This window comes from Triticum dicoccoides, chromosome 1A (assembly GCF_002162155.2).
Source record: "Triticum dicoccoides isolate Atlit2015 ecotype Zavitan chromosome 1A, WEW_v2.0, whole genome shotgun sequence".
NCBI lineage: Eukaryota > Viridiplantae > Streptophyta > Magnoliopsida > Poales > Poaceae > Triticum > Triticum dicoccoides.
In genome coordinates, this window is record NC_041380.1 from 246,651,025 (window position 1) to 246,795,203 (window position 144,179).

Sequence of the window (144,179 nt, forward strand, 5' to 3'; positions counted from 1 at the left end):
GAGTTAATCCTGAGTTGTTCGATCTTCGAGAAGATAGACCCTTCTAGAGTCTCCTTCTTCTCTCCATGTCATGTTGGCAGGATTTCTCAGAGCAAGACTTCAAGACAATGATGGTGATCGAATCAATGTTCTTATGAAGGGCAACCTGGATCGTGAAGGTTGTGTTAGGTTGCGTTCCCCCTTCACCTTACCCTACGCTTGAATCTCGGGACGAGATTTTTGTTTAGTGGGGGTGGGTTGTCACATCCCTAGTTTCTGGTGCTGCCTAGTGTTTGCATCATGTTTAAATTAATGAAATTTGAACTGAGGAAATTTGGAAGCCTCAAAAACTTAAATAAAAGAAGGGCAAAAACCCTAAAATCTCATTCATTGTTCCAAAATGCTCTTCTTAGATGTTTAATATTTTTGGCAAGGGTTTTGATCCAAACCAAAAATAATGAACATTTTAAAAGGATTTATTTTTGGGACTTTGAATTTAAATCATTAGCTATTTGAATCTGGATTATATTCATATAATTAGAATATAATTTCAAATACCCCTGAAATATTTTATGAGCTTTTGGAAAAGTCCATCTAGCAAAATAAAAATATTCAGAGGAGTTCTTGGCATTGTTTGAATTATTTTAAATTCAAAATAGTGGCAAAACAAATTTAAAAAAAAACAGAACAATAAATAAAGAGAGAGAGGAAGCCTACCTGGGCCACTTACCCGCAGCCCACCTAGCGCCCCCACCTGGCCCAGCTTGACCAGCCCAGCCCATCTACCTCGCCGCTCGTCGTCCTCCTCTGCCAGTAGGCAGAGGCGAGGCGTGGCGCGCGCCCGAGAGCCCCGGCCACCTCCTGCTTCACGCTGGAGGCCGCCCTTCGTCCTAATCCGCGCCACGGAGACGCCCAGCACCTTCCCCCTCACTCCCCCAAACCCTCTGGTGCCTCTCCCCTCTCCCACCGAGCTCATTCCCCTCCTCTGCTCTTCCTCCCTCTCGTCACCGAACGCGCCTGCCGCCGCTGACTTGCACCACCGCGGCCATGGCCCCTCCCTCGTCCCCTTGAGCAGCCCAGAGGCTCCGCCTCGACGCCCTCGCCCTCTCCACCGAGTCACGCCACGCCAGGTACCCGGGAACACCGCCACCACCGTCGTCTTCAAGCTCGGCGGGGCGAGATCGCCGCCGCCGTTCCGTCGTCACCAAGCCGTCCCCAAGCCCACTAGCCTGCTCTGCGAGTTTACCGTGAGCACCGGAATTTCCCCCCCTCTTCCTTGCCTCGTTTGCACCGCGTAGCTATCAAATCCGCCGGAGCCGCGAGCTTACCACCGCCGGCGATGTCGCCGCCGCCGCGCTAGTCACTGGAGCTCGTGTCCGAGCACTCCATCGTGCTCAGCACGCTCCCAGTAGCACATATCACCCCACCACCGTCCTCCCCGTGCACCCCAATGCAATCCCGAGCACGCCTGAGCTCCGGCCGCCGCTGCCGAGCTCGAGGCCATCGTCTCCGGCCGCCCTATCTGCTGCTGCTTGCTGAAACGGGCGCGGGTGAGCTCCAGCTCTCCGTAGCCGCACTCCTCCGTCCATTTGGACGCCGGAGGAGCGAGCCCGAGCCCTCCGCTGCGCCTGTTGCCACTGGCGACGAACCGCCGGCGGGTTAGGCCCTGTTGACCAGGGGTTTGACCTCCCCTGGGTCCATGACAGGTGGGCCCGGCCCCTGCTAACTTTTGGTTAAATTAATAACTAATTTTAGTTAAGCCACTGACTCACTGACATGCGGGCCCGGCCCGACTAATTAAACTAGGTTAGGTTTAAGTTATATTAGGATTAGCCATAGTCACTGACCAGTGGACCCCACTGGTCAGGTTTGACCGGACCAGCCCCTGTTGACCTGCTGACATCATGCCAACGTCATGCTGACGCAATAATTCCTTTCTGGAATTTAAATAAATCTTAAATGATTTAATATTTTCAGAAAATGCCCAAAACTTCAATAAATCATAGAAAATTAACCGTAACTCCAAATTAAATAAATTATATATGAAAAATTATCAGAAAAATTTAAGGAATCCATCTGTACCATTTTCATGCATGTTTGAACAATGTTTGTCCTCTGTTTTGGACAAAACAAATAAAGGGCATTTAAATAATCATATATGGAGTTGGAGTTTGAATCATGTATTCAAACCAACTTCATTTAAACCATAGCTAGGTGCATTAGCCCAAAACACATTCATATTGCCATGTCATAGCATGCATCATATTGTGCATTTCATTGATCGTGTTTCCTCTGTGTTTGCCGGTGTTGTTCCCCCTCGATAGACGTTGTACCGATGATGTGATCGTTGACACTGATGAAGACTCAATGCTATCTTCAGAAGTGCCAGGCAAGAAAAATCCCCTTGTTCATTCCGATACAATCCTACTCTCTCGCTCCTGCTCTCTATTACTGCATTAGGACAACAACGATTCAACTGTTACTTGCTGCGGTAGCTGAACCCCTTTATCCTTTGCATGACCTGTCATTCCACAGTAAATAGATGAAACCCACTAGCATGAGTAGGAGTTGTTTGAGCCCTGTTGTGCCTACTCATTCATGTTTGTTTGTCATGCCTGCTATTGCTTAGAGTTGAGTCAGGTCTGATTCATCGGGGAGGAATCAGAGGCGTGTGAACATGTCCTACTGTGTGTGAGCTAAGTGTGTGAACACGATTTGGTAAAGGTAGCGGTGAGAGGCCATGTAGGAGTACATGGTGGGTTGTCTCATTGCAGCCGTCCTCAGGAACTGAGTTCTGTGTTTGTGATCCATGACCAGCTACTACCACGCATTGGAATGCTTAAGTGCCCCTCTCGACTTATTAATCAACTTGATCTCTGTCCAGGAGTTGCAACTAGTTTCTGGTGTTTGTAGGTAGTGTTAGTAGTCTACCAAGTGGCACCCGGTACAGGTGGGCTTGGGACAGACTAGGCACAGTGGCCCGGTGTACCAAGTAGCACCCGCATGGTGGGCTTGGGAACCCTGCTCACATCGTTTGGGGCCGTGAGCGACACCCCGTCCGGATCTCCTTGCGGATGGAACCCGAATAGGCGATAAACCTGGACTAGAGACTTGTTCGGTTAGTCAGGTCGTGGCCGACTCCCTTGCCCGGCTTCCGCTTGAAGGTTGCCTAGGTACATGACGTGTACAGGGCGATAAGAGGCGAAAGCGTGTGTGAAGAAGTACACCCCTGCAGGGTTATCATTATCTATTCGAATAGCCGGATTCCTCGGATATGGAAACTTGGACGCCTTGCATAGTTCATAGACAAGTGAAAGTGGATACTCTAAAATACGCAAGATAAGCGTGAGTGCTATGGATGGCGTTCTCGTAGGGAGACGGGAGCGGATCCATAGTGGTGTATTGATATGGTGAATATGTGGACTCGTGTGCGCCACCTCAAAAGAGTTACTTGTAGTCGTAGTTCAGGTTAGCCACCGAGTCATAGCTGGCTTGCTGCAGTTAAACCCCACCATCCCCTTTGTTGATAATGATGCATATGTAGATAGATCTGATGTAAGTCTTGCTGGGTACATTTGTACTCACGTTGCTTAATTTATGTTTTTGCAGAGAGACTTCAGTCTCACTAGTAGTTCCACGTGGACTTCGACGTTTAGCTTGTTACCTCAGCTACGATCTTGTGCCCTCGGCAGGATCTGGTAGATAGACAGGCTTCTCAGCCTTTTTCATTTATAGTTGTCTGTACTCAGACATGTTAAGCTTCCGCTTGTGCTTTGACTTGTATGCTCTGATTGTTGGGTCATGAGACCCATGTTTGTAATATCTCGCTCCTCGGAGCCTATTGAATAAACTACTTGAGTCGTAGAGTCATTTTGTGATGCCATGTTGTATTGCACATATCGAGCATATTGTGTGTATGTTATTGAAATGCTTGGTATGTGTGGGATCTGACTATCTAGTTGTTTATCTTTAGTAGCCTCTCTTACCGGGAAATGTCTCCTAGTGTTTCCACCGAGCCATGGTAGCTTGCTACTGCTCCGGAACACTTAGGCTGGCCGGCATGTGTCCTTCTTCGTTCCTGTGTCTGTCCCTTCGGGGAAATGTCACGTGATGAATACCGGAGTCCTGTTAGCCCGCTACAGCCCGGTTCACCGGAGTCCTGCTAGCCCAGTGCTACAGCCTGGATTCACTCGCTGATGACCGACACATTCGATGCTGGGTCATGCATGCCTGTCCCTGTAAGTTAGTGCCACTTTGGGTTCACGACTAGCCATGTCAGCCCGGGTTCTTTGTCATATGGATGCTAGCGACACTATCATATACGTGAGCCAAAAGGCGCAAACGGTCCCGGGCCAGGTAAGGTGGCACCCGTGGGAATACCGTGCGTGAGGCCGCAAAGTGATATGATGTGTTACATGCTGGATTGGTGTGACTTAGGATCGGGGTCCTGACAATTTGTGCATAGTTTATGATTTGCTTTGGACTGCAAATGCACAGAGAATTAGGCTCATGGGTTACTCTTCCATGTCACATACATCTTGGTGGAGCGCTCAAAATGATAATAATTAAATACATGCACTCATTACCAAGCAAAATGAATGATTATATAGGGATAAAATGATAATATCATCCAACAAGCATTAAGGTAGCATATGATCAAACACATGATCATCCAAGTATCACACAGACAAAAAGTATCTCAAACAGGCAAAGCAAATAAAGTTCAACCACCAAAGCAAGAGAAAATAAAAAGCAATGCTCTCTCTCGAAGCCTATGATCTATACATTTTTCTCCCCCTTTGGCAACAAGTTACCAAAAAGTTCCTAGAAAATGCATAGCACCAAATCGTCTCTCAGGCTTGGTCTTCAGGTGGTGGTGTCCGGATAACTCCAAGAACGAAGGCTTCAGTCGAAGTAGATGGAGCTGATGGAGTAGGTGCTGGAGCTGGTGGCACAGAAGCTATAGCTGGTGCAGATGACGTGGCTCTGGTGTCTGGAACAGGCCCTGCAGCAGACCTCTGAGCTCTAGGCACTCTAGCAAATGCATCAGTGGTTGTCTTGCCCTTCCTCTCCTGCATATCATCTTGAAGTTGCTCCACAATATACTGAATCTTAGTTACCTTCACATCCATGTCATAGAATTTTTGCTCCATGATTCTTTCCAGGCTCTCCTGGTTTTGAGTCAGGTTGGCCAGTCCCTTCTCAATCCTCATAGTGGATGCAATCAGGTAGCCAAGCTGATCTTGCTTGCTGTTCAGGAGATACTGAGATGCTTCTTCAGCAGTTGGCATCCTTGCAGCCTTTTCAGCTTTTGCCTTCTCCTTCTTGGCTTGTGCATGCACAGAAGATGGTTCATCCTCATTCATAACCACAGTGTTGTCCTTAAAGTCTGGATAGATAGGCATGTGCTCCTTGTCCAGCAGATATGTACCAATGCCCATCTTGGAGTTGATCAGCTCCTGGATCTGTGGGGCATACCCACAACTCCTCTTCTGATCTGTAGATGTCCTCTTGATAGTTTCAACTATTAGGCTCATGACTTTGAACTTCTGTGGGACATCAAAGATGTGAAGCAAGTTAATTGCATGGCCTCTAATCATCTTGTGATCACCTGACTTTGGCAAGAGAGTGTGCTTGAGGATCCAGTTCATGATTGGCAAGCCTGACAGAAGGTAATGTACAGATCCAAACTTATGTGTCTCAAGAGCAGCATCTGGGATCTCCGTGTACATGTGTGCCATTGTGTTGTGATCCTTCTTCCTGTTGGCATAGACATCCAAGTCATCTTCACTCTCTTTTGGGGCATTGATCAACTTCGCCCATTCAGCAACCGTGGACTGGTACCTCGTACCTTCAGACATCCAGACAATCCTTCCATCTGGGTAGAAATGAGCTGTGGAGTAGAATTGGATGATGAGCTCATTATTCCATTTTGTGAGCTTCTGAGCCACAAACTCATCGACTCCACAAGCCTTGAAACTGTCATGTACAACTGGATAGTGATCCTCATTCTCCTTGATGTACTCCTAGTCGACCCATCTCATGTCACACACTATGGGCTTCTTGTCAAGCAAGATGGTCTCATAAAAGTCCTACTGTTCCTTTGTATGGAACATGTAGTCCATAGCAGTCCTCCTCCTGGTGGCATATGGATCAGACTCTCTCCATAGCCTTAGACCTGAGTCCTTCCTGATCTTCATGTTCTCAGCAACTGGATGAGCATCATTGTGATCTAGGATTTTTTGCTTCAGCTTCCTCAAGACATGTGACTCATCATCTTCTTCCATTTCAGCTTCAGGCACTGGGGCCTTGTTCTTTTCCTTGGCAGGGATGTTCCTGGTGCTCCTCTTCGGTTTTGGCTTTGGAGCTGGAGCAACAGCCTTTGGAGCAGTCTTAGGCTTAGATGGAACAGCCCCTGCCCTGATGGCATCACCCATAAGCTTCTGAGCTTTGGGTGCTGGTGCAGCATCTTCTTCCTCTTCCTCTTCAGAATCTCTCATGATTGAGGATCTCCCAAGCACTCTAGCAATGGTCTTTTTGACCCTCTCCTTCCTCTCCTTCCCTTCTGCAGCAGCCTCTTTGGGTTCAGATTCCAAAGGGACTTGAGTAGATGCTCTGGCCTTAGACATTGGAATTCTCTTTGCAGGAACCTTTTGCTTCATGCCTGGCTTGGTGGCAGCAGCAGTGCTATATTCCTTCTTAACCACTTTCTTCTTGGAAGTGGCCTCATCCTCAACTGCCACATAGTCTTCATCCTGAGATTCAGAGGTCTTCTTCTTTCTGGCCCTGGTGGCAGCTTTGGGTAAGTTGCTTGGGGTGCTCCTGCTACCATCATCTGAACTGCTAGAGGGACTAGTGCCCTCACTCAGGTGAACCTGCTCCTCTGACCTGTTCTGGCTGTCACTCTGATCAGACATATTGCAAACACTGACAGCAGACCCTGTGAATAGATATAGATGAGGTAGAGTGGATGAGCATCACAAAATGCATAAGTTTTTGCAAAAGAATGAGTCAAAAACTTAGTTTTAGTTTTCCACAGAAAGCATTTCGGATCAACCGATTTGTAAACTCGGTGATACTGAAGCAGCTATTGGAACCTAAACTAGTGAACTCGGCCAGAACGAGTCACGGTTCGGTGGCACCAAGACTGCTAGGGTTTCACAAAGTCCTGAACTCGGTCACACCGATTTGCAATTCTCGGTCAAACCGAGAACCACATGTGCAATGGCCTAAGCCGAATCGGTGGTACCGAGTTCCACAACTCGGTGGGTCCGAGATGGTTTCAACGGAAACCTAACCCTAAATTCTTAATTCACGACTAAACTACGGAGTGTTTTGACTAGATAAGAGTGATCTCAATCATGGCAAGATACATGGTGACCACAATGTGCTAGGAATTAGATAGGGATAGCACAGTGATCGAGTTCATACCCTAGTTCGGTGGAGAACTCTCTACGGCGGCAACGGCGGGGTTGATTCTCGTTGACGGCAGCGGAGACCAGTGGCAGGAGGCGGTTGGCGACGAGGAAGACGATCCGGAGACCCTGGAGGCAGAGCGGGCTAAGCGCGGGTCGAGGAGGTTCGGAAAGTTTTCCAAAATTTGACCCGTGGGTATATATAGCCCGACCCTGTCAGTGTGACCGAGTGGAACAACTCGGTGGCACCGAGATTCATAACTGCAAGCAGTTACTGAAACTTGGTGTGGCCAAAAGGTTCGAATCGGTTGCACCGAGGTAGAAAACCTAGATCGACTTAGTGATCTCGGTATGACCGAAATGGGTGAATCGGTGAGACCGAAACACACAAAGAAGTTTTGGAAGTTTAAGTCTATGACAAATCGGGGACTCCGAGTGCTCCTCACACAGAGTGGTTCGAATCTGACTTGATCAAATTTTGTGATGCAGCATGAATAGAGTTTGAGACGAGAAAAGCATAGATAGCTAGAGAAGGTTCTTAGGCATTCTTGTCCATCCACTTGGCCAAAAGAAAAGGAAACAAATCAATCAAAACAACAAGTGGATGTCCTCGAATGAGTAAATTATGCAAGCAACATGCTCACACAATAAAATGGCAAATGAAATATGTGGCAAAGCATGCACAAACAATTCTAGCATCTATCAAGCAATTTGTGACGCCCCGAGACCGATGCGCCAGGTGTCTTCCAGTTATTCGCTGTCCTTGCCATGTCATTCGCTTGCGTGTTACATCTTTTTCATGGCATCATCCGCATTGCATCGGCACTTGTTGCCGTCATTGTTTGTAAAGCTTGCATCGTTCGTAGTTGCCGCTCCTCGCTTGTCTCCGTTGACCTTTTGACATGCCCCTTTGTCGTTGTCTACCTCTCTCAGACCCCTCACGTGCGCGTCCGAAATTGTCCCGGACCCGACCCGAGCAGTCGTCACCGTTGGATCCGGATCATCCCCAAATGTCTACAAAACGTCACCGTTTTTCTTATTTGGACTTCCTAGCTATTTTATTCGCGATCGTTCGATTGCGATCAGAGGGACGACATACCCCTAAGTCTAACCCACCTACTATATATAGCTAGTCTAACCCTAGACCAAATCCCAAATTTCTAGGCATCCATCCCACCGCCGCCACTCTCTTCATCGGATTCCACACCGAACCAGCAGCATCCCCTCCCGATCCAAAATTCCTCCCAGTCTCGTTTTCCCCAACGAGCCAATCACCACAGCCCCGCCTGACCAACCCCTTGTCCCCGTACGCCGTCCTCCTTCGTGCCCGATCTGGACGCCCGAAGCTCCCGCGCGCTTCCGTGCCCAAGTCGCCAGACCAGACTCCCTCGTCCTCCTCCCTTGCTCTCCCTTTCTTCCTCCTTTTCTCTCTCTCACTTCTCGATCTCTCTCTATTTTGAGCAGAGCACTCCGCCGCCAAGGACGCCAAGTCTCGCACCGTGCTCGGCATGTCTTGAGCCACCCGATGTCTTCCTCCTCGTCGACGCTACTCCGGTGAGCAGTACCAGGAACTCCGCCTCCTCGCCAAAACCGCGCCTCCACCTCGCCCCTGCGTCTAGGTCGCCGTCCATGCGAAAGGCCGCACCAAGTCCCTCGCCGGAGCTGCTCTGTTTCTTGCCCGAACCTGGAGGAGCCCGAGCTCCCTCCTCCTCTTCCCCGTGCCCGCAGCAGCAGAGCAGGATCAAGCCCCGTCGCCCTCCTCTCCTTCGCACGCACCTTCGCTCGACTCCGCCGCCCTCCGTCTCCGTTGTAACATCGCTGGACCAGCGGCTCTGTCGCACCGGCCATGGTCCTCCACGGTGGCCGCCCGAACCTGAAGCCCCATCTCTGCCTCGCTCCACGCCTCGCCTCTGTCAGCAATCACAAGAGATCGTCATGGCCCCGGAGCTCCTCTGTTGCCATCCCCGACCTGCCTCGGTCCACCGGGATTCCATTCCCGTCCTCCTCTGCGCCGGATACGGCAAGCACTGGCCGGATCTTGCGCCGCCGCAAGCCCAGCTGCCGCCGCGCCTGTCCCCTGCTCATTTTCTTCAGAAACACACGGCGCACCTGCAGTCAGCGCCTTTGCTGCGCACGCATTGACCCAAGCCGCTGCGTCGGCCTGCCTCCCCTCCAGCGCTGAGGCCCAGGCCTCTCCAGCCAGATCTGCCAGCCCAGCCGGCCCATCTTCTCCTCTGGGCCCGGTGACGTGAGGACGCGCCTAGCCTCCCCTGTGCACTGTTGGGCTTGTCCCAGATTCGGCCCACGCCATGTTTTTTTTCCGTTCTGCTAATTTTCCCATTTATCCAGAGACTGCAGTTTTTCAGAAAACCCCTTTAGGTTCATGCATATAATAACTCCACAACCGTGCATCGGATCTAAATAAATTATATATGAAACTTGCTTAGAATTTCATCTAGTTTCATAATATGCAACTTTCATCTATGTTTGAAATCTTTTAAATGCTGTTTGAGTAAATTTGCTCCTATGCCATGTTAAAATGATTTAATTCATAACTAAATAACCGTAGTTCCAAATTTAATAAAATTTATATGTAAATGGGGTAGAATTTTGCCTAGTTTAACATGGTGGCTTTACTTTGCATGTTTAATAACTCTAAAATTGTGTTTAGGGCAGATCAGCACCAAATCTAAAATATGCATATGGGATTTACCGGAATTTGTTGTTCGTTGTTTCCGGCCTCATTTAACCTTGACTAGATAGGTAGTTTACATTTGCTTCACCCTCTTGCCATGTTTAACAACATTTAATACTGTTGAGTACCTAAACGAGAGAGAACTAAATAAGTCATGTGGTGTTTTCTTCAATATGCAACTCCGTTGCATAATGAGCTCCACTTAATTTGTAGGATTGTTTGTGCACTTTGCCATGCCATGCCTCTTTAAACCGGACATGCATCATACTTGTTGTGCATCATGCCATGTTGTTGTAGTGGTTGTTTACTATGTTGTTTGCTTCTTTCCGGTGTTGCTTCTTCTCGGTAATCCGGTAACATCGTGTTGTGAGGATTCGTTCGTCTACATCCGTTTGTCTTCTTCATGGACGCGTTCTTCTTCCTTGCGGGATTTCAGGCAAGATGACCATACCCTCGAAATCACTTCTATCTTTGCTTGCTAGTTGCTCGCTCTTTTGCTATGCCAATGCTGTGATACCTACCACTTGCTTATCATGCCTCCCATATTGTTGAACCAAGCCTCTAACCCACCTTGTCCTAGCAAACCATTGTTTGGCTATGTTACTGCTTTGCTCAGCCCCTCTTATAGCGTTGTTAGTTGCAGGTGAAGATTGAAGCTTGTTCCATGTTTGGAACATGGATATTCTTGTTGGCATATCACAATATCTCTTATTTAATTAATGCATCTATATACTTGGTAAAGGGTGGAAGGCTCGGCCTTATGCCTGGTGTTTTGTTCCACTCTTGCCGCCCTAGTTTCCGTCATATTGGTGTTATGTTCCCGGATTTTGCGTTCCTTACGCGGTTGGGTTATAATGGGAACCCCTTGACAGTTCGCCTTGAATAAAACTCCTCCAGCAAGGCCCAACATTGGTTTTACCATTCGCCACCTAGCCTCTTTTTCCCTTGGGTTCTGCAGAATCAAGGGTCATCTTTATTTTAAACCCCCCCGGGCCAGTGCTCCTCTGAGTGTTGGTCCGAAATGGGCAGCCTGCGGGGACACCTTGGGGCAACTCAAGGGTTGGTTTTACTCATAGCTTGACCTATCCGGTGTGCCCTGAGAACGAGATATGTGCAGCTCCTATCGAGATTTGTCGGTGCATCGGGCGGCTTTGCTGGTCTTGTTTTACCATTGTCGAAATGTCTTGTAACCGGGATTCCGAGTCTGATCGGGTCTTCCCGCTAGAAGGAATATCCTTCATTGACCGTGAGAGCTTGTGATGGGCTAAGTTGGGACACCCCTGCAGGGATGGAACTTTTGAATGTCGTGCCCATGGTTATGGGCAGATGGGAATTTGTTAATGTCCGGTTATAGAAAACCTGAAGTTGACCTTGATTAAAATACATCAACCACATGTGTAACTGTGATGGTCTCTTTCCGGCGGAGTCCGGGAAGTGAACACGGTGTTGGAGTTATGCTTGACGTAGGTTGTTCTAGGATCACTTCTTGATCATAGTTTCTCGACCGTGCTTTTGCCTTCTCTTCTCGCTCTCATTTGCGTATGTTAGCCACCATATATGCTAGTCGCTTGCTGCAGCTCCACCTCATACCTTTTACCCTTCCTATAAGCTTAAATAGTCTTGATCGCGAGGGTGCGAGATTGCTGGGTCCCCGTGACTCACAGATACTTCCAAAACCAGCTTGCAGGTGCCGTTGAACCGTGCAGATGATGCAACCAAGCTCAAGGAGGAGCTCGATGAAGATCTTGTCCTTCATGTTGTTTCGTTCTAGTTGATCAGTAGCGGAGCCCAATCGGGACGATCAGGGATCTGTGTAGCTTTTGGGGTAGTCTTCTTTTATTTTGGGTTCCGTAGTCGGACCTTGATTGTATCTGGTTGATGTAATGCTTTATTCATGTAATTGTGTGAAGTGGCGATTGTAAGCCAACTATGTATTCTTTTCCCTTATTGTATTACATGGGTTGTTTGTGAAGATTACCTCATTTGCGACATTGCTTTCAATGCGGTTATGCCTCTAAGTCATGCTTCGACACGTGGGAGATATAGCCGCATCGAGGGTGTTACACAATTGGCAATGACTAGGTCATCTATATATGAGTATATTGACTTAGGAGTCAAACGAGAACATTTGATCATAGGTCATACTCATCGTTTAAGCACAAGTGGGGTTACCACTTTTACATAAAGCGTTGTTGTGTTCACACGATTAGAGTTGCTTTAACTCAATTGTTAGAGTAAAGCTCCCCCTAGATGTGAGATCCCCCCTAAGAGGGATGAACTAACCTTGGGTTTTGTCCATGATGACTTCATGTAGGTGTTGAAGATGTGGATGCTCTATGTTGATGTAGATCATTTGAAGCTATCCTTTGGAGTGAGTTGCACTTTCAATAACTACACGGGTTAGTCCCACAAGGAACAAACAAGGATATCCATAGACATAGAGTGATGCACACACAAGATGATGTGTATGAAAGCTTTAGATTACCTTGTCCCTTGTCTTACCAACAAGAGGGTTTGTGACTCCTTGAACTAGTGCAAGATGTGGAAGTTGATTGCACTTGTTCTTGCCAAAATGATAAGAGTGAAGTATATTGGCTGAGTCACCCTCAAGGACCTCTAGTTCTTCTTTTTCGGGATCCACACCATCTTGATGGGAATCCTCAGAGTTGTAGTTGTACTTGATGAAGTGGAACTTGATGTAGTCTTGGGAACCCACTTGACCAAGGCCTTAGGAGCTTCTTCAAATGCATCAATTTCCTCTTGAAGCTTGTCCTTGCCTTTTTTCTTGTGGTCTTGTGGTGGAAGATCATCTTGAGCTTGTGTCCCTTTGGATGAAGTATGATCATACTTCTCTTGTTGAGGAACAAACTTCGTCTTGGGGTATTGATCTTCTTCCCACTCAACTCCATTGGCATTGAACTTTCGTTCAAAACCAATACCTTGATTCTTCCGGTGCCTTCCTTGCTTGCGTACAATTTCCTCGAATTGCTTACTCCCGGCAAGGCTCTTGTAAACACCTTTCTCTATAATTCCCTTCAATAAGCTATTTTCTTGCTCAAGTGTAACTTGGCTAAGAGAATCATTAGCGGAATCAAGAGAACTACTAGAAGCAACAACATTGGATTTAGCATGATTATCGTTACTACTAGAAGAAGAATCTTTCTTGTTCTTGTTACTAGACTTGACTTGAGGCATGTAAGTGGATAAGAGTAAACACTTTGCAATGTAAGAAGAACTGTTCTCGCGAAGATCATCATTGATTGCCTTTAAGAACTCATGCTCTTGCTCAAGGTTGAGCTTTTCAAAACATAATTTCTCATGAGTCCTTAAAAGTTCTCGATGATATCCTAAGATAGTTTCATGAGCTAACTTAAGAGTGTTTAGTTATTTAGTTAGAGGCTCAATCTTCACCTTATCATTGTCATTCGTTTCATTATAGTATTCATCACTATAGTTGTCAACAAGTGACTCATCATCACCTAACAAGTCATCTTCATCACTATTGAAATCAACATACTCGGTGTGTGATACCTTTGGACCTTTGGCCATGAAGCATCTTCCAATTCCTTCATTTGGTGAATCAAATATGTCGTGGGAGTTGGTTGACACAAGTGCTAGTCCGGCAACACCTTCATCTTGAGTATATTCGGAGTCAGAGTGATAGCTTCTCTCGGAGTCATTGTCAGAGTCGGAGCCGGATACCCATTCACCAACATGAGCTTGATGTCTTCGCTTTGTGTAGCTCATTGATGACTTGTCCTTCCTTTCCAAATCCTTGCTTCTCCGGGGGTGTCTTCGTTCATATCGATCATCCCTACTCCTTCTCTCCCTTGATGGTGATTCTTCTCTTCTACTTCTTCTTTTGGGAGAATCTTCTCTTCTCTTGTGGCGAGCCGTACACTCATTGGAGTAGTGTCCTGGTCTTCCACAATTGTAGCAGTTTTGCTCGCGACTAGAAGATCTTTTGTCATTGTAGGACCTTGACTTGGAACTTCTTTCCTTGCTTCTACTCTTGTAGAACTTGTTGAAGTTCTTCACCATTAGGCTCAATTCTTCATTGAAGGTTTGTTTCTCACTTGATGATGTGGGAACTTCACATGAGGCTTTGTAAGCACCACTTGACTTGTTATGGAGCTCCTCCTTATCCTTGAGTGACATCTCATGAGCAACAATTCTTCCAATGACTTCCATTGGCTTGAGATCTTTGTAATTTGGCATCATTTGGATCAATGTGCATATGGTATCGTATTTTCCATCCAAGGCTCTTAGGATTTTCTTGATGATGAATTTGTCGGTCATCTCTTCACTTCCTAAGCCGGCAATCTCATTTGTGATAAGAGCAAGCCTAGAGTACATTTCAGCGACACCTTCACCATCCTTCATTTTGAACTTGTCAAGTTGACTTTGAAGCACATCCAACTTGGATTCCTTGACGGAGTCGGTACCTTCATGCATATCAATCAAAGTATCCCAAATTTCCTTTGCATTCCCAAGACGGCTGATTTTGTTGAATTCTTCGGGGCACAATCCATTGAAGAGGATATCACAAGCTTGAGCATTGTATTGTAGCATCTTCAACTCATCCGCGGTAGCTTCACGATTCGGTTCTGTCCCATCAAAGAATTCACCTTCCAAGCCAACACACACAATAGCCCAAACGGCAGGGTTATGTCCAAGAATATGCATTTTCATCTTATGCTTCCAACTAGCAAAATTAGTACCATCAAAGTAAGGACCTATATGGTGATAATTTCCCTCGCTAGACGCCATACTCTCCTAGGTTGTGAAACCAAGGCTATGATCACCAAAACTATGGAAATCAAAGAAAATGGAGACCAAATCTCTGATACCACTTGTAGGATCGAAAGTATGTCTAGAGGGGGGAGGTGATTAGACTACTTGACAAAATAAAAGTCTATCCTTTTCCCAATTTTAGTCTTTAGCAGATTTTAGCTAACTTAGCACAAGTCAAGCAATCTTAACACAATTCAAGCAAGCATGCAAAGAGTCTATGAGCAGCGGAAAGTAAAGCATGCAACTTGCAAGAATGTAAAGGGAAGGGTTTGGAGAATTCAAACGCAATTGGAGACAGATGTTTTTGTCGTGGTTCCGATAGGTGGTGGTATCGTACATCCACATTGATGGAGACTTCAACCCACGGAGGGTAACGTTTGCGCGAGTCCATGGAGGGCTCCACCCACGAAGGGTCCACAAAGAAGCAACCTTGTCGATCCCATCATGGCCATCGCCCACGAAGGACTTGCCTCACTAGCGGTAGATCTTCACGAAGTAGGTGATCTCCTTGCCCTTACAAACTCCTTGGTTCAACTCCGCAATCTTTGTCAGAGGCTCCCAAGTGACACCTAGCCAATCTAGGAGACACCACTCTCCAAGAAGTAACAAATGGTGTGTTGATGATGAACTCCTTGCTCTTGTGCTTCAAATGATAGTCTCCCCAACACTCAACTCTCTCTCACAGGATATGGATTTGGTGGAAAGATGATTTGAGTGGAAAGCAACTTGGGGAAGGCTAGAGATCAAGATTAATAAGGTAGGAATGGAATATCTTGGTCTCAACACAAGTGTAGGTGGTTCTCTCTCAGAAAATATAGGTTGGAAGTGTAGGTATGTTCTAATGTCTCTCTCTTCAAATGAAGAGTGGGTGGAGGGGTATATATAGCCTCCACACAAAAACTCGATGAGACCGAATGGAGAAACTCGGCCAGACCGATTCAGCAAACCTAGTGACCATTAGGATTTTTGGTGGGACTGAGATGCAACTCGGTAGGAACGATGTGGTTAGGGTTAGGGCATAACGTAATCTTGGTGTGACCGATTACACAATCTCGGTGGGACCGATTTTGGTAATAAGCTAACCAGAGAGTTGGTCAGGTAAACTCGGTGGGACCGATCGCTCATTTCGGTGGGACCGAAATGTTACGAAAGAGAAACAGAGAGTTTACATTGCATTCTCGGTGGGACCGGTCGCTCATCTCGGTAGGACCGAAATGTTACGAAGGGAAACAGAGAGATTACAACCCCATCTCGGTGTGACCAAGATCCCTATCGGTGAGACCGATTTGCCTAGGGTTTGTGGCAGTGGCTATGACATTTGAAACTCGGTGGCGCCGGATAGAAAGAATCGGTACGGCTGAGTTTGACTTTTGGTTTAGGTCATATGTGGATGTGGGAAGGTAGTTGAGGGTTTTGGAGCATATCACTAAGCACCATGAAACAAGAACCTCATTAAACAACACCTCATCCCTCCTTGATAGTATTGGCTTTTCCTATAGACTCAATGTGATCTTGGATCACTAAAATATAAAATGTAGAGTCTTGAGCTTTGAGCTTGAGCCAATCTTTCCGTCCTTAATATTTTGAGGGGTCCACATTCCTCATCCATACCATGCCATTCATTAGCTTTTCCTGAAATATTAATCTTGGAATAGCATTAGCTCAATGAGCTATATGTTGTTAGGAATTACCAAAACCACCTAGGGATAGTTGCACTTTCAGCTGGTGTTGTGGGTGTTCAGGTTGTGGAAGGCGCAGAATGGTCGGCTGTTCTTGGATGACTCGGTCTGATCTCTGCCCCACTTGATGTCGGGCTCCGCTGTGAGCACAGCTACCTCCTTGCGCTTTACGTCCTTGGCCTTGGCCTTCTTCTCTCCGCGCCCACGGCTGGCGGCTCAAGGAGAGAGAGGCGCCTCTCCTCAGCTCTTGCGCACCTGTTCGCCAGGTTGAATAGCTCCTGAGATGTGCAGAGCTCCTCGTGGATGGCGAGCTCTTCCTTCATCTTGACGTCACGGACGCCATTGGAGAACGCGGAGATGATGGCCTTGTCCGTGACCTTGGGGATCTTGAGGCGGGTGTTGTTGAAGCGCTGGATGTACTTCTGGAGGGTCTCTCCTGGCTACTGCTTGATGCGGCATAGGTCACCCGCGGCCGGTGGGCGGTTGCGAGTGCCCTGGAAGTTGGCAACGAAGTGGTCGCGCATCTCTTCCCAGGAGGAGATCGAGCCGTGCTGCAGGTTCAGGAGCCAGGAGCGAGCTCCATCCTTGAGAGCCATGGGAAACCAGTTCGCCATGGCCTTTTCGTCACCGTTGGCCAGTTCGATGCTCAGACTCAGAGCAACAGGAACTCCGCGGTGTCGGCGATGCCGTCATAGCCCGGCTAGGCGACGCTACGCAGCTCGGGAGTGAAGGCGCGGCAGCCAGTCGTGGTTGCCGAGGCCCGCCTCGGAGGTGGAGCTTGGTCTTGACGAGGTCTGCGCTGCACCGCTGCGGGTGGTGCACGGTCTTGACGAGGTGGCGCGGGGAGCGCAGGTGCGGCTTCTTGCGGGCGCGGAATTTCTTGGCATCTTCTCTCTTCGCGCGCGGGCGCCGGGCGCGGCGGATCACGTCGCGGAGCCGCATGCCTTGGTGCCAAGGCGACGTCTTGGGGCTGAGGTGGTGGAGGCGCGCCATGAGCCCTTTCACCCGCGGCTGGTTGAGGGGGAGGCAGAGAGTGGGACGGCGCCGGAGAGCCCCCTATGGCGCGGACGAGCTCTACTACGCGGTCGAGCCACTCCTCGTAGAGGTCGTCGATGGGGCGGTAGCGCAGGAGCTCGTTCGTTGCGAGCAGCGCAGCCCGTGCCTCCATGGGAGCGCGATGCGCATCAGATGAAGAACCGGCAGGGGTCAGCGATGGAGTGGTTGTACGGCCGTCCTGCCGCACCGAAGGATGCAACGAAGACGCCTGCTGCTCGTTCCCCACCGGGCCGGTGGCAGCGTTGGTGGCAGGAGACGGAGAACGGCGATGTGGCCCACCGATGGGAGCCATTTGAGCGACGCGGGTGGCGAGGGTAGCTCGACGCTCAGCTCGAGCACGGTGAGCGTCCACCATGGAGACGATGAAGTGGCGAACTGATGGAAGGGAGGCTACGGCGCACCCGTACCTAGCGCGCCAAATGTCGAATGTGGGGTTTTGGCAAACCCTTAAGGTTCAAACACTGGGGTGCGCGAAGTCTTTCCTTCCCACCAATCAACGCCCTAGCTCGCTAAGATCTCGCGGATGAACTCGACGAACTCGCAACATAGAAAGACACAAGATTTATACTGGTTCGGGCCACCATTGTGGTGTAATACCCTACTCCAGTGTGGTGGTGGTGGATTGCCTCTAGGGCTGATGATGAACAGTACATGGGAAGAACAGCCTCCTGAGGTTGAGGTGTTCTCGAGCTCGGTGAGCTTGTGTGTGTGAGGATGGTCTGAATGATCCGTCCGATCATCCCTCCTTTGCTAAGGTGGTGGCTAGTCCTATTTATATTGGCCCTGGTCCTCTTCCCAAATATCAAGCGGGAAGGGAGCCAACAATGGCGGGCTAATTCAAAGGGGGACAACTAGTACAAGCTATCCTGACAAAAGTGGTCTTCGCCTGCCAAAGGCTCTGGTGATGATGCCGTCTTGGGCTCCATGATGACCTCCGTCTTGCCGTCCTCCTGGTCTTGGTCTCGTTGCACCAATATAGGAACCTTTGCCTGCTGCCTCAGTACGCTTCGCCTGCGCTGGCCTCCTTAGCACCAAAGAGGAACACAACGATGTTGTGTGCGCTGGCGCCCGCCTGGTGTCGTGCATCATGGCTCACGTCATGAGGGCCTCATGATGTTTGCCCCGCCTTGATATCTCCGCTCCTCGTGAGCTTGCCTGGCTAGGCCACTCCAGAGGAGGCCTCGCGTCATCCGCCTCGCGAGGCTTGGACCCTCGCGAGGGTCTTCAATGCTTTGTTGGTGATGATGGGCCGTACGCCTGCTGGCTCAGCCATGCCACAGGCCGCAGGCGGGCAAGTCTGGGGACCCCCATTCCAAGGACGCCGACATTCGACTTGGAGCCAGTGATCTATGGGATAATACTGCCCCTTCTGGTTCGGCAAGGGGGTACACTCGGTGCAAAGATCGATAACAACAAGAGACACAACGAGATTTACCCAGGTCTGGGTCACTAAGAAGCGTAAAACCCTACTCCTACTTTGGTGTATTAAGTGAGTGTGTGCACAAGTAGACGGAGCGCTCTTCCCCGACAAGGTGAGAGGAGAGGGTTGCTACACAGGTGCATGTGCTCGGGATTAGAATGGGTTCTTAAGGTTGCCCTGGCCCTCCTCTTATAGCTCAAGGGGTTTCCATAGTGGCAAAAGGGTAATTACATGATGATTAGGTAGAAACAGTGCTATCATACCTAACTCTACTAGTTAGGACAAAAATGCATTAAATGCATCGCTAGGTGTTGCGAGGAGGAGGGATCCCGGCAAGGCCGTTGAACCGCCTGCCCAACTGCCTCTCTATTATGTTGACACGCCATTAGGACGGGTGTAGATAAAGGTAATTTCTCTTCCAGGAGGCTGCCACATGCTCGATAAGACCCACCAAACCATCTATGGGCTCAACACCTCACCGATGTGTAACTATCTACTCGATGAGGTGGAGCGCTGGTGGTTGGGAAAGCCTTGCCGGGTCCAGTGCCTGTCAGGCCTTCGTCTTGTTGATCCTACCTTGCTAGCAAGGGCCAGCTTCTAGTGCTCGGTCTTATTCTTCTTGATGCGCTCCTTGATTTCTTAGCTTGGGAAATCTTTGTTGAAGATTTATCCTTCCGAGGAAGCTGCTATTTGTTTATGCATAAGTTAGGGTAATACAAACCCATGTTTAATACACCAACACCTCCTAGGATTCAAGACCCCTTCATGGGATGAACTAGCTACTTATTGTATCCTCACTTGTTTACTATGGATCTTGTATCTCTCTGTGTGTATGTGGATTTAGCAGATGTGTGATTGTTTCTTGTCTATTTGAGTGATTTTCCTCTTGTGTTCTACGTGTTCTTACCTGTTTGCCCTCCTAATTGTGAAAGATCAACACCATTAGGCTTCCACCCTACATCACACCCTCTCTTTTTCACTGGAAGCCGCATTAGTCTAGGATGATAAAGTACATAATAGCTCATTGTCATACTGTTCATGCACAAAAAAATTATAGCTCAGTCCAAATGGTGCAAGTTGACTCGTCGGTGTGATCAACTTACCTCGAAAATTGTAATCATGGTCTGTCCACTGATGTAATCCGAAAACAACCACAATTTGGCCATACAAACTTTTAATTGAGCTCCATGGCGCGCCAAAATGATAACAATGAAAAGTTCTATGTGTCCATTGCGGCGTCGAGGCTGATGTCTTCTTCCTTGGATGGCCAGCCCTTCTGGGCCTTGAACAACACCTTCCACAACTTGGCATGGGTGGTGCGGGAGAAGTGGAGCACGGTGGAGGGGTCTATGGGCTTGTCGGACCACATGGGAGCAGCCCGGTCTTGGAAAGGTAGGAGGCGGCGGTGAAGCATGATCTGAACTACATTGGTCAGTTCGACCTTCTACTTTATCATCTAGGAGATGCGCTTCTGCAGTGACGCTACTTCCATAGGAGATCCCCAATCGAGACCTTTCTTGGTCCATGAGGCCAGCCTTGTGGGGGGTCCGGATCTCAAGGCGGGGATGGCCGCACAATCCACACCCCGTGGCTCCGTAATATAAAACCACTCCTTTTGCCAGATCTTGACGGTGTCTATGAAGGTGCCTTCCCGCCACTCAACCCGGGGGAGTTTGCCGACAATCACCTCCTCCCCCCACAGTCCGCTTGCTGGCGGGCCACTATCTTTGGCTTGACATTCACCACAGGCTGAAGTGTGGTCGAATTCGAAGAAAGGCTTCACTGATGATGATGAAAGCTGAGAGGTCCAAGAAGGTCTTTGGTGCAAGGTCATGGAAGTCTAGCCCATGTAAGAACATGATACCCCTAATGAAAGGGTGGAGAATAAAGCCTAGTGCCCGGATGTAGCGGGGAAGGAACACCACCCTTTTGCCTAGCCTGGGTGTGGGGACAACCTGGCCCTCTTCGGGATGTGATGGGCGATGTTGACCGACAGATAGCCTGCTCTCTTCAACTCCTGGATGTCTGTTGGGACCCCGATCCTAAGTCACACCGATGTAGCATGTAACACATCATATCACTTTGCGGCCTCATGCATGGTATCCCCACGACTGCAGCCTTACCTAGGTCGTGACCGTTTGTGCCTTTTGGCTCATGTACATGATTGTGTCGCTAGAATCCATATGACAGAGAACTTGGGCTGACATGACTAGTCGTAGACCCAAGGTGGCACAAACTTATAGGGACATGCATACATGACCCAACAGTGCACGTGTCGGTCAGCAGCAAGAGTAACCGGGCTGTAGTAAGGTATCGGCTGGACTCCGGAAACACCGCGTGGCATTTCCCCGAAGGGACAGACATGCCAGTCAATCCATGTGTTCCGGAGTAGTAGCAAGCTACCATGGCTTAGTGGAAGCACCAGGAGGCATTTCCCCATAAGGAAGGCTACCAAGAATAAACAACTAGGTGCTGGATCCCACACATACCAAGCATTTGAATAACATACACACAATATGCTCAATATGTGTCAAGACAACATGGCATCACAACAAAACTCTATGACTCAAAGTATTTATTTAAGAGGCTCCAAATAGCCATACATAGTATGATATTATAGACATGGGTCTCATGACCCAACATACAAAGTCATACAAGCAACAAGCACATGCTAAAGCTTATCCTGTCTAAGTACAAACAGGTGAAAAGAAATAGGGCTAGAAAGTATGTCTATCTACAAGACCCTCCAAAGGAACCAGACCTCTGTCTGGGATTCCCAAGCTAATCGTCGAAGCCCACGTGAAACTACTAATGAGACTGAAGTCTCTCTGCAAAAACATAAATTAAGCAAACATGACTACAAATGTATTCAACAAGACTTACATCAGAACTATCTCCATATGCACCGGTATCAACAAAGGGGTGGTGGAGTTTAACTGTAGCAAGCCAACTTTGACTCAGTGGCTATGCTATACTACGACTACCAATTTTTTTTGGCGTGAGAAAGTGCACATGAGTCCACATATTCACCATATCAATACACCACTATGGATCTGCTCCCGTCTCCCTACGAGAAGGCCATCCATAGCACTCACGCTTATCTTGCGCATTTTAGAGTATCCACTTCAAGTTGTCTATGAACCATGTAAGTCTCCAAGTAGTCCATAGACGAGGACGCGACAATTCGAATAGATCATATTAACCCTGCAGGGGTGTACTTCTTCACACACGCTCTCGCCACTTACCGCCATGTACACATCATGCATCTCGGCAACCTTCAAGCAGAAGCCTGGCGAGGGTGTCGGTCACAACCTGACTAACCACACAAGACTCTAGTCCAGGTTTATCACCTATCGAAGGCTCAACCCACAAGGGAAGTCCGACCGAAGTTTCCGTCATGGCCCGAAATGATGTTAGCAGGGTTCCCAAGCCCACCATCTGGGTGCCAGTTGGTACACCATGCCACTGCGCCTAGTCTGTCCCAAGCCCACCTGGATGGGTGCCACTTAGTAGAATAGCATGACCTACAAACACCAGAAACTAGTTGCAACTCCTAGACACAGATCAAAAGTCAGTTAGTAAGTCGAGAGGGGCACTTAAGCATTCCAATGTGTGGTAGTACCTAGTCTTGGATAACATACATAGAACTTAGTTCTTGAGGACAATTTCAATGAGACAACCCATCATGTACTCCTACATGGCCCCTCATCGCTACCTTTACCAAATCGTGCACACACACTTAGCTCTCGCATAGTAGGACATGCTCACCACCATCCCAATCCATCCCAGATGAATCAGGCCTAACAAAACTCTAAGTATAGTAGGCGTAACAAGCAATCATGAGTGAGTAGGCACATCATGGCTCAAACAACTCCTACTCATGCTAGTGGGTTTTACTAATAGTGTGGCAAAGACAGGTTATGCAGAGGAATGGGTTCAACTACCACAACATGTAATAGTTGAATCGTTGTTGTCCTAATGCAATAAAAGAGAGGAGGAGCGAGAGAGTGGGGTTGTATCGGAGTGATCAAGGGGAGTTTGCTTGCCTGGCACTTCATCAGTGTGAATGGTCACATTATCGGAATAACGTCTACCGAGTGGGAACAACCACCGCCAAACAAGAAGGAACACAATCAATGTTATGCAACATTATGATGCATGATCATGATGTGGCAATATGTTGGTGTTTGAGCAAGTTCAAAATGATACCATTTTAGTTGAAGTTCATTTGAATCAAAGATTTAAATTTAAATTGGGATTTTTAATTTCGTGCCCCCAGTTTCTTAGTTGTGCTCACATTTCCCCAGTCGTGTTTTTTCCGTCCTTTTTGGGAATTTTTTCGAGGGGAAAAGTGAGGAAAATGTGAAGGAAAAAAACACGAGACATGGGGAAAAGTGAGCAAAAAGTTAACGGATGGGGAAAAGTGAGCACAACTAAGAAACCGAGGGCACGGAATTAAAAATCCCTTAAATTTAAACTCCAAAAGAAGCATTTAAAATGCTCTTTAATTGATTTGACATGACAAGCATGTATAACTTGCTTTAACATGCATGAAAATTACATAAACAGATTCTTTAGATTTTTCTGATAATTTTTCATATATAATTTATTTCATTTGGAGGTATGATTGAATTTCTATGATTTTTCAAACTTTAGTCAAATTTCTGGAATTTATAAATCATTTAAGACTTATTTAAAATCCAAAACTACTTATGATGTCAGCCATGTCGGTGGTCGCCAGAGTTTGGCCGGCAGGGACCATTCCGCACGGCGGAGGTGCGACTGGGCGGTGCTAGGGGCCGCGGTTAGACGTGCTGAGACCACAAGGAGGTAGCTAAGGCTCTTCTGCATCCAACGGAGTGGGCAGCGGCGGCTAGGGTGCTCTATACTCGCCAGAGACGAGCTCACAACGGTGGTTGGAGTTCGGTGGTGCACGGGCGTGGGGTTAGAGTAAGCGGGCGAGCAAGGCGAGCAACAGAGCAGCAACTACGGTGCTCCAGGAGCATGAAGAACAGCAACGCAAGTCGAGGGAGGCTGAGCAGCAGCATGTGTAGCAGCCATGGCGGACGGCAAGCTACGGCCATGGCGGCGCTGTTAGCATTAATCTTGATTCATGTGCAGCAGCATGTTTGTTTTGAGTCCTGCATGTAACTTAGATGGTCTAGGGAGTAGGGAGTCCTGTCAAGCTTCAGCGGAGATGTGCGGAAAAGGTGAGATGCCAGGGCGCCGTGTGATACGGCGAGTACGGTGAGATGCTGCAAAGCTGCGCGAGGCGGCACGACCGTGTGATGCGGCAAGTACATGAGAGGTTGGAGCATGACCGGCTAGACGAGGTGGTTAGAGCTGAGAGATTCAGAGAGTTAGTTGGTTAGCTAGTTGTTAGCACATGTGTTGTTAGTTGCTTGGCCGAGTCGTGGCTGTTGAGCGATTCCAGGACTGGATAAGGCCGGTAGTGCATGTGTTAGTGCCTGTATGGCTTAGTGGGATTAGTTGCCGAGGGAGATGGCTGTCCAGTACGTGTGTGAGTCCTTTGTATATATAATGCTTTGAGTAATGAGAAAATAGGCCGTGAGGGCTAAGGGAAAATATGTAGTCTCTTGTTTCACCAAGGTGAAGAGCCTCCCGGCCAGCAAAGCTCGCGGCTGGTCTGTCTTGGCGTGTGTGTAGAGTTCCAACGTGTGTGTGTGTTCTTGAGAGAAGGACAAAGTGAGAAGAGAGAGTTGTATGAGGCATGTCGAGGTAGAAGAAGTGCCACGTTGTGAGGAGGCGGCACCAACAGGCGCATCTAGCTAGGGGACGAACCAGATAGGGAGAGGTGAGGGGGGACACGTAGGGGCTAACAGCGACGTCGACGGCTGGCTCAGGGACGAGGGGGAAGCTTTAGGGCATAGCCGGAGAAGACGGAAGTAGGCATCGTCTTGCACCCGCACCAGCTCGATTTCGTTGGTGGGGACGTAGAGGTCATTCAGGCCGAGCTTCTGGATACGTTGTTTGGGTGAGGTGACGGCTGTGGGCGCGGTGGTGGCGAGCAGTGTAACGGTGGCGCTCGGTGGTGAGAGAGAGAGATCCAGGGCCGGGGGTGAGGACAAGGGAGAGAGCGAGGGGGTCCAGGGTGTGCTTGGCGTCCTCCAGAGGTGTCCGGGCAAGCATACAGAGAGGAGGTGACCGGGAGTGTGCTTGCGCACATCGGCCACACGTGATGCCTACTGGTTCGGAGAGGAAGACGACAGGGAGCAGCGTTGGCGGGCTGGGCCAAAACTGTAGCAGGCCAACAGTGCTAGGTAAAGCTTTCTCTCTCTCTCTCTCTCTCTCTCTAAATTTCTTTCTTTTTTCTATTTTCTGCGACTATGTTGTCTTTAGTAAAAATACTAGAGCATTTTGTAAAATCCTGAAATAAATGATGGGCATTTTTTGAATTATTCCAGTGGCCGACATTAAGTTTCAGAATTATTTATAACATTTAAATCCCCTAATTCAAATACAATGTGTTTTAATCCAAAAATCCATGAATGACCTAGAAAAATGTGCACCATTTTTGTTAGAGGTTTTCACCCATTTAAAAAATGATGAACTTTTCTGAAGGGCATTTTGGGTTCATTGAAAAGATTTAATGTTGAACCTAGTTGAAAACAATTATTTGCTAGGGTTTTATCATCCCAATTTCAAACTCATTTGAATTTAAACATTATGACATGATGATCATGCAATGACCAGCAAAGGCTAATACTAGGGCTGTAACAACTCACCCCTGCTAAACAAGAATCTCATCTCGACATTCAAGATGTGAGGTAAGAGGAAGAGGGAACACTAACTAACACAATATTCACGGTCCAAATTGCACTTCTTAAGAGTGTAGATTCATTCCATCATCTTGGCCTTGACGTCTTTGCTTTCGAGATCTTCATGCCAATACGACAACAAAGAAAAGGAACTCTACAAGAATCGATCTCCACGAAGTTCAAGTAATTCACGATCAACTCACGGAATGAGACGTTGAAATATCTCTTGAGCCGAGACACATAATATATGTCGAGAGAGATGGAAAGAAACAGATGATAAAGGTTCAATTTGGTAGGCAAGAATTCCATGCTTAAGTAAGATGGTGCATGAGTTTCAAAGTATTGATTAGGTAATTGCCCTTCATACCATAACAGGGCACCTTAGAGGAGGTGACTCGTAGAATTATTCCCTTAAGTGGAAAAAAGAATTACTTTTGATATAGAGATATTTGAAACTCTTCATACCAAGCTAAGGCAATTCACAAATGATTGTTTGAAGGAGTTTGAAGAACTGGCATACTCAGTTTGGAATGGAACTATGGTTATAAAGCATTCGACAACGGAAGGCACATTCCCATTGATACCAAGGGTATAACCTAGTGTCTGAGCATGCTTTCAAGAACCTGAGCATTCCCATATTCAGGGTTTTACTAGCATCTCTTCCAAGATCCTGGTGACACCTTGTACTACCATGATGAATAATATTGGAGGATGCGGATGCAAAGGAGGACATCATTTTCTCAGATTTGACCTTAGCAATGCCAAGGAAAAAACCTGGATGATCGTCGAAGAGACATTTAGCACTCCGCTTCTAATGTTCTCCTTGATGTACTATATACCATGATCATGCTTAGAAGCATCATCAATATGGTCATGAAGTAAAGGTCATACTTCGGGAACACAAAGGATTCATAAGGAACAACTTATAGAATAAGTCATATGAAATCCTCATGGGGTGGATACTCCTGCTGAACAAGATACTATAACATTAGGTCTTCCGGATAAGTGTGTTAGGTATGACATCCAATTTTCCAATTTAGTAAGAACAATATTATAATTCTTGGAGATCGTTCCAACCATCATGTCTACCTAAGATTCAGATCTGATTGGTGACAGGATATTTCGGACTCAGCATGTCTGAACAAGAAAGCTTGCAACACAATTCGATGAGATGATGTTGCATGATTCTCGGGAAATGAACTATGGCAACAACTCCAAAACATGAGCTAGATTCCATGACACATGACCACATAGAGGTCTTATATCAAAATGCAACCGAGTTTTGGTTGGGAACCAACATCGAGGATAATGAAGTTCTTGATTAAGCCTGGTATAGCTCTTAAGAAGGAACTTCTTCTCCTTGAACAATTCAATTAGTGGCTTGGTGTGCTAGGGAATACAAATTAAATGAATATGATCAGTCTATCATACCATAGAATACTTCGCGCATGCATGACTGACTTGGGATGATTCCAGAGGAAACAAAAAAACAAGATTTCTTGAATTCACGGCACAACTTACATCAAATACATGTGAATTATAGGAAGTCAATTATTTCATCCAAACATATGCTTCATGAATGGGACATGAATGTAATGGTTACACAAGTTTCCAACACTAGCTTGATGTTAAACGTGAATCGTGGAGAAGTCAAAATGTTGTTGATGCGCTCAACAACAACTCATCGAGATTTCCATGCCATGGAATTCTACAATTATGTGAATGAGGTGATAGCATTGGTGAGACCCAAAAGATAGAATGGTGTATGCTCGAGGAAAGAACTGCGAGTAAGACAACATTACGAACATCGTTGGTTTTGATTTGATTTGATGATAGACACACTCAAATCAAATATTGGATAAGAAGAAATATCCAACAACTAATCGTAAGGATCAATCGATGGAGATATCACCTTTCTAAAACACACACACACACACACACAAGATATCCCTTTAGAACAAACTAAGTTAGGCAAAGCTTTCTTCTTCCAACTCTCCAAGTTGTTGTTCAGCTTAGCCAACTAGCTTAGGGGTATCCAACACAGATTCTTGGAGAAGGGATGGTTTATAAGAAAACCAACTTGATCATGAGCTCAACATAAAGGTCAGGGGATAACCTGGTGATACTTCTGGGAAGATATTTGGAAAATCACGAACCACCAATATGTTATGAAGCTCGAGAACAACCTTGTCTTTCAGGGAAAGACGATATGATTAACAAAGTGAGAGACTGGTACAATCCTAACTCATTGATCTAAGGGTGCACCAAGAAAAATGGACTAGGTGGCACGATCAATCTCAGAGTGGTGATTCAATAATCAACACGCTAGGAATGGAATTATCATCCATCAACTACCAAGTGGCAGGGTTGGTAGGAGTATTGATTTCACACATCACAGTTTACTTGGCAGCATTCCGGTTTCCTCAACACAGGACCGAGGGAAGAAAAATGATGGTGATAAGTATCATTGCATCAATAATTCTTAAGAGGTGGTGAGATTCTCATAACAATCCTGACGTAAAGGGGGTAATACTCTAGTGTATAACAGAACAAAAGCTGGACTGGGATTTTGATTTGCGGAATACAACAACTTTGACCCAATCCCTGAAATGGATAAGCTACTAGAGTTTGCTTCTCCTAGTCATTCTGGAGTAGAATGGCTTGACAGACCACAAGGATATTAGACATTGATGGACAAGAAGGCATGACATACACTTGACTATTAGTTGATAGACAAAGGTCGAGATGTAGCTGAAGAGTGAGAACTCAAAGAACATATGATTTTTTTGAGTTGTGGATGCGTAGGTTAACATGTCGAGCAAATCTCAACTATTTCTTGCGTATAACCCATGCAGAGAGTTAGGATATTGTTGGTGCAACAAACCCTGGGTCCATTGCCCAGACTGTGCACAGGCACGGGAGCAAGTTTACAGCACCAAGGTCAGGCCAAACTACAAGAAATCAAGATTCTTAGAAATCCAACATGCAGATTAAGAGGACCAAGACCAAGCCAGAGAAGTAAGAAACCACCAGGAGAAAAGCCTCCCTTGCCGGGCAGGCAAGCCCAGCAAGGACAGTGTTACCCCCGGAAGAAGACCTCCAAGATGCCCTGGCATGGCCTACTAGACTCACGAAGATGCAACCACCTCACTAAACCACTTCACCATGATGCACGTCGTCGATCAGTGCGGTGTCAAGCCGCGAAGTGACTAAGTGGTAATAATCTGCCACATGTCGGCCTCTTTCTACAGGAAATACCTACAGACGACACCCGTCCTATGATGTGTCAAGCAAGCAGGCGTGAAGCTGGCAAAAAAGCACGACAAGGCTTGTCGGGCAAGCGACGATGTGACGTTGAGCGGTGCTTTTAATGCACTCTATCAGTCTGCAAAGTTAGGTATGATAGCACTGTTTGCTATCTTATCAGTGCATAATGACTGATTTGCCACTGTGCTGACCCCTTAACCTATAAAAGGAGGCCCGAGGCAACCTTAGAAAGGGTTTGACACTAGATTAGCAAATCCACCCCCTCATATTTCATATTCACATAGCTGTTTCGCCCTGAGGCTACCCTGCCGAGCAAATGGGCTATGACCACCACCATATTCCACCATCAATCCACCAAAGCAGGAGTAGGGTTTTACGCCTCACGGCGGCCCGAACCTGGGCAAAAATTGCTTGTGTGATCCCTGTCGTGCTATGCATGCTCCTCTGCTCTTTGTGCAATGTGCCATCCCCCCGCTGAATCAGCAAGGGGCCTTTGGTCCCATAGGTGGCCGTGGTTTCCCGCGACATCTTTGGCGCGCCAGGTAGGGCGATCACTTGCGTGAACCTAAAAGCGTGAGCAGCGCGTCATCTTCATCACCATCTTCATCTTCGGCAGTCCCATCGACCATGGCACCCAAGAAGAAACCTGGTGCTTCAGTTCACCAGTGCACCTTGAAGGCTCCGCCACCCATAGCCACCAATGCTACGGGTGATGCGGAGGCGCACAAGGATGTGAATGCTGCTGGGGATGTGGTCGGAGCAGCCGGCGCCGTCACCACCTCCCCCGTGGCCGGAGAATTAGACATCGGAGGAGAGCAACATCAGCAGCATCCTAGTGGCCATGCCCCATGAGGTACAGGCAAAGGGGTTATTCCATCCGTGCCCCTTCCCCTCGCCGACGGGCACAGTCACAGTGATAGCATCCAATCCGGGGCGAATCGCGGCCCTCCGGCCACCCCCGCCACGGGCACGACCACAGCGTGCACACCTCCTACGGAGCGGGCCGACCAGGTCATTCTGCCCAACGGAGCCGCTGGGCCTCAAGCTCCTTCACCACGTCACCATGCCATCTAGATGTTCGCCTCGCAACAGCAAGGGCGTGGTGCTATCGCCGCTGGCACCGTCAGGGGCCGAGCGACGGTGTGGTCCGCGTCATCATCACCCATGCCGAGCACTACTACGGAAGCCATGGCTCGGGCTCAGCTGCTGCTGAGGTTTCCATAACGGTCGAGCAAATGGACGAGTGGCGTGCCACCATTCAGAGTCTTCTCGGTTTCGCCGAGGCTGGGGGCTTGTAGCGAGCTGGCTCGCCACGGCCTCCCCAAGCGACAACGATGGCTCACGCTGCTGGTCGTGCGGAACGGGCCACTCCCACAGTTGACGAGCCGGCGCTCGAGATCGGCGGGTGCCTACTGAGGGAGTCCAGGACAAGGGGGTCCTCGGTCGTCCGGACTATTGACATGGGCCGGACTATTGGGCCATGAAGATACAATATAGAAGGCTTTCTTCCGTGTCCAAATAGGACTCTCCTTTGCGTGGATGACAAGCTAGGCGGCCGGATGTACTATTTCCTTTCTATGCAACCGACTTTGTACAACCCTAGTCCCCTCCGGTGTCCATATAAACCAGAGGGATTAGTCCGTAGAGGGACAAGACAATCATAATCAGATAGGCTAGACTTCTAGGGTTTTAGCCATTACTATCTCGTGGTAGATCAACTCTTGTAACCCCCATACTCATCAATATTAATCTAGCAGGACGTAGGGTTTTACCTCCATCGAGAGGGCCCGAGCCTGGGTAAACATTGTGTTCCCTATCTCCTGTTACCATCAACCTCACACGCACAGTTCGGGGCCCCCTACCCGAGATCCACCGGTTTTGACACCGACATTGGTTCTTTCATTGACACCACCTCTGCTTCACTGACGAAGTAATGGAACATGAATTCCTAGAAGGGTTCACACGCATTAATATCAAATCATATGATGGAACCACAGATCCTGCGGTATGGATTGAAGACTTTATCCTCCATATTCACATGGCGCGCCACGATGATCTTCATGCCATCAAATACCTACCCCTAAAACTCAAGGGGCCATCCCGACACTGGCTGAACAGCCTCCATGGAAACTCTATTGGCAGCTGGGAGGACTTGGAAGAAGCCTTTCTTGACAACTTCCAATGTACATATGTTCGACCTCCAGATGCCGATGACTTAAGTCACATAATCCAACAGCCCGGAGAGTCAGCCAGGAAATTCTGGACTAGATTCTTAACCAAAAAGAACCAGATTGTCGACTGTCCGGACGCCGAAGCCCTAGCGTCATTTAAACATAGCATACGAGACGAATGGCTCACTCGACACCTCAGCCAAGAAAAGCCGAAGTCCATGGCAGCCCTCACGGCACTCATGACCCGCTTTTGCGTGGGCGAAGATAGCTAGCTAGCCCGTAGTAATAACAATACAAGCGAACCTGGCACTTTGGAAGCAAGAAACAGCAACGGCAAGCCCTGATGCAACAAACATAGACGACGAGGCAATGGTGATAATACCGAGGACACGACGGTCAATGCCGGATTCAGTGGCTCCAAGTCTGGTCAGCGGAAGAAGCCATATAAAAGAAATATTCAGGGCCCTTCCAGCCTGGACTGCATACTTGATCGCCCATGTCACATCCACGGCACCCCTGATAAACTAGCCAATCATACCCACATGAGTTGTTGGGTCTTCAAACAGCCCGACAAGTTAAGTGCCGAAGACAAAGAGAAGGGGTCGCAAAGCGAGAACGACAACGAGGAGCCCTGTCCACCAAACACAGGGGGACAAAAGAAGTTTCTTCTGCAAATCAAAACAGTGAACATGATATACGCCACCCATATCCCCAAGAGGGAGCGCAAACGCGTGCTCAGGGACGTCTATGCGATAGAGCCAGTCGCCCCAAAATTTGACCCATGGTCGTCATGCCCGATCACTTTCGACCGTAGGGATCATCCGACCAGTATCCATCATGGCGGGTCAGCCGCACCGGTCCTTGATCCAATAATGGATGGGTTTCATCTCACACGAGTCCTCATGGACGGCGGTAGCAGCCTCAACCTGCTTTACCAGGATACAACGCGCAAAATGTGCATCGACCCATCAAGGATCAAGCCCACCAACACCACCTTTAAAGGAGTTATACCAGGTGTAGAGGCCCGCTGCTCGGGCTCAATCTCATTGGAGGTCGTCTTCGGATCTCCGGACAACTTCCGAAGCGAGGAGTTAATCTTCGATATCGTCCCCTTCCGTAGTGGCTATCACGCACTGCTCGGACGAACTACGTTTGCCCGATTCAATGCGGTGCTGCACTATGCTTATCTCAAGCTCAAGATGCCCGGACTGAGTGGTGTCATAACAGTCAATGGAAATACGGAGCGCTCCCTCCGTACCGAGGACCAGACCACTGCCCTGGCAGCAGAAGTACAGAGCGCGCTTCGCAAACAGAACCTTAATTCGGCAGCCATACTCCCGGACACTGTCAAATTAATCCGGAGTACCATGCGCCAGGATAGCCCAGCTTGTTAAGAGCCCAACTAGCAATTCGGCCTCCATCCCAGACGACACCAAGTGGCGGCGTTCGCGTTGCGCGTACATAACTACGCACTCAAAATACCATGGGCATAGACGCAGGCATAACTAGATTGTGATCCATAATAATGCTCGACCTCCCCTGGACATGCATGCTTTCACTTTTTCTTTTTTCCCTCCTCAGGTTTCCTTTCCGCAGGTCCCTCTCACCGGCCTCATAATTGGTCCTTTCAAAGAACGGACACACCAAGGTGGGAAGTAGCACAGATGTGTGGGGGGAATCTCTAGATGTCCCTCTTGGCGATCACTCTACCTATTTTTAGGACCCGTACGCAGCTCCTCCTTGGTCTTCGCTTCTCAAATAGCCACTGTTGCTTCTCGCACTTTTTTGTTCACGTACGCTCTGATGTATTAATTAAAATTATAATGGAAACAGTTTGCGGACCAACATACGTGGCACCTCCTTCTTCTTTATTTTTATTTTTCCTATTTTAATTTGCATCCATACACCTTGGTACGCCGTTATCCGCCAGGGGCTTTATTGCGCCCCACACAATGGCAACAAGTCCGAATACTTTTATAGTATAGTTTGGCACCCCGAATTTAGCATTATATGCATTGGCTCCGAATCATGTATTTGGTCAATAGTTGGGTTGCCCGGCTCCTGTGCTTACTACCTTACATTCCGCTATATCGGCTAGGGTAGTAAAGGGAGAACTACTGCAATTGTGTCCCGGTTTATCCGGATGAGCACCTCAGTAGAGAAAGCCGAAAACTGACTGTCATGATGCGACGTGAGCCGGTCAGCTCTTCGGAGGTTTCCAATCTTTAGCGATTTTTCCCGCATTACGCGGCGAATCGGTTCTCATCCGATCAGGTGTTTACAATACCCTAGTCTGGACACTAGGGGCTGCGCCTATATTTTCATTGTCAAACTCCTATAGCTAAGTGAGGGTAATAAAGCCACATAGCTTGATTGCCTGGTTCGTTGCGCTAAACACCTCCTTTAAGGGCAAAGGCCATCCGTGCACCTTCTATGCAGACCGACTGCTTGATGGCATCAAGCCGCGGGCAGGCATTGACCAGCCACTTCACGAGGCCGAAGTAGCTGCCGGGTATAGCTTCTGTTGGCCACAACCGGATTATTAAATCCTTCATGGCTAGTTCGGCCACCCTATGCAGCTCGACCAACTGTTTTAGCTGGTCGCTAAACGGCACCGGATGTTCTGGTATAAGGTATTGCGACCAGAACAGCTTCTTTGTTGAGCTCCCCTCTTCGACCCAGAAGAATTATGCAGCGTCAGAAACACCGCGCGGCAAATCCGCAAATGCCCCTGGAGAACTCCAAATCTGAGTCAGTAAGAGATACCCCGGGTTCTCATACTTGCTTTGCATAATGAAAGCCTTACCTGCTGCGATCTTCTTGGCCTCCTGGATCTCCCGGAGGGTGCCTTGGGCTTCGGCTCGGGCCTCTTGTGCGCTTTGGTGGGCCTTAGCGAGTTCGGAATCTTGGTCCGCATTCTGGCGCTCCAAGGACTCACATTTCTTCACTGCATCCTAGAGCTCCTGTTGGACCTCACCAACCCTGGCTCATGCTTTTCTTGGGCGGCTTTTTCATTTACTGCTCTCTCCTCGGCCTCCACCAGCGCCTTTTTGAGGGCCTCTACCTCAGTCACCGCCCCTAATAAATGTCATGGCACTGTGATCATCTTACATTATTCATCCCTTCCAAACATACACAATATCATGAATACCAACCCTGGCCTCATGCTTTTCTCGGGTGGCTTTTTCATTTACCGCTCTCTCCTCGGCCTCCGCTAGAACCTTTTTGAGGGCCTCTACCTCAGTCGCCGCCCCTAATAAATGTCACGGCACTGTGATCATCTTACATTATTCACCCCTTCTGGACATACACAATATCATTGCTTACCTTCGGTATTCTCCAACTGGTTTTTCGCACGGCCGAGCTCTTCCTCGGTCCATTCCAGCTTCCGCTTCAGTCCAGAGACTTCGGAAGCATGAGAAGTCGCGGCCAGCAGTGACGCCTGCTTATTAACAAAGGCATGAATGATTAGTTTCCTGCGAATAGCTATTTGATCCTTTGTTCGGCTTTTCTTTCCGAACACCAGACAGAGTCTCAAGGGCTACTGTCTATACTGTAACTTTCTTTTCACATAAATGCAACGCTTACCTCAAAGCCTGTTAGAACGCTCGCACAAGCTTCGGTCAGTCCGCTCTTCGCGGACTGAATCTTCTCAATCACCGCACCCATGAGGGTATGATGTTCCTCAACGATGGAAGTGCTTCACAGCGCTTCCAGTAGAGTATCCGGCGCCTCTGGTCGGACGGAGGTCACCAGTGGAATGGGCACACCTCCTTCCAATGAAGGAGGCTGCTGGCCGGATTCCGGAGCCATATAGGTCTCCGGGACCGCATTCGGCTGGGGGCCGAATTGGACATAGCCCCCACTGCCGGTCTCCATGGGGATCTGCTCTCCCATGTGTTCGGCGGCCGAGGTCTCGCCCTCTAGCGTCGTCTTGACGACCTCCTGCGTCTCTCCCTGGCCGGGGTTCCTTCGGGACAACACCTCAGTGTCATCCGTAGCCTTGGGACAGGAGGCCATTGGAAGGGACCCGCTGTCCATCACCTTCGGATCCAGCGAGTTCCCCGTAGACGAGGATCGCTCGAGGGCGGAATGAGCCGGACTGCAGATGCATGATTCAATAGAATTATGAGGTGAAAGAGAAGGATGTATGAATACTTCAGGGTCTTCGGATACTCACGATTCGGCCAGGGGCTTGTTTCGAGGGCGCCGCTCTGGGCTGCTATCGACGTCCCACGCGGAGCTATCCGCGAGGGAAGAGTTTCCCTTCTTGGACGCCTCCGCCTCCAGATCGGTGGAGGCCGCCCTCTTCTTCCCCCCTCGGGGAGGGGGAAGTTGCTTTCGTCCTCCTCTTCATCCTCCTCACCGTCTTCGGCGACGGAGTGAGTTTCTGCATCTTCGGACGCCACGTCCGAAGCACCCCTGGGACGGAGGCCTCCTCTGGTCCCCTTGGCCTTCTTTTTGGCCTTCTTCTCCGGCGCCACGTAGGGCGTCGGAAGTAGCATCTTCGTCAAAAGCGGGATGGCTGGTTCCTCGGGCAGCGGAGTCGAACGCCGAATCCGCTCCGCCTTCTTCGTCCAACCCTGAAAAGGCAAAATAAGGAAGTTGGGACATCCTCCTTCAGCAAGCCAGAAGGAGATATGCCTTGAAGCATGGAATACTTACCGAACTGGCTGGATGGGCCAGATCGTGTCCGTAGTCCTCGGTTGTCTCCGACCACGTCTCATTGGCTTTGAAGAGCACCTTCTAGATCTCCTCATGTGTAGTTTCGAAGAAGTGTCGCAGGGTCTTGTGCTTGGATGGATTGAACTCCCATAGATGGCAAGCCCGGTTCTGGCATGGAAGGATCCGGCAAATTAGCATCACCTGAATCACATCGATGAGCTCGATATTCTTGTCCATCATGCTCCTGACGCGCATCTGAAGCGCAGTCAACTCATACAACGAAGACCAATCCAGGCCCTTCTTCTACCAGGAGGTAAGCCGCATTGGGGCCCTAGACTTGAATTCGGGAGCTGCGACCCAAACAGCGTCGCGGGGCTCAGTGACATAGAACCACAGCTTCTGCCGCCCCTTGACGGTCTCCACGAAGGTGCCCTTGGGCCACGGGACGTTGGACATTTTGCTCACCATGGCGCCTCCACATTCTGCGTGTTCGCCGCCCACCACCTTCGGCTTCACATTAAATGTCTTCAGCAACAGTCTGAAGTGTTGAGGGATGCGGAGAAAGGCCTCACACACGACGATAAACGCCGAGATGGTGAGGAATGAATTGGGGGCCAGATCGTGGAAGTCCAGCCCATAGTAGAACATGAGTCCACGAATGAATGGATGGAGAGGAAATCCCAGCCCGCGGACGAAATGAGGGATGAACACGACCCTCTCATGGGGCTCCACAGTGGGGACGATCTGTCCCTTAGCAGGAAGCCGATGGGCGATCTCCCTGGACAAATATCTGGCCTCCCGAAGTTGGGTGATGTTCTTCTCCTTGACGGTGGAGGCATCCACTCGCCCTGCGCTCCGGACATGGTTGGAGTGCTTTCTTGGGGGAGGAAAGATGAGAACTTGGGCTCTGGAGCTCGAGAGTGGGTAGACGGAAGGAGAGAAGGCGTGGGTGGAAGAGATGAATCCTTATCTCCTTATAAAGACGGTCAATATCAAGCGCCTCCCCACTCGCCATGAAACTCGCCTATTCCCTAGGGGTCGTGCAGGTGGCATGGTTGGATTACCCATACCCGTATTGATGAGGATCCCGCAATAAGGGGACACGATCTTTGCTTTGACAAGACGTGCCAATAAAACCGCATCTCGAAATACGAAGCGGCAGGCCGAAGAACGGTTCGAAATAATAATCGGGCATGGACGTGATGTCACGTTACAAAAAGTTGTTAGCAGATGGGACTCGTGAAATATTATACTCTCTGCGGTGGTGTGTGGTACTTGTTTTGCAGATCCGGACACGGTCGTTGTTTGAAGACTATATTCGTCGGAGTATTTTGTAGAAGGAACCCGCCTTGCAATGCCGAAGATAATCTGCGCGCCGGACACCTCGTCATTGAAGCCAGGTTCAGGGGCTACTGAGAAAGTCTGGGACAAGGGGCTCCTCTGGCGTCTGGACTATTGACATGGGCCGGACTATTGGGCCATGAAGATACAATATAGAAGGCTTTCTTCTATGCCCGGATAGGACTCTCCTTTGCGTTGATGACAAGCTAGGTGGCCGCATGTACTATTTCCTTTCTATGCAACTGACTTTGTACAACCCTAGTCCCCTTCGGTGTCCATATAAACCAAAGGGGTTAGTCCGTAGAGGGACAAGACAATCATAATCAGATAGGCTAGACTTCTAGGGTTTTAGCCATTACGATCTCGTGGTAGATCAACTCTTGTAACCCCCATACTCATCAATATTAATCTAGCAGGACATAGGGTTTTACCTCCATCGAGAGGGCCCGAACCTGGGTAAACATTGTGTTCCCTATATCCTGTTACCATCAACCTCAGATGCATAGTTCGGGACCCCCTACCCGAGATCCACCACTTTTGACACAGACACCTACCTTTCGAGGTTTGGTGCCCTGCCTTTACTCATGAGCTGCTGCAAGTTCGTTGGCCGTACGTCCGCCCGTTCAAGCCAGAGATACCCAAGAAGTATGATGGGAGGCTGAACCCGGCAGAGTTTTTGAGCATCTACACCATTGTTGTTCAAGCTGTCGGGGGAAGAGATGAGAAGGTGTTCGCCAACTACTTCCCTTGGTGCTCAAGTCTAATGTGATGTCTTAGCTGATGCACTAGCCGGCGAACTCCATTTCGTCATGGGCTGACCCGTGCTATGAGTTCATTGGCGCCTTCACTGGTGGCCATCAAGAACCAGGGCGGAACAGCGACCTGCAGCTCCTCCAGCAGAAAGAAGGAGAGACTCTCTGGAAGTACTTGCAGAGATTCAACAGAGTCCACAGGAACATCCCAAATATCCATCCAACAGATGTGATAGCTGCCTTCTAGTCCAATGTGCGCAACCGCAAGATTCGTTCCGAGATGAATGTGTAGTTGCCCAAGACTGTGAAGGAGCTTTACACCTTGGTGGACAAGTCTGCTCTCATGGAGGAGGGAAGGAAACTTCCCAGAGAAGAGGATTGCATCAACGTTGACTTGGAAGATGATGATGAATCCACCAGTCAGAAGAAGAGCAAGAAGCACAGCAAGAGGCACAAGGATAAGGCGGTGATGACTGTCGAAGGATCGGGCACGCTCAGTACCGGCAAGAATACCAGGGCCAAAGCCCCGGCAAGGAAGTTGACATGTGCGCTGACTGCCGGAGGCTACAGTTGCGGAGAAGGCTGTGAAGAGGCAGCTGATCAGTGGCCATGATCTTCAAGAGTGTCATCAGGTTGAGCAGCTTGTCAAGAGGCAAAGAGCAGAATATGAGAAGCATGATAAGGAACATGGTCAGAATATCACTAGCGGGAAGGGCCGTGGCGGTGAAGAAAATCGTCCCGGAAAACCCTTCCGGAACCAAGGAAAACCCGCCAGGGGTCGAGAGAAGGAAACTTTCAATGACGAGAGTGCTGGAGGGGATGGAGAGGAAACCAGTGAGCAGGAGTTCCAGAAGGCCACTGACGCCCTGTGCATTGATGGGGGTGCGTCCCTGCACTCCTCTCACCGACAACTCAAATGGTGGGCACATGAGGTCAATGCCGTGGAGTCAGCAGCAGAGGCTCGGAAGCCGCTCAAATGGTCATGCACGCCCATCATCTTTTTAAGGAAGAGGACCATCCTGACCATACCACTGCGGTAGGATTTCTGCCATTGTTGGTCTCTCCAACAATTCGCAACCTCAAAGTCACAAAGATGTTGGTTGACGGCGGGGCTGGTTGAATCTGATTTCCCCAAAGGTCATCAACAAACTTCAGAGAGCATAGGAAAAACTAAAGTACATGGGCATGTTTCAAGGAGTTAAACCCGATAGGAATCATCCTAAGGGAAAGATCACATTTCCTGTGACATTTGGGGGAGAACTGACTATCAGACCGAGAAGATTGTGTTTGATGTGGTCGACCTCCCACTGCCATACAATGGGATCCTTGGACACCCAGCCCAGGCTAAATTCATGGCGGCATCTCACTATGCCTACAACACCTTGAAGATGCCTGTGCCGGTAGGAGTCATTTCCATCCCATCAGATGAGAAGAACACAATCATTTGTGTAGATAAGATGTACCGGGACGTAGTCGTGACAGAAGCAGTGGCGGCAGCAGTTCCCGCAAAGGAGAACAGAGGAAAGAAGAAGGATATAAGGGACGCCAACAAGGAATTCGGGAAGTGTGCCTCTTCGAAGTGCACCGCGCCTGTTGATGACTTGCCGGAGAGTTCCAATAGCAAGAGATCCAAGTTTGCTACACACACAAGTGAAGAAGGTCCCGGTAGGGCTGGCTGGCGTTGATGGTACCTCAATTATCAGCTCCACCCTTGATGACAAATAGGAAAGCGCGCTTGTTACCTTCCTGCGAGTGAATATCGATGTGTTTTCCTGGCAACCATTTGATATCCCTAGTGTCCCTAGGGAGGTAATCGAGCACCACCTTGCTGTCTGCCCACATGCCCAACCTGTTAAGTAGAAATTTCAGAAGCAGGCCTTGGAGAGGCAGCAGTTTATTGCAGAAGAGATTAAGAAGCTTGAGGCAGCTGGTTTGGTCAGAGGAGTGCTACATCCAACATGGTTAGCAAATCCGATGGTTGTTCGCAAGGCTAATGGGAAATGGAGGCTTTGCATAGATTTCACAGATCTCAACAAGGCTTGCCCGAAGGACCCATTTCCCTTGCAGCACATTGATCAGATTGTGGATTCCACTTCAAGCTGTGATTTTCTCTCCTTTTTTGATGCATATTCTGGATATCACCAAATCTTCATGTCCAAAGAAGACGAAGAGAAGACTTCATTCATCACCCCATGTGGTACGTACTGGTTTGTCCGCATGCCATTCGGATTAAAGAGTGTCGGGTCTACTTTTGCAAGGGCGGTCCAGATTGGTTTTGAGCCACAGCTACACAGAAACATTGAGGCTTATATGGGTGATATTGTGGTCAAGACCAAGGACAAAGCAACCCTCATCTAGGATTTGGAGGAGACATTTGCTAATTTACGCAACATCAACTTGAAGCTCAACCCGAAGAAGTGTGTGTTTGGTGTTCCCTCCGGCAAGCTACTTGGGTTCTTTGTGTTCCATCGAGGGATCGAAGCTAACCCCAACAAGATCAAATCTATCGAGCAAATCCAGGCGCCCAGGACAGTCAAGGATGTGAGGCATCTGACAGGGTGCATTGCCTCGCTTAGCAGAGTCATTTCCAAGTCTACCAAGCTTGCCATGACGTTCTTCAAAATTCTAAAAAAGGCAGGGCCCATGAAGTGGACCCAGAAGCAGATGTGGCTTTCCAAGAGTTGAAGGCCTACTTATCCTCTGTACCCACCTTGGTTGCCCCCAAACCACAAGAGACATTGTTGCTATACTTGGCGGCAACCAATCAAGTGGTTAGTGCAGCCTTGGTGGCACAATGGGAAGTGGAAGAAGCGGAAAGTGAGCAAGGCCCGGCAAAGCCAGATAAGGATCAGGAAAGAAGGGAGCATGGTAGCTAGGGCGACCCCAGGGACACAACAAGGAAGAAAGTGGTGCAACGCCTAGTGTACTTCGTCAGTTCCTTGCTACAAGGAGCTAGATCGAGGTACTCTGGTGTGCAAAAGATAATATTTTGTCTCATCATGGCCTCACGGAAACCACACCACTACTTCCAAGCCCATGAGCTCACGGTTGTCACTCGCTTCCCGTTGCAAAGGATACTCCGGAACCCTGAGGCTACCGGCAGAATAGTGGAATGGGCTTTGGAGTTATCCAGTTTTGGCCTGAAGTTTGAGAGCATCTACAATTCAGAGCAGGGCATTGCACAGTTTATTGCAGAATGGACGCCAACCCCTGATGAGGAAATACAGGAAATAGTTATCCCTGACAAGGAAGCGCCCCAAGAACGGATCATGTATTTTGATGGTGCCTTTTCCCTGGAAGGTGCAGGGGATGGCATGCTTCTCGTGGCCCCCTCAGGGAGCACTTGAAGTACGTCGTCCTGATGCACTTTAACCAGGAAGAGGCGACCAACAATATAGCAGAATATGAAGGGCTCCTTATCGGGCTCCGAATTGCCGCAGAATTTGGAATCAAGAAGCTGATCATTCAGGAGATTCACAGCCTGTGGAGAGACAAGTCAACAAGGATTACCAAAGTCCATTGATGGAGGCATACGTTGAGGAAGTGAGAAGATTGGAGGAGCACTTTGACGGATTGCAAACAGAGCACGTACCCCGTGTGGAAAACAGCAAAGCTGATCATCTGTCAAAGTGTGCTGCGTAGAAGCTACCTATGGAACCAGGAACTTTTGTTCTTCATCTTACTCAACCATTCATATCCCTAGCAACAATGACCCAGAAAAGGAGAATGATGGACTCCGGTACGCCTCTCCCGGTAGAACCCCCCGGGACTCCAGGTGGGGACCCTGCCGGAAACAACTCCCCATCACTTGCTGGACTGCACCCTCCAGCTGGGCCTATGGTCCCCACGAACGAGAAACGTGCCCCCGCAGTTGAGGAGGTGCCGCTAGTCCTTGTTGTCGAGCCCCAGGCTCCAACTTGGGCAAGGCACATAGTCCACTTTCTCCAAACCGGAGAACTTCCCGATGACCAAGATAAGGCTGAAAGAGTAGCCCAGAGGGCCACTATGTATCAGTTTGTCGATGACACTCTATATAGAAGGAGGCCCAACGGTGTGAAATTAAAGTGCATCTTCCAGGAAGAAGGAAAGGAACTGTTTGCTGAGATACACAAAGGCATGTGCGACTCCCACATTGGATCAAGGGCATTAGTTGGGAACACATTCCGTCAAGGATTCTATTGGCCCACAGCCATCCAAGATGCGGTTGAGCTAGTCACCAAGTGTGAAGCCTGTCAGTTCCATTTGATAAACATCCACCTGCCTGCACAAGCACTTAAGGCAATCCCTTTGTCATGGCCGTTTATGGTCTGGGGGCTCGATATCCTCAGCCCTTTCCCCTGAGATGCCGGGGGCTTAGAATTCTTGTTCGTTTCTATCGACAAGTTTACAAACTGGCCAGAAGTAGTTGCCATGAGAAAGGTGACTGCTCAGTCAGCTATCAAGTTCTTAAGGGAATTGGTGTGCTGTTTTGGAGTCCCAACAAGGATCATTACCGACAGCGGCACCCAGTTCACGAGCCGCGCCTTCATGCAATATGTTAATGCCATCGGAAGAAAGATCTCATTTTCCTCTGTCGCACATCCCAAAAGCAGTGGACAAGCTGAGAGGGCAAACGCTGAAGTGCTACAAGGATTCAAAACAAGAAACTTTGCTACACTGCAGAAGCACGACAAGCGGTGGATCAACGAGCTGCCGGTAGTTCTCCGGTCCCTTAGAATGACACCAAACCGAGCTACCGGGTTGACTCCCTTCTCCCTAGTCTATGGGGCAGAAGCAGTTATCCCCACGAAATTCATTTACGAGTCCCCTTGAGTGCTTGCCTACGATGAAGTAGCACAAGATCAGCATTGGTGTGATGACGCTGTGCTACTCGAGGAGAACCGTCTCTGGCTGTTACGCGTGTTGCACGCTATCAGCAAGCCATGCGTCGCTATCACAGCCGTAGTGTTCATACCCGATGTTTTGAGGAAGATGACCTTGTCCTTAGGCGCGTTCATTCTGCCAAGGGTACAAACAAGTTGACGCTGAAGTGGGAAGGCCCTTATTGGGTAGTTCGAGTCACCGGACCTGGCACAGTCCATCTGGAGACCGGAGATGGCATTCAATTGCAAAACTAATGGAATATTGAGCATCTTCGCAAGTTCTACTCGTAAGGCGCGACTGTCGGGCCCTGCTCGGCAGCCATCCTTTTGTACATGCCTTGCCTCAATTGCATGTAACCCCTTGTACAAAGCCAGACGCAGACCCTGAGCAACAGAGAAATAAACGAAGCGCCGGGCACCCCCGACAAGTTGCATGCATGCATGAGCATTTCAAGAGCATTGCATAAGCATTTCATGAGCATTTGCATATGCATATAGATAAGGTCCCATCTTGCATCATTCCCATCCGCATAAGGCTATAGGTTCCTGCCGTGAGCTTGGCCTCTACCAGGAGTCGGAAAGATGAACCAGCACTGCGGTCTCCGGCAAGCCAAACAGATAAGTTCTACCTCTTGTCCATAACTGTTCTGTAAGCTGGAACTTGTGCATAATAAAACCTCGCCGCTCTTTGAAACTTGGGTGCGCCCATCCTTGGACTCGAACGTTGCTTCGGCTAGGATGGTCGCAGTGGCCTCTGGTGAAAAGAGATTGGCGGGGGGCTGGCCCCTTTATTTATGCCTAGTAGGCTCAGTCCTCCGGTAATAAAATAAAAGGGTACCGACAAGATAACCTGCTGGGGAAAACTCATTTATTTAAATAAAGAGGCATTCCACCTCTACATGGACATATACATGCACGAGTTCCCGGCAAGGTTCATCTTTTTCATTAATATGCTGATTATACAAGTCCAAACCTTATAGAACACAGACATGGACTCGAGAGATTACATTATTTGAACTAAAATTTGGCTAGTGCCTACAGATTTAAGATTGACAAAAGATAAGTGCCCCGATCTCCCTGTTTTCATTTTCCCTCCACCAGGTATTGCGGTGGGAAAAGGAGAGGACGAAAAGGACGCCCAAGCAGGGGCCCATCCCGATCCCGCGGTGACCTGCGGGGCGCGGCCTGACAAGGTCGGGAGTGGAGAGGCTGCGAAGGAGGGGCACAGAGAGCAGAGCGGTGGTCCCCTGGTCACCACCTCCAGGACTAGCAATTAGCCCTGGCTTGGGCACCGGTGGAGTCATTTACCAAAGCCAAGCCGGAAGACTGCTGGAGGAGAGGCGAAGGCACCAAGGGAACATCCCTCCCCAGCTATCACCCAAAGAGACTGGTGATGATGGTGCACGAGAGGGAGGGGAAGATCGGAAAGATGAGGCGGCGGGTCGCCTGTCGGAGGCGAAGGCATCCACGCCATTGTACTCTGTCTTCCCTTGTTTCTCTCCCTCACCGCCACTCCCGGAAAGTGCCAGGACCCCAACCCAACGCCTTCCCCGGAGAAGCAGCCAAAGGCCAAGACGACCAGGGGGCTTGGAGCACGCCGCTCCCCACCTTGGTGGCCAGGAAGACGCGCCTCCTCTCAGTGTTAGCCCCGGACCCACCAAAAGGAGCAGTGCTGGGATTACCAACGATCCCCAGCCTGCCTCCCGCGGGCGCCGAAGGCGCCAAGGACCTGGTCATCAAGCCAACAGGCAACGACAAGTCGAGGCAAGATGACACCATGCCTGACGGATGGCCGACCTAAGTAGGGGAAACAAGCATTTTCACACAATGGGAAAGCTTGCTATTTCCTGCGCCATGGGCATTTTGTCTGCCACGCCTTCTCCAGGCTTGGACCAGACTCACTCCCCAAGCATCAGCACAAGCATTTGATGTCACCAACCTCAAGCTGGAGCCCGAGGCCTGGCCCTGGGCTCTTCTCTTCAACATAACCAACAGAATGTAGAAGATGGAGGAGAAGAAGCGCAAAGATGTATGACTACGCCCTCCCGTCGCGCTTCCCTTTATAGGCGGGTCAAGGAGGGGAGTCGCTCCCTCAACAAGCGACGCTGCCCTCCTCCGCCAATCCGTGCAGACCGGGCCCTCCGTCTTGATGCTCTCGCGCACCACACACCTCCGCTAACTACCCCGCGCAATGCATGCCGCATACGTGACTGAGGATAAGGGCGTGGTGGGAAGAGTAAATTGGCAGTTTCCACCCTGTGCGTTAAAGTCATTCACAGGCCATTGCAAGAGTGGCCCCACCACGATTGGCTTTCCACGACGAGCGGGGAAACCGGAAAGTGGCCCAGACTTAAGATTAATGAAGAAGCAAAGAAGATCTCAAGAGGCCAGCCTCTTCTGCACCCCTGAATGTGCACTTATTAGGACCTACCCCGGTGATGCTCGGCAGAATGTTCGGGGCAGGCCCGTCGGCTTCTGTCGGTGCGACAAACCCTAGGTCTGTTGACCAGACTATGCACATGCACGGGAGCAAGTTTATATCACCAAGGTCAGGCCAAAGAACAATAAATCAAGATTCTCAGAAGGCCAACATGCAGATGAAGAGGACCAAGACCAAGCCAGAGAAGTAAGAAACCACCAGGAACAGAGTCTCCCTTGCCGGGCAGGCGAGCCCGGCAAGGACAGGGTTACCCCCCGGAAGAAGACCTCCAAGACACCCCGACGGGGCCTGTCGGACTCACAGAGACGCAACCACCTCACTAAACCACTTCACCACGATGCACGTCTTTGATCAGTGCGGTGTCAAGCCGCAAAGTGACTAAGTGGCAGCCATCTTCCACATGGCAGCCTCTTTTTACACGAAATACCTACAGACGACACCCGTCCTACAATGTGTCAAGCGAGCAGGCACGAACCTGGCAAAACAGCCTGGCAAGGCTTGTCACGCAAGCGACGATGTGACGTTGAGCGACGCATTTAATGCGCTCTGTCAGCCTGCAGAGTTAGGTATGATAGCACTGTTTGCTGTCTTATTAGTGCATAATACCTAATTTGCCACTGTGGTGACCCCTTAACCTATAAAAGGAGGCCCGTGTCAACCTTAGAAAGGGTTGGACACTGGATTAGCAACTCCACCCCTCATATTTCATACGCACATAGCCGTTTAGCCCTGAGGCGACCCTACTGGGCAAACGGGCTACGACCACCACATTTTTCCACCATCAATCCACCAAAGCAGGAGTAGGGTTTTACGCCTCACGGCGGCCCGAACCTGGGTAAAAAATGCCTGTGTGATCCCTGCCGTGCTGCCCCACGGTCCTCTATGCTTTGTACAACGTGCCATCCCCCGCCGAACCTGCAAGGGACCTTTGGTCCCATAGGTGGCCATGGTTTCCCATGACAGATTGGCACAATCACAATAAGGAATGGAGAACTCATCAAGAACACTCTTATTGTGATCCTTTAGTTTAGAAGAACTTCTACCATGATGGTTGTTGGTATTACAAGAATGATATACCAGGACCTTAGGGACTATCAATAGGAATTGACAAAATGAATCATCAGTTCAAGAATCCAAAAATGAAATACCTACTAACAAAATAACATCACAAGATGCTTTCGAGAATGGTGGCCAGAGTCATCACACTAAGAACACAACAGAAGGTTAGGTTACTGGGTGACTATCTATGATACCCTAATTCCCTAATAGCTTCAACAAATATGTTGAGGCAATGGGGTACCTCAACACAAAGGCTAGTGTGTATAGTCTGGCCCAAAAGGACATCGGATATGGGGAGAGAAGAGGTTGCAAATGCATCATATTATTTAGAAACCTTAGATAACTCGGACCACATTGTAACGCCCCGAGACCGATGCGCCAGGTGTCTTCCAGTTATTCACTGTTGTTGCCATGTCATTCGCTTGCGTGTTGCATCTTGCCATGTCATCATGTGCATCCCATCATCATGTTTTCAAAACTTGCATCCGTCCCGGTCTCCAAGTTCTTTCTGTTGTCCGTTCTGAGCCCAGACACACTTGCACGCGCCCACGGCACGTCCGAAATATTATTTTATAAGTGGCCGGAAAATGTTCTCGGAATGGGATGGGAGTTGGCGTGTGGTCTTGTTATGTTGTAGGTAGGCCGCCTGCCAAGTTTCATCACATTCGGAGTCCGTTTGATGCCCCAACAGATAACTATAGTGGCATTATAGTCGGTCAAACGTCGGACATTTTCGGTCTCCAGAAACTGTGTCGGGCTGCATTTCTTCCCTCTCCTCTCAGCCCAACCCTCTACACAACCCTTCTAGCCCATCTACCTAACCCCCTCCGCTCCGGACCGTCCGATGACGATCGAACGGCTCCGAAACGGAGCAAAAACCCCCCTCTCCTAGACTCCTGCCTATAAATGGACGACCTTCCCCTTCCATTTATGTCTAAACCTAGCCCCTACCCTCTCCCCTAACCTCCAGCCGCCGCTTCCTCCTCATTTTCAGCGCCGATCCACCCCGTCACCGCCACTTGGTGCATCCCCACTGGCTGGCGCCGCCGCAGCCGCTGGCCTCCACCCGTCCTCCTGCCCGCTCCCCGCCGCCACGGCCCTGGAGGCCCATCGCGAGCCCGCCCCGGGCCCGAACAGGGCCGAGCCAGCCTGCTCGCTGTCGCTGCACCCGCAAATGAGACCTTCGCCAGGAACCGAGCTCCCGCTCGACCCCGTCTCCCCCGTTGCCTGCCCGACCCCGCCGCCTCGCCGGGGGCCGCACACGTACCGCCACCAGCGACCAACTCTAGTGAGCCCCGACCTCGCCGCCCTTCTTCTCCCCTGCCTCACTAGCTCTCTCTCTCTCTCTCGTAGCACGCCGCCGCCGGCATGTACGTCACCGTCGTGCTCGCAGTCATCGTTGCTGCGTCACCAACCCGTCCTTCGGCCGGATCCGGGATCCCCATCGCTGGATCTATCTGTTCCTGCCGTCCCTCACCTCTGCCTTCGCTGTCCCCGCCGCCAGGTACCCAGCGCCGCCACCCCTGGCTTCCCTCGATCCAACGGGATCGGGGACGCGGACGACATGCCTCTAAGCCTCGTGGACCGCGAACCACCTAAGGCCCAGCGCACCAGCCAGCCCACCTCCACCGACTTCGGCCATGGCCCATGGCCTATGGTGAGGTCACTCACCCCAGCGCCCAGACCACTGTTCAGTTTCGGCCCAACTCTATTTTTTCTTCCGTTATCGAATTTATCTATTATCCAGGGAATTTCTGTTGGAAATATGCCCTAGAGGCAATAATAAATTGATTATTATTATATTTCCTTGTTCATGATAATCGTTTATTATCCATGCTAGAATTGTATTGATAGGAAACTCAGATACATGTGTGGATACATAGACAACACCATGTCCCTAGTAAGCCTCTAGTTGACTAGCTCGTTGATCAATAGATGGTTATGGTTTCCTGACCATGGACATTGGATGTCGTTGATAACGGGATCACATCATTAGGAGAATGATGTGATGGACAAGACCCAATCCTAAGCATAGCACTAGATCGTGTAGTTCATATGCTAAAGCTTTTCTAATGTCAAGTATCATTTCCTTAGACCATGAGATTGTGCAACTCCCGGATACCGTAGGAATACTTTGGGTGTGCCAAACGTCACAACGTAACTGGGTGGCTATAAAGGTACACTATGGGTATCTCCGAAAGTGTCTGTTGGGTTGGCACGAATCGAGACTGGGATTTGTCACTCCGTGTAAAACGGAGAGGTATCTCTGGGCCCACTCGGTAGGACATCATCATAATTTGCACAATGTGATCAAGGAGTTGATCACGGGATGATGTGTTACGGAACGAGTAAAGAGACTTGCCGGTAACGAGATTGAACAAGGTATCGGTATACCGACGATCGAATCTCGGGCAAGTATCGTACCGATAGACAAAGGGAATTGTATACGGGATTGATTAAGTCCTTGACATCGTGGTTCATCCGATGAGATCATCGTGGAACATGTGGGAGCCAACATGGGTATCCAGATCCCGCTGTTGGTTATTGACCGGAGAATGTCTTGGTCATGTCTGCATGTCTCCCGAACCCGTAGGGTCTACACACTTAAGGTTCGATGACGCTAGGGTTATAAAGGAAGCTTGTATGTGGTTACCGAATGTTGTTCGGAGTCCCGGATGAGATCCCGGACATCACGGGGAGTTCCGGAATGGTCCGGAGGTAAAGATTTATATATAGGAAGTCCTATTTCGGCCATCGGGACAAGTTTCGGGGTCATCGGTATTGTACCGGGTCCACCGGAAGGGTCCCGGGGGTCCACCGGGTGGGGCCACCTATCCCGGAGGGCCCCATGGGCTGAAGTGGGAAGGGATCCAGCCCAAAGTGGGCTGGGGCGCCACTTTCCCCTAGGGACCATGCGCCTAGGGTGGGGAAACCCTAAAAGGAAGAGTCCTAGGAGGGGAAGGCACCTCCTAGGTGCCTTGGGGAGGAGGGATTCCTCCCCTTGGCCGCCTCCCCTTTCCCATCTAGGGCTGCCCCCCCCTAGGGGTGGGAACCCTAGAGGGGGCGCACCCTCCTCCCTCTCCCCTATATATAGTGAGGCCTGGGGCTGCCCATAACACGTGATCTGATCTCTGCCTGTTGGTGCAGCCCTCCCTCTCTTTCTCCTCATATCTCGCGGTGCTTGGCGAAGCCCTGCAGGATTGCCACGCTCCTCCATCACCACCACGCCGCTGTGCTGCTGCTGGATGGAGTCTTCCTCAACCTCTCCCTCTCTCCTTGCTGGATCAAGGCATGGGAGATGTCACCGGGCTATATGTGTGTTGAACGCGGAGGTGTCATCCGTTCGGCACTAGGATCATCGGTGATTTGGATCACGACGAGTACGACTCCATCAACCCCGTTCTCTTGAACGCTTCCGCTTAGCGATCTACAAGGGTATGTAGATGCACTCTCCTTCCCCTCGTTGCTGGTCTCTCCATAGATAGATCTTGGTGACACGTAGGAAAATTTTGAATTTCTGCTACGTTCCCCAACAATTTCGGTTTTGCAGAATAGTCCCTAGTCTTCATGCATTTAATAACTACACAACCGCACATCGGTTTAAAATGATTTATATATGAAAAATGAATAAAATTTCATCTAGTTTCACAATATCCAACTTTCATGCATGTTTGAGATGTTTAACTTGCTGTTTGCATTAATTTGCTCATATGTCATGTTAAAATGATTTAATTTATAACTAAATAACCGTAGCTCGGTTTTAAATAAACTTTATATGTAAATGGGGTGGAAAAATGCCTAGTTTAACATGGTGGGAGTACTTTGCTTGTTTAACAACTCTAAAATTGTGTTTAGGACAGAACAGTACCAAATTCATAATATGCGTATGAGGATTTTCCGGACATGTTGCTTGTTGTTCCGTCCTCATTTAAACTTGCCTAGATATGTAGTTTTATTATGTTTCACCTCTTGCCATGTTAATAACATTTAATATTGTTGGGTACATAACCAAGAGAGAACTAAATAAGTCATGTTGTGTTTCGTCAATATGTAACTCGTTGCATATTGAGCTCCACTTAATTTGTAGTATTGTTTGTGCACTTTGCCATGCCATGCGTCATTAAACCGTACATGCATCATACTTGGTTGTGCATCATGCCATGCTTATGTGATGGTTGTTTACTATGTTGTTTTCTTCTTTCCGGTGTTGCTTCTTCGTGTTAGTTCCAATAATGTTGCGTTTGTGAGGATCCGTTCGACTACGTCCGGTTGTCTTCTTCATGGACTCGTTCTTCTTCCTTGCGGGATCTCAGGCAAGATGACCCTACCCTCAAAATCACTTCTATCTTTGCTTTGCTAGTTGTTCGTTCTATCGCTATGTCGCGCTACCTACCATTTGCTATATCATGCCTTCCATATTGCCATGTCAAGCCTCTAACCCACCTTTCCTAGCAAACTGTTGTTTGTCTATGTTACTGCTTTTGCTCAGCCCCTCTTATAGCATTGTTAGTTGCAGGTGAAGCTGAAGTTTGTTCCATGTTGGAACATGGATATATTGGGATATCACAATATCTATTATTTAATTAATGCATCTATATACTTGGTAAAGGGAGGAAGGCTCGGCCTTATGCCTGGTATTTTGTTCCACTCTTGCCGCCCTAGTTTCCATCATACCGGTGTTATGTTCCTTGATTTTGTGTCCCTTACGCGGTTGGGTGTTATGGGAACCCCTTGACAGTTCGCTTTGAATAAAACTCCTCCAGCAAGGCCCAACCTTGGTTTTACATTTGCCTAACAACCTATTACCCTTCCCTTGGGTCGGCCATCCCGAGGGTCATCTTTATTTAAACCCCCCGGCCAGTGCTTCTCTAAGTGTTGGTCCGAACCGAGCCGCCTGCGGGGCCACCTCGGGGAAACTCGAGGGTTGGTTTTACTCGTAGCCTGTCTCATTCGGTGTTGCCCTGAGAACGAGATACATGCGACTCCTATCAGGATTTGTCGGCACATCGGGTGGCTGGTCTTGTTTTACCATTGTTGAAATGTCTTGTAACCGGGATTCTGAGACTGATCGGGTCTTCCCAGGAGAAGGAATATCCTTCGTTGACCGTGAGATCTTGTGACGGGCTAAGTTGAGACACCCCTGCAGGGTATAAACTTTCGAGAGTCGTGCCCGCGGTTATGTGGCAGATGGGAATTTGTTAATGTCCGGTTGCAGAGAACTTGACACTTGACTTAATTAAAATGCATCAACCGCGTGTGTAGCCATGATGGTCTCTTTCCGGCGGAGTCCGGGAAGTGAACACAGTTCTTGTGTTATGCTTGAACATAAGTAGTTTCAGGATCACTTCTTGATCACTTCTAGCTTCTCGACCGTTGCGTTTCTTCTCTTCTCGCTCTTATTTGCGTAAGTTAGCCACCATATATGCTTAGTGCTTACTGCAGCTCCAGCTCATTACCCTATCCTACCCTTAAGCTTAAATAGTCTTGATCTCGCGGGTGTGAGATTGTTGAGTCCTCCTGGCTCACATTTACTTCCAAACAGTTGCAGGTGCCGATGATACCAGTGCAGATGACGCAACTGAGCTCAAGTGGGAGCTCGATGAAGATCGTGTTTGTTGTGTTGTTTCGTTTCCTGTTGATCAGTAGTGGAGCCCAGTTGGGACGATCAGGGATCTAGCATTTGGGGCTTTCTTCTTTTATTTTTGGTTCCGTAGTCGGACCTTGATTGTAATAAGGATGATGTATGTTTAACTTGTATTTGTGTGAAGTGGTGATTGTAAGCCAACTCTTTATCCCTTTCTTATTCAGTACATGGGATTGTGTGAAGATTACCCCTCTTGCGACAAACCTACCATGCGGCTATGCCTCTAAATCGTGCCCTGACACGTGGGAGATATAGCCGCATTGTGGGTGTTACACACATAACAATTGTAAATGCCAAAAAAGAATTTGAGATATCCTGCAAAATGGTAGCATAACCACTAAACATCACAGTATCAAGGTTCCGAGACCAATTGTTAACACATGGAAGCACTAGAAACTGAAGTGAGGCTTGAGTCCATCATCCCTAAAGTCTACGAATTAGTAACATGTGATCCTGATAGAAAAATGAGAAGCCTAGTTCATAATCCCCATATTAAAGAAGAGGGTGACTCAGATCAGAAGGACATAAGGTAAAGGAGTAAAAATAATCTTATGTTCCCTTCCACAATCAATTCCCTTATATAACTAAAGCATTTCTAGATTCGACTTCCAGTTTGGCTTGGTAATCCTACATGCAGCCAGGCTCTGATACCAAAGCTATCGGGACCCTGATCCTAAGTAACATCGATCTAGTACGTAACACATCATATCACTTTGCAGCATCACGCACGGTATCCCCACGGCTGCAGCCTTACCTAGGCCGAGACCGTTTGCGCCTTTTGGCTCACACATATGATTGTGTCTCTAGCATCCATATGACAGAGAACCTGGTCTGACATGACTAGTCGTAAACCCAAGGTCCCACAAACTTACAGGGGCATGCATACATGACACAACAATGCACATGCCAGTCAGCAGAGAGTGTAACCGGGCTGTAGCAAGCTATTAGGACTCCGGTAAACACCACATGACATTTCCCCGAAGGGACAGACACATGAGTGAAGAAGGACACATGCCAGTCAATCCATGTGTTTCAGAGTAGTAGCAAGCTACCATGGCTCAGTGGAAGCACTATGGGGCATTTCCCCACAAGGAAGGCTACCAAGAATAAACAACTAGGTGTCGGATCCCATGCATACCAAGCAATGCAATAACATACACACAATATGCTTGATATGTGTAAATACAACATGACTTCACAACAAAACTCTATGACTCAAAGTATTTATCTAAGAGGCTCCGAAGAGCCGTGCATAGTATGATATTACAGACATGAGTCTCATGACCCAACATACAAAGTCATACAAGCAACAAGCACATGCCTATCTGCGTATAGACAACTGCAAAGAAATAGGGCTGGAAATCATGTTTATTAACAAGAGCCTCCAAAGGAACCAGACCTCTCTCTGGGATTCCCAAGCCTCCAAAGGGAGAGACTTGTAGCGGCAACGGTGAGGCGTGCCAGCAGCGGTGGCTCACCGTAACTGCAGACGACGGGTAGTGCAGCGCAAGAGTGGCTTGTCAAGCGCGATGGAGATGCGGCGGGGCGCCATAATAAAGTAGTAGAGGCAGATCCGAGCGCACGGAGCATGGATCCATCCATTCCTGGCAGGAAACAACGGCGACATAGCTTGATGCAGCGGCCAAGGTGGTCTCCTATGAGCGAAAACAGAGAGAGGGAGAGGGAGATCGTGAGAAAGAGAGATAGAGAAGTCGGAGGGGAAAAGGAGCAGGGTTGTTGGGGCACCCATCTTCGGCAAGGTTCCGGTCGCCGGAGTCAACCGGATGACGAGACAGGGTCGAGAGTGATGGGGAGCTGCGGGAGGGGCTCCTGGAAGCGCACGGGAGCAGCGGCAGTCGGGCACGAGGTGTTCGAGGAGGGATCGAGTGGAGGAGGTGGTTGGCCCGATGCTGAAAACGAATGAGGTGGAGAAGGTGGCGGCAACATGGGGATTGATGGATGGGACAACTGGGGGATAGGGTTAGGCTCATATATATACCGAGTGGGTTAAGTTAGGGCTATTTGGACCCTCTGATTTTGATCTGGCGGTCGAGAAGAAAAGGCTAGGGAAGTCCAAACAATGAACCGAAGAAGTTTTAGGGATGTTTGGGGATGATCCAGACCTATCGGTAATGACAGAGCGGTTCGGGTTCGGCTAAGTTTCGGACGAGCAAGCGAGGGGAGTTTGTGCACTATGCAGAGAGACTCCGGTTTAGGAAGAGAGAAAATGATCTTGATAAAACGAGATGATGAGTCAAATCGAGCAACATCACGATACCTTCGGAATAAAAGAATAGAAGCCAGATCTTTGGAAATGAAAGAATGGAGAAGAAAAATAACATCTTCTACCACAAATGATTGAAAGGGCAAGCTTACAACAAAAGGTTGAACGGAGTTGTTGACAACTCAATAACGAAAGAATAAGCCTGTTGTGGCTTATGGAAAACATCTCAAAACTGAGGTGAAATTCTGCCACCAACGAAAACAATGATTGATTGAGAACAACGTGGAGATAAAAAACTACTTCACCGAGATGAGAAGGATAAGATTGGATCATTGATAAGCACCACAATAGCAACCATCCTTAGGATAGGCTTTAGGTGAAATATAACCCAAGATAACTCCAAGGAAGAAAAATGATGGGTTTAAATATCTCATTCTTGATAACTTGTGAATCATGAAACATGAAGAAAAATTATTAAGGATGACATACCACCACCTCAATGATAAGGTAGAAAGAATTGCACTTTGGAAATCAAGATGAAGAATGCTCGAACTCCTCAAAACAAAACATGTGTTGAGCACCATGTTTATTTTAGAGTATAGCTTGGCAGATCTTAATTTTGAGAGAAATCTTGAAGAACAATTGAAGAAGGAAAGGAATGCTTGATGAACCACCATGTTGAGCCTTCGTAAAGAACTCTGGTAATAAATGGATGATGGAAAGAAAGAGAAGTTGAAAGAACTAGGTGAAGCCTTGCAATGATTTAGATGGAACTTCGTGATGAGATAACCGAGAGAAGTTGGAACTCCGAAAAGAAAAGATGAAGCATCTCGAACCAAGAATGTGATATGATGAACAACTTAGGAAAGAAAGATGAATCACTTGTAATCGAGAATTTGATATTATGGACGAACTCCGGAAGAAGGAATTAATCACTTGGATGAAACAAGATTAAGAATTATGTTATGCGTATGCTTCACCAACTTAAATTGATGACGAGCAATGGATTTAGCATACTACTTATTCCTCTTGAAAAGGATTGAGGAGAGATATAGCACAAACTTGAGAAAGTCTTCAACGAATCACGGGTAGATTTGGAAAGAAGAAATTAATTGATATGATAACGAAGGAAGAGAAATCTTGAACAAACCACCGTAAGAATTGAAAATGAAGGTAGCTAATGCACAATTCACCAGGAAGAATTAGAAAAAAAATAAAGATACTTGACGGAATTTAGATACATGAGAACGAATTGATCACGAGCTGACTAGAGAATACTTGAACGATGCATCGAAAGAATTGGAGAGCGAGAGTTGAAAATGGAGAATGAAAAATCATTCTGAGATGATGGCCTCCAAAGAATCAAAATGAAAAGACTCTTGAAATGCAGAATTATCATAATAAAAAATAATTATGAGGATGGCCTAACACTAGAACCATGAATCTTCAAGAGAATGAATATGATTTGGAGGAAAACCTCTTGTTCGGTCTTCAAAGCTGAGAATGACGAGGAGGCACACCACCAAATTGTTGAGACACTTCAGATGAATGAAAAGATAAAAGGTTGAGCCAAAGATGAAGATAATTTAAAAGCAGTCTTGGAGAAGGCATAAGACTGATGGAGATCCATTCTTACATCAAACTTTGAAAAGAATTTGAGAATAGCTCCAGAAAAAAATTTAGAAGAGTCAGGTAAGATCCTGGGAAAAGACCTGTGGGTTAGGGACCACTCAAGAGAAAACACCGTTGGAAATGATTACTCCAAAGAGAGATTGCACCAGTTGAGTTAAATGGCTCAAATCAGATAACAACCTCGAAATAGCTTGAAGGGATTATGAATGGAAACACAAATATCCTAAGATATCCAGTACTCCGGAACAAATGAATGGCGAGAAGTGGATGATTAAAAGGCGCACTGGCATGGGAAAACATTTGAAACTATGAAAGGTATATGATCAACAAGGAAAGCTTGCATTTAGTCCACTAGAGAAGAAAATAAATGAAGAATGATAAACTTGAAGCTCCTAAGTATCTTCACGAGGAAACACCAGATAAGAACATTGATGGAAAGAATGAGGAAACTTCACTTGAATAAAATGGATCGTTGATTAAGATATATGAGTCCTTGAAGAAAAGGGTGGGATGGTGGGAAAACAAAGGCAACTTGGGACGGACGAAACATACACCGTTGAGAAGAATTGATCTTGCAAATGTTGAAATGATTGGATCTGCTTGAAGAGAAGCACGCCGGTTGGAAACGAATTGGCATGAAAATCTCGATTACCATGGAGGATTAGCACTCCCATAAAAATATGAGAACACTGCTTAGGAAATGTATGGAATCAACACTTGACATTGAAGCAACTCGAATACCACAACTCAAAACAAAACCAAGGATTTGGCTTATAGAATAAGCCAAAAACAAACATATGATAGAGATTTCGTCTGAAATTTTCGTGGTGGGGCCCACATAGGCTCAGTCGTATAGAACCATCATGTACAAGGCAGTGCACATGACATACGAAGCGTCCTCGAATCAGCATAGCAAATGACTCCTTAAGACACAACGGGACCACTGTAAAAATGACAGTGGACAGGCGGACCACTAGACGTCGAACCCCAATCTCATATCATGCATCTGTTTGAAAGATATCCTCGGTAACTACTTGAATTCCCACCAATGAACTCCCGAAACTTTCTGGTTATGCAATCTGATGTTGGGAATACAGGGAGGCACAAATATCTCACACAACTAATAAATCCTACACTCCAAGTGTATCCATCCGTCAACACATAACCAAGAAAACCTCGGAAATCGTGTACCTCAGACCTTCGAAAACATATGATATACTAGATGTGGCAATACATCTGATCGCTCTCCCCAGTACTAGGTGGTGCCAAACTACTCTCACCACAAAGAGTATAAAAGTGTTCTCGATGTCCACGTCCTCTGGTATTCCAGAACTGAAATGATAAACACTGTGACAAAAACACCTTGGAGCTCAACTCCCCAGGACACTTCCACAACCCATAAATGTCAGGAGACACCAAGATAGAATTCCTGTCACAATGATATCGGACTGATTCCACAATACCTGCGTGATCCTAAAAAAATTTGAGTGAAAAATGGATAGAAGAGTGGAAAGACACTTAGTTCACGAGTCCTCACCAGAGCGGCGAAGGGGATGAGGAGTAAAAAGAATTCCTACTCTCTGATATAACTAGACTCAAAATAGTTTTTTTTGTAGACTCAATAATGGCAGCGGTTCGATCAATCAAGGGGGCTCCTACGGTCAGTAAGGCTCTTATGCCAACTTGTAGCGCGCAAGATGCGATTATATCCCAATCACGTGAGGAATTCATGATTGGGGTACAATCGCATTTCGAGCTCATAGCAAGGTGGATATCATTACAACATACCATGTACTTAATAGATGAGAATACAAGATAAAGGCTTACACTCGCCACAAGCTAAAACATGAATACAACAGTACATCAATACATAGCAGTCATGAAAGTGCTAGTTATCGACTAGAGGGGGTGACTAGGTGATTTTTATGAAAGTCTTCAAAACATGGGGGCTTTGATGACAAACAACAGAAATGATCCTATTGCTATGCAGCGGAAGGTAGACTACACTAGGCAAGCCATAGTCAAGTAAGCAATGAAGTGAAAGCACGAAGACTATCAACAGCTAGGTACTATGGATCAGGATGGAAGACAGTATGAAACCAAACAGTAAACAGTCTTCACTCAGTGAAGTCAATCAGATCATACAGGCAAGCAATGACTTCACGAAGACAAACTGTAAAGTAAAGGGAAGTGAAGGATAGAACCTGTAGCTTGGTGAAGACAAGGATTTGGTAGACCAGTTCCAATTGCTATGACAAGTGTATGTATGGTTAGGGAGGCTGAGATTTAACTCAGAAGACCGCATCTTCACCTTATTCCCCTTGAGCTTAGGACACACAGTCCTCGCCCAATCACTCTGGTAAGTCTTCAAGGTAGACTTCCAAACTTTCACAGACTTCGTTCACCGGCGATCCACAATGACTCTTGGATGCTCAGAACGTGACGCCTAACCGGCTGGAGGATTCACAGTCCTCAAGTGTAACAAGTCTTTAGATCATGCGGACAAAAAGACTTTAGTGATGCCTAACACTCTTTGGCTCTGGGTGTTTTGGGCTTTGTCCTCGCAAGGATCTCTCTCTCTCTCTCTCAAATGCTTCGGAGGTGGGTTGCTCTCAAACGACAAAAGCCGTGCACTAACTCTGAGCAGCCACCAATTTATGGTGTAGGGGGGTGGGCTATTTGTAGCCAGGAGGCAACCCGACCTGATTTGTCCAAAATGACCCTGGGTCACTAAGGATCTGACATGTGTCCAACGGTCAGATTTCAAACACACGCGGCAGTTTGACTTGGGCTACAAGTAAAGCTGACTCATCCAGCTCTGGATAAGATTTGCTCTCATTGTCTTCGCTCGAAGATATAGGATTTGGTTGAGAATCACATCAGTCACTCTGACTTTGTTAACTTGGACCCCACTTAATATTACGGTGGTTCCTTTGACTCAACAAAGAAGAAAAAGAAACTACGAAACAACTATGTCTTCGCACTCCATAGTCTTCATGTGAATGTCTTCTAATGTCATAATCTTCACTGTGAATATCTTCACAGACCACCATTGTCTTCAATGTCTTCACACATTTTTAGGGGTCATCTCTGGTAGGTAAACGAATCAATAAGGGACTACTACATGTTTTATCCTACAATTCTCACAAACACATTAGTCCCTCAACCAAGTTTGTTATCAATACTCCAAAACCAACTAGGGGTGGCACTAGATTCACTTACAAGTCATCATTCAGAAGAGTAGGAACCGACTACAGATAAAAACAAACAAAAAAGAAGAATGACATCCACCCTGCTAATCCTAGGCTCCCGACCCGGAACCTATCCCTTGATCAAAGAAGCAGAAGAACTCCAAAACAAGCAAGCATCGCTCTCACACCAGATAATCGCATTACCTGTACCTGCAACTATTGTTGTAGTAATCTGTGAGCCACGAGGACTCAACAATTCCATTACCATGGGTATCAAGACTAGCAAAGCTTAATGGGTATGGCATGGATAAGTGATGAGGTTGCAGCAAGCACTAAGCATTGTATGGTGGCTAACTTACGAGTACAAGAATAAGATGAGAAACTACGCAAACAATTGCAAACTAGCAATGATCAAGAAGTGATCCTGAACTACTTATGAGTCAAACATTACCCCACCGTGTTCTCTTCTCGAACTCACTCGAAAAGAGACGGTCACGGTTACACACACAGGTTAGTGTATTTTAATTCGAATCTGGTGTCAAGTTCTCTACAACCGGATATTAAAAATTCCCATCTGGCACATAAACATGGGCACGGCTCTCAAAAAGATTAAACCCTACAGGGGTGTCCCATATTAGTCCATCACAAACTCTCACAATCAACGGAGGAATATCCTCCTCCCGGAACAACCCGATCAAGCTCAGAATCCTGGTTCAGAAGACATTTCGACAATGGTAAAACAAGTCCAGTAAGACCTCCCGACGTGCCGAAACCCTGATAGTAGCTGATGCAGAGCATCCTTTGGTCATCCCCATGGACCTACCATCGTCTCATCAAGAGCCAAGAGGACCCATTACACAAGCACGAGCTAGAGCTCTCGAGAACGAGGTGACCTCCTTCCTTAGTGATATCACATATGGTCCTCTCGAGACATGGCTTCTACCTAAGTCCGAGATATTGTGCATGATTAGGTACCAAGTGAAAGTGCTAGTGATCGACTAGAGGGGGGGGGGTGAATAGGCGATTTTTATGAAAGTCTTCAAAACATGGAAGTTTCGAAGACAACTGATATAAGTAAACCTATTACCATGCAGCGGAAGGTAGACTACACTAGGCAAACCATAGTCAAGTATTCAATGAAGTGAAAGCGCAATGACTAATAGCAGCTAGGCAGTAAGGATCAGGTAGGAAGATATTGTGAAGCCAATCATAACAAGCAGTTAATCAGTGAAGAAAGAAGATAATGCAATCATACAATGACTTCACAAGGACCAACAGTAAATAAAGGGAAGGGAAGGATGAAACTAGTGACTCGTCGAAGACAATGATTTTTTGGACTAGTTCCAGTTGCTGTGACAACTGTACGTCTGGTTAGGGAGGCTGAGATTCAACTCAGAACACATCATCTTCACATTATTCCCCTTGAGCTAAGGACACCCAATCCTCGCCCAATCACTCTAGTAAGTCTTCAAGGTAGACTTCCAAACCTTCACAGACATCGTTCACCGGCGATCCACAATGACTCTTGGATGCTCAGAACGCGACGCCTAACCGGCTGGAGGATTCACAGTCCTCAAGTGTAATAAGTCTTCAGATCACACAGACAAGAAGACTTAAGTGATGCCTAACACTCTTTGGCTTTGGGTGTTTAGGGCTTTATCCTCGCAAGGAATTCTATCTCAAAGGCTTCGAGGTGGGTTGCTCTCAAACGACAAAAGCCGTACTCCAACTCTGAGCAGCCAACCGTTTAAGGTTGTAGGGGGTGGGCTATTTATACCCACTAGGCAACCCGACCTGATTTGTCCGAAATGACCCTGGGTCACTAAGGAACTGACACATGTTCCAACGGTCAGATTTCAAACACAGACGGCAACTTTACTTGGGCTACAAGCAAAGCTGACTTATCCAACTCTGGACAAGATTTGCTCTCATAGTCTTCACTCGAAGACATAGGATTTTGGTTAAGCATCACTTTAGTCATTCTGACTGGTTCTCTTGGACCCCACTTAACAGTACGGTGGTTCCTATGACTCAACAAAGAAAAACACAGAACGACGAAACTGCTAAGTCTTCGCGCTCCATAGTCTTCACGCGATGTCTTCTCTTGTCATAGTCTTCAATGTGAATGTCTTCACATACCACCTTTGACTTCAATGTCTTCATACATTTTTAGGGGTCATCTCTGGTAGGAAAACCGAATCAATGAGGGACTTCTACCAGTGTTATCCTGCAATTCTCACAAACACATTAGTCCCTCAACTAGGTTTGTCGTCAATACTCCAAAACCAACTAGGGGTGGCACTAGATGCACTTACAATCTCCCCCTTTTTGGTAATTGATGACAAACTAGTTGAAGTTTTCAACGAGGAATAAAATATGTGAAATTGTAAAGGATAGGTTATTGTCTTCATAAGTGGCAAAGGCTCCCCCTGAAGATGTGCATATAAGTAATTTGCTTTTGGTATGCAAATGCACATGGCAGGTTGTACTTGTGGAGATCCTCTTCAACTTATGATGACAATTCATCATGCATGAAAAAGTATGTGAAGATAATGACATGCATAATGAAAAATGGACGTCTGCAAAATGATCTAAGTGCGGAATTTATCATCGCACATGCCGAATTTATCATCGCATCGCAGAATAGCAAATAAGTAGCAGACGACCATCGAGTTTTAAGTGTTAAAACTCAAAGAACCAAATGTATCAAAACGAGAGTTGTAAACACTAGGCAAAATATAAAGCAATCGCCCATATGGACCCGCTTGAAGACTATCAAACTCATATGCTTCTCCCCCTTTTGTCAGTAAGGACCAAAAAGGTTTGAAGACATAGAGCGTCTACTCGTTCCCATGCGGAGTAGGTGAAGCAGCAAGGTCGTCGGTGTTGTTAGGTGGTGCAGACGAACTCGGGGCAGTGTCGATGCGTGCAGAAGTAGGGGGCGGTGAAGTAGCATCGTCTTCGTCATCGATCACTCTGGCATTCACAGTTGCCGCGGAGGAAGAGAACTTAGAGTCTTCAAGAGACGGAGTTCGTCACAGCACAATCCTTCTTGGAGGTGTGGAGTCAAACTTGAAGCATTCAGAGAATTCATCCTCTTGAAGATCATCTTCAGAACACATAAGCGTCAGCCCTTTCCATGTACGCCGACAGCTTTCATGGGCAACAAAGGCATTCTTGGTGGCAAGATTGCGAATGCGGTTGACATCCACCAAGAGGCTTTGCATCTGACGCTTAAGCCAGTCATGATGCTTATCCTGTTTCTGATGCAGCGCGACGAGAAGCTCTCGGTCATTGAGGACACGAGATCGTCTTTGAGGCCTTTGCGCAATAGTGCTACCGGTGGCATCAGTTTGAGCACGCAGGGCACGTGTGTTTCCAGCAAGGGGATAAACACGAGACACTGCTGGAATTCCTTCAATGGGATGGGTGAAGCTTTGGTGATCAGCATTACGAAGATAAATGGGATCCTTAGTAGGCTCTGGGTAAATGGCTTAAACTGACAGATCTCAACCTCGGGCAAGAATATAAGATGATTGCGCGCAGACGGCTGATAGTTGAAGGCTGAGTGATGCTTGATCAGACGCATGACCCATGGAGCATAGAATTTCAACCCAAAGATGTCGGAGCCAGACGCAACCAACTACCTGAGGAAGAAGTCTTGAGCATTGAAGCTGATGCCATTGAAGATATAGAAAACCAAAGTCTTCATTGCTCCTTCAAGCTTTGCTACAGATGAGTGTCCTTTGACAGGCCATAGAGTCTTCCTGATGATCTGGTAGATGGTGCGAGGCAGGTACTCTAGGTCTTCAACAAAGAACTCCTTAGGATATTTAGCATCTGGAGTCAAAGGCTTCATCATGCTCAGCATTTGACTCATGTTGGGTTCTGGCTTCTGAAAGATGCTTTCCAAGGCATTTTGATGTTGTTGACAACCTGGTTCATAGTATTCACCAGGAGTGTGCAGGCCTGTGAGCTCAATGATATCAAGAGCTTTAGCTTCGTGATGGACATTGCCTGTCATCCACTCAAGGACCCAAGTATTCGGATCGCTGTTGTAGCCTCGAATATGAAGAGTGGCATAGAATTGAAGCAACAACTCCTCATTCTAGTGCTCCTTGTCGATGATGAACTGCAGCAGACCAGCATCTCTGAAACAGTCTAATGCTTCTTCGAGGCAGGGCACACCAGCCATAGCTTCAGAGTCGAGGCGCATATGTGGAAATATGCGCCCTTGATTGTATAGGACATAGGAATAGTAGCTGCGCTACTAATAGCTCCAGAACCGATATGAAGAAATGCACCGTTTGGTATAAGGGTTCTTGGAGCTGCTGAAGAAGGTATTATGTGCCACAAAGCCATTCACATTGAAGACCCCAGGTGAAGTGGCAGTGCCTGGGAATCATGGAAGTCTTGGCTTGGGCTTTTGGACATGAGGCCTGTGCTCGACGTGGTACTCAAATTGTGGACCAGCAGCAGGCGGAGGAGTCAGAATGGGCCATCGAACCATAACCGGCTGACCATGATCAAATGCCAGCTCCATTGTGTGAGGTCCTGGATGGGGAACAGGGGAATTGGCATTGTCTTCATGGGCTTCAGGGGCCACATTGACTTCAGGTGCAGGCTCCACATTTGCTTCAGCCATGACTATGTCATTGGCTTCATTGGTGTTGGTGGTGGTAGCCTCAAGATTCTCAACCTCCACTTCAGAAGCTGGAGGGTCGGTCACGTTCTCCTTGAGAACAACATCTTGGTGAGACGGGGGTGTAGCAACTCATGGGGCTTCTTCTTCATAGGCTGATGCAGCCGGAACATCTTCAGCTACTTTGGCTTCGGATTCAGTCACAGTAGGAGTGGCATCTGGAAATACTTGACGTGCAACAGATTGGTGGTGCACTTCTCCTTCTGGAACGCTCGATAGAGGGACTTGAGGCCTTGGTCCTTTGCGAAGCCTGCGCAACACTGGCGACGCCTTTGGAGATGGAGTTTGCTGGGCCTCAAAGTCATCTTCTTCTTCTTGCCGGGGTGGTGTGACTTGTTGTTGTTGAGTACTTGGAGTGTCTTGTTGTTGTGGGTGATCATCCCATGATGCATCCTGAGCAATTGGCGTCAGAGGACGACCAATGCTAATGAGTTCGCTATTCGTGAGAACAGGCGATGATACCAAGTTGTGCTCGATCTGAGGAAGAACTACATCATCTTCAACATTGTCATGGTGACCAATGTCTTCAGCAGCGGTGGGATCAACTGCTAGAATGTCTTCAGCTTCATGAGCCTCTGTGGAAGCAGGCTCATGGACAATCAGTTGGCGCTCTTGGTGTGCAGATGCAGGGCGAACCATTGAGATAGGTTCAACAACTAAGGGCTCTGTGGGAGCAGCCCGATCCTTCTTGGTTTTGCGCTTCTTCTTGGAGGGAGCAGCATCAGAGGCTTCATGATGTTTCCTCTTTCTGGCTTCAGCCTCAGCAGTCCTCGTGTTCTTCAGTTCTGAAGCGGTTGACCTGACCTTTGGCTTCGAGCCAGTCATGCTGGCTGGGAAGACAATGGGATGTGCTTGGTGCTTCGGGTTCGGCCACAACTGGCTTCTTCTTCTTCTTTGCAACCATCCTGGGATCGATGCCAGGATAACCAAGAGCCTTGCGCTTCTCAGCCTCATTGTAGGCTTGCACACACTTGTCTGCCAGGCTCTTCATGCGCTCACGAGAGCCTTTAGCTTCTTCACGCTTCTTGAGAAAGGCTTCCTTGAGCTCGTGCGGCATGATCTGGAAGTTTTTGACATCTTGCACACTGAGCTTGGCCATGTGCTTCTTGAACTGAGCTTTCTCATAGTCGATCTTTTGCTTCAGTTCAATGATGCGCTGAGCTAGAGTTAGCTCAGAGGCAATGGCGCCAGTGAAGGCGACACTGAGGCCAATTGGAAGTTGTAGATCTTCAAAGCTGAGGTTGGGCGTGTCAAACCACTCATCGATGAAGTTATGGATGATTTCCACATCAAAGAGAGGCAAATCATTGAAGATTTATGCTTCTTCTTTGCACTTGATCAGTTGCTCAAGAGCGTCATCTGCAAGATCTTCATCGCTGGACAGATCAATGGCGTCATTGCGCAGAATAGTAGCAGCAGTCAGTTCTTGGCTGGTGTGTTGCAAAGGCATCTTTACTTTCGAGGGCTTGGAGATGCGTGACAAATCTTCAGACTGCACACTGTCTTCAGGAGGTGTAGTAGCCAGTGGCTTCGCCCGTGAGATTTTTGGTGCTAAGGCAGGCTTTGAAGCTTTAGCCTTCTTCAGTTTCTTTGGCTTCAGCGGTGCAGGTGCTTCATCAGATTCAGCGTCATCTGCAGGCTCATCCACGACTATCCCTTGAACCTTGATATGAGTGATGAGACCTTCCAGGTTGTAGAATGGCCCAACAAGATTGGGTTCAGCTTCGCGGGTGTCATCGGCACGGGGAGCAGAAGGGCCAGGGTTGAAGTCAAGTCCCCATGACTTCTTGTTTTGCTTGGCCTAATTCTTGGCAAACTGGAAGTTGCGCTTGAACAGATTGTCGTCACGACACCATAGCAATGATGATGGGTGTGCATCCGCAGGCTGTGGTCCATGGACCATGCAGGGATAGAAGCCTTGTTCAATGGCTTCATCTCTGGACCTGGGTTGAAGATTTCTGTATAGGATGTCTCCCCATGGTCGTTTGATGGTAGTTTTCTCAGCATATTCCTGGGTCACAAACCTGTATTTGAACCATTGTTCTGCCCAATATCTTCGAATCCATTGGATTTGGGTCTTGCACTGATTGTAATCCTCTTCAGGATCTATCTTGTAAAGCTCTAAGAGGTCATCAGGCAAATCTCTTGACGTTCCCCCACGATGCTGTCTGCCACCCTTCCTTACTGATTTCTCTGTAGCCATGAACTTCAAACTGAATGGCTTCACCATGTTCAAAGGCTTTCGCTTGCTTGACAAACAAGAACTGGCTTCAGGAGAGTTAATGTGATGCTATAAGAATTCTGCAAACGAATACAGACTATGAGAACCAAGGGATTCTCCCACGGACATGTACCTGTGACAGCATTAGAGATGTGAGGGAAGGGGAAGAGGTCATATGCATTCTCAGAAGATTTTGAAGATAAATCAGTTTAGGAGACATTGACCTCATCGTGCGAAGACATTCACTTATATGTTGAGAGTTGGTTCCAGATTTGTACGAATCCGCGAATAAGTACAAGTGAGGAATCTAACTAGATATGAAGCTTAATTGAATATTCTAGGCAGTATGAGATGCAGATAGGATAGATCCAACATTGTATAGGCAGAAACTTATTTTGGCAAACAGGATGAATCTCTAAGGATCAAAAAGATGGTAAAAATAGAGTTATATTTACCACGCGAAGAACTGCTAGATGGGAAGAGTAGGGTACCGAGCAGTTCAATCCACCGTGCCCTATCTTGGCGACGGAGAACACCTACGGCGGCAGCGGAGAAGACGATGTCCGTGGCCGGCGTGAGGACAACGTCGGAGAAGTCGCGGCAACAAAGCGCTTCGTCGCCGGCGTCGTTGAGAGCTAGCGGGGGCGCTAGGGTTTGATGAGGTGGAGAGGTGGAAGAAGGTTTTCTTGACCGCAGGGGACATGTATTTATAAGGAAGTGTGCAGCACAACGCAATTACGCAGGTGCCCCTGGCGGTTCACATCTAAGGAACACGTGGCAAACATGCAACATACTTGGAGTTGTCCCACGTTCCCACGCACACCTGGATTGTCGGGTGGTCGTTCCCACTTCTCTGGGTTTCAGGGGAAGGAATTAGCATTGAAAACGGACTTAATGTTTGTTTCTGTATCTTCTGCTGACAAGGACGCAGAGAGGATATTCAACAGTTTCAATAGAATGCATATGATTTGGAGAGATAGAGTTTGAGATAGAAAGCATAGAGAGGTTAGGGTCCAATCACATTCACTTAGTTCAAAAGATTCAACAAGAAGACATAGTTATAAGTGAATGCTGTAGAGGACAGAACACTAGAATATATATATATATATATATATATATAGTCAACATAGTGAAGATAATCATGAAGACAGGTTGAGATTGAAGCCAAACCAAATGTGAAGACATACCAAACATAACGCCATGAGTGAAACACTTCAAACAGAAAAATTTGGTGGTGGCGTTACCCACCGTATAGGAAGTATTAGACCCAGACACGGCGCACAATTATCGTGGCGCTCCGAAGTTAAATTCCACATTAATGTATTCACACTTAGAATGTAAGTCTTCATTGATTGAAGATATACTTTACTTCGTGTGTTGCACATCCAAGTCATCAATATGCATAAGTGTTAGGATGTGTGCCTGATCACAGGACATTTGAGGATTCCAAGATATTTAGCTCACACCGTAACTTGCAAAGCCTTTACTCATCCAAGGGCTTCGTGAAGATATCTGCCAATTGCTCTTCAGTGTTGATGTGTATGATATCAATATCTTCCTTCACAACATGATCTTTGAGAAAGTGATGACGAATTTCAATGTGCTTTGTATTCGAGTGCTGAACTGGGTTGTCGGCAATCTTGATGGCGCTTTCGTTGTCGCAATAGAGTGGCACTTGCTTCAGATGAATGCTATAATCTTTGAGTGTTTGCTTCATCCATAGAAGCTGAGCGCAACAAGATCCAGCAGCAATGTATTCAGATTCAGCAGTGGAGAGAGATACACAGTTCTGCTTCTTTGAAGACCAACATACAAGTGATCGTCCCAGAAAATGACATGTGCCTGATGTAGACTTGCGATCCACCTTGTCACCAGCATAATCAGCATCCGAGAATCCAACCAGATCAAACTCTGAGCCCTTTGAATACCATAATGCTAATGTTTGGGTGTGAGCCAAATATCGAAGAATTCGCTTCACAGCTAAGTGATGCGATTCCTTTGGTGCCACTTGGAATCGAGCACACATGCAAACACTAAGCATAATATCTGGCCTAGATGCACATAGATAAAGTAAAGAACCAATCATGGACGGTATACCTTTTGATCAAACTCTTTACCATTGTCGTCGGGACCTAGATGATGTTTGGCTGGCATTGGAGTCGTGAAGCCTTTGCAGTCTTGCATCCCAAATTTCTTCAGGAAATCTTTGAGATACTTCTCTTGAGATATGAAGATGCCGTTGCGTTGCTGACGTATTTGAAGACCAAGGAAGAACTTCAGCTCACCCATCATGGACATCTGATATTGCTCTTGCATCATATATCCAAACTCGTCAGTGTATTTCTGATTGGTGCAGCCAAAGATAATGTCATCCACATATATTTGGCACACAAACAGTTCACCATCATATGTCTTCGTGAAGAGAGTGGGGTCGAGGGAACCAGGTTTGAAGCCTTTGCTCTTCAGGAAGTATTTGAGTGTGTCATACCAAGCCCGAGGGGCTTGTTTGAGGCCGTACAGTGCCTTGTTGAGCTTGTACACTATGTTAGGATGTTTTGGATCTTCAAAGCCAGGTGGTTGTGCAACATACACTTCTTCAATCTTGCCATTGAGAAAGACGCTCTTCACATCCATTTGATACAGAAGAATGTTATGATGATTTGCATAGGCTAGCAGTATGCGTATGGCTTCAAGTCTTGCCATCGGAGCAAATGTTTCATCGAAGTCAATCCCTTCAACTTGAGTGTACCCTTGAGCAACGAGACGAGCTTTGTTTCTGACAACTTGACCATGCTCATCTTGCTTGTTGCGATATATCCATTTGGTGCCTATTATATTGTGCTTGCGAGGATCAGGACGCTTAACCAGTTCCCATACATTATTCAGCTCAAACTGTTGAAGCTCTTCTTGCATAGCTTGAATCCATTCAGGTTCCAAGAAGGCTTCTTCAACTTTCTTGGGTTCAGATATTGAGACAAATGTGAAGTGCCCACAGAAATTTGCCAGCTGTGTTGCCCTTGAACGAGTGAGTGGACCTGGTGCATTGATGCTATCAATTATTCTCTCAATCTGTACTTCATTTGCGACACGAGGATGTACAGGACGAAGATTTTGCTCTTGCTGATCACTGTCATTGTTAGAAGGATTGTCTTTAGGCTGAGCATTGTCTTCAGGTTCATCAGGTGTGGAGATGATAAGTTCCTCTTCAGGCTGAGCTTCAGAAGGTATGATTTCTCCAGTTCCCATAAGTTTGATTGATTCACTGGATGGAACTTCATCTAGCACATTTGGCAGGTGCTCTCTTTGTGAGCCGTTAGTCTCATCGAACCACACATCCACTGTTTCAACCAATTTATAATGAAAGAGGTTGAAGACTGTGTAGGAGTGCGAATCCTTTCCATATCCAAGCATAAAACCTTCATGTGCCTTTGGTGCAAATTTTGAAGTGTGATGTGGATCCTTCATCCAGCACCTGGCACCAAACACTCTGAAGTAACTGACATTTGGCTTCTTGCCAGTAAGGAGCTCATAGGATGTCTTGCTCAGAAGCTTGTGAAGATAAACACGGTTGATGATATGGCATGCAGTATCAATGGCTTCAGGCCAGAACTTTCTTGGAGTCTTGTATTCATCAAGCATCGTCCAGGCCATCTCAATAAGTGTTCTGTTCTTGCATTCCACGACGCCATTCTGTTGTGGTGTGTACGGAGCTGAGAATTCATGTGTAATGCCCAAAGTATCAAGATAGGTGTTTAGACCAGTGTTGTTGAATTCAGTGCCATTATCACTTCTGATGTGCTTGATCTTGATGCCATAGTTGTTCATGGCTCGATTGGTGAAGCGTGTGAAGACATCCTGCACTTCAATCTGGTAGAGGATTATATGCACCCAAGTATACCTTGAATAATCATCAACAATGACAAAGCCATAGAGACAGGCAGTAGTAGTAAGAGTTGAGTAATGAGTGGGACGGAAAAGATCCATGTGGAGCAGTTCGAAGGGTTGAGTCGTTGTCATGATTGTCTTCGAGGGATGCTTGGCCCTCGTCATCTTCCCTGCTTCAGAGGCACCGCATAAGTGATCCTTCTTGAACTTGACGCCCTTGATGCCTATGACATGCTTCTTCCTTGCAAGGGTGTGGAGGTTCCTCATGCCAGCATGTCCTAGCCTCCGATGCCAAAGCTAGCATTCAGAAGCTTTTGCTAGAAGACATATGGCAAGTTGTGGTCTTGCTGAGAAATCTACCATGTACAAATCATCTTTCCGATACCCTTCAAACACTAGAGACTTGTCAGATTCCATTAGTACAAGGCAATGATATTTTCCAAACATCACAATCATGTTTAAATCGCAAAGCATTGAAACATACATTAAGTTGAAACCAAGGGATTCAACAAGCATGACTTTATCCATGTGTTGATCCTTTGAGATTGCAACTCTACCTAGACCCAATACCTTGCTTTAACTAGTGTCTGCAAATGTGATGTGACTTTTGTCAGATGGACGTAGTGTTGAGTCCATAAGAAGGCTTCGCTTGCCAGTCATGTGATTGGTACACCCACTATCAATAATCCATTCTGAAGCAGCTGGTGTCATACCCTACAGTGCAATTAGGGGGATAGGCTTCACGAAGAGAATTGTGAAGCAAAAACATTTGACGAACCAGTGGATTATGAAAGCTTAGATCGAGATTTGGACTGATAGGGCGAGTAGCAAGCGATTCAGGAACAAAGTACATAATAAGACCATTTGGGCATTTGATCTTGCGCCCTACAAGATGTTTAAGGTCCCCAGCAATAGCATCATACGATTTTGGTTTTCGGCTGGAGACATTTCCCTGCAAAAGAGAGTTAAGCTTTCTTAGCCACCCACATCTTCAAGGGTGGCTTCGAAGCAATGAGTCTAAGTGCAGCATCTGAGAACTTTGGCTTTGGAGCCCTAGCAAAAAGTCTTGCAGGTGAACAATAGTACTCATAAGAATAAGCAGAATAGTTCTTGGTCTTATGAACATGGCGGTTTGATGAAACACGCTCATATTCACAGGCCTGAGTATGGTTTCCGTGCAAAACATTTGCGTTAGTGCGACTCAGGTGAGTCCTCTGTCTGTATGAAGCCTTTGGACTGTATGAAGCCTGTGGTCTGGGGTTTGTCTTCTTCACCTGTGGTGTCATGATGACATTCACAGGAAGATTCTCCAAACACCTTTTCGGCACCCAGATCTTCTTCATAGGCGGTCCATTCCTGCAGTTAGTACCAATATACATGGCAAACACTTCACCATTCTGATTCTTAAACAGTTTATAGTTTGCATCAAAGGATTCATCAATAACAATGGGATTAGCACAAGTGAAGCCAGATAGGGTGGATGGATCCGCTGAAGGTTCCTTTGCAGCAACCCATGTGGTTTTGGGGGACTGCTCAGGTTTCCTGTAAGAGCCATCATCATTCATTTTCCTTTCAAACCCAACACCCTCTTTCCTAGGGTTTCGGTTCAGGATCTGCCTTTTGAGGACATCACATAGTGTTTGATGACCTTTGAGACTTTTGTACATCACTGTTTCAAGCAATGTCTTGAACCTAGCATTCTCATCAGCAATAGCAGTGGTATCCTCAGCAGAGGGGTTAGTTACCACATCAGCAGTTGAAGATATTGCAACAGTAGCAGCAGTAGAACACTCAGCAATAGAAGTAGCGTTGTCACGCTCAATGCATTTAAGACATGGTGGTTCAAATCCTTCCTGAGCGGAACTGATCTGTTCGGCGCAAAGTGACTCGTTTTCCTTTTGAAGATATTCATGTGCTGCTCTCAATTTCTCAAGATCTTGCTTCCTTTGAAGATAATCATAGGAAAACTTTTCATGAGTTGTTGAGAGCATTTCATGATGACTTTCAAGTTCCTCATACTTAACGTGAAGATTTTTTATGTCTTCCATTAAGGACTGAGATCGAGTCATTTCAGCGTCTAACAGATCATCACTTTTGTCTAACAGTTTTTGAATATGTTCCATAGCTTTCTCTTGTTCAGTTGCAATTTTATCAAGTGTTTTGTACCTGGGTTTGGAACCACAATCAGAGTCATCTTCACTAGAAGTTTGATAGTGAGCAGTGCGTGTGTTTACCTTGGCACCGCGTGCCATGAAGCAGTAGGTGGGAGCGGAGTAGTCCTTGTCATTTGCATCGGTGTCGGTGATGAAGTCATTGTCTTCAGTGTTGAAGATGGACTTGGCAACGTATGTTGTAGCCAGACTCGCAACGCCAGAATCGGACTCCTCCTCAGACTCCACCTCCGCCTCCTCAGAAGCGGACTCCTCCTCTGAATCCATTTCCTTGCCAAGAAACACATGTGCCTTGCCAGATGAGCTCTTCTTGTGTGATGAATACTTTGAGGAAGACTTGGAAGAAGACTTTGAGTATTTCTTCTTCTTCTTCTTGTCGTCAGAGTCATATTCCTTGCTCTTCTTCTTCTTCTTGTTCTCATTGTCCCACTGCGGACACTCAGAGATGTAGTGGCCAGGTTTCTTGCACTTGTGGCATGTTCTCTTCTTGTAGTCATGAGCAGAAGCTTCATCATTTCTTGATCTTGATCGTGAAGACTTTCTGAAGCCTTTCTTCTTGGTGAATTTTTGGAACTTCTTCACAAGCATAGCAAGCTCCTTTCCAATTTCATCAGGATCATCAGAACTGCTGTCAGATTCTTCTTCAAATGAGGAGACAGCTTTTGCCTTCAAGGCACGAGTTCGCCCATAGTTGGGACCGTAGATGTCTCTTTTCTCAGAAAGCTGAAACTCATGTGTGTTGAGCCTCTCAAGTATGTCAGACGGATCGAGTGTCATGAAATCAGGACGTTCCGGAATCATCAGGGCTAGGGTGTCAAATGAGCTGTCAAGTGATCTCAGGAGTGTCTTGACGACTTCATGATTGGTGATCTCATTGGCGCCGAGAGCTTGAAGCTCATTAGTGATGTCAGTGAGTCGATCAAACATGATCTGGACATTCTCATTGTCATTTCTCTTGAAGCGGTTGAAGAGGTTGCGAAGGACACTGATTCTCTAATCTCTCTGGGTTGAGACACCTTCATTGACCTTGGAGAGCCAGTCCCGGACTAGCTTAGATGTTTCCAAAGCACTCACGCGGCCATACTGTCCTTTGGTCAGATGACCACAGATGATGTTCTTGGCAGTGGAGTCCAGTTGAACGAACTTCTTGACATCAGCAGCGGTGACACCTCCACCAGCCTTGGGAACTCCATTCTTGACGACATACCATAGATCGACATCAATGGCTTCAAGATGCATGCGCGTCTTATTATTCCACTAGGGATATTCAGTTCCATCGAAGACGGGGCAAGCAGCGGAGACCTTAATTATCCCTGCAGTCGACATAGCTAAAACTCCAGGTGGTTAAACCGAATCACACAGAACAAGGGAGTACCTTGCTCTGATACCAATTGAAAGTGCTAGTGATCAACTAGAGGGGGGGTGAATAGGCGATTTTTTTGAAAGTCTTCAAAACATGGAAGTTTCGAAGACAACCGATAGAAGTTAACCTATTACCATGCAGCGAAAGGTAGACTACACTAGGCAAACCATAGTCAAGTATTCAATGAAGTGAAAGTGCAATGACTAATAGCAGCTAGGCAGTAAGGATCAGGTAGGAAGATATTGTGAAGCCAATCAGAACAAGCAGTCAATCAGTGAAGACGGAAGATAATGCAATCATACAATGACTTCACAAGGACCAACAGTAAATAAAGGGAAGGGAAGGATGAAACTAGTGACTCGTCGAAGACAATGATTTGTTGGACCAGTTCCAGTTGCTGTGACAACTGTACGTCTGGTTAGGGAGGCTGAGATTCAACTCAGAAGACCTCATCTTCACCTTATTCCCCTTGAGCTAAGGACACCCAGTCCTCGCCCAATCACTCTGGTAAGTCTTCAAGGTAGACTTCCAAACCTTCACAGACTTCGTTCACCAGCGATCCACAATGACTCTTGGATGCTCAGAACGCGACGCCTAACCGGCTGGAGGATTCACAGTCCTCAAGTGTAATAAGTCTTCAGATCACACAGACAGGCAGACTTAAGTGATGCCTAACACTCTTTGGCTCTGGGTGTTTAGGGCTTTATCCTCGCAAGGAATTCTCTCTCAAAGGCTTCGAGGTGGGTTGCTCTCAAACGACAAAAGCCGTACTCTAACTCTGAGCAGCCAACCGTTTATGGTTGTAGGAGGTGGGCTATTTATAGCCACTAGGCAACCCGACCTGATTTGTCCGAAATGACCCTGGGTCACTAAGGAACTGACACGTGTTCCAACGGTCAGATTTCAAACACACACGACAACTTTACTTAGGCTACAAGCAAAGCTGACTTATCCAACTCTGGACAAGATTTGCTCTCATAGTCTTCACTCGAAGACATAGGATTTTGGTTAAGCATCACTTCAGTCATTCTGACTGGTTCTCTTGGACCCCACTTAACAGTACGGTGGTTCCTTGACTCAACAAAGAAAAACACAGAACGACAAAACTGCTAAGTCTTCGCGCTCCATAGTCTTCACGCGATGTCTTCTCTTGTCATAGTCTTCAATGTGAATGTCTTCACATACCACCTTTGACTTCAATGTCTTCATACCGTTTTAGGGGTCATCTCTGGTAGGCAAACCGAATCAATGAGGGACTTCTACCTGTGTTATCCTGCAATTTTCACGAACAAAATAGTCCCTCAACTAGGTTTGTCGTCAATACTCCAAAACCAACTAGGGGTGGCACTAGATGCACTTACACCAAGAGGACCCTCCCGAAGATGCACGTGAAGACGGACAAGCCCCCAAGTTCATGGATGAATAGAACCGACGGAAGGAGTCAAGAAAAACTCCAAGGCCCCAGACATTCGGCCATGACCCCGGGCATCCGGCCCATGGAAGTGTCAACAGCAGCAAGGAGCCAGCGGCCAAGTCTACAGGGCCCGGACATCCGGCGACCAGCCTGGACATCCGGCCCGTCCCGTGCAACTGGATATCCGGCCCTTTGCCCTGAAATCCGGACCCCACCTATCTAGAGAGCAACAAGACCAGCACCTCCAGCCCGGACATCCGGCCACCCCAGCGCGGACATCCGGCCCCTCGTGAAAGCCCGGACATCCGGCCCGACGCCCGGACGTCCGGCCTCCCCTGTCTGCGCACAGTGTAAGGGCCCGAGGCCCGTGTATCCCTTCGCCCACCTAGACTATATATACTCTTCTCCTACATACGTTTTAGATTAGCGTTGTGATAGCTCATTTGAGAGATAGAGCCTCGCTCATCCATACCAGATCTACTCCTTGAGAGAGACCGCGGCCCCTCTGCGGAGAAGATCCACCTTGGATTCAAGACCCATCAAGACCTCCTTACGGAGAAGAACCGGTTACCCCTTGTATCGTCCTTTGTTGATCGTGGATCTTGTATCTCCTCTCATGTTTCCAGGATCTAGCACATGTGTGACTATATCTTGTTGGTTTTAGTGTTTCTCTTGTGTTTCCCCTCGTGTTCTTTGTGTTCTTAGTTGGGATCCGCTCCTTTCGTGAAAGATCGTCCATCTAGGGTTCCACCCTACATCATCTTGGTATCTAGAGCCACGTTGATCACGATTTCGGAGCCTCCCCGTTGTGTTTCTAGCATTGTTTTGTTGATGTTGTCCCTAATTTGAAAATTCCTCACAAAAATAGCCCCAAAACTTTTTTTGTGATTTGTTGGTGTGATGAAGTTTTGTTGGATTTGATCCGTAGATTTGATGTGTTGCAGGTAGATCTAGCTTTTCCACACCTTTTCCCCATTTTCCTTCCACAAATTCCCCCGAATTTTGCCCCGGATTTGACCTCTCCATGCGAAGTTCATCGAGTTCGTCCACAGATCCAGAGCCCGGACATCCGGCCCGATAGCCCGGACATCCGGCCATCAAGCTCGGACATCCGGCCCTTGGCAGCATCACTTCCATTCCACCGCCCCGTTTTCCGTCCAAATTTCGCCAAATTTTGTTCTGGTGCCCACAAACACTTCCGCATACCACCACCACTTCCGCATAGCACCGCCATATACCACATACACCACCATCGCTTACCACTACCAACTCCGACAATTTTGTCACGTTTTGCTTTGAGAATTTGAGTTGCGGTTCCGTGTCCTATTGTGTTTGGGCTATTTAGGTATGGTTCGACATCAACATCACCGCCGCTCATCTTCGCCACGGACGCGTCATTGATAACAACCACTCTACCATCTTGACACCATACCTTAAGCAAGAACAGTAACCTCATCTTGGTATAGTGATACATCATTCTTGCCATTATGTTGATAACCATCATAGCCTTACCTTTTGCGTCGCTTACCCATCGAGACTAGCCATTGAGTATTTCCCGTAACGTGACTTGTGCACATTCGTGATCATACTTCCCATAACATACATATCATTGGTGCATATCTTGGTATCATCTCTTGTGTCACAAGGTTCTCATCGCATACACAATTGCTATCTTGGTTCGTGAGGCATTGCATGAGACAAGAGCTCAAAAACAAAGAGCCAAACAAGCTTTTAAGCAAAAGGGAAAGATAATAAAAGAGCTTTTAAGCAAGAACCATAGCATCATACAACATTAAGATTGTCATATTAGATCATCTTGGATCATATCATTAGAATACCATACATAGAGCATACTTGGGATAGAAGTCGTTGCATTTTTGCTTAGTAGGTTGTGCACAAGTCTTCGTATCCGCCTATTGTGCAATCATGCTAGCGTCTCTCTAGTGTTGTGCAACAAGAGCATCTTCGTGGATTCCACATTTTAGCTTACCCTTGGGTGAACGACCCCATTTCATCTCTTTGCGTGTGTGTTTCCATGTACCATATTTTGCGTTGTCTACTTGATGCATTGCAAATTTGCGAATCTTTTCCAACATTATTGAAGCTCACTAACAATTGCATCAAATTTTGTGCCACCATCCTAACCAAGCTCCACCATAAGCTTTTACTTGTGTAGGTGTGGGAAACCGACAAGAATTGGTACCAATTGTGCTATTTCCTTGTTCCACATTGGAGTGATCTTTGATCCACCTTCAACATCGGTCAAGGTACATTTGGTATACATTCTTCTCTTTCTCCCACTCACATATTTGTTTGGAATGATGGATAGGCCAAGTACTTCTACCAACCCTCTCTTCATCGGGCAAGACGACGACATGAACTCCTACGTCACAAAGAGCCACCTCTTTGGTGCGCAACGTGCTTTGCATCAAGAGCAACAAGCAATGAGTGAACGCATCAACAACCTCGCCACCGACTTGCGACTCTCCGGGAAACGTACAAGAGATTACTTCGACCACAAGCTCGACGACCACAAGCAACAGAATGACGCAAGAATAGACGAGATTCGTGCTTTGTTGCTCAACCGCTCTTCTTCCACATCGTCCTCATCAAGACAGAGCCTCTCAAGTCGACACTCCGACTACACCATCTCCGGCTCAAGTACACCGACATCGAACACTCTTCCTCGTGTTGCGTGCCAAGATCGTCAAGCCAAGTGCAACCCTCTACACGACAACAACTCTCAAGAACAACAACATCGTCACAACCAAGCTAGCTTTGCGCAAGCATGAGAATGGCAACGACAATGCCAACACGAAGAGGAAGCACGAGCGTGTCTACACCAAGAAGCACAAGATGCAGAGGCACAATGTCAAGAGCAAAAATTGCGAGAAGCTCAAGCAATTGAGGTGCAACAAGCCCTCCGAGAATCAAGTCGAGCCATAGCCAACCGAGGCCGACAAGCTCGTGAACATCAAGAAGGACTTCGCGAAGAAGTTCAAGAACAATTATGTCAAGCTCGCGTGCAACGTCAAGCTCGACAAGTTCCTCCACAAGCTCACCAAGAACATCAAGTTCAACAAGAGCAAGAAGACAATGGAAATCCTCCATGGCAAGAGCAAGTTGTGAGAGACGATCCTCCTCGTCAAGGAAGTCATCATCCCCGACCAAAACACAATGAAGAGCAACGCTACGGCAAGCTAAAGTTCACCATGCCCAAGTTCAATGGAAGCAATGATCCCGAAGAGTACCTTTCATGGGCATTGAAGGTCGACAAAATCTTCCGCTTGCATAACTATGAAGAAGAGAAGAAGATCGCGATGGCATCCCTTGAGTTCCAAGACTATGTCCTCATTTGGTGGGAACAAGTCATCGAGCGCCGAGAGGCCAAAGGTGAACCACCCATCACTACTTGGGCACAAATGAAGGATGTCATGAAAGCACGCTTCATGCCTACCTACTGCAACCGCGACTCTTAAAGAAACTCCAACTACTCAAGCAAGGAACCAAGAGCGTTGAAGAGTACTTCAAGGAAATGGAGATTGCAATGACACGATCCAATGTCACGGAAGATGATGAGCAAACTATGGCACGTTTCTTGAATGGAATCAATCATCCCATCAAGAAAACCGTCGACTCCCAACCATACTCGAACCTCATCGAACTAGTGCATCAAGCTACCAAAGCGGAACTTCAAGTGCAAGAAGACTTCAAGTATGCCAAGTTCTCATCCAAGTCATATGGTTTCTCCAACACCAAAGCTTCAATGACTCCAACACCTTCTACATCAACCAAACCTTCTACAAGCAACAACGGCAAGTCGAGTTACAAGAAAACTTCGATAACTCCTAGTCATCCTCCTACAACGAGCAACTTCAAGCTAAGAGCTTCATCATCATCTACCCCAACCGATGAGACCATCAAGCCAAGTTCCTTCAAATTCTTCACATGCGGAGGCCGAGGCCACACGTCCTTTGAGTGTACAAACAAGCGGACCATGATCGTCAACGATGATGGTACATACGACTCCATGAGTGAAGGAGAAACAGAAGCACTTGAGCAAGTCGCCATGCACCGGCAAGTGAATGATGAAGAGGAACAAGTCTTTTGTGATGAAGATTCAAGTCCCGCTCTTGTTGTCTCCAAGGTCTTGACCCTTCAACATCACCAAGAAGAAGAACAAAGATGCCACATATTCCATACCGAAGCCGGCATCAATGGAAGGTCCGTCAAGGTGATCATCGATGGAGGGAGTTGTCATAACCTAGAAAGTGAAGAACTTTGCTCCAAGCTCCAATTTCCCAAGACGAAGCACCCACATCCCTACAAGGTTCAATGGCTAAGCGACTCTGGCACTATTCAAGTTGAGCATAGATTGCAAGTCTCCTTCAAAATCGGAGCTTACGAAGGCACTTTGGAGTGTGATTTCATTCCAATGACCATTTGCCACCTTCTTCTTGGCCGGACATGGCAATTTGATAGAAGTGTCATCCACAACGGCCGTACGAACCACTACATCTTCAAGATGAAAGGAAAGGAGTATGTACTTCGCGCTATGTCTCCAAGCCAAGTGATCGCCAACAAGAAAGCCACCCATGATGGAGAGAATAGTGAGAGAGCGAACCACCAAAAAGAGAGTGAGCGCCACAAGCCCAAATTGAGTGCCTCCACGATGAGCGACAAGACAACTTAGTTCTATTTGCCACCAAAAGTGAGATAAGAGGAGTGTGTGAGAACCCACCTAGTGTCCTACACTATGTCCTTTTGTGCAAGGACGATGCACCAAAAGCTAACACCTCTCACACTCTACCGTTAGTGTTGTCTTCTCTTTTTCAGGAATTCCTAGATGTTTTCCCCGATGAGCTACCTCCGGGACTACCTCCACTATGAGGCATTGAGCACCGCATCAACCTCATCCCCGGAGTACCACTTCCGAACAAAGCTCCCTACCGTGTCAACCCCGAAGAAACCAAAGAAATACAAAGGCAAGTAAAACATCTCATAGAACGTGGACATGTGCGTGAAAGTTTGAGTCCTTGTGCCGTTCTGGTCATTCTTGTGCCAAAACGAGACGGTAGCTTTCGCATGTGTTACGATTGTGGACCTATCAATGCTATCACCGTTCGCTATAGGTATCCCATTCCACGCCTTGATGATATGCTTGATGAACTTAGTGGTGCCACTATCTTTTCCAAAATTGATCTTAAAAGTGGTTACAATCAAATCCGCATACAATAGGGTGATGAATGGAAGACCGCTTTCAAAACAAAGTTTGGTTTGTATGAGTGGTTAGTCATGCCTATGGGTTTATCGGAAGCACCGGGTACTTTTATGCGTCTTATGAATTATGTGTTTCGCCCTTACATTGGTGAGTTTGGTGTGGTATATTTCGATGATATCCTTGTTTATAGCTAATCTCTTAAAGATCATGTCACCCATGTTCGAACCATTTTGCAAAGTCTTCGAAAAGGGCGTCTCTATGCTAACATGGAAAAGTGCCTTTTTGGCGTTGATAAGCTCGTTTTCTTGGGTTTTGTTGTTATCTCTAAGGGTGTTCATGTTGATGACTCTAAGATCAATGCTATTAAAACTTGGCCACAACCAACCAACTTGCATCAAGTGCGTGGCTTCCTTGGTTTAGCCGGTCTCTACCGTAGATTTGTGAAGGACTTTAGCACCACTGCTTCACTTTGGCATGCTTTGAGCAAGAAAAATGCGCCTCTTGTTTGGGGACCATCCCCAGACACCGCTTTCAATGAGCTTAAGAATTTTCTTACTCATGCTCCCATGCTTGCATTACCCAAATTTGACAAACCCTTTGAGAATCATTGTGATGCTAGTGGTAATGGCATCAGAGGTGTGTTAACGCAAGAGAAGCGCCCCATATCTTACTTTAGTCAGAAACTTTCCGAAGCACAAATCGATTATCCCATCTATGACAAAGTGTTATATGCTTTACTGTGAGTTTTGCATGAAAGGGAACATTATCTTTGCCCTCATGAATTTATCATTCATACCGATCATGAAACTCTTAAATACCTTAAGGGTCAAACTAAGTTGAACAAGTGTCATGCTAAATGGAGTGAATTCATTGAGTCTTTTCCTTATGTCATCAAGTACATCAAAGGTAAGGAAAATGTTGTGGCGGACGCTCTTTCCCGCATATGCATGCTTGTTACTCAACTTGAATTGGATGGCATTGGTTTTGAGCACATAAAAGACTTGTATGCGCATGATCCCACCTTTGCTACTCCTTATGCCAAATGTTTGACACATACATCTTAGGAACGCCATTACATCAAAGATGGATATCCTATGAGAGCTGAAAAACTTTGCATCCCCGAGTCTTTTCTTCGTTTGTTGCTTTTGCAGGAATCTCATGGATGAGGACTAATGGCACATTTTGGATGCGACAAGACTTTTCCTACACTCTCCAAGAACTATTATTGACCCAAGATGTTTCACGATGTCAACCGCTTCACCAACCGATGCTCTACATGTCACAGAGCTAAGTCTAAAGCTCAATCCCATGGCCTTTACATGCCTCTCCCAATTCCATATCAACCATGGGAAGATATTAGCATGGATTTAGTACTTGCATTGCCTAGAACTAGAAATGGAAAGGACTCGGTATTTGTTGTTGTGGACCGATTCTCCAAGATGGCACATTTCATTCCTTGCAACAAGATAGACGATGCTTCACATGTTTCCAATATCTTTTGTAGGGAAATCTTATGGCTACATGGAGTGCCAAAAACGATTGTCTCGGACCGCGATGTCAAGTTCTTGAGTTACTTTTGGAAGACCCTATGCGCCAAGCTCGAAATCAAGCTACTCTTCTCCACGGCGTACCATCCACAAACTAACGGCCAAACGGTGGTGACCAACCGCACACTCTCTGCTCTACTTCGTGTGCTAATCAAGAAGAACATCAAGGAGTGGGAGGAGTGTCTACCTATCGCCGAGTTCGCCTACAACCGAGCAAGACACTCGACTACCAGCAAGACCCCCTTCGAGCTGGTCTACAGTTTCAACCCATTGTCCCCTTTGGACATTCTCCCTCTACCACTACAAGAGCGCATCAATATGGATGCAAGTGCACATGTGAACCATCTCAAGAAGGTGCATGAGGATACAAGGCTCACCATCGAGCGCCAAGTACAACGACTTGCGACCAAGCTCAACATCAACAAGCACCCCATGATGTTCAACATTGGAGATCTTGTGTGGCTACACCTTCGCAAGGACCGCTTCCCCCACGAACGCAAGTCCAAACTTCGACCACAAGCAGATGGACCCTTCAAGGTGCTTGAACGATACAACAACAACAATGCCTACAAGATCGACATTCCACGCGACAAGTACTCCGTGAGCAACATCTTCAATGTAAAATATCTCTCGCCCTACCATGGTGATGAGGATTTCAATCCAAGGACGGATCTTCCCCTAGGGAGGGGAGATGATGCAGAGCATCCTTTAGTCATCGCCATGGACATACCATCGTCTCATCAAGAGCCAAGAGGACCCATGACATGAGCATGAGCTAGAGCTCTCGAGAATGAGGTGACCTCCTTCCTTAGTGATATCACATATGATCCTCTTGAGACATGGCTACTACCTAAGTCCGAGATGTTGTGCATTATTAGGTACCAAGAGGACCCTCCCGAAGATGCACGTGAAGACGAACAAGCCCCCAAGTTCATGGATGAAGGGAACCGACGGAAGGAGTCAAGAACAACTCCTAGGCCCTGGACATCCGGCCATGACCCCAAACATCTGGCCCCGGGAAGTGCCAGCAGCAGCAAGGAGCCAGTGGCCAAGTCTACAGGGCCCGGACATCCGGCGACCAGCCCGAACATCTGGCCCGTCCCACGCACCCAGATATCCGGCCCTTCGCCCGGAAATCCGGACCCCACCTATCCAGAGAGCAGCAAGACCAGCGCCTCCAGCCTAGACATCCGACCACCCCAGCCCAGACATCCGGCCCCTCGTGAAAGCCCGGACATCCGGCCTGATGCCCAGACGTCTGGCCTCCCCTGTCTATGCACAGTGTAAGGGCCCGAGACCCGTGTACCCCTTCGCCCACCTAGACTATATATACTCTTATCCTACCTGTGTTTTAGGGTTAGCATTGTGATAGCTCATTTTAAAGATAGAGCCTTGCTCATCCATATCGGATCTACTCCTTGAGAGAGACCGCGACCCCTCTACAGAGAAGATCCACCTTGTATTCAAGACCCCCATTTGGGCGGCCCCATCAATACCTACTCACGGAGAAGAACTGGTCACCCCTTGTATCGTCCTTTGTTGATCGTGGATCTTGTATCTCCTCACATGTTTCAAGGATCTAGCACATGTGTGACTATATCTTGTTGGTTTTTGTGTCTCTCTTGTGTTTTCCTTCGTGTTCTTAGTTGGGATCTGCTCCTTTCGTGAAAGAACGGCCATCTAGGGTTCCACCCTACATCAGTAGCCATGCATATCTTGTCTTAGGCCACAAACGGATGAACACTATGTACGACAGTGAAAATCCCGAGTTGCCCCAGGTGGCGCCGCAAGTGGTTCTAGTTTGGACCAACACTCACAAGGAGCACTAGCCCGGGGTTGTTGATTAATTATCCTCAGGGTCCGGAAAGTCTCTATGCAAGTTTTAGTTGTTATTAGGAAAATGGTAAAACCAATGTTTGGCCTTGCTGGAAGAGTTTTATTCACAACGAACTGTCAGGGGGGGCCCATAAACCCCGACCGTGTTAGGAACGCAAAATCAAGGAAGATAACACCGGTATAATGGAAACTAGGGCGGCAAGAGTGGAACAAAACACCAGGCAAAAGGCCGAGCCTTCCACCCTTTACCAAGTATATAGATTCATTAATTAAATAAGAGATATTGTGATATCCCATGATATCCATGACCCATCATGGAACAACCTGCAACTGCACCTGCAACTAGCAATGCTATAAGAGGGGCTGAGCAAAGCGGTAACATAGCCAAACGACAGTTTGCTAGGGTGGTGGAAAAAGGTTAGAGGCTTATCATGGCATATTGGGAGGCTTGATAAACAAGTGGTAGGTAGCGCGACATAGCGATAGCATCGAGACAGCTAGCAAAACAAGGATAGTAGTGGTATCCAGCACAATGGTCATCTTGCCTGGAATCCCGCTAGGAAGAAGACCGGATCCATGAAGTAGATGAAGCAACATAGTCGAACAAATCCTCACAATCGCAACGTAACCAGAACTATTGAGAAGAAGCAAGACCACAAGGAAGCAAACAACACGGTAAATGCACAAGCATAACATGGCATGATGCACAACCAAATATGATGCATGTCTAATTTAATGATTCATGGCATGGCAAAGTGCAACAAACAATACTACAAATTAAGTGGAACTCAATATGCAATGAGTTGCATATTGAAAAAACACCACATTCCATATTTAGTTCACTCTTGTTATGAACTCAACAAGTTTAAATGTTCTTAACATGGCAAGAGGTGAGACATAATTGAACTACCTATCTAGGGAAGTTTAACTGAGGCCGGAAACAACAAAACAATTTGGTAAATCCCCACATGCATATTTTGAATTTGCTATTGTTCTGACTATACACAATTTTAGAGTTGTTAAACATGCAAAGTTAGTGCACCATGGTAAACTATGCATTTTTCTAGACCATTTACATATAAAGTTTATTTAATTCGGGACTACGGTTAATTAGTTATTAAATAAACCATTTTAACCTGTCATATATGCAAATTAAATGCATACAACATTTTAAGCATTTCAAATATAGATGAAAGTTGCGTATTATGAAACTAGATTAAATTCTAAGCATTTTACGTATATAAAACATTTTAATCCGATGCACGGTTTGTGAGATATGATATGCATGAACAATGAGGGTTTTTCTGCAAATCTGGTTTTCCGTGGATAATTGAGAAATCCACTGGATGGAAGAAAAACACCACGCAGACCAAATCTGAGGTGGACTGGGCCTCACCAGAGGGGCTCAGCCCAGGTCGGTGGAGGTTGAGGTAGGCCGGCTCCTGTGACTGGGCCTTAAAGAGGCGACAGAGGAGAGCAGCGGACACTCGTCTCGCTCGATGCGATCAACGCATCGCTAGAGGCTCGCGAGGCAAGGTGCACGCGTATGTGAGCTAGGGTGCAGCGGCGAGACTTGCGGCGGCAGCGGCGGGGCATGGCAGCAGCGACGGGAACGAAGACGGCAGGCAGTGCGCACGCTAGCGCGGGGAGGCAAGGGTGGTGGAGATGCGGCGGAGCGCCAGAATGAAGCGGCAGAGGCAGATCCGGGCGCAAGGAGCATGGATCCATCCATTCCCGGCAGGAAACGACAACGACAGAGCTTGATGCAGCGGCCATGGTGGTCTCCTCTGAGCGAAAACAGAGAGTGTGAGAAGAAGATCATGAGAAAGAGAGATAGAGAAGCGGGAAGGGAAAAGGAGCAAGGTTGTCGGGGCACCCATCTCCGGCGAGGTTCCGGTGCCACTGTCTTTCGGACGACGAGGTGCGATCGAGGGTGATGGGTGCCAGTGTGAAAACCGGCAGATCTCGGGTAGGGGGTCCCGAACTGTGCGTCTAAGGCGGATGGTAACAGGAGGCGGGGGACACAATGTTTACCCAGGTTCGGGCCCTCTCGATGGAGGTAATACCATTCTTCCTGCTTGATTGATCTTGATGATATGAGTATTAAAAGAGTTGATCTACCATGAGATCGTAGAGGCTAAACTCTAGAAGCTAGCCTATGGTTATTATTGTTTTTGTCCTACGTACTAAACTCTCCGGTTTATATAGACACTGGAGGGGGCTAGGGTTACACAAAGTTGGTTACTAGGGAGGAGATCTACATATCGAATTGCCAAGCTTGCCTTCCACGCAAAGGAGAGTCCCACCCGGACATGGAACAAAGTATTCAATCTTGTATCTTCATAATCCAACAGTCCGGCCAAAGGATATAGTCTGGCTGTCCGAGGACCCCCTAATCCAGGACTCCCTTAGTAGCCCCTGAACCGGACTTCAATGACGATGAGTGCGGCACACAGATTGTCTTCGGCATTGCAAGGCGGGTTCTTCCTCTGAATACTCCATAGAAGATTTCAGACACAAGGATAGTGTCCGGCTCTGCACAACAAATTCCACATACCACCGTAGAGAGTATAATATCCCACAAATCTATTCTGCTGACAAATTTCATAGCGTGACATCATGCCATGGACCGGTCATTATTCGAACTGTTTTTCTCAACCAGCTACTGCACATATTGCGAGGTGGTTTTTTCTTAGCATGTCTTGTCAAAGCAGAGATCGTGTCCCCTTATCATGGGATTCTCATCAATACAGGTGTGGGTAACCCAACCGCGCCATCAATCACGACGCTTGGGGAATAAGCGAGTTTACCAGGCGGGTGGGGTGGCGCACAGTTCCTTCCGCCTTTATAAAGGGACAAGGAATCCTCCTTTTCACCCACGCCTTCTTCTTCCCTGCCCATCCATTCTCGCGCACTAGAGCTCCAGCGCCCAAGTTCACATTTCTCCGTAAAACCACTCCAAACATGTCTGGAGCGGGAGGCAAGTGGATGGTCTCCTCCGTTACGGAGGAGAACATAATGAAGCTCCGGGAAGACGGATACCTGGCCGCAGATATCGCGCACCAGCTCCCAGATGTGGGGCAAATCGTCCCTACCCCCCGGACCCCACGAAAGGGTTGTATTCCTTACCCATTTCGTCCGCGGGCTGGGATTTCCCCTCCACGCATTTGTCCGCGGGCTCATATTCTACTACGGGCTGTCCACAATCTGGCCCCCAATTTCATCCTCAACATCTCGGTGTTTATTGTCATGTGTGAGGCCTTCCTCCGCATCAAGCCCCACTTCAGCCTATGGGACCTTTAACGTTAAACCGAAGGTGGTGGTCAGCCAGCAAGCGGAGTGCAGAGGCGCCATGGTGGGCAAAATGCCCAACGTCACCTGGCTCGAAGGCTCCTATGTGGAGACCGTGAAGGGGTGGCAATTGGGGTGGTTCTACATCACCGAGCCGCGTGACACCAACTAGGTGGCGGCCCTCGAATTTCGATCCGGCATCCCCATGTGGCTCACCTCCTGGAAAGAGAAAGGCCTATCCTGGGGTTCATCGGTGGAGCTGACCGGACTCCAGAACTATGTCAAAAACATGATAAGCAAGAAAATAAAGCTTGTCAACGTGGTCTAGGTCATGCTCTTCCGCCGGATCCTCCCGTGTCAAAGACGGGCATTGAATATGTGGGAGTTCGACCCGGCTAAGCACCAGACACTGCGAGAGCTCTCCGACACGACACACCAGGACATCTGGAAGGTGCTATTGAAGTCCGCCGAGGTACCTCCTCCCCTTACCGAGGATCGCGGACTCCGCGCAAAGTGCCCTGCCAATCCGGTAAGCTCCTTATATCTCATAAGATGTTTCTTTCCCCAGTATAATCATGCGGGGGCGGGGGATCCAAACCTCCATGCCATTTAATAGGAGTGGGTCGTGACAGCGGAGAAGATCGATTGTCCGGCCCCACTACCCGAGGATCCAGTAAGGGCACTCTTAATGCAGATGCTGGTTCCGGCGCCCTATGAGGCGCCGGAGAAGAAGGCCAAGAAGAAGGCCATGGGGACCAGGAAAGGTCTCCGGCGCAAGGTCGTATCAGACTCATCATCTGATAACAGCGAGGCGCCCTCCTCCCACAAAAACGAGGAGGAGAAAGAGGAAAGTTCTCCCCCAGCCGCGGGAGACAAGAATAGGAAGGCCGCCCCATCAGGGGAGGCCGAAGGGTCCAAGAAGGGAAGGAATCTCCTCCCGAACTGCTCCACGGAGGCCGCTTTTAGCGACAAGGAGTGGTTACCCAGGGACAAGCCCCTGGCGAAATCGTAAGTATCTGAATACCATAATAGTTCTTGGTATGTTTTATGTTACTGCTTCTTATCATGACGAACATGATCATGCAGCCCATCCAAAGCCCATATCGATGTATCCTCTTCAGATGAGTCTTTGGGCCTGTCAGAGATGAACAGTGATTCGCTATCGACCGCCTCCTCCCCCCGTCCTACAGACGATGTCGAGGTGTTGTCTCCAAGGGTACTGAACCAAGGGGAGACAGTTCCTGAGGCGCCCCAAGGCAACATTCCATACGCTGGGCGCACGAGGGGTAAGACTCCCATGTGTTCTAATGCCGGGGGCTAGCAATTCTAGCCACCAGCCGAATACTGCGCCGGAACCTCTAGTGGTTCCGGATTCTATCAGGCGACCCCTCGCCAAGGGGGACAAGCCGTCTGTGCTGATGGCCTCTGTCCATCCAGAGGCATCGGACAATTTGCTGGAAGCGCTTCGCGGCGCTTCCATTGACGAAGAGCACCACACTATCATGAGTGCGGTGGTCAAGAAGGTTCGGTCCGCCAAAAGCGGACTGACTGAAGCCTGTGCCAGCCTCCTAACAGGCTTTGAGGTAAGTAATCAAATTATGAGAAAATGTTACAGCATAGACAGTAGCCCCTGATGCTCTATTTGGTGTTCGGAAAGAAAGGCCGAACAGAGGATCAAATAATAATCACAGGAGTCTAATCAGAATATGTCTATGTGAATAAGCATGCTTCACTGCTGGCCGTTGCCGCTCACACGGCGGAGGTCTCCGCACTGAAGCGGGACCTTGAGCGGTCCGAGGAAGAGCTCAGCCTTACCAAGAGGCAGCTCGAAGAGAACAAAGTTAAGTAATACCTTGTCTGTTTATTGATAAAGAAAAATGAAACTAATTGTTAGATCACATGATCGTCATGAATTTTGTTAGGGGCCACGACCGAAGTGGCAGCCCTAAAGAAGGTGATGTCCGAGGCCGAAGGCAAAGTGGCCAAAGAGCGTGCCGAGCGAGAGAAGCAAGATGCCCGAGTCGGCGAGGTTTAGCAAGACCTCCAGGAGTTTTTCAAGAAGTACGAGTCGTTGGAGCGTGACTCTAAGACGCAAAGGTCTGAGCTTGCGAAGGCCCTCGAGAACGCACAAAATGCCAAGGCCGAAGCCCAAAAGGCCCTCTAGCAAATTGAGGCAGTCAGGAAGATAGCGGCGGGTAAGGCATTCATTATGCAAAGCAAGCATGTGAAGGAAACTTTCCTTTTACTTACCCGAATTCGGAGCTCTCCGGGAGCATTTGCAGATCTACCCAGCAGTGTGTTGGATGCCGCGGAGTTGTACCGGGCCGAGGAAGGGAGCTCGACGAAAAAGTTTTTTTGGTCTCAGTATACTTGGACCGAACATCCGATGCCCTTGAGCGACCAGTTGAAGCAACTGGTCGAGCTTCACAAGGCGGCCGAACTGGCCATGAAGGGCCTCATAGTCCGGATGTGGCCTGGCGAGTCCCTGCCTGGCAGCTATTTTGTCCTAGTAAGGGGGCTTGTGAACGCATGCCCCCCGGTTTGAAGTCATAAAGCGGTCCGTCTGCATTGAGGGTGCACGCATGGCTTTTGCCTGCGCGAAAGTGCACTGGGCGAAGATGGACGCCGAAAAGCTGGTGAAGGAGGGGCCGCCGGAGGGCAAGGAGCATCGCCACCCCGAAAAGTATTAAGATAGTGTCCTGAAGGGTGCTTGCCTTGTGGCAGAGGAATGTGCTAAGGATGTAATATTTGAATGAATGTACTCATGTGATCCTGTAATGTGAAACGAGTTCATATGCGCTATGTAATGCTTGTTAATTTAAAATATTACCTTCTGTGCGGCCATTTATAAAATTTGAGACTTGGCCAGTCATCGGCTTCTGCCCCCATATAAAATTTGAGGTGTTCGGGATAAACCTGATCACTCTTTATCCCAGTTTTGGGTCCTTCGAAGGAGGTGTTCAACATAACGAACCAGGCAATTGGACTATGAAGCTTTACCACTCTCACTTAGCCATAGAAGTCTACAATTTTAAATTTTGGCGAAGCCCCTAGTATTCGTAATGCCGAACTTGGGGTGCTATGTATGCCTGAATCGGACAAGGCCGACTCCTCGCCCGAAGCGGAAAAAATCTTTAAGGATTTGAGACCTCTCGAACAGCGGCTAGCTCTCATTGCATCATGACAGTCAGTTTTCGGTTTTCTCTACTGAGGTGCTGGCCCGGAAGAACTGAGACACAATCGCAGTAGTTCTCCTAGTGCTACCTTAGCCGATATAGCGGAACGTAAGGTACCAAAACATGGGAGCCAGGCAAACCTAACTATTGACCCAAGACATGATTCGGAGCTGATGCATATAATGTTATATGTTCGGGGTGCCGCACTATCGAAAGTGTTCAGACTTTTCATGCCGTGTTATGGGGTACACTAAAGCCCCTGGCGCACTGGTCATATCAGAATGTACGGGTGTGATTTGTCGTAAATAAGCAGACAGGGAAAAAAGATAAAGGAATGCAATAATGAGCTGATGATGTACATTGTTATTTAAATGATACGTCAAAGCGTATTCATACATGTAGTGCAATAAGTAAAAAATAGGACTATTTGGCATGTCCTATCCAAGGTCAAGCTACGTGTGGGTATGCAAAACAGGTATATCGATCGTTATTAGAGACCACCTGAGGATTCCCTTGTACGTCAAAGCTTCTTGCATCCTTGGTGTTTCCTTCCCGTGACGGGTCCGATAATCAGACGATCGGAGAGGGCCTTCCGATAATAGGGGCCTGAAAGGAAGAAAATGTTAAAGTTATATGGGTCCTGAAGCGGTTGAGCCGCATTGTGGGACGTGCCATGGCCGTGCCTCCGCCTATGCCCATGGTATCTTGAGTGCGTAATTATGTACGCGCGGCGCAAATTTCGTCGCCTCACTGGGACTAGGACGGAGGCCGAATTGCTAGGCGAGCTCTAAACGTGCCTGGCGATCCTCTTGCAGGGTACTCCGGACTCGCTTAAAGGTGTCTGGGATCTTTTTCGTCGAATTGGCGGTTTGCCTCATGAGGCTTCTTTGCGCTACTGCTGCGAGGGCACAGTGTGCTCCTCCGTGCGGAGCGAGCGTTTTGTGTTTCCATTAACTGTTATAACCCCGCGAGGTCCTGGCATTTTGAGCTTGAGGTATGCATAATGCGGTACCACATTGAATCTGGCAAATGCGGTTCGTCCAAGCAGTGCGTGATAGCCACTGCGGAAGGGGACGATATCGAAGATTAACTCCTCGCTTCGGAAGTTGTCCGGAGATCCGAAGACCACTTCCAGTGTGATTGAGCCCATGCAACAGGCCTCTACACCTGGGATGACACCTTTAAAGGTGGTTTTGGTTGGTTTGATCCTCGAGGGCTCTATACCCATTTTACGCACTGTATCCTGATAGAGCAGGTTCAGGCTGCTGCCACCGTCCATAAGGACTCGAGTGAGGTGAAATCCGTCAATGACGGGGTCAAGGACCAATGCAGCAGAGCTGCCATTATGGATATTGGTGGGGTGGTCCCTGTGATCGGACAAGAAGACCATGGGTTGAACTTTGGGGCGACTGGCTCCATCGCATAGACGTCCCTAAGTGCACGCTTCTGTTTCCGCTTGGGAATATGGGTTGTGTATATCATGTTTACCATTTTCACTTGGGGAGGAAATTTCTTCTGTCCTCCTGTGTTCGGCGGCCGGGGCTCCTCCTCCTCGTTGCTATGCAGCCCCTTTTCCTTGTTTTCGACATTCAACTTGCCGACCTATTCAAACACCCATCATTCTCTGTTCGTGTGGTTGGATGGTTTATCGGGGGTGCCGTGAATTTGACATGAACGATCGAGTATGCGGTCCAAGCTGCCGGATTGCTTCTCTTGAACGGCTTTTTCCGCTGACCGGATTTAGGGCCACTGAATCCGGCATTAACTGCCGTTTCTTCGGTGTTGTCGCTGTTGTTGCGGCGCTTGTGTCTATTGCGACATGGCTTGCCGTTGCTATCTTTGGCATCTGAATTGCCAGGATTTCTTGATGTGTTGTTGTTGGGAGCGAGCCAGCTGTCCTCGCCCGCACAAAAGCGGGTCATGAGTGTCGTGAGGGCTGCCATGGACTCCGGCTTCTCTTGGCCGAGGTGTCGGGCGAGCCACTCATCGCAGATGTTATGCTTAAATGCCGCTAAGGCCTCGGCATCCGCACAGTCGACAATTTGGTTCTTTTTAGTTAGGAACCAAGTCCAGAATTTTCTGGCTGATTCCCCTGGCTGTTGGGTTATGTGACCCAAGTCATCAGCATCCGGTGGTCGCACATAAGTGCCCTGGAAGTTTTCAAGGAATGCGTCTTCCAAGTTCTCCCAACTGCCAATGGAGTTTGCTGGCAGGCTATTCAGCCAATACCGAGCCAGCCCTTTGAGTTTTAGTGGGAGTTACTTGATGGCATGTAGATCGTCACCGCGGGCCATGTGGATGTGGAGGAGGAAATCTTCAATCCATACTGCGGGGTCTGTTGTACCATCGTATGATTCGATGTTCACGGGTTTAAACCCTTCTGGGAATTCGTGATCCATTACTTCATCGGTGAAGCATAGGGGGTGTGCGGCGCCTTTATGCTGGGCTATGTCACGACGCAGTTCATACGAGTCTTGTCTGCTGTATTCGGCCCAGCCAGATTTGCTTTTAGTATATCCGGCGTGATGGTCGTCGTCACGCATTGGGGCACGCCCCCGTGATCCATAGATCGATCTTGTGTGTCCTGCTTTGTTTTCCAATACGTCTCGCAGGTCCTGCGTGTTGCCCTGGGCCTTGGTGTTTTTGTTTGACTGGCGACGGGGTGCGGGCTGGACTTCGGGCTGATACGCCGCTTTGTCTCGGCCACGAGGTGACCGGTCAGCTACATCATGCGATGGTAGTGTAGGCTTTAATGCTTCCTCCTCGAGTTGGGGTAGCAACCTGCGCTTTGGGTAACTTTTGGTTGGGTGCTCGAGTTTGTATTCCTCGGCTGCCAGCACCTCGGTCCATCTATCCGCTAGCATATCTTGATCAGCTTGAAGCTGTTGTTGCTTTTTCTTCAGGCTTTTTGCTGTGGCTATAAGCCGGTGCTTGAAGCGCTCCTGCTCGACGGGATCCTCAGGCACGATAAATTCTTCGTCGCCGTGGCTCACCTCTTCTTCGGAGAGGGGCATGTAATTGTCATCCTCTGGTTCTCCGTCTGCCGCATGTTCCTCAGGGCTAGCTTGCCCATCCTCCCACTCGAAGCCTGGATGGAGGGGATTGTCTTCTTCTTCGGCACTATCCGCAGCGTTATTGTCTCTTGTGTCGGTATCGTTGCTTTTGCTATGGCGGGGCTTAGAGCGGCGCCGATGACGTCGATGCTTAGATTGCTTCTCGAGGGGATTATCCTCCGTTGCCTTATTGCCATCGCTTTCTTTGGGGGTGTCCACCATGTATATATCATATGATGAGGTGGCTGTCTAGCACCCTGTGGGCGGTGGTTCCTGTTCTTCTCCTGCATCGTCGTCCATACCGTCGATGTCTTCAGAGCCGAAATCAAGCGTGTCAGTTAAGTCGTCGACAGTGGCTATTATGTGGGTGGTGGGTGGGGAATGAATTTCTTCATCGTCCGTTTCCCACTCAAGCCGGACATAGTTCGGCCAAGGGTCACCTGACAAGGAGAGAGACCTCACTAAATTTAGCAAGTTGCCCAAGGGCGAGTGCTGAAAGATATCCACGGAGGTAAACTCCATGATCGGTGCCCAATCAGATTCAATAGGCACGGACGTAGGGGGTTCGGAGCCTGTGGCCGGGGATGAATCCAAGGGTCCGGCAACACAGGTCTCATAGGAGGTGAAGTCAATATTCGGCTCTATCGCTGCTGGGTGTGCGGCCTCCGTGGCGGGATCCATCCGCGCGTCCTCGGACGGCACAATATGCTCCGGATTGAAGGCCGGAGTAGCCACATGTGTGATCTCCCAAACACCGTTCGGCGGCAGAGCTAAGTTGTGCTCGTCGCGACTGTGCGGCGCACCTGACATGGGCTCGAATCCGTCGAAGATCAAGTCTCCGTAGATGTCGGCAGTATAGTTCAAGCTTCCAAACCTGACCTGATGGCTAGGGGAGTAGCTCTCGATTTGCTCCAGATGGCCAAGCGTGTTGGCCCGCAGTATGAAGCCGCCGAATACGAAGATCTGTCCAGGGAGAAAAACCTCACCCTGGATCGCATCGTTGCCGATGATCGAAGGAGCCATCAAGCCTTATGGTGACGACACATTGGAACTCTCAATGAAAGCACCAATGTCGGTGTCAAAACCGGTGGATCTCGGGTAGGGGGTCCCAAACTATGTGTCTAAGGCGGATGGTAACAAGAGGCGGGGGACACAATGTTTACCCAGGTTCGGGCCCTCTCGATGGAGGTAATACCCTACTTCCTGCTTGACTGGTCTTGATGATATGAGTATTACAAGAGTTGATCTACCACGAGATTGTAGAGGCTAAACCCTAGAAGCTAGCTTATGATTATGATTGTTGTTGTCCTACGGACTAGACCCTCCAGTTTATATAGACATCGAAGGGGGCTAGGGTTACACAGAGTTGGTTACAAGGGAGGAGATCTACATATCCGAATTGCCAAGCTTGCCTTCCCCGCAAAGGAGAGTCCCACCTGGACACGGGACGAAGTCTTCAATCTTGTATCTTCATAATCCAACAGTCTGGCCAAAGGATATAGTCCGGCTGTCCGAGGACCCCCTAATCCAGGACTCCGTCAATGGGGAGCTACGGGAGGAGCTCGGGCAGAGGCAGAGGGGCTCCTAGAAGCGCATGGGAGCAGCGGCATTCGAGCATGAGGTGTTCGGGGAGGGATCGAGTGGAGGACATGGTTGGCCCGTTGCTGAAAACGAGGGAGGTGGAGAAGGTGGCGGCGGCATGGGGATTGATGGATGGGACAGCTGGGGGCTAGGGTTAGACTCATATATATACCGAGTGGGTTAAGTTAGGGCTATTTGGACCCTCTGATTTAGATCGGGCGGTCAATAAGAAAAGGCTAGGGAAGTCCAAACTATGAACAGAAGATGTTTTAGAGATGTTTGGGGATGATCCGGACCCATCGATAACGACATAGCGGTTTGGATTCGGGTAAGTTTTGTAAGAGCAAGCGAGGGGGGTTTGTGCACTATGCAGAGAGACTCCGGTTTAGGAAGAGAGAAAACAAAAAACTAGGTTGCAAGTGTTGTTGGTCTTGGAACGGTCAACGAAGGCAAGGGGTTTGATGGGCTCAGAAAAGAGAGAGAAGAGAGTGGTCCAGTTGATCTGGGAGAAGGTCAACCGAGACAAGGAAGAAGCGGCAACTACGAGCGGGTGCAAGTTTTATGAAAACATGCGAATGCAATGCACATGATGACATGATGAAATGCAACAAGAAAATAAAACACATAGCAGCAATGAAATAACTGGAAGGCATGTGGAGCGTCGGTCTCGGGTCATCACACATGTTCACCACCATTCCAATCCATCCTAGATGAATCAGAACTGATAGAACTCAAAGGATAGCAGGCATAACAAGCAAGCATGAATGAGTAGGCATATCATGGCTCAAACAACTCCTACTCATGCCAGTGGGTTTTACTAATTACTATGGCGAAGATAGGTCATGCAGAGGAACGGGTTCAACTACCACAACATGTAACAGTTGAATTGTTGTTGTCCTAATGTAATAAAAGAGAGCGGGAGCGAGAGTGTCGGGTTGTATCAGAGTGATCAAGGGGGGGGGGGATTTGTGATGTAGGGTGGAAACCCTCGAGCCGATCTTTCACGGTTGGAGCGGATCCTACGAAGAACATGAGAGGGGAACGAGGGGAAACACAAGAGAAATCACTCGAACGAACAAGATTCGGTCACACATATGCTAGATTCTCGAAACACAAAGAGATACACGATCCAAATCCAAGAAAGGAAGATACATAGGTAACAAGTTCTTCTCCGTGAGGAGGTCTTGAGGGGGATCTTCCTGTGAGGGGTCTTGAATCTGCTTGGGGGATCTTCTCCGAAGAGGTCATGGACTCCAAAGGAGAAGTAACCAAGTGGATGAGCAAAGCTCTATCTCTAATATGAGCTATCACATTGCTAACCCTAACTAGGAGGAGGGGGTATCCTATTTATATTCATAGTGCAAATGGGGCGAAGTGAAGGGGTACATGGGCCTCGGGCCTGAAGCTGTGCACAGACAGACAATGGACGTCCGGTGGCTCGCAAGGGTCCGGTCGTCCGGTACTTGTCGGACGTCCGACGTTTTGCCTCGGGATAGGTGGCACCGGATTTCCGGAGACGGTCGAACGTCTAGTCACTGGAGTGTGTCGGATGTCCAGTACTTGTCGGTTGTCTAGCCGCTGTAGCTTCCTTGGCTGGCCCTTCTTGCTGGATGAGTGTCCAGGCGTCGTACGTCCGGTCGTCCAGTGGCTAAAGCTTCCGAGCAGCTCCTTCTCTTGCTCCTCGCACTGGTGCACTCACCGTCTTGTCCATGGTCTCCCTCTTGGTTCCTGGTCATGCACAACACATATGTTTGAGGTAGTAGCCATGTCTCACATGTGGAAAGTGACGGTCCGGAGAGGGCGAGTTCACCTTGCGCCCAATAGCGTATAGTCGAGGTCTCATCGTATGTCCTCTTGGGGCATGGGGAGTAGTCATAGTGTGCATGGGGATGATCGTAGGATGCTCCGCATCATCCCCCGGGAAAGATCCAACCTTGGATTGTGATCCTCATCACCATGTAAGCGGTTGTCATGGACGGACTTGTAGTTGGATAGAGTTGAAGGTATTGCGCAATCCAAGTACTCCAAGGTGTCTCCGAAGTGGTATACATGCCAAAAGAGCAAACACAAGCGACACTCGGAAATACAATGGTTAGCGCACACAAGGTGTCCATCATGTAAGAATGAGTTCGTTTGGCAAGATTCTTCCTGACAAAGCACATGAAGCTTATCAAGATGATATAGAATGATATGCAAAGCATTCATGGGAGCAAAAGCATTTGCAGTATGCACAAAGGTGTTGGGAATGTGATTAATGCGACCATTGTGCAAAATGATGTCATAATGGGATGGTTTATCAAAAGCATGAACGTGGTAATTGGTGCTCAATGTGATTATGTTGTCATGCAATTGATGGTAGGCAATATGATCATGATGTATGAATATGCCATAAAGGTAGATCACAACAAATTTGCTAAGGAAATGCACAAGCTCATATATCATGGATGACATGGGAATACAAGATGTAACAAGGCAATCATAATGTGAGTCAATCCATGCATAGGGTGCAAACTTGTGGTGAGTATGATATGTCCATCGAGTATGACATGTGTGAGCACAATCAACAAATATGGAGGTGTTGGTGCAATGTGTCAAAGGAGTGTTGATGTACCAAAGCTCGATGTCGTGGAATGTGTGGAGGTTCAAAGGTGCATCCAATAAGTCCGAGCGCTCCTCAATGTGAAGGTCTATAGAGCCAATCTCCAATGTCGCTCCTCCGTTTGCGAGATGTGTCATGTAGACAACAAGAAGGAAACAACAATGAAAGAATGACCCATCCAATATGCATATTTGAGGATGGCTCAAATGGAAGGAGTTCACCTTAGGAATGTCCACGAAGATGTTGGTGTCGCACATCGTATACATCTTTACCGTACCTGGTTGTCTCATGACGGTACCGCCTTGTGAATCCTTCAAAATGAAAGAACATAACAAACACTCAGAAAAACAAGTGAGGTTAGCAAAAATGCAAAACATATCATTCGCGTGGTAAGATACCCAACAAGTGTATGCATCATGCTCATCATTAGAAAGGACAAGGGAGCATTTCATAGTATGGGGGCATATGATGCGAGAACAACCAAATACAATAGGCTCAATCAAACAAGCATGCATCACAAGTAATATGTCCAAGTCTCAACGATCAGTAAGCATAGCAAGTTGGCACTCAATACAAGTGGATATGAGAGATGCCACTAATGGAGACAAGCAACAATGATCAAGATATATCATGTGAGAGGCATGAACATACATGTCATCAACCCAAGAAAGCGAGTAAGAAGGGAACATGGGCGATGCGACAAAGTAAGCAATCACAGTGATCAAGTTAAGCAAGCTAGTAGTGCGGAGATGCAACGTACGAGAAGTTATCATGGCAATCATGTCATGTGTGCAAATAGCGGGCATGAATAATGCACAAGACATATCACAAGCATGAAAGCAAGATATGAGCAAAATATCATAGTGTATTGGCGAGAAGCCATATGTAAATAGTAATGGGACATCATGACTCTCCTAACACAACAAGCAACAATAGCATGAGGCATATGGTAAACATGGCAATAGCAACAAGGATCTCCACCAAGCATGCAAATACACATATGAGTGGTAAAATGGTGAATCATGGGTAGATGCAAGCAAGGGTCACAATTGCATGGCAAAAGCATAGTAGCAAGCATAACATGCAAAGTGAACATGGTAGAATGGGCATAATGTGACAAGTGGTAACTAGCCCATAGCCGTCTGAGAGCCAAGTAGAATAGATGCGCGTAGTCGTTGTGCAAAGAAAATGGTGGGAATGACATTCCACGGGATCCCAAATCATCATTGCTCTCAAGAGCTCGTTTCTTCAACTCATGGGATTGAGAGGTTGACGAGTATACGTGAGTACCTACACAAAAAAAAGACAAAGGGAAAATTGTGTGTGCGTGCTATACGTACACATCATCCATCATGATGCGCACGTGCATGTGTTGGTTCGCACAAAATTGCCAATGCTCAAATAAATGAGATGCGTGATATAGAAACATGTCATCCATCATGAGAGGTTTGTTATTATGTATAGCATAATGGAGACTCAAATTGTGCAATGCATCATGAGAACTATGTAGAGCATTGTTATTCATGGAATGTATATGGTGCACGCAATTATGGGAATCATGCAAATTATGGAATGCATCAAAATCAAGTAATATATATGAGGAAACTATGGGGGTCTCCTTATGAGCATTAGTGGGAACATTACATGGAGAATATTGACAACATCCAAAACAAATCATATTTTGTTCTATGTGATCATCGCATGGTATATTAGATGAATTGCGCAAATCATGTAAAGGAAGCATGGAAATATCATGGCATGAAAAACAAAAGCCAATGACCATCATCTCATCATCTATGCCATAAGTGCAAATGGGGTTTATTTTAATGGGACATGCATAGTTACTATGTTGAGATTGAAATGATGCAATATGGGAGATCTCACTCATAGCATATGACAAGTTTAAAGGATTGTCAAACATGAGGTGACCGATAGAATTTTCACAAGATATCCTATGGAGCATAGCATCACAACTAGGCAAATCAACATGCTCGTCATCATATTCATCATAAATGGGTGGCATATCTGAGAATGTGAAAGACATAGTATGTGGTGAATCCATAAGGTGATAATCATCATGCATGCAATCATTTGCAAGATAGTCCACTAGTGGCACAAGAGAACCACCATCACCTATGTTACCTTTAGAGCATTGCTCATGTGTTGTAGGTGAGGTATGCAATACCAAGTCGTGGTCATCTTCATCTTGATGGAACCATGTGGGGGTGCATCTTCTTGCACCATGGCCATCGCCCTATCCATTGGAGGTATGGACTCGTTGAGGATAGGCATGTCTCCGTGTAGGAGACCTAGCATCAAAGAAGGAAACACACTTGGAGTAGAGGGTAAGTCGTTAGAAATCATAGTGGCCTCACAGGCCGTGTCAATTGCCTCACTCACTAAGTGTTGTGGCTCACTCACTCCTTCTTGGATGCTCTCACTCTATGGTTGGTGGAGTCACTCGAATGGCTCTGAACCTCACATAGGATGTGTGGCATGCTCTCATGTGTGATACTAGTGGTGGTCACACCCATCCTCTCATAGGAAATGCACTCAATGTAACATATGGTGGAGTCACTCATATTACCCATGGCGGGGTGGCTCGCCTCACATGGGAATTGGGGCATCACATCATATGTGGGTGTCAGAGAGATGTTGGTGCGAATGTCTCCATGCTCAACTCCTATCGCCGCCTTGGTTTGTCGGTGTTCTGGGAACGAGGGTCCCCAGACTTGCCTGTCTGCGGCCCACGGCGTGGCTCTATAAGCAGGCCCGTACGGCCCATCTTCCCCAACAAGCATTCAAGACCCTCGCGAGGGGCCAAGCCTCACGAGGCGGACGACACAATACCCCCTCCGGAGCGGCCTCACCAGTATGGCTCGCGAGGGGAGGAGAAACCAAGGCAAGGCAAACCTCGCGAGGTTCCAATGACATGAGCCATGACGATCGAGACCAGACGGGCGCCAGCATGCACAGTGTCCTTGTTTCCTCTTTGGTGCTAAGGAGGCAAGCGTAGGCAAGGAGTACCGAGGCGTCAAGCAAAGGTTTCCATATCAGTGCAACGAGACCAAGACCAGTAGGACGGCAAGATGGAGGTCACCGTGGAGCCCAAGACGGCGTCACCACCAGATCCTTTGGCAGGCGAAGAGCACCTTTTGTCAGGATAACTTGTACTAGTTGTCTGCCTTCGAATTTGGACGTTGTGGAATCCCTTCCCGCTCAATATTTGGGAAGAGGACCAGGGCCTCTATAAATAGGGCTAGCCACCACTAGAGAAACAGATCGGATCAGATCGAGACCAACCTCAACCACACAAACTCACCAAGCTCAAGAACACCTCACCTCGCGAAGCTGTTCTTCCCCTTGTATTGTTCATCCTCAGCCCAAGAGGCAATCCACCACACCAAACTAGAGTAGGGTATTACACCACAACGGTGGCCCGAACCAGTATAAATCTTGTGTCCCTTGTGTTGTGAGTTCATCGAGTTAGGACGTGAGATCGTAGAGTGCATTAGTTAGCGAGAGGGAGAAGATCTTCATGCGCACCCCAGTGTTCAAACCTTAAGGGTTTTGCCAGAACCCGAAATCTAACATTTGGCGCGCTAGGTAGGGGTGCGCCGAAGCCTTCTTCTTCGTCGACCCACGCTTCATCACTCCACCAAGCTCATGACGGACGCTTGCCGAGCTTGCGCTGAGCACCGGGCTGCCCTCACCGCCCGTGTCGCTCAGACAGCTCCCGTCGGCGGGCCTCCCCATTGTTCTCCGTCACCCGCCACCAACGCCGTCACCGGTCTTCGCTGCATCCATCTGTGCGCTGTGACGGCCACACCGCCACCCCATCGTTGACTCTGGCCGGCTCGTCATCTCACGCCCGTTGCGCTCCCACGGATACACAGGCTTTGCTTCTCATGGCACGCGAGCTCATGCTCTACCGTCCAGTCGACGACCTCTACGGGGACTGGTTGGACCGCATCACCAAGCTCGTTAGCACCGCGGGAGGCTCTCTTGCATCGTTCCTCTCGCTGCCGCGCCCGCCCCCAGCTGCCGGTGGCATGGCTCACGGAGCGCCTCCGCCTCCTCCGCAACAAGATGGCACCCTTGCACCGAGGCATGCGGCTCAGGGAGCACCTCAACCTCCCCCGCGTCAAGACGGCGTCCTCGCTCCAAGATGCGCAGCCCAGCGACACGACCCACCGCGCCACGTGCCATCATACGAAGAAAGAAGCTGTCAAGAGATTCACCGACCACAAGGAAACGCTCCGCCACTCCCAACTCTGCTACGCCAGGATTGCTTGCTGCGACAGGGCCATGCGCCGCGTGCCGTGGCAACGCAGGTGCACCCCGACCGAGCTCTGCCTCCACGACGACCCATAGTGGCCACGGCGGGCTACTGCGCCTTCACCCCCGAGCTGCGTAGCGTCGCATGGCTAGGCAAGTTCAAGCCAGACCTGCCTCCACGCTACGACGGCACCCCAGACCCCACGGAGTTCCTACAGCTCTACGAGCTGAGCATCGAGGCGGCCAACTGCGGCGAGAAAGTCAAGGAGAACTGGTTCCCTGTGGCTCTCAAGGATGGCGCACGCTTGTGGCTCCTGAACCTGCCTCCAGGCTCCTTCTCTTCCTGGGACGAGATGCGTGACCGCTTCGTGCCAACTTCCAGGGCACCCGCGACCGCCCCCCGGCCATGGGTGACCTGCGCCGCGTCAAGCAACAACCGGGGGAGATCCTCCGGAAGTACATCCAACGCTTCAACAATGTTCATCTCAAGATCCCCAAGGTGACGGACGAGGCCATCATCTGTGTGTTCTCCGATGGCGTCCGCGACGTCAAGATGAAGGAGGAGCTCGCCATCCACAAGGAGCTATGCACATCCCTGGAGCTGTTCAACCTGGCGACCAAGTGCGCAAGGGCTGAGGAAGGGCGCCTTTCCCTTCTCGAGCTCCCAGCTGCCGACCTGAGGAGAAGAAAGCCAAGGCCAAGGACGTGAAGCGCAAGGGAGTGGCCGTACTCGCGACAGAGCCAGACACGAAGCACGGCAGGGACCAGCCTGAGTCATCCAAGAGCAGCCGACCGTTCTGCGCCTTCCACAACGTGCACAGCCACAACACCAACGATTGTCAAGAGCTCAGAGCCATGCGCGATGAAGACTTCGGTCGATGCCCTGAGCGCAACGACTGAGGCTATGGCCGAGGAGGAGGACACGGCAGAGGACGCTGGGACGACTGAGGCCCATGCTAGGAGTGGCGCGACCGGCCTCGTGAGGACCACTGGCAGGATCAGCCTCGCGAGGGTGCCTGGAGGGATCAGCCTCGCGAGGACCGTCCTCAGGGCAATGCTGGGCTTCCTCCACTGCCGCCACCACTAAGAAGGAACGACGACCAGCACCAAGACAAGGGGGCTGGGGGCTTCCAGGAGCCGCATGCTATCACCTGCATCTTGGGCGGAGATCAAGCCCCAGCCTCACAGCGCATCTTCAAGCAGTGTGCTCGCGAGGTGAACGCAGTCCTCCCCAAGCTCGAGGGTACACGCCCGCTCAGGTGGTCCAAGTGCGCTATTACCTTCAGCCCGGCAGACCATCTCAAGTGCACGGCCACCGCTGGCGCTCTCCCGATGCTCTGTTCACCCGTCATCAGCAACGTGCAAGTCACCAAGACTCTCATCGACGACGGTGTAGGGCTTACGTCCTGTGCGTCGAGATGTTCGATAACCTCCAAGTGCCCTACGATTAGCTTCAGCCTACCAAGCCTTTCTCAGGAGTGACCGATGGCTCCACCACCCCGATAGGGCTGGTCCGCCTCCCAGTCACCTTCGGACAGCGCAACAACTACCGCACCAAGCTCATCGACTTCGACGTCACCCATATCCGTCTGCCGTACAATGCCATCGTCAGGTATCCAGCCCTGGCTAAGTTCATGGCGGTGACCCATCACGGCTACAACATCCTCAAGATGCCAGGAAGCGGCAGAATCATCACAGTCCCCCTGTGAAGAAAGAGATGCGGTGTGCTCCCTCGAGCGCGCCTTCCAAGCAGCGTCAGTCAAAGACCCCGACAACAATGCAGCTCAGTACCCTCCTGAGGCCATCCCCAAGAAGAAGTAGTTACTCTGTGCTGGGCCTCAGGAGAACAGTGCCACAAGTGGTACCTCGTCAGGATCAGCGCCCACACCTGGGGCGCCTCCCTTTGTTGCATAGGAAGGCGCGCCCGATGCCCTCCTTGGGCAGGGCTCGGGGGCTCTCTACTAGAGAGCCTCGGACCTTGTCAGCATTACGAGGGAGGCGCTCGGGCACCGCTTGGAGGCGTGCATCGAGGCACGTCTCCCTCAGGAAGACACTGGGAAAGGAGCGCCTGACACTCAGGAGTTCATCACCAAGGTATCTCAGGAGCTTCAGGAAGCAAGAGCGATTTGCGACAACCACCGCCCACCTGGCGCTGCTCCCCACCCTGACAAGGGTGGTGAGCTACGCGCCTGCATTGACATCCCAGGGCTCAACGGGCCTCATCTCAGGAGCGCTTCTGGCCTTCGCGTGTTGGACGCTGGGAGGGTCCACCATACAGCTACGTTCGCATGCCATTCGACCTACCGAGCATGGCCGCTGCCTTCCAGCACAACCTGCGGAGTGTCATGGCGGGTCAGGAGGACAGGCATCGCGCGGTCCTGGTGGAGATGGCAACGGTCCTCAAGGAACCGCCTGGGCCCCTAGAGCCTCCCGAGGCTCAAGGCACCGGTGGCTCGTGAGGAGCAACCCCTTCGCTGCGTACCTTCAGCTGCCTCAACATCCCTTCATCAGTAGAATCAGGTGACATTTTCCAAGTTTATTTAGCTAGGAGCGCCCTCGGGGCCGCATCATTCCCAGGCCGCGTGGGTCCGTCCCTATGGCATGTATCCCTTCTTGTTTGTGTTTTTGGCTTACCTTGCTGTGGGCGCCCCTTGGGCTGCATCATCCCCAAGCTTCTCGGGCCTGACCCAGCGGCAAGTTGCTTTTCATGCATAATCTATCTATGATTATCACTTGCTTGATTGTCACCCACCACGGGAGCCGCGCCGACCGTCTTTCTTTAGGACCCTTCGCATGAGAAGGTTGGGCACGGCGTCTGTGCTCGGGCCTGTCCCTATAGCGTCAATAAATCCAATGGCTGAGCTTTGTCTGGCGGGCCAGTCCCGTTCACATCACCTCTTGGGGCCGTTAGTGCTTGGCCTCCTCACGCGATAACCTCAGGAGATTCGTCCGGTGCAGGTTGTCTAACCACCTCGCAGGACCACCACAACGAACAAGAATCAAGACCAGGCGGAACTCGCCTTGAGGAAGGGCCTTGTGAGTCCCACGCTGGCTCACGAGTGCCCAGACACGCCTCGTCCAGCCCTGCCGCGCAAGACACATGTCAGGGCAGGGCTGTACACGCCCCGGGGGCTCTCCGCAGTAGGGAGTCCCCTCCCACGTTCCAGTGGAAGAACCATGCTCCGCGCTGGCAGTTGACACTGCCGAGGAGCGGCTATGCCCATGCAAGTGTGGAAGCGCCATGGTCCGTCCTGGTGATAAACAACTGAGGGTGGCCTCACAGCCGTACCAACCTTAGGGAGCCTCTGGGCTCGGTGTCTGGCCTCATCGCAACGCCTCCCCTCGGGAGAGCCGCGCTAGAGGGATGGGCACAGGGGCTGCGCTCGGGTCACGCCCAAGTGTATGCCACCCTGCCAGGTCCCCCTGACCTGGTCATCGCGTGCCCTGCCAAGCCAAGCCAAGGTATGAAGGTCGTTTGAATGTCAAGGGGGACTCCTGAGCATCGCGACTCAGGAGCCTAACTGACCACATAGCCCTTCACTCCTTGGTCCGTCCTGGTGATCTGTTCGGCCCAATGGCGGTTGAGGTATGCGCGGGGTCGGGCTCTGCCGACGTAGAAAACTAGACCTGCCCTTGCGTCTCCTTTCCACAAGCTATTTGCGCGTCAAGGGGTACTCCTGAGCATCGCGACTCAGGAGCCTAACTGACCACGTAGCCCCTCACTCCTTGGTCCGTCCTGGTGATCCGGTCGGCCCAATGGCGGCTGAGGTATGCTTGGGGTCAGGCTCTGCCGACGTAGAACATAAAGAAAATGGGAAGGAAATCGCAAAATCTCCAAGCGAATATTACAAGGCATATTGTTCTCCGAATATCAAACACAAGTTCAACCGCCTCCACGAGACACGCTACATGTTGAAGGAGTTTCAACAGGAAAGGAGCTGCAAGCCAGTCATCCCTGGATACCACCGGCACCCGCAAGAGGCGCCCCCTCCTGGATGCCGTCGCCTTCACCTACACCACCGGTCAAAGGCGCGGGGGCAAAGGCATCAAACTTCTTCAGCAGGGCTTCCACCTGACCTTTCATGGCTGGGCGGCGGCTGCGCAGTGTTCATCAGCCACGGGCTCCAGCAGCTCATCAAGGCGGGCGGTAGGATCGCGAAGATGGAGGTGGCTGAAGACGCGTGTCAGTGCGGCTGAAGAAAGGACGCGAGCCTCCTCCTCTGCCATGGGGTCGATGTCGCGCACGACTTCCTCAAGCTCCTCGACCAAGTAGGGAAGCAACTGGGCGGGGCCATTTTCATTGGTGGCCAACGACTTCTCCAAACCCTTCTCATAGAGTGACTTCAGAGCCTCGCGAGACCTCTTTTTGAGAAGTGCAAAGGCAGCGCGGTCCTCGGCCAGAACCTTCATCTTGGCGTCAAGTTTGGCGTTCTCAACCTGCACCTTTTGCTCCAGTTCCTCTAGCCGGCCGCACTCAGTGGCCTGCGCCTGCGCCAGCTGCTCCAGCTCGGCGTCGCCACCCTTGACGGTGTCCTCCCGGGCCTTCATCCTCTCTTCCTCCGCCTTACGTCCACGGGCATCTTCAGCATGCTCTTCATGCAGGACCGTCAGCTCGTCCTCCAGCACCCGACAGCGACCTTGGGCGGCCTTGGCGTCCTTCAGCGCCGCCTCACGAGCAACTGCTGCCTGAGTTGCGGCCCGCTTCTCCCCCTCAGAGGTCGCAGTGACCTGGCTCAGCGCCGCCCGAACGGACATGTCAGAATGAAGCCAACCAGAGACCAGCTCCAGGCACTCAGCCGCCAGGAGGGGTTCGGTGCTCTAGAGATCTTCTCGCAGCCGGGCCATCTCAGAAAGGGCCTGCTCCAGGACGTTAGGAGAAGCGGAGGAACCTAGGGTCAACAACATGGCAGAAGGAGGAGGAAGAGGCGTCATCGTCACCATGGCCTGGGAGGCAGGATGCTCTTGAGCCTCTTGGACCTCAGCACCCAAGCTGGACTCTGGCACCTCCCGAGTTAGCGCGGCCTCGGGGTCTGACTTCTCCCGAGGATGCTCCACCCAGCCTCACGAGGATGATCGGGCTGGAGAAGCACGAGCACTGACCCCACCTTTGCTCATGGAGAGGGGCGCAGCCGCAGGAGGCGACCTGGGTTCAAGCAGCACCGCCTCGCCCTCCCTTCTCGTCTTCGTCGCAGGCGTTGGCCTAGTTACACAACAGGGAAGAATGGTCAGAAACAAGCATCAGTAGCAAGAACAAGGCAGGATGAGAACACTTACTGATTTACCGCGGCGTAGTCCCTCCACTTCGGGAGGCTGGAGCCGGAGAGCTTCGTGACCCGAGGCGCGGGCGCGCCAGCTCCGGAAGTAGAACCAGGAGCAGCAGTTGAGTCGGAAGCGGCTCCAGGCGATGGCAAGGCAGCAGCAGCATCCCGGGATCGTAGGCGGCTCTCCCTTCTCTTGCTGGGCGTCAGCCTAGTCGTCGCCAGGAAGGGCGCGGAGGATGTCAGCTTTGCTCAAGGGGGAGGTCTCCCCCATCCCTTCAGGGGTCACCTCCGAGTCTTCCTCCTCCTCCTCCTCCTCCTCTTCTTCCTCCCCGTGGGACTCACCAGAAGACAGCTCCACCGGTGTCGGCGCCATAGGGGCCCCGGTGGGCACCGGCGGTACCAGCCCGCACCCGTCAAAAGTCGTCCAGGCGGCCACGACCTGCGCCCCGTCCTTGCGGTGGAACATGGGAGTGAAGACATTTGGCGGGTACTCCTGGTCGTACCAGACCAGGAGGTGGAGAGCCACAGCCAGTTCACCGTCGGACAAGGCTTTCGGGCTCAGGCGAACCTTGTCCTCTTTGTCCCCAAGATTCCACAAGGAGCGCGTACGCACCTGGAGCGGGGCTACGTGCAGCATCAGGAATTCCCTCAGGAGCATGGCCCCTGTCACCTTCGCCTCCTTCGCGTTGCCCGGCTTCAGGTCGGCGTTCATCTGCTCCAGCACCAACATCGCCCGCTCATTAGTGAGCTTCGCGCGAGACCACCCCTTGTCGGACTGGGGCATCTCCGTTGGCAACATCAAGCATGGGTGGACGCACTTGGCATCCATCATGGCCCACTTGCCCCAGAAGCCATCGGCCTTCTTCCCGGTCTTCGAGATTGAGTTGGCCTTGCCAGCCGAGATGAAATTGTCACACCCGGATGTATGACCCTCGTTGATGCAAAGGAAGAAGAAGTGGCGCAGCAGAGCCACGGACGACATCACGCCGAGGTACGCCTCGCAGTAATAGGCGAAGATCGACAAGAGAAGGATAGAGTTGGGATGAAGATGCAGCGCCTGCAGCCCGTAGTGGTCAAGGACCTCATAGAATAAGTCAGAAAAGGGGCGATCCAGCCCTGCGACAATGCTGCTCATGAAGAAGGGGAAGAAGGTGCTTCCCTTGGGCTCCGTCATGTCGGAGCCAGCCCGGAGCCCAGTATTCCCCTTCTCGTTGCTTTCCCCCGTCGTTAGTAAGCGCGTGTTGGCGAGGTTCTTCTCCAAGACGTTGGGCGCGTCGAGATGCGGCTCGTACCAGGCCAGCGACGAGGCAGGCTTGACCCTCCGGGGCGCCATTGGTCGCTGATGCGAAAGGGGATGGGAGTAGATCTAGAGATTTCGGAAGCAGGTAGCAAGAAAGGGGATCTGGAGCAAGGCGAAAGGAAGAAATGAAGACAAGCGCTATCTACACCAGCCTTTTGACAGTCGGGCAGTTGCCGAGGCAGCATGGTGAAGCAGAGATGCCCACGTCCAATCAACCGCCACACGTCGACCAAGGCCACAGGCTATTGGGCCCGTGGCACTCCGCACTTGCCCTTTGGCTTCGCCTCAAAGTCAAGCTCGAGCGTGCCTTCGGCCCGGGGGCTACTGTCGGTGTTTTGGGAACGATGGTCCCCAGACTTGCCTTCCTGCGGCCCATGGCATGGCTCTGCAAGCGGGCCCGTACGGCCCATCTTCTCCAACAAGCATTCAAGACCCTCGCGAGGGCCAAGCCTCGCGAGGCGGACGACACAAGACCCCCTCAAGAGCGGCCTCACCAGGCTGGCTCACGCGGGGCGGAGAAACCAAGGCAAGGCAAACCTCGCGAGGTTCCAATGACGTGAGCCATGACGATCGAGACCAGGCGGGCGCCAGTACGCACAGTGTCCTTGTTTCCTCTTTGGTGCTAAGGAGGCAAGTGCAGCCCGAGGAGTACCGAGGCGTCAAGCAAAGGTTTCCATGTCGGTGCAATGAGACCAAGACCATCATGACGGCAAGATGGAGGTCACCGTGGAGCCCAAGACGGCGTCACCACCAGAGCCTTTGGCAGGCGAAGACCACCTTTTGTCAGGATAACTTGTACTAGTTGTCTCCCTTCGAATTTGGCTGTTGTGGAATCCCTTCCCACTCAATATTTGGGAAGAGGACTAGAGCCTCTATAAATAGGGCTAGCCACCACCGTAGAAATGGATCAGATCAGATCGAGACCAACCTCAACCACACAAACTCACCAAGTACAAGAACACCTCACCTCGCGAGGCTGTTCTTCCCCTTGTACTGTTCATCCTCAACCCAAGAGGCAATCCACCACACCACACTGGAGTAGAGTGTTACACCACAACGGTGGCCCGAACCAGTATAAATCTTGTGTCCCTTGTGTTGTGAGTTCGTCCAGCTAGGCCGTGAGATCGTAGAGTGTGTTAGTTAGTGAGAGGGAGAAGATCTTCGTGCACTTGAGTGTTCGAACCTTAATGGTTTTGCCGGAACCCGAAATTTGACATGGTTGAAGGGATAGTCCGATGCTCAACCTCCTCGTCGATAACGCCTCCAAAGATGAATGCCATATGATATGGCAAAAAACATCTCTCTCCTCCGAGAGCGAAGATAAAGTCTCATGCGCTCGCGTAGCTTGACTCGGAGTAGGAGACATATTGGGGCGCCATCTTCTTCTTGTTGAAGAGGTTCGTGCTCGTCGCTGTGGTCAAAGAGGGTGGCCCTAGCTTGACCTTCTTGCCACCATCTTGTTGTTGGAGCCCGATATGATGTGGCACCTCATAGCTCGTCTCCATGACCGAAGGGAATTTCCCATGCTCGAACATCTTCCTTGGGTGGCTTGTGAAGATGGAAGGGTCGCCGTCACTTGGAAGTGGTCGCCTTGTTGTAGAAGATGCTGATGTAGGCGAACTCATGGGAAGTAGGTGAAGATGCCATTCGTCCAAAGGCGAAGATGCCTTGATAGCACATGGCAAAGATGCCAAAGTGGTAGTTGTAGCCATAGCTCCGTCTTGGTTATGCTCGTCTCGCGGTCTTCTCTTTTGCTCATGAAGCTTGGACTTGGCGTGATGTAGGGCTTGTTGGTACTTGTGTATTTACACTTGGCGAGCATCTTCATGATGATGGTGTCATTGTCGTGCTAGAGCTCGATGGCGTGCATCATCGTTGTGCACATGTTGCTTGGAGGTGACTTGCCCTTCATGACGATGTGGAACACGAACATGATGGTGGTCGCCATGGAGATGTGGATGTGGACGAATTGCGCTAGCGTCACGTGGGCGCTCTGAAGATGATCGACTTGCTCGCCATCGCCTTGCGGATCATGAAGGGGAAGAAGACTTGTAGTCGGCCACCATTTCTCGTAGTTGATCCTTTAGCTCGTCCAACTTGGAGTCTATGTAGTCCCTTTTCCTTGCTTCGGATTGTCATGTGTCGATGGCGAGGTTGTCGAGGCGCTCTCTCAAGGTAGATTGTGCACCTTGCCTATCGTGTTGTAGCCCAAAGATGGACGTTTTAGTGATGTAGTTGTTCGCACCGTCGTTCTTGTGTTTCCCCTTGTGTTTCCCCTCGTGTTTCCCCTCGCGTTCTTCACGGGATCTGCTCCTTTCATGAAAGATCGACCCCTAGGGTTTCCACCCTACACCATAAAACTCTAGGTGGTTAAACCGAATCACACAGAACTAGGGAGCACCTTTGTCGTGGAATTGTCACGGCAGATGTCCTAGTGGAAGGACTTAGAAGTAGGGCCATCGCAACTAGGAAGCTTAAAGGGGTTAATCGGGACAAAGGACATGAGAGATTTTATACTAGTTCGGCCCCTTATGGTGAAGGTAAAAGCCTACGTCTAGTTGTGTTGGTATTGCTGGGGTTTCGATCACCAAGAGCCTTAACTCGCCGGCTTGGTTATCGATCTCTTCTTTTTTGCCCTAAGCCGCCACCGGGTCATCCCTTTATACACGGGTTGACGCCTGGCGGCCTATAGAGTCCCGGCCGGCTCATAAACCGTGTCCAGCTCGGTGACTTCTTTTACATGCCTTTCTTTACAAGTCTTTCCTTACATACGGCGGTTTACAATATTGGTCCTTAAGCCGCCTCCAGGCCTTTGGGCCTTCTATAAGATTTAATAAACTATCGTCTTGAATGTTTACTTAGCTTTCTTTGTAACCCGCCATTGTGGCTGACCCGGCCCCTCCTGGGCGGGTCATAACTGATAGCTATATCCCCAACATTAGGACCCAGGTTGACTTTGAACTTTGTTCTTTGTCAATCTTCAACACTTAAACAAAATCCATCTTCTTATCCCCGCAGAAGTTTTTTGTAACCCGCCATGATGTCATCTCTTGAAAACCAAAAAAACTTTTATGACGTCATCTCCCAACGGATCTTCATCTTTAATGCCCTCCGAGAATCGAGGCATCTGTGTAGTTGGATAACCATTATTCGGCTCTTCCTTGATTTTCGCGCCCATCTGTTCACCTTTTTCCTTATAAATAAGCACGCCTCGGACTTCCTCATTCTTCTCTCTCTCCGTCTTCTTCCTCTCGCAACCCTCCTTCTGCTCGAGCTTCGCCGTCGTCGCGCTTCACCTCCGTCTCCATTGATCTTGGCTGCTGTATCAACCCGAATCGGTCTAGAGAAACAGCGACAACATCCGCAGAAGATCTGTGGTTGTAAGTGTTCTCCTTTTCGCTTCTCAGATCCGCATTAGGGTTTCTAGGCTTCTGTGTGTTCTTCATAGTTCATCGCAGTTCTTCGTAGTTCTTCCACCGCAGGCCTCTTCTTGATCCAAAAAGATATATATGCTTGTGCGGTAGTATTTTTGTGCCTACTCTTGATACCCACAGATCCCTTTCTCTAGTTCAAAGACCTCATTAGAACTTACAGACTCATCTGTGCTAAACTTTTTAGGTCTAGAATTTTTCCCATTTTTGAATAGCCATTTGATCTGGAATAATACCAAGCAATTAGGAAACTTGTTTGTCTCAACACTTAGCTGAATTTGCTTTCTCAAATATCTGTAGTCATGACGGCTTACTGTGCCGGCTTACTTTTCCTTATATGGCATTAGCCCTTAACTAAGCCGCCATTACTCCCTTGTATTATCATCATTTAACTGTTAATTTCACCATTGAATTGAACCGGCATGTTGCCTTTCTTTTTTCAGTTTGTTTTTGAACATCATGTCGTCCAAAGCGCCAACCATCTGCAACTGGGTTCCCTCAACCGCAACTGAGGAACGTTTGAAGGAGTTATTTTCCATATGATTTTTGCCAGGAAAAGCCGTCATGTCTTACCGTGCCCTGGCTCGGACGAAGAACAGCCCAATCCAAAAGACGGTGAAGTGATTGTTTTTACTGACCATATGAACCATGGATTTTCACTGCCCGGCTCAAAGTTCTTCAGAGATGTCCTCCACTTTTCCAAACTCCACCCTCAAGATATCGGGCCCAATTCCATATCTAATATCTGCAACTTCCAAGTGCTCTGCGAAGTGTACCTTCAGGAAGAGCCGACCATGGACATCTTTAGAGAATATTTTTATCTGAACCAGCCAAACGAGTGCATCCTGCGGCCTTCGCTTGAAGCTTGGAGGCATCTTAATTCAGCATCGGCAGGGCGCTGTCTTCCTCCTCATAGTCTTGCCAAGTCATCCCAAAGATTGGAATCAGACTTGGTTTTATTGTCAAGATACCTCACCAGCAAACGAACATCCCCTGTCGGGTTATCGCTCAGAGTGTCTTGACTCCAAATTTGCACTTCCTGACAAACTCACTGCTGCTGAATGCAAGAAGTTGATACCATCCATCAAAAGGATTAATGCTTTGTTGGGGAAGGGTTAACCAGAGTTGATCTGACCCGCTGCTGGATCTCATGGCGGGTTATCCCTCTAAGCCGTCGATCAAAATTGATGTACGAGTATGGTGGAGGCCCAGATGACTCTCTTCGTCACAGCTCCGTTCAGTTAATGGAAGAAGATATTGTTTCAATGTCAACCCTTCTGGTGAACGGAAAATACGAAGACTACAGTATGTCGGGTTAAACCCCTTCTGCAAGCTTAACCCGGCGCCAGATGTAAGGACACTCTAATCTCTCTCCTTTGTATTTCTCCCAGCCGTATTGTTTAATACTTGTCTGACCTTTCATCTTGTTTTTACCTGTCTGTAGGCCAGATCTGATTTCTGGAAAGTTAAATATGACCATGAAGCTGCCAAGAAAGCAAGAGCCGCCGCCATAAACGCCAAGAAAACGACCCGGAGGTCCAAAAAGAAGAAGAGGAGCACCACTGAAGATATGACGAAACTCGATGATACTTCTGAGTCGGAGGTAGCCCTTGACTCCCTTGGCCAACTTTTTAATAATCTTATTAACATTGATTATTACCAGGACGACACTAGGGCCAGTCAGGCCATGGAAGAAGAGGTAACTATTTCCTCCGACTCAGCCCATTTGCCAAGACAGAAACTTCGAGTCGTAACCCGAAAAGTAAGGTTTTCACACCCTTTGGCTTATCTAGACCCTCACTTTCTTTTGAAAAAGCAGCAACATGAGAGCCGCCGTCAAGCCCGGACCGAAGACGAACCGACTGTTGTTCTTCAACAAACTCCCCAAAAATACCAGAATGAGGTTTATTTCTTTGTCTTCGACTTTCTGTTAATGGATGTCCTTCCTTGTATTACTTACTTTGTCTTATCTTTGCAGGAGGTATCTCGCTCTTCTGGCGACTCGTCTCAAACCCAGTTTCCGGCCTTCAAGACTGCCCCTAGGTAAGGAAAAATCCTTTGTCTTCCGTGTTTTTCAAATTGTCTCTTTATACTGACAGTTCTATAATCTTTCACTTAGTGGCCAAGCTAAGTCTAGGAAGGCCAAAGTGACTAAACCAGTGGAAGACCCTCCAGTCCTTGCTCCTGAACCGGCAAGGCCACCTTCTCCTCCATCAATTGAAACTCCAGAAGACCCACCTGTCAATGCAGAAGCAAATCCTCCTGAGCCGTCGTTGGATGACACCACCGTGAATCCTTCCGCAACTGGACCATCAAGCTCAACCAACCCGCCATCACCGTCTGTGCAAGACGTTTTGATCACTGGGAGCCGCTTTGTTGAGCTGGGGAATCCAACCATGTTGGCTCGCCACATGGCGAAACAAGAGGCATTGGAGAGACAGAAAGTGCGCTTTGATGCTGCACATTATGATCATCTGAATGCCAACGATATTTTATCCAGCTATCTCAGCCATGTGCACTCCAGTCGTGACTCAGAGATCGAATTGGTTAAACAGTTGCAGCTGAAATACGAGGTATGTTCTTTCGGCTAATCTATATTCCGCCAGCCCCCAAGTCTTCAGATTATGAGAGAACCGAAATGATCTGTAGACTTTATAATATAGGCCAAGACTTTTACCTTTGAAACTTTTCTTAAGTTCAATAAAATAGAACAAAGCTTCACCCGCTGTCCCCAAGGGCCGGTTCATTTTGATCATAAATGAGCCAGTACTTTAAATTGTCTTGTACCGTATTCAAAGAACTTCATAATCCGGCTTAACCTTGAGTAACTTGCTGAATAGCATACATTAGCCCCCAAGTGCCAAGTGTTGTTACTTTGTAAAGTACTTCAGACTTAAAGTATGTCTTTAGAGTCATAAGAAATTGTTTTGGCATACATTAGCCCCCAAGTGTCAAGTGGTTTTTTGTAAAGTACTTGAGACTTGAATCTTGATTTTTGAACCTTAAGCGAAATCTTGACTCATCTGGGTACGGTTATTTGCAGAATGCCTTATCTGAAATGAACTCGCAATTGACTGATGCGAAGACCCGGCTAACGGTCAGGAGGCATAAATCAAGTCTACTAACTCCAAATTGCAAATAAGTCTCTCTGAGACGGAAAATTTAAAGACCAGCTTCACTGCCAAGAAGAAAACTTGGGCAGAGGAAAAAACACTTCTGACACAACGGGCTGAGAAGGCCGAAGCAGTCCTTGAAGAGCTTTCAACAGAGCTGAACCATTTAAAGGGCCGGGTGTCTCAAATGGTGGCCGCCATCTTTGGTAAGCCGTCTGTCTTAGATCTTGTGTACTTTTTGCTGATCCGGAATATAAGCCGCCAGCTAACTTTGTTTATAAAATATGTGCAGGCCCACGAAGCAGGAATCTGAGCCAATATCATGTGATTAAACTAAAGGCAGTGTATAACTTAGTGGAGCAACTGTATATTGGCGCACAACGGGCACTTGCCTCCATCTCTACTGCCAATCAAGGACCCAACCGGCTCAGCGACGTCTTAAAGAAACTGTCAATCCTACCCGCTAGGTTTCAGGAAGTGAATCGCTCCTGTGCGAGAGCCGGAGCTTTGACTGCCGTGAGCCACTCCAAGGCTTGGGTGCCAGATCTAGACCTGGCGGACGTGGCCAGAGGATATCCTACCGTGAAGGAAGACGGATCTCCCTTTGAGCAAGATGACTTCATGGCTTGCATGCACGGAGTCCGACCTCAGGCGACTATTCTTGGAGATGAAATCAACATCGACAAGTATCAGCCGGGTTTTGATGTTGAAAATAAGAAGATGGCAACTCCCTCGTACAAGGTGACTGATTTAATCCCGCTTGTTCGTGAAAATACATTTGCTCCGGAAGTTGACCCGGCCGGCCTGATTGACGAAGAAGCAGAATTCATCGCCGTGAACGGTTTTGACTGGTCAAAACCCAGCTTCCAACCAGCAGGGGGCGGTGAACCGGCGAGGGAGGAGTAATAACCATCTCCATCGGCTTATAAAAAGCCTTGTAATAGATTAGCTGTGAAAACACTGAATGCCTTTCCCATGCCATCATGCATAAAACACTGTGTGTGATTCTGTATTTCCTGATGGCAATATATGCATCATATTTTATGATTGTTTCTGCAATACTTCAGCTCTGTTCCTGTAGACACAAAAGAAAAAACTGGCTTGGTAGCTTAGTACCGAATGGGTTAGAACACCTGGCTTATAGCCAATATGTTTACCATAGTAGAAATCAGAAACAGACATAAAAAGAGAACAAGGCTGAAAATAACCCTTTGATTAATACAGCAGGCAATTGCTTGTAAACAATAGTCATACTTGTACCTTTGATCTTTAGACAACCAGTTTAAATAACCCGGGTAATGAAGTTGATAACTCCATCTTTTTGAGAAGTCAATACTTCTGAATACTTAATGATCATCATACCTTGGTGGCTTCGTTGTCAAATAGTCCAACCGGCAAAAAAGACCATGCTAATTATTTGTGAAATTGAGACAACAAAGAACTGAAAGGAAAATAACAGGTAATAAATACGATTTAACCTTGTATTTGGGGGTTTACGATTCGAATACGATCAGTAAACCGGACCAAAGGGGTTAAGCTAAGGTTCGAATACGACCATATAGCCCCCAGTGGCTTTGGCGTTGCGCCGATCAAGAGGGTACCGACAGCTATGTTCTCTTTGGTTTGAATACGACCTATGTTTGAACAGGAAGCCCCCAAATGACCTGGAGAGGTTTCTAATGACCCTGATTCGAATACGATCCAAGTCGGACCCAAAAGGGGTTAAGCTATGATTTGGATACGATCAAGAAGCCCCCTAGTGAGTTTGGCCTTGAGCCGATCAAGAGGGTTACGACAGCTATGTTCTCTTTGGTTCGAATACGACCTATGTTTGAATAGGAAGCCCCCAAGTGACCATGATAGTTGCAGCTAGATTCGTATACGATCATAAGCCGGACCAAAAATGGTTAGACTTGATTCAAATATGATCAACTCCTTAATAGTCATTTGAAAATAAGAAATAACAAAGATGTGTAATCTTTGAAAAGAAAAGAGACCGATGGTCCCGCTTTATTACTTATCATGGTATATACAATGTTAAAGTATGTACATGATGAGAGCCGGTGGCTCAGGTGTAGTATGGCCGAAGTTGAGCAATGTTCCACGGCCGGCGGGTCTCCTCTTCCGACTTACGTGAGTCTTTGTGCTCTCGAATGTCAATGAGGTAATATGACCCTTTTTAAGTTCTTGCTGACCACAAAGGGTCCTTCCCAAGGTGGGGATAACTTGTGTGCATCTGACAGATCCTGGATGAGCCGGAGCACCAGGTCACCTTCCTGAAAAGTCCTGGACTTAACCCGGCGGCTGTGATAACGGCGCAGGTCCTCTTGATAAATTGCTGATCGAGCCACTGCTAAGTATCTTTTCTCATCTAACAAGTCAAGTGCATCCTGTCTGGCTTGTTCATTATTAGCTTCAACATAAGCCGCCACACGGGGCGAGTCATGACGGATGTCACTAGGCAACACTGCTTCTGCTCCATACACCATGAAGGAAGGTGTGTAACCTGTAGACCTGTTTGGTGTGGTGTTGATACTCCACAGCACCGAGGGTAATTCCTCTACCCAACAAACCGGCGTTCGCTGTAAAGGAACCATAAGCCAGGGTTTTGAGACCTTCTAAAATTTCCTGATTTGCTCTCTTAGCTTGAGCATTGGGTTGAGGATGAGCTACAGAAGAAACATCAAGCCGAACATGCTCATGTTGACAAAACTCCTCCATAGCCCCTTGGGATACATTAGTGCCATTGTCAGTGATAATGTTGTGTGGCATCCAAAACGGAAGATCACCTTTTTCACGAACTGAACCGCCATGGCCGCATCACACTTACTCACCGGCTCTGCCTCAACCCACTTTGTGAATTTATCAATACCACTAAAAGATGTGTCTTTTTATCCTTAGACCTTTTAAAAGGTCCGACCATGTCAAGCCCTTAGACCGCAAATGGCCAAGTGATTGGAATCATCCGGAGCTCTTGAGCCGGCACATGTGCTCTTCACGCGAACTTTTGACATCCATCACATCTTCTCACCAGATCCTTTGCATCGGCATGAGCCGTCAACCAGTAAAAACCGTGACGAAAAGCCTTGGCCACCAGAGATTTTGACCCGGCGTGATGACCACAATCGCTTTCATGGATCTCAAGAAGTATTTCTTGGCCTTCTTCAGGGGAAACACACCGCTGAAATGCTCCACAGACGCTGCGATGGTATAGTTCTCCATCAGAAATCGTCATTGACTTAGACCACCGGGTTATCTGTCGAGCTAGGGTCTCATCCGCTGGCAACTCTCCCCAAGTCATGTAAGCCAAGAACGGCACTTTCCAATCTGGGATGACATGAAGAGCCGCCACAAACTGTGCCTCCGGGTCAGGAACGGCTAGATCTTCTTCTGTGGGTAACTTAACAGACGGGTTGTGCAAAACATCCAAAAAGGTGTTAGGTGGTACCGGCTTACGCTGAGATCCCAACTGGCTTAAAGCATCATCCGCTTCGTTCTTCCTACGGTCAATGTGCTCCACCTGATAACCTTTAAAATGCCCTCCAACAGCATCAACTTCACGGCGATAAGCCGCCATGAGAGGATCTTTAGAATCCCACTTGCCTGATACTTGTTGGGCCACTAAATCTGAGTCGCCAAGACACCGGACCCGGCTCAGGCTCATCTCTTTGGCCACTCGAAGACCATGGAGCAAGGCTTCATATTCCGCCGCGTTTTTAGTGCAAGGAAACATCAGCTGCAACACATGACAAAATTTGTCACCTCGAGGGGAGGTTAAAACAACTCCAGCCCCCGAGCCTTCCAGTTGTCTGGACCCATCAAAGTGAATAGTCCAATATGTGTTGTCTGGTTTCTCTTCCGGCATCTGCATCTCTTCCAGTCATTAATAAAATCAACCAGTGCTTGAGACTTGATTGCAGTACGTGGTACATACTTCAACCCATGTGACCCAAGCTCAATGGCCCACTTATACAAGCTCAATCGCCATGAACACCCCATATACAAGCTTCTGCCAATGTGGATATCGTTGTTTGGATTCAATTAACACCTGACTGATGTAGTAAACCGGCCGTTGAACCGAATGCTCCTTACCAACCTCCTTGCGCTCCACCACAATCGCCACACTAACAACTCGTGAGTTGGCGGCTACGTATAACAACAGCGGCTCTTTCTCAATTGGAGCAGCAAGAACCGGCGGCTCTACAAGCTGTGTCTTCAGATCCTCAAAAGTAGAGTTTGCAGCATCGCTCCAAACAAAATCATCCGTTTTCTTCATCATATGATACAAAGGCATCGTCTTCTCCCCTAACCGGCTTATGAACCGGCTCAAAGCAGCAACTCGACCCGCCAGCCGTTGAATGTCATTGATACATGTTGGTTTGGCCAGGGATGTGATTGCTTTAATTTTCTCCGGGTTAGCTTCAATACCTCGGTTGGATACCAAAAAACCCAAGAGCTTGCCGGTTGGGACTCCAAAAACACATTTAGCCGGGTTAAGCATCATTTTGTTGACCCGGAGGTTATCGAAGGTCTCTTTCAGATCTGTGACCAAGGTTTCCTCTTTCCTGGATTTTACAACTATATCATCCACATAAGCATGAACATTACGCCCAATCTGATCATGAAGACAATTCTGCACACACCGTTGGTAAGTCGCCTGGGCACTCTTAAGCCCAAAAGGCATAGATACATAGCAAGAAGCTCCAAAAGGAGTGATAAAAGATGTCTTCTCCTGATTCTTGACTGCCATCTTGATCTGATGATAACCTGAATAAGCATCCAAGAAACTCAAACGTGCGCAACCTGCCGTAGCATCGATGATCTGATCAATACGGGGGAGGGCAAAAGGGTCAGCCAGACAAGCCTTGTTTAAATCGGTGTAATCCACACACATACGCCAGGTGCCGTTCTTTTTGATTACAAGCACCGGGTTGGTAACCACTCTGGGTGAAAGACTTCCACAATGAACCCAGCCGCCAAGGGCTGGGCCACCTCTTCTCCAATGGCCTTGCACCTTTCTTCATTGAACCGTCGGAGAAACTGTCTCACAGGTTTAAACTTTGGATCAATATTGAAAGTGTGCTCAGCAAGTTCCCTCGGGACACCCGGCATGTCGGAAGGTTTCCATGCAAAGATGTCCCGGTTCTCATGGATGAACTCAATGAGCGCGCTTTCCTATTTCAGATCCAAGTTTGCACTGATGATGAACTGCTTGGATGAGTCGCCAGGCACAAAGTTAACCATCTTGGTGTCATCGGCTGATTTGAACTTCAACACCGGCTCATGCTCCGTCGTTGGTTTCTTTAAAGACGTCATGTCTGCCGGGTCAACATGATCCTTATAAAACTTTAACTCCTCTGTTGCACAAACAGACTCATCATAGGCAGCATCACCTTCTGCACACTCCAAGGCTATTTTCCGGCTTCCATGTACTGTAATGGTGCCCTTATAACCCGACATCTTGAGCTGCAAATACGCATAACACGACCGAGCCATGAACTTTGCATAAGCCGGCCGTCCAAACGGAGCATGATATGGGATTTTGATCTTAACCACCTCAAAGGTTAATTTTTCTGCTGTGGAGTCATACTCATCCCCAAAGGCTACTTCCAGTTCAATCTTACCAACTGGGTATGCCGACTTGCCGGGTACCACACCGTGAAACACAGTGTTGGATTGCATAAGACTCTTATCAATCAACCCCATCCGGCAGAACGTCTCATAGTAGAGGATGTTGATGCTGCTACCTCCATCCATGAGTACCTTAGTGAATTTATATCCACCAACCTGAGGCGCAACTACCAAGGCCAAGTGACCCGGATTATCAACCCGGGGTAGGTGATCCTCTCTGCTCCACACAACAGGTTGCTCTAACCAACGTAAGTAACGTGGAATCACCGGTTCAACGGCATTGACGGCCCTCTTGTGAAGCTTCTGGTCCCTCTTACATAAACTAGTGGTGAACACATGGTATTGCCCACTATTCAGCTGTTTTGGGTTGCTCTGATATCCGGACTGTTGCTGCTAATTACCTTGGCCAGGTTGTGGATTATATCCTCCTTGGTTACCGGGATGGCCCTGACTGTGAAATCCTCCTGCACCTGAACCGGCGCCCGGGCCATGGAAACCGCCTCCATGTTAACCGGCGCCCGGGCCGTGACCTCCATCAAACGCGTTTGAATTTTTAAACGCCTTCATGATCGTACAATCTTTCCACAGGTGGGTGGCTGGCTTCTCCCGGGTGTCGTGTCTTGGACAAGGCTCATTCAATAGTTGCTCAAGGGTGGGACCTGACCCGCTCGACCGAGGGGGTTGCCTGCCCTTGCGCCGTTGATTGCCACCCTATGCATTGGTGTTAGCGACAAACTCATCAGCCTTACGTTTATTACCTCCTTGATTCACCGGGTTATGCTGGTGACCCTTGCCATTGCCGTTCTTCTTTCCCTTCGTTGTCTTTTCTTCGTCAGACACCAGGTCTTTGGTACTATCAGAATCAGCATACTTGACGAGAGCCGCCATCAACTAACCCATGTCATTGCAGTCATGTTTGAGCGGCCCCAACTTCTACTTCAGAGGTTCAAAACGGCAGTTTTTCTCCAACATCAAGACCGCTGAGACGGCATCCATCTTACCAGACGAATGTATTATCTCCTTGACCCGGCGCACCCAATGGGTTGTAGATTCACCATCCTCTTTCTTACAATTAGTCAGGTCCACAATCGACATAGGCTGCTTACATGTGTCTTTGAAGTTCTGGATGAACCGGGCCTTCAATTCTGCCCATGAGCCGATAGAATTGGGCAGCAACCCCTTCAACCAAGTATGAGTTGTTCCATCCAACATCATAGTGAAATACTTAGCCATTGCTACGTCGCTGACCTCCAACAACTCCATAGCCATCTCATAACTCTCAATCCAAGCCCCAGGCTGCAAGTCGGCTGTGTAATTAGGCACCTTACGAGGCCCCTTGAAACCTTTTGGCAAACGCTCATTACGTATGGCCGGCAACAGGCAAGGAACACCTCCGGTTCTTGTGGCCACTCCTGCCTCAACCGAGGTTGCTGGATAAGCCGGAAAAGTTAATGAGCCGCCTGCTCTGCTGCCAGTTGAACCGCTCGCTCAGCCTCTTGTCGGATCCTCTCCTGATCCGCCAAGTTAAGGGCTCCAGCCTGCACCGGCTCATACCTGTGTGGCCGGTTGCGGTGTTGAGCATTGCTTGACATGTTGGCTGAATCCATATGCCTACTGTAGCTTGGGCTCCGGCTTGGGCGAGGAGTTGAATGGATCCTGTCTCGGCTGTAGGAGTACGCATCCTGCTGTGCCAGAGCTGTTTGAAGAATTTCTCTCACCCTTCGTGTTTCAATCGCTGCCAGCGAGTCACCTTCCATCGGAAGAGCTGCCAAACGAGTCGATGCTGCAATGAGGTTTTCCAATGGATTAGAGAAGTGACCCGCCGTCGTTGGTACATAATGAGGTGGAGCGGTATGTACACGAGGTGGTTCCATGGCGCGCCAGGTGTCGTGACCCGGTTTGCCTCCGGCGGGTTGCTTCCCCCAGCTCCAGGTGTATGAAAAAGGTTCCTAGGATCGAGTGTCAGAGGTAGACGTGACTGAGTTTTCTGATGCCTTCTTCTCATGACCTCATTGGACGCGTTCAGATCTACCGAGAGCCCGAAAGTCTCCGCTTGAAGTTGTTGAGCACAAACGTCCAAATCCGCCCGTTCCGATGCCATCCTGACCTCCTCTCCTACCAAATTTTCTTTAGCCTGTACCATCTCTTCACGTACGCGTGGCACCTCAGCGTCATGCTGGGGTTTATCCGCCAGCTCTACCACGGCAGTCAACAGAGTTGTCAGTTTATCCATGAGGTCCATTAGAATCTGAGCCGGGGGGCGCGTGGGTCTCCTGACCCGGCTGCGGTCGATCTGGTAGCTGTTGCCGCTGCTGCTGTGGAGTTCTGCCCGAGCTGTGTTCCTGCCATGAAGACTCCAGCCCAATTCAGTGGCTCAAGGGGGTCCAGAATACTGCTGCCATCGAAACAGCCCCCGAGCATGCCATCCTGCAGCTGGTACAAAGAGTCCATCTCGCCCGTTGATGATGCAATGTCAGAACAGACGGCCGTCTCACCGCCCTCCACTGATCCTTTAGAGTATTCACCGCCATGGACGCAACCTACGAAGGAATGATTCACCACAGATTGAACACGGGTGGTCCTCGTGCGCTGAGCCGTTTCGACGAGGTTGGTGTGGACGTCTGGCTCAGGGCCTGACTCGCCAATCCGGCCGATGAAGACGTGAATTCCGCCGAAGGGGACCTGGTACCTGTACTCAATTGAGCCGGCCTCGGGGCCCCAACCTTCATCGTCGATGTAGAGCTTGCCGCGACGACTCTTGGTCATCCGGCCCACAACGTATCCCTTGAGTCCTTCGAAGTTGCCCTTCAAGAACTCAAATCGACAGTGCGCTGGCCCCATGGTGGGCGCCAACTGTCGTGGAATTGTCACGGCAGATGTCCTAGTGGAAGGACTTAGACGTAGGGCCATCGCAACTAGGAAGCTTAAAGGGGTTAATCCAGACAAAGGACAAGAGAGATTTTATACTAGTTCGGCCCCTTATGATGAAGATAAAAGCATACGTCTAGTTGTGTTGGTATTGCTGGGGTTTCGATCACCAAGAGGTTTCACTCGCCGGCTTGGTTATCGATCACCTCTTTTTTGCCCTAAGCCGCCACCGGGTCTTCCCTTTATACACGGGTTGAAGCCTGGCGCCTACAGAGTCCCGGTCGGCTCATAAATCGTGTCTGGCTTGGTGACTTCTTTTACATGCCTTTATTTACAAGTCTTTCCTTACATACGGCGGTTTACAATATTGGGCCTTGAGCCGCCTCCAGGACTTTGGGCCTTCTATAAGATTTAATAAACTATCGTCTTGAATGTTTACTGAGCTTTCTTTGTAACCCGCCATTGTGGCTGACGCGGCCCCTCCTGGGCGGGTCATAACTGATAGCTATATCCCCAACATGTTGCTTGGAGGTGACTTGCCCTTCATGACGATGTGGAACACAAACATGATGGTGGTCGCCATGGAGATGTGGACATGGATGAATTGCGCTAGCGTCACGTGGGCGCTCTGAAGATGATCGACTTGCTCGCCGTCGCCTTGAGGATCATGAAGGGGAAGAATACTTGTAGTCCGCCACCATGTCTCGTAGTTGATCCTTTAGCTCGTCCAACTTGGTGTCGATGTAGTCCCTTTTCCTTGCTTCGGATTGTCATATGTCGATGGCGAGGTTGTCGAGGTGCTCTCTCAAGGTAGATTGTGCACCTTCCCTATCGTGTTGTGGCCCAAAGATGGACGTTTTAGTGATGTAGTTGTTCGCACCGTCGTTCTCGTGGTTCCCCTTGCGTTTCCCCTTGCGTTCTTCACGGGATCCGCTCCTTTCATGAAAGATCGACCCCTAGGGTTTCCACCCTACATCATAAAACTCTAGGTGGTTAAACTGAATCACACGGAACCAGGGAGCACCTTGCTCTCATACCAATTGAATGTGCTAGTTATCGACTAGAGGGGGGGTGAATAGGAGATTTTTATGGAAGTCTTCAAAACACAGGGGCTTTGAAGACAAACAGTAGAAATGATCCTATTGATATGCAGCGGAAGGTAGACTACACTAGAAAAGCCATAGTCAAGTAAGCAATGAAGTGAAATCACGAAGACTATCAGCAGCTAGGTAGTATGGATCAGGATGGAAGACAGTATGAAACCAAACAGTAAACAGTCTTCACTCAGTGAAGTCAATCAGATCATACAGGCAAGCAATGACTTCATGAAGACAAACTGTAAAGTGAAGGGAAGGGAAGGATAGAACCAGTAGCTTGGTGAAGACAAGTTTTTGGTAGACCAGTTCCGGTTGCTGTGACAACTGTACGTCTGGTTAGGGAGGCTGAGATGTAGCTCAGAAGACCGCGTCTTCACCTTATTCCCCTTGAACTAAGGACACACAGTCCTCGCCCAATCACTCTGGTAAGTCTTCAAGGTAGACTTCCAAACCTTCACAGACTTTGTTCACCGGTGATCCACAATGACTCTTGGATGCTCAGAACGTGATGCCTAACCGGCTGGAGGATTCACAATCCTCAAGTGTAGCAAGTCTTCAGATCATGCGGACAGAAAGACTTCAATCATGCCTAACACTCTTTGGCTCTGGGTGCTTTGGGCTTTGTCCTCGCAAGGATCTTGATGAGGACATCAATACCATTGTTACACCCATAGCCCCTGCTGCTATGCATACTGGACCAATTACTAGAGCTCACGTACGCCAATCGAATTATCAGGTACTTCCGTTGCTTGGTAATGTTTTGTAATGTTCATGAGAATATGATGCTGCCTAAATTTGATACATTTGTTTTGCTTACAAACGAAGGGCCTAGATTGTACAAGAAAGATGAACCTTGGAACAAGTTCAAGCATGGAGATGATGGCATCCGCAAAGGGGATCAAGAACGGAGTTACAAGTGATGATTTCAGGACTTTGAAGCCACCATAAGGAGTGCATGAAGCCTTGGACGAAATATACAAGACGACACTTCATAAATTTCTTCCAGAGGCTATTCTAGGTGCTTGCGTCACCTTATTATTGGGCCAGGCCCATGTATTTTCGAAATACTTAAGTATAGGCTGTTTTTAGAGTCCGTATGTGTGGGGAAACAATAGTTAGGGTTGGTTTCGGACCCCTCCTCCAAGGGGCACGAAATTCCCCCCTCTTCCTCCATATATACAGCCCTTAGGGCGTCGTTTAGACTTTGGGCTTTGTTTATATCAAAAAGTTCGCCATAGCTGCAACTTCGCGTACTTCATTTGTGTTCAACGACCAGACCAAGATGTCACAGAACCCCACCTTGATCAATAAAGCTTTCATCTTATATTCGCAATATCCAGATTGCAATCTCAATTTCTTGCTTGTTCTTCATTTGCTCGCAGGAAACAGACCCTCGTGGTCAGGTTGATCATGCTCCGGCGTGGTCAATAACCCCTCGTAAGTTGGTTTAGCGATTGCTAAGGCGCGACGTCTTGCACGTTCATAGTCGGATCGTCAAGGTCGAATCCCACAGAAAACGATAGCCACCATCTCATCGAAACATCGGGACACCTTTGCCTCTATCAGATCTCTCTCTCAAATGCTTTGGAGGTGGGTTGCTCTCAAATGACAAAAGTCGTGCACTAACTTTGAGCAGCCACCAATTTATGGTGTAGGGGGTGGGCTATTTATAGCCAGGAGGCAACCCGACCTGATTTGTCCAAAATGACCCTGGGTCACTAAGGAACTGACACGTGTCCAACGGTCAGATTTCAAACACACGCGGCAGCTTGACTTGGGCTACAAGTAAAGCTGACTCATCCAGCTTTGGATAAGATTTGCTCTCATTGTCTTTGCTCGAAGACATAGGATTTGGTTGAGCATCACATCACTCAGTCTGACTTTGTTCACTTGGACCCCACTTAACAGTATGGTGGTTCCTATTACTCAACAAAGAACAAAAGGAAACTACGAAAAAACTATGTTTTCGCACTCCATAGTCTTCATGTGAATGTCTTCTAATGTCATAATCTTCACTGCGAATATCTTCACAGACCACCATCACCTTCAATGTCTCCACACATTTTTAGGGGTCATCTCTGGTAGGTAAACCGAATTAATAAGGGACTACTACCTGTGTTATCCTGCAATTCTCACAAATACATTAGTCCCTCAACCAAGTTTGTCGTCAATACTCCAAAACCAACTAGGGGTGGCACTAGATGCACTTACAATCTCCCCCTTTTTGGTCATTGATGACAAACATGTTGAAGTTTTCAAAGGGGATAAAAGTATGTGAAAGTTAAGGATTAAGGCATTGTCTTCATAATTAGCAAAAGGCTCCCCCTGAAGATGCACATATAAGTAGTTTGCTTTTGAATGCAAATGCACATGGAAGGTCTTACTTTGTGGAGATCCTCTTCGACTTATGAAGACAATTCATCATGCATATAAAGAGATAACGAAGATAATGACATGCATAATGAAAAATGGACGTCCGCGGAATGACTTCATGCGGAATTTATCATCGCATCACAAGGTAGCAGAATAAGTAGCAGACGACCATCGAGTTTAAGTGTTACAACTCAAAGAACCAAGTGTTTCAAATGACGAGAGTTGTAAAAACTTAGCAAAATAAAGCAACCACCCATAGGGACCCAGTTGAAGACTATCAAATCATAAGCTTCTCCCCCTTTTCTCAGTAAGGACCAAAAAGGTTTGAAGACATAGAGTATCTATTCGTTCCCATCAGGAATAGATGAACGAGTAGGGTCGACGTTGGAGATTGGTGGTGCAGACGGGCCTGATGTAGTGTCGAGATGTAGTGTAGCCATAGTCGGTGAAGTGGCGTCATTTTCTTCATCGACGACTCTCGCAAAAATAGTTGCGGCCGCAGATGAATGCTCAGAGTCTTCAATTGAGGGAGTGCGGCGCCAGCTTGCATTTTGGGGAGGCCTGGAATCAAACTTGAAGCCCTTAGTGAAGCCATGTTCGTGAAGATCGTCTTCAGAGCATAGCCTAGGACCACCGACGGGCTTCATGGGCAATGAACGTGTTCTTGGTGGCCAAATTCTGAATGTGATTGACATCCACCAAGATACTCTGCATCTGACACTTATGCCAATCATGATGCTTATCCTATTTATGGTGCAGGGCCACAAGAGGCTCTCAATCATTGAGGACACGGGTACGCTTTCGAGGCCTTTGGGCAGTCGTACTTGCTGTGGCTTTAGTGTTGGCATGATGTGGCATTCGCATATTCCTAGCAAGAGGATAGGTAGGAGTTGCAGCATTGGGAACAAGAATTCCCTCCATTGGTTGTGAGAAGCTATGGTGTTCAGCATTTTGAAGATGTATTGGTTGCTTGGCAGGCTTGGGTTAGATGTCTTCAATGGACAGATCAACCTCAGGCATAAAGACAAGATGGTTGCACGCTGAGGGCCGATAGTCGATAGTAGAATGGAGCTTGATCAACCGCATCACCCATGGAGCATAAAACTTGAGGCCAAATAGATCAATCCCTGATGCAGCAAGTTGTCTGATGAAGAAGTCCTGGGTATTGAATCTGATGCCATGGATGATATAGAATGCAAAGTCTTCATGGCTCCTTCTTTGGCTTCAGAAGAGTGTCCCTTGATTGGCCAGAGAGTATGCCTCAGAATATGATAAACAGTGCGGGGCAAGTACTCGAGGTCCTTGACAAAAAACTCTTTGGGGTATTCAACATCAGAAGGCAATGGCTTCATCATACTTAGCGTCTCACTCATATTTGGCTCGAGCCTCTGGAAGATACTCTGCAGTTCATCGCGATGACGCTGACAGCCAGGCTCGTAGAAATCGCCTGGAGTGGGCAGGGAAGTAATCTCGATGATGTCTTGAGCTTTGGCTTCATGATACACATCACCTGACATCCACTCAAGAATCCATGTCTTCGGATCGCTGTTGTAGCCGCGAATATGAACTGTTGCATAGAACAGCAGCAGTAGCTCTTCATTCCAGTGCTCCTTGTCTATCACAAAAGGTAGAAGACCAACATCTCTGAAGCAGTCAAGCGCTTCTTCAAGACAAGGCACCCAACAATAGCTTCACAGTCAAGACGCATGTGTGGAAAGATCCGCTCTTGATTGTATAGAATGCAGGAGTAATAGCTGTGCTGCTGATGACTCCAGAAGCGTCGGAAGAGATCTTTGGCTTCGAGTATGGGTTCTTGGCACTGTCAAAGAAGGTGTTGTGGGCTCTGAAGCTATGCACATTGAAAGAACCAATTGTGGTGGCAGCACCTGGAAGCCTTGGCAGCCGTGGCTTGGGCTTCTGAACCTGTGGTCTCTGCTCCACATGATAGTCATATTATGGTCCGGGAGCAGAGGGTGGAACCATGACAGGCCATTTAACAATGACAAGTTGTCCGTGATCGTAGGCCTATTCAATGGTGTTAGGCCTTTGAGATGGAACAATAGCTTCAACTTCCACATTTACTTCGGGCTCCTCATGAGCTTCAGTTTCCACATTGTCTTCAGCCATGATAGTGCCATTGGCTTCAACACTATTCTTTGTGGCATCCTTAGTGTTTTTAACCTCCGTTTGTAGAATAACATGAGGGTCGGGTGAGGGAGTCCTGGACTAAGGGGTCCTCGGGCGTCTGGCCTGTTAGCCATGGGCTAGACTGATGGGCTGTGAAGGTATGAAGACCGAAGACTGCACATGTGTCTGGATGGGACTCTCCTTAGCATCGAAGGCAAGCTTGGTGTCGAATATGTAGATTCCTTTCTTTGTAACCGACCTTATGTAACCCTAGTTCTTCCCGGTGTCTATATAAACCGGAGGACTTAGTCCGGATAAGGGAGACCCATTATCATAGCCTTACAAGCTAGACCTCTAGGGTTTAGCCATTATGATCTCGAGGTAGATCAACTCCTGTAATACTCATATTCACCAATATCAATCAAGCAGGACGTAGGGTATTACCTCCATAGAGAGGGCCCGAACCTCGGTAAACATCATGTCCCTTGTCTCCTGTTACCATCGACCTTAGACGCATAGTTCGGGACCCCCTACCCGAGATCCGCCGGTTTTGACACCGACATTGCTGCTTTCATTGAGAGTTCCACTGTGTTGTCGCCAAAGGGTTTTGATGGCCCCTTCAATCGTTAATAATGACGCTGTCCAAGGAGGAACTTTTCTCCCCGGACAGATCTTTGTGTTCGGCGGCTTCGCACTACGGGCCAACTCGTTTGGCCATCTGGAGCAGATCGAAAGCTACGCCACTGGCCATCAGGTCAGATTTGGGAGCTTGAACTACGTTGTGGACATCCGTGGGGACTTGATCTTCGCTAGATTCGAGACCGCGGTAGCCGCTCCCGGTCACCCCGATTATCATGACCTAAATCTGTCATCAGACCGCATCCAGGAGATCGATCATGTAACCGCTCTGGCCTTAGAGCCGGAGCAGACTGCGCCATCCGCGGACGGGAGGATCAACCCCACCACGGAGGCCACAGATCCCACGGCGTTGGAGCCGCACATAGACTTAACCTCTCACGCCGTCTTTATCACCGGAACTCCGGACTCATCTTCGAACATAAGTTCCGAACCACGTGAGCCCGCGGACGCCGAGCTTGATCATTATCGATCTTCAAATTCAGCCCCGCAGATATCTTCCAGCACTCGCCCTTGGGAGATGTGCTAAATTCCTTAAAGAACATGTCCTTGGTGGAGGACTCACAACTGAACTATATCCGGCTTGAACCAGGGGCTGGCGGCTCGAACGGATCCCACGGCATGGATCGAGGACTTCCTCCTCCATATCCACATGGCCCGTGGGGACGACCTTCATGCCATCAAATATTTACCACTAAAACTCAAAGGACCAGCTCAGTACTGGTTAAACAGTCTGCCGAAAAAATCTATTGGTAGCTGGGAAGATTTGGAGGACGCCTTTCGCGACAACTTCCAAGGAACATATGTCCGGGCACCGGACGCCGATGACTTAAATCACATTGTCTAGCAGCCTGGAGAGTCAGCCAGGAATCTCTAGACTAGGTTCTTAGTTAAAAAGAAACAAATCATCGACTGTCCGGACGCGGAAGCCCTTGCGGCATTTAAACATAGCGTCCGGGATGAATGGCTTGCATGCCACCTCGGTTAAGAAGGACTTAGATCCATGACAGCCCTTACCACTCTAATGACCCGCTTTTGCGCATGAGAAGATAGCTGGCTCGCTCGTAGAAGCAATAGCGCCAGCGACTAGGGCACTTCCGAAATCCAAGATGTCAATGACAAGCCACGACGAATCAAACACAACAGTCGCAATGATAATGAAAGATCACACGACACAGCGGTTAACACCGGATTCAGCAATCCCAAGCCGGGTCAACGGAAAAAGCCATTCAAGGCGAACAGAGACGGACCATCCAACCTAGACAGGATACTGGATCGACCCGGCCAGATTCACGGCCACCCCAATAAACCAGCTAATCATACCAACAGAAGTTGTTGGGTCCTCAAGCAAGCCGGCAAGCTCAACGCCGTACACAAGGGAAGGGCGCAGCCAAGCAATAGGGACGACGGATCGGTTCACCAGTCAAATGTCGGGGGCCAGAAGCAATTTCCCCCCGAAGATCGATCAAATCCGAAATAGGAATAGCAGTTTAGCTTCCGTTGCCCATCTCATATACCCGTTAAAACTATACCGCCCATACATAACTACGCACTTAAGATACCATGGGCATTGGCGGAAGCATAATACGGACAAGTCCGCAAGCACTCCGGTAACATTTTTTTTACTTTCCTTTTTCTTTCTTCATTATCTCTTAAAAAACATGTGGCACAAAGGAGAAACATCTAAGACCAACTCCATCGGAGTTCAGATCCGTACACTTACCTACGGGGCTACTTCCTTCGAGGATTCCCCTCGCCGAGGAGAGGCGGTGCAGACGTGCGACAGGAGGTCCAAAATAACTTTTTGTGGACCGCACTATTTTTCGAGCCTGTAACATGCCTTTTTCCTCTGCCTTCAACCCAAGGCATATCAAATAGCCGGGGTCATCACCTTTATATATATGAAGTAACCATTGGCATATCGCTCAGGTCCCAGTTCACATTATCCGAATTAATCATTCGCGTCTTTCAACAAATGAATACACCTCCTATGGTTGTTTCACAGATATACCCCGGCTTAAACTTGCCAGGGGCTCGGTACGGGAATAAATGAGTTACCAACAAAGTCCGAACAACTTTTACAGTGTACTTCGGCATCGCGAGTTTGGCCTTATATGCATCAGCTCTGAATCATGTCTTGGGTCAATAGTTGGGTTGCCTGGATCCTGTGCTTGCTATCCTACGTTCCGCTCAATCGGCTAGGGTAGTAAAGGGAGAACTACTGAGATTGTGCTTCCGGTTCACCTGGCTCAGCACCTCAGTAGAGAAAGCCGAAAACTGACTGTCATGATGCGGCGAGAGCTGGTCAACCACTCGATGACTTATCGGAATCTCTAGCGATTCCTCCGTGTCACACGAAGGATCTCTTTTCGGTCAAATATGTACACGCATCGTATGAATAAGCCGCATACATACCAGGGACTATGTCGTAGACCCACCATAAAATTCCTATCGCTAAGTGAAAGTGTTAACGCCCTATAGTCTGGTTGCCTGGTTCGCCGCATTGACAACTCCTTCACGGACCAAGACGTTGGGTCAAGAGTGATCAAATGCTTTTCTGAACATCCCCGTACTTCCTACGAGGGGGCTGAAGCCGACGACTGGAAAAACTTTTGGATTATATTAAGACAGCCGCACACGAGGAACACAAACTTTCGAGCAATATATAAAAAAATAGAATAATAGCTTCAACTTCCACATTTACTTCGGGCTCCTCATGAGCTTCAGTTTCCACATTGTCTTCAGCCATGACAGTGCCATTGGCTTCAACACTATTCTTTGTGGCATCCTTAGTGTTTTTAACCTCCGTTTGTAGAATAACATGAGGGTCGGGTGAGGGAGTCCTAGACTAAGGGGTCCTCGGGCGTCTGGCCTGTTAGCCATGGGCCGGACTGATGGGCTGTGAAGGTATGAAGACCGAAGACTGCACATGTGTCTGGATGGGACTCTCCTTAGCATGGAAGGCAAGCTTGGTGTCGAATATGTAGATTCCTTTCTTTGTAACCGACCTTATGTAACCCTAGATCTTCCCGCTGTCTATATAAACCAGAGGACTTAGTCCGGATAAGGGAGACCCATTATCATAGCCATACAAGCTAGACCTCTAGGGTTTAGCCATTATGATCTCGAGGTAGATCAACTCCTGTAATACTCATATTCACCAATATCAATCAAGCAGGACGTAGGGTATTACCTCCATAGAGAGGGCCCGAACCTCGGTAAACATCATGTCCCTTGTCTCCTGTTACCATCGACCTTAGACGCATAGTTCGGGACCCCCTACCCGAGATCCGCCGGTTTTGACACCGACATTGGTGCTTTCATTGAGAGTTCCACTGTGTTGTCACCAAAGGGTTTTGATGGCCCCTTCGATCGTTAATAATGACGCTGTCCAAGGAGGAACTTTTCTCCCCGGACAGATCTTTGTGTTCGGCGGCTTCGCACTACGGGCCAACTCGTTTGGCCATCTGGAGCAGATCGAAAGCTATGCCACTGGCCATCAGGTCAGATTTGGGAGCTTGAACTATGTTGCGGACATCCGTGGGGACTTGATCTTCGCTAGATTCGAGACCGCGGTAGCCGCTCCCGGTCACCCCGATTATCATGACCTAAATCTGTCATCAGACCGCATCCAGGAGATCGATCATGTAACCGCTCTGGCCTTAGAGCCGGAGCAGACTGCGCCATCCGCGGACGGGAGGATCAACCCCACCACGGAGGCCACAGATCCCACGGCGTTGGAGCCGCACATAGACTTAACCTCTCACGCCGTCTTTATCACCGAAACTCCGGACTCATCTCCGAACATAAGTTCCGAACCACGTGAGCCCGCGGACGCCGAGCTTGATCGTTATCGATCTTCAAATTCAGGCCGCAGATATCTTCCAGCACTCGCCCTTGGGAGATGTGCTAAATTCCTTAAAGAACCTGTCCTTGGCGGAGGACTCACAACTGAACTATATCCGGCTTGAACCAGGGGCTGGCGGCTCGAAGGATCCCACGGCATGGATCGAGGACTTCCTCCTCCATATCCACATGGCCCGTGGGGACGACCTTCATGCCATCAAATATCTACCACTAAAACTCAAAGGACCAGCTCAGTACTGGTTAAACAGTCTGTCAAAAAAATCTATTGGTAGCTGGGAAGATTTGGAGGACGCCTTTCGCGACAACTTCCAAGGAACATATGTCCGGGCACCGGACGCCGATGACTTAAATCACATTGTCTAGCAGCCTGGAGAGTCAGCCAGGAATCTCTGGACTAGGTTCTTAGTTAAAAAGAAACAAATCATCGACTGTCCGGACGCGGAAGCCCTTGCGGCATTTAAACATAGCGTCTGGGATGAATGGCTTGCAGGCCACCTCGGTTAAGAAGGACTTAGATCCATGACAGCCCTTACCGCTCTAATGACCCGCTTTTGCGCATGAGAAGATAGCTGGCTCGCTCGTAGAAGCAATAGCGCCAGCGACTCGGGCACTTCCGAAATCCAAGACGTCAATGACAAGCCACGACGAATCAAACACAACAGTCGCAATGATAATGAAAGATCACACGACACAGCGGTCAACACCGGATTCAGCAATCCCAAGCCGGGTCAACGGAAAAAGCCATTCAAGGCGAACAGAGACGGACCATCCAACCTAGACAGGATACTGGACCGACCCGGCCAGATTCACGGCCACCCCAATAAACCAGCTAATCATACCAACAGAAGTTGTTGGGTCCTCAAGCAAGCCGGCAAGCTCAACGCCGTACACAAGGGAAGGGCGCCTCCAAGCAATAGGGACGATGGATCGGTTCACCAGTCAAATGTCGGGGGCCAGAAGCAATTTCCCCCCGAAGATCGATCAAATCCGAAACAGGAATAGCAGTTTAGCTTCCGTTGCCCATCTCATATACCCGTTAAAACTATACCGCCCATACATAACTACGCACTTAAGATACCATGGGCATTGGCGGAAGCATAATACGGACAAGTCCGCAAGCACTCCGGTAACATTTTTTTACTTTCCTTTTTCTTTCTTCATTATCTCTTAAAAAACATGTGGCACAAAGGAGAAACATCTAAGACCAACTCCATCGGAGTTCAGATCCATACACTTACCTACGGGGCTACTTCCTTGAAGGATTCCCCTCGCCGAGGACAGGCGGTGCAGACGTGCGACAGGAGGTCCAAAATAACTTTTTGTGGACCGCACTATTTTTCGAGCCTGTAACATGCCTTTTTCCTCTGCCTTCAACCCAAGGCATATCAAATAGCCGGGGTCATCACCTTTATATATATGATGTAATCATTGGCATATCGCTCAGGTCCCAGTTCACATTATCCGAATTAATCATCCGCGTCTTTCAACAAATGAATACGCCTCCTATGGTTGTTTCACAGATATAGCCCGGCTTAAACTTGCCAGGGGCTCGGTACGGGAATAAATGAGTTACCAACAAAGTCCGAACAACTTTTATAGTGTACTTCGGCATCGCGAGTTTGGCCTTATATGCATCAGCTCTGAATCATGTCTTGGGTCAATAGTTGGGTTGCCTGGATCCTGTGCTTGCTATCCTACGTTCCGCTCAATCGGCTAGGGTAGTAAAGGGAGAACTACTGCGATTGTGCTTCCGGTTCACCTGGCTCAGCACCTCAGTAGAGAAAGCCGAAAACTGACTGTCATGATGCGGCGAGAGCTGGTCAACCACTCGATGACTTATCGGAATCTCTAGTGATTCCTCCGTGTCACACGAAGGATCTCTTTTCGGTCAAATATGTACACGCATCGTATGAATAAGCCGCATACATACCAGGGACTATGTCGTAGACCCACCATAAAACTCCTATCGCTAAGTGAAAGTGTTAACACCCTATAGTCTGGTTGCCTGGTTCGCCGCATTGACAACTCCTTCACGGACCAAGACGTTGGGTCAAGAGTGATCAAATGCTTTTCTGAACATCCCCATACTTCCTACGAGGGGGCTGAAGCCGACGACTGGAAAAAATTTCGGATTATATTAAGACAGCCGCACACAAGGAACACAAACTTTCGAGCAATATATAAAAAATAGAATAACTATAAAATTGTCTCGTACAATTCTCATACACCTCACTCGAACATTATGTCTTTCGAGCATTGACCCTCTATCAAGCGGGCGGCCACTAGGACGTCTTCAAAATAATGCTCCGGTTCATGGCGGTCCTTGCCCTTGGGTGGACTCTTCACCGCAACATCGTTGGCCTTCATCTTCCCCCAGAGTGTCTTGACTCGGGCAAAGGCCATCCGTGCACCCTCGATGCACACCGACCGCTTCACAGCGTTGATACGCGGCACAGTGTCAACAAGCCGCTGCACCAAGCCAAAGTAACTATTCGGAACAGGTTCAGTTGGCCATAACTGGATTATGACATTCTTCATGGCAGCGCCAGATATCCTATGAAGCTCGTCCCACTGGGACATCTGCTCATTTAGCAACAAGGAGCGCTTCGACGCACCGAATTGTGACCAGAAAAGCTTCTCCATTGCATACCCCTCTCGCACCTGGTAAAACTGCGCCGTGTTGGAAGAACTCTTCAGCAAGTCTAAAGACTCGTCCAGAGAACTCCACAATTGGTTAAGCTGAGCATAGTTCGGATCGCCGAACTTAGTCTGTAGCAAAAATGGCTCACCAGCCGCAATCTCCCTAGCTTGCCGGATCTCCTCACGGGCGGCTCTAGATTCAGACCGCGCTTCTCTTGCCTCTCGTAAGGCCTTGTCAATTTGAGTCGTTTTTGCTTCATTCTCCTTTTCAAGGAGTTCACAGTGGCTAGAACTATTTATTAGTTCGAGCACCATCGTGGATATCTTCTCCTCGTCTTGACGCCGAGCAGCTCGTTCGTCTTTTAAATCAGCCGACGCCTTTTCGGCTGCCGCATTACTACACCGGGCCTGCTCCTTGGCCCGGGCCTGCTCCGCCCGAAGAATTTCAACAGCGGCAGCACCATCTGCAGCCATGCATATTACAGTATATAACTTTCATCGTCATGCTTATATCACAAAAATTCATGTGAAGGGACTGCTCCGGATACATACCTTGCGATTCATCCAGACGCATGTTGATTAACGCAATGTCATCCCGGGCCACATCAAGCTTCCGTTGCAGCTCGGCAATATCTGTAGTCTGGGGAGTAGCCAGGGGAGAAGCAGTCTATGTTCAAGATAATCAGATTAGTCCTTGAATATTTCTTCTTGGTCCTCAGTTCGCCTCCCATGGGAATCCAACCCGAGTCTCAGGGGCTACTACCTATACACAGGTGTATTTTGTGAATAAAACACAATTGCACATATTACAGTACAAACCTACAAGCCTCTTAGTAGGCTCACAAAGGCCTCATTCAATCCGCTCCTCACGGACAAGACCTTTTCAACCACCGTGCCCATCAAGGTACGATGTTCCTCTAAGACGGACGCCTACCACAGCATGTTTGTCAAGATATCCGGTGCCTCTAGGTCTCCGGAGGCTATTGTCGGAGTACGGCTACCCTTTGAAGGGATCAATTTATTCGTATCCGGCTGGATACCGGACTATTCGGGGCCTTCATTGTTGTTCCCTGGACCCTGGACCACCGAAGTATCACCTTCGGGTAATGTCTTCTTCATCCCTTGTACCACTTATTGGTCGGGGGAGACCCTCCGCGCTGACACCTCGAAGTCATCCTCCCTATTGGACGGAGAGGCCGGTGGGGCATCTCGCTTCCCATCATCTCTGGGAGAAGGTCCCTCGAGGAAGAGGATTGTTGAAGAAGACTGTGTGCTAAGCTGCAAAATATATATATTCCAGGCATTATAAGAGAGGAACGGGACATGTTTAAAACAGCCTTGTTCACTTACGATTTGGCCTGAGGCTTGTCCTCATCATGAGACTGCCTTTGACATCCTCCAAGCCCGAGCCACCCACCGGAGGCGTCTTGCCTCACTTAGGAGCCTGCCTCTCCAAATCTTCGAAGGCGGCCCTTTTCTTCCTAGGAGGGAAGGAGACTGCAGCTCCCCCTTCAATTTTGTCTTCGGATGAGGGGATTTTGATTCCACTGGACACAAAGTCCGGTATACCCTTGGGATAGCGGCCATCTTTAGTCCTCTGACTCTCTGCCTCGCCCTCCTTCACAGGCATCCAGTATGGTGCCAGGGCCAGCATCCTTGTTAGAACAGGATTCCCTGGGCCCTCGGGCAGAGGAGCCGAACACATAATCAGTTCCGCCTTCTTTACCCAGCCCTGGAAAAAGATAGCTTGCTCAGTATCATATTACGGTACGCATAACTACAAAGTGTTCGGGAGCCAAGTGCTTATCGGGGTATCCAGACGGTTGCAGTTAAGGCCAATGTCGTCGGTAGTGTCTGGCCAATGCTTCCGCTTCCCGAAAAATAACTTCCACATCCCTTCGTGTGTGGTATCAAAGAAGTGTTGGAGGGTTCGTGGTCCTTCTGGATTGAGGTCCCACATGCGGTGAGACCTGCGCTGGCATGGCAGGATTCGGCGAAGTAACATCACTTGAATCACGTTGATAAGATCAATGTCTCTCTCGAGGAGGGTTTGGATGCAGCTCTATAAAGTCTGCACTTCATCAACTGATCCCCAGTCCAATCCCTTGTTGACCCATGATGCAAGCTATAACGGTGGGCCAGGACGGAATGCAGGTGCAGCTACCCACTTGGTGTTGCGGGGCTCCGTTATGGAAAACCACTCCCGCTGCCAGTGATTGGAAGTTTCAGTAAAGGAACCTTTTGGCCAAGGAGTGCCGGTGAGTTGGTTGATCATAGCACCGCCGCACTCCACTTGTTCCCCATTGACTACCTTATGCTTCACACTGAAGGTCTTGAGCCAAAAGCCGAAGTGTGGGGGGATTCGGAGGAAGGCCTCGCATGTAATGATAAACGCCGAGACATGGAGGATAGAGTCCGGGGCTAGATCATGAAAATCTAGTCCGTAATAAAACATTATCCCCTGGACGAAGGGGTGAAGAGCGAACCCTAGCCCTCGGAGGAAGTGGGAGATGAATACAACCCTCTCGCCAGATTTGGGGGTCGAAATAACCTGCCCTTGAGCAGGAAGCCTGTGGTGGACCTCCGCAGTCAAATATCTGGCCGCCCGAAGCTTTGCGATATCCTCCTCTGTAACGGAGGAAGCCACCCATCAGCCTTGAGAGCTGGGTCTAGACATGATGGGGAGGCTTGAAACAATGAAGTCGAACCTTGGGTGCTGGAACTTGAGGTCGGGAAGGCTGAGGAGAGGTTTGGCATAAAAGGATGGCCCTTGGTTCCTTTATAAAGGGAACGTGTATTGAACGCCTCCTCCTAAGCCTAAGAACCTGCCTATTCCTAAGGAATCTTTCCTACAGGACGGTTGGGCTACCCGCGCTCGTATTGATGAAAATCCCGCAATTAGAGGACATGATCTCTGCTTCGACGAGACGTGTCAATGAAAACCACGCCCCAAAACGTGGAACAGCGGGACGGGAAACGGTTTGAAATAATGACCAAGGAGCATAAAGTCACATTACTAAAGTTGTCAGTAGATTGGATTCATGGAATACTATACTCTCTATGGATGTGTGTTACAGGTCCGGACTCGATCGATTTGTCCGAAGACTATTTTGGAGTTCGGAAGGAGGAACCCGCCTTGCAATGCCGAAGACAGCACTACGCGCCAGATACCTTGTCATTGAAGCCAGGTTCAGGGGCTACTGAGGGAGTCCTGGACTAAGGGTTCCTCGGGCGTCCGGCCTATTAGCCATGGGCCGGACTAATGGGCTGTGAACATACGAAGATCGAAGACTGCACCCGTGTCCGGATGGGACTCTCCTTAGCATGGAAGGCAAGCTTGGCGTCGAATATGTAGATTCCTTTCTTTGTAACCGGCCTTATGTAACCCTAGATCCTCCCGGTGTCTATATAAACCGAAGGACTTAGTCCGGATAAGGGAGACCCATTATCATAGCCATACGAGCTAGACCACTAGGGTTTAGCCATTACGATCTTGAGGTAGATCAACTCTTGTAATACTCATATTCATCAATATCAATCAAGCAGGACCTAGGGTATTACCTCAATAGAGAGGGCCCGGACCTGGGTAAACATCGTGTCCCTTGTCTCCTATTACCATCGACCTTAGACGCACAATTCGGGACCCCCTACCCGAGATCCGCCGGTTTTGACACCGACATCGGGCACAATCACATTCTCCTTGAGAATGACTGGATCAATAGTAGGGGGTGTGGCAACTCTTTCTTCTTCTCTTTCTCCTGGATTTTCATCGGCTGATGCAGCCGGAATGTCTTTAGCAGCTTTAGCTTAAGACTCAGAGACATTTGCGGTAGGGGTGGCTTCAGGAAACACTTGTCGTGCTACTGAGCTTTGGTGCACTTCCCCTTCCGAAATGCTCGACATGGTGAACTGGGGCCTGGGGCCTTTGCGAAGCCTGTGGAAAGCGGGCGATGCCTATGGTGATGGAGAGGTCTGCACCATGTAGTTGTTGTCATCAATCACCAGAGTGGTGACTTGAGGTGGTGGAGTTCTGGGTGTCTCTTCATTAATGGGGGTGTCTTGCTGAGGGCGCTCGGCCCATGAATCATCCTGAGCAATTGGCGTCATGGGATGACCAATGCTGATGAGTTCACTGTTCGGAAGAACAGGCGATGATACCGATTGGTGCTCGAGTTGAGGAAGGACTACATCATCCTCAACATTGTCATCACACCCAATGTCTTTAGCTGTGATGGGGTCAACAGCTGGAACTTCTTCATCTTCAGGAGCCTCTGTGGAAGTAGGCTCGTGGATCACAAGGCGACGCTCTTGGTTGGTGGAGGCTGGACGGGCAACAGAAATGGGCTCAACAACAAGGGGCTCAGAGGCCGCAGCACGCTCTTTCTTTGAAGACTTTGTCTTCAATTTCTTCTTGGATGGGACCTCATTAGAGGTGTTCTTGTGCTTGCATTTCCTGGCATCAGCTTCAGTTGCCCTTGTCTTCTACAGTTCTGAAGCTGCTGAGGGGACCTTAGGCTTCGAGCCTGTCATGCTGGCAGGAAGACAATGCGAGGTTCTTCCTACCTTGATGCTTCAGTTCGGGCCACAGCTGACTTCTTTGTTGGCTTGGCAGCCATCCTGGGGTCGATGCCAAGATGCCCAAGAGCTTTGCACTTTTTAGCTTCATTGTGGACTTGAACACATTTCTCTGCGAAATACTTCATGTGCTCTCGTGAGCCTTTAGCTTCTTCTCTCTTCTTGTGAAACTCTTCCTTGAGATTATGCATCATCTCTTTGAAGATTTGAACATCTGCCACGCTGAGCTTGGCCATGTTCTTCTTGAAGTGTGCCTTCTCATAGTCAATCTTGTTCTTCAGCTCGATGATTTTCTGAGCCATGGCCAGTTCATTGGCAATGGCTCCATGGAAAGTGACGCTGATGTCCATAGGCAGCTGAAGATCATCAATACTGATGCTATGGTCATCAAACCACTCATTGATGAAGTTTTTCAGAATGTCAACATCAAAGAGGGGAAGATTGTTGAAGATCTCCGCCTCTTGCTTGCTCTTGATTAACTGCTCAAGGGAATCATCATCAAGATCTTCATCACTGGACATATCAATGGTGTCTTCTTCGTTCCTTAGAACTGCAGCTGGAGTCAATTCATGCCCAGAAATATTCTCGGGCTTCTTGGTTTTCTTGGTCTTCTCGACCTTCTTGGAGACACGAGACATGTCTTCAGACTTCACACTGGCTTCAGGAGGTGCAATGGCCAATGGCTTCAGTGTCGAAGCTTTTGGTGTGGCAGAGGGCTTCGAAGCTTTTGTCTTCTTCGTCTTCTGCTTCGGTGGTGCTGGCGCATCATCAGAGTCTGCGTCATCAACAGATTTCTCCACCGTATCCCTATGAGTAGCAATGTGTGAGAGAAGACCATCAAAGTTGGCGAAGGGTCCGATGACATTTGGATTGGCATCACGTGTGGTGTCAACCCTTGGAGTAGATGGACCATGGTTGAAGTTGATTCCTAGCTCCTTCTTGTTCTTGGTGGTTGACTCCTTGGCAAACTAATAGTTGCGCTTGAACATATTGTCTTCACGACACCATAACAAGGATGATGGGTCGGCAGTGTCAGGCTTTGGTCCTCGGACTAGGCATGCATAGAAGCCTTGAGCAATGGCTTCAGGCTTCGACTTTGGCTGTAGATTCCTATATAGGATATCTCCCCATAGTCGCTTGATAGCATTATTCTCTGCATATTCGGGGGTCACAAAGTTGTACTTAAATCATTCTTCTTCCCAATATCTTCGAATCCATTGGATTCGGGTCTTGCGCTGACCGTAGCTTTCTTCTGGATCTGACATGTATAGTTCAAATAGACCAGGAGGTAAATCCTTGGCAGTATTTCCACGGTGCTTCTTGCCACCTTTCCTGGCAGATTTATCTGTGGCCATTATATTCAGACTAATTGGCTTCAGAACAGTGAAGGGCTTCCTTCTGTTGGTCAGACAAGAGCTGGCTTTAGGGGAGTGTATATGCTACTATAAGAACTCTGCAAATGAATGCAGACTATGATAACCAAGGTATTCTCCCACAGACATGTACATGTGATAGCATTAAGGTGCGAGGGAAGGGGAAGAGGTCATATGCATTCTCAGAAGATTTTGAAGATAAATCGGTTTAAAGACATTGACCTCATAGAGCGAAGACATTCACTTATTTGAAGAGAGTCGGTTCCAGATTTGTACGAATCCATGAATAAGTACAAGTGAGGAATCTAACTAGTTATGAAGCATAAGTGAATATTCTTAGCATGATATGAGATGCAGATCAGGATGGATCCATATTTGGAAGTGAAGAAACCACTTTTGGTTGAAGTGGATGGATTTGACAGATCTAAAAGGCAGTAAAAAGTGAGATTTTAATTACTGCAGACGAACTGCTAGATGAGGTAGAGGGAGAAGCCGAGCAGTTCAATCTTTCGTGCCCTAACTTGGTGACAAAAGACACCTACAGTGGCGGCGGAGAGGACGAGGTCCGCATCTGGCATGAGGAAGGCGTCAAAGATGTCGCGACAGCTAGGCACTTCATCTCCGGCGTCAAGTCGAGCTAGTGGAGGCGCTAGGGATTGTGCGAGGTGGCGAGGTGGAAGAAGAGATAATGACCGCGGTGAGCGTGTATTTATAAGGATAGGGACGACACATCACAATTACGCAGGTGCCCCTGGCGGTTCACATCTGAAGTACACGTGGCCTGCATGCAACTTATTGGAAGTTGTTCCATGTTCCCACGCATGCCTGGATTGTTGGGTGATCGTCCTGGCTTCTCCGGTATATAGGCAAAGAGGATATGGAAATTAAAACATATTTAAATGTTTGTCTCTTTGTCTTCTGCTGACAAGGACTCAGAGAAGACAATCGACATGTTTCAATAGAATGCATATGATTTGGACAGATAGAGTTTGAGGTAGAAGCTCAGAGGGGGTTAGGGTGCGATCACATTCACTTAGATCAAGAAAAGATTCAAGCATGAAGACATAGCTATAAGTGAATGTTGTAGAGGACAGAACGTGAATATATAAATATATATCAGACCAACTCAACATTGCAAAGATAAACCTCAAAGGTAAATTAATGTTGAAGACAAAACCAAATGCAAAGACTATGCAATTATGAAGCCACATGAAACACTTCAAAAGATTTTGGTGGTGGCGTTACCCACCGTATAGGAAGTATTAGACCCAAACATGGTGCACAATTATCGTGGCGCTCCGAATTCAAATTCCGCGTTAATGTATTCACACTTAGAGTGTATGTCTTCATCAATTGAAGATATACATTACTATGTGTGTTGCACATCTAAATCATCAACATGCATAAGCATTAGGATGCGTGTCCAACTACAGGAAATCTGAGGATTCTAAGATATTTAGCTCACACCGCAACTTACAAAACCTTTTCTCATACAAGGGATTTGTGAAGATATCTGCCAATTGCTCTTCAGTGTTGACGTGAATGATATCAATATCGACATGATCTCTGATAAAGTGATGACGGATCTGAATGTGCTTTGTCTTCGAGTGCTGAACTGGGTTGTTGGCAATCTTGATGGCGCTTTCATTGTCGCAGTAGAGTGGCACATGCTTCAGATGGATGTCATAGTCCTTGAGAGTTTGCTTCATCCATAGAAGCTGAGCGCAGCAAGATCCAGAAGCAATGTATTCATATTCAGCAGTGGAGAGGGATACACAGTTCTGCTTCTTTAAAGATCAACAGACAAGAGATCATCCAAGAAAGTGACATGTGCCTGATGTGGACTTGCAATCAACCTTGTCACCAGTATAATCAGCATCTGAGAATCCAACTAGATCAAACTCTTAACCCTTTGGATACCATAATCCTAGTGTTGGGGTGTAAGCCAAATATCGAAGAAATCGCTTCACAGCTAAGTGATGCGATTCCTTTGGTGTCGCTTGGAATCGGGCACACATGCAAATGCTAAGCATTATATCTGGCCTAGATGCACATAAATAGAGTAAAGAACCAATCATGGAGCGGTATACCTTTTGATCGAACTCTTTACCATTGTCGTCGGGGCCCAGATGACTTTTGGTTGGCATTGGTGTCGTGTATCCTTTGTAGTCTTACATTCCAAACTTCTTCAGGCAATCTTTGAGGTATTTTTCTAGTGATATGAAGATGTCGTTGCTCTGCTGACGGATTTGAAGACCAAGGAAGAATTTTAGCTCACCCATCATGGACATATGATATTTCTCTTGCATCATGTGTCCAAACTCGTCACTGTATTTCTTGTCTGTGCAGTCAAAGATAATGTCATCCACATATATTTAGCATACAAACAATTCTCTATCATATGTCTTCATGAAGAGTGTGGGATCTAGGGAACCAGGGTTGAAGACTTTGCTCTTCAAGAAGTCTTTGAGTGTTTCATACCAA